Source organism: Manis pentadactyla, chromosome Y (genome assembly GCF_030020395.1).
Source record: "Manis pentadactyla isolate mManPen7 chromosome Y, mManPen7.hap1, whole genome shotgun sequence".
In the NCBI taxonomy this organism is placed as follows: Eukaryota; Metazoa; Chordata; class Mammalia; order Pholidota; family Manidae; genus Manis; species Manis pentadactyla.
The window spans coordinates 5,777,348-5,912,545 of NC_080039.1; the positions used below are offsets into that span (position 1 = coordinate 5,777,348).

The 135,198-nt window shown below is 38.0% G+C and overlaps 1 pseudogene; it reads left to right on the plus strand.

The window, feature by feature from the left end:
- Nucleotides 1–9,339: 9,339 nt before the first annotated feature.
- Nucleotides 9,340–115,267, plus strand: LOC130682195 (putative bifunctional UDP-N-acetylglucosamine transferase and deubiquitinase ALG13; annotated as a pseudogene).
- The last annotated feature ends 19,931 nt before the right edge of the window (nt 115,268–135,198 follow it).

Genomic DNA, 135,198 nt, shown 5'->3' on the forward strand with positions numbered 1-135,198 from the left:
AGGTGGCTTTATTATTAGCATGCATGTTTCATGTGGCACAGGTATCACTGTAGAATACTGAGAAGGCGAGGAGGGATTTCACAATATATGGTCATGCTAATGGAAAGTTACTGCAATGGGGTAAGTAGCAGGAAGATGAACATGGAGGGAGTCTAAAAAACAATGTTCTGCCTGTAATTGTAGATTAATGATAACAAAATAAAAAAACAATGGAAATATTAAGGAGCAGTACAGCAACAGATTCACACAACCCAAGAATAGACTAACATTTAGCAAAAAGGAAAGGAACTGGGGTGGATGGGTATGAATGCAGTGATAAGGGGGTGAAGGAAAAGAAAGGGTGCATGGTGGTTAGCATGTATAATGTGGGAGGAGGGACCCTGGAAAGCTGAAAAAAACAGAGAAGACAAGTAGTGATTGTACAGAATCCTACTACACTGATGAACAGGGACTGCAATCGGGTATCAGGCAGTATTTGGTGATGGGGGAGTTTAGGAAACATAAAATTGCTCATGTAATTGTCAATTAATGAAAAATGAATTATAAAGAAATAAACAAACAAATAACAGTAAATATATAAATAAAAAGAATGCAGCAGCACACTTTAAAAAAGACATGCACTCCTATGTTTATCACAGTACTTTTTAGGATACAAAAGAAATTGAAGCAACGTAAGTGTCCATCTGTAGATGAGTGCATAAAGAAGATGTGCTTCATATACACAATGGAATATTAGTCAGCCGTAAGAAGAAAATTAATCCTACCATTTACTCAACATGGACGGATTTGTTGGAAATAATGCTCACTGAAATAAGGTAGTCAGAGAAAGAAAAGTGCCAAATGATGTCACTCACATGGGGATTATTAGGAAAAAGAAAAAAAGTGAAGGAACAAGATAGTAGCAGCTTCTATGAACCCAAGAATGGACCAACATTACAAAGAGAAAGTGACTGAGGGGGATGTGTTGGAAGGGAGGAAAGAGATGGAAAATGGGGCATTACGAGCAAAAACAGCTAATGTGGATTGGGGGCGGGCATGGGGAAGGCAGTAGAGCACAGCGAAGATCACTATTGCTTCTACAGCATATTACTGGGCTGATGGACATTGACTCTTATGGGGCATGTGGAAGGTACTGGATAATGGGGGTACTCTAGTAACCGTAATGTTGCTAGTGCAACTGCTTAGTACTGACATCAAAATAAAAAGAAACGCACAGGACCTTGTATCTTATTTCAATTTTCCCTGATGCTATCCCGGTGGTCAGCGTCCACCTCACTGAAATTACACTCCCAGCTAGGGCCCTAGGCTCTGGACTGGGACGCTGCTCATTTGAGCAGACACTTTGCATCTCTAGGAAAGAGGCACCACTGTGACATCATGGATTAGCCAGGCAACAGTGCTGCTCTTGCAAACTCCATCCCCACAGGGTGTGCAATGCCCAGTCATGGGGAGCTGCATCATCTTAGCAAACATTCCTGGATCTGGTCTATATATATACATATAAAATGATTTCAATCATCAGTGGAAAATAAGAGCACAGAAAAACTGAAGGAGCAAAACAGCAGCAGGAGCACAGGACCGAAGAATGGACTAACAGTTACCAAAGGGTAAATGACCCGGTTGGATGACTGGAAATTCAGGGATAAGGGTCAGGGGAAAGAAATGGGGCTTTATTATTAGCATGTAAAATGTTTGGTGTGGCACATGTACAGCCGTACAACACTGAGAAGACAAGGGGTGACTTCACAGTATCTGGTCATGCTGATGGAAAGTTACTGCAATGGAGTATGTAGCAGGAAGATGGAGATGGGGGGAGTCTAAAAACTTAACGTTCTGCATGTAATTGTAGATTAATGATAATGAAATTTTAAAAAACAATGAAAAAATTAAAGAGCAATAGGGCAGCAGATCTACACAGTCCAAGATTGGACTAACAGTTACCCAAACAAAAAGGACTGGGGTGGATGGGTTTGAATGCAGTGATAAGGGGATGAAGGGCGAGAAAGAACACATTGTGGTTGGCATGTATAATGTGGGAGGGGAGTGCCAGGGGGGCTGTAAAACACAGAGAATACAGTTATTGATTCTACAGAATCCGACTACACTGATGGACAGTGACTGCAATGGGGAATCAGGGGGTACCTGGTGATGTGGGGAGTTTAGGAAACAAAAGAGTTGCTCCTGTAATTATTGATTAATGAAAAATTAACAATAAAGAAACAAACAATAATAAATATATAACTAAATAAATAATGCAGCAGCACCGTTTTAAAAAGACATGCACCCCTATGTTTATCACAGCACTGTGCAGGACACTAAATATATGGAAGCAACCTAGGTGTCCATCTGTAGATAAATGGATAAAGAAGATGTCGTTCATACACACAATGGAATATTACACAGCCTTTAGAAGAAAATAAATCCTATCATTTGCTGGAACATGGATCGAGTTTGAGGATATTATGCTCATTGAAATAAGCTGGGAGAGAAAGAAAAGTGCCAAATGATTTCACTCACCTGTGGAGTATTAGAAAAATGAAAATAAGTGAGGGAACAAGACAGTAGCATAACTGAACCCAAGAATGGGCTAACGGTTTTCCAAGGGTAAGTGACTGAGGGAGATGGGTAAGAAGGGAGGAAAGATATGGACAATGGGGCATTCCGAGCAGCACAGATAGTGTGGTTTTGGTGTGGGCACGGGGAAGGCAGTAGAGCACAGCGAAGATCAGTATCACTTCTAGAGCATATTACTGGGCTGATAGACATTGACTCTTATGGGGCATGTACTGTGGACTGGATAATGGGGGTAGTCTAGTAACGGTAATGTGGCTCATATTACTGTTTAGTACTGACATGAAAATAAAAGAAACACACAGGACCTTGGATCTGATTTCCATATTCCCTGATGCTGTCAAGGTGGTGCATCCACCTCACTGAAATCACACTCCCAGCTAGGGCTTGAGGCTCTGGACTGGGAAGCTGCTCATATGAGCACACGCTTTGTGTCTCTAGGAAAGAGACACGACTGTGACGTGGATTCTACAGGCAACAGTGCTGCTCTTGCAAACTCCGCCTCCAGGGGGCGGGCAATACCCAGTCATGGGGAGCTGCATCATCTTGGCCAACATTCCTGGTTTTATGTATATATGTATTTATATACATATATAAAATGATTTCACTCATCAGAGGAGAAAAAGAACAAAGAAAAGCTGAAGGAGCAAAAGAGCAGCAGATGCACAGGACCCAAGAATGGATTAACGGTTTAATGTTTGGTGTGGCACAGGTACAGATGTACAACACTGAGAAGATGAGGAATGATTCCACAGTATCTGGTCATGGTGATGGAAAGTTACTGCAATGCGGTATGTGGAGGGAAGTTGGAGAAAGGTGGAGTCTAAAATATTTTATGATCTGCATGTAATTGTAGATTAATGATAACGAAATATAAAAACAATGTGAAAATTAAGGAGCAATAGAGCAGCAGATCTACACAACCTACGAATTTACTAACAGTTACCCGAACAAAAAGGAGTGTGGTGTATGGGTGTGAATGCAGTGATAAGGGTGTGAAGGGAAAGAAAGGGTGCACTGTCGTTAGCATGTGGGAGTTGGGACCAGGAGGGCTGTAAAACACAGAGAAGACAGGTAGTGAGTATCTTACTACACCGATTGACAGTGACTGCAATGAGGCTTCTGGGGGTACTTGGTGATTGGGGGCGTTTAGGAAACATAAACTTGCTCATGTAATTGTTGATTAATGAAAAATGAGTAATAAAGAAAAAAACAGTAAGTAATAGTAATATATAAGTAAAAATAATGCAGCATCACATTTAAAAAAGACATTTGTACCCCTATGTTTATCACAGCACTATAAAGGATACAAAAGAAATGGAACCAACCTAAGTGTCCATCTGTAGACGAGTGGAAAAGAAGATGTGGTTCATACATACAATGGAATATTACTCAGCCATAAGAATAAATCAAATCCTACCATTTGCAACAACATGAACGGAGCTGCAGGGTATTCTGCACAGTGAAATAAGCCAGGTGGAGAAAGACAAGTATCAAATGACTTCACACATCTATAGAGTATAAGAACAAAGAAAAAAGGGAAGGGGCAAAACGGCACGAGACTCACAGAACCCAATAATGGACTATATTTACCCAAGTGAAAGGAACTTCAGGGGTTGGCTGGAAATGGAAGGATAAGTGGGGGAGAGAGTAAAATGGGTTTATGATTAGCAAGTATAATGTGTGGGGTGGCATGGGGAGCAATGTACAACACAGAGAAGTCGAGTTGTAATTTTACAGCATTTTAATATGCTGATGGACAGTGACAACAATGGACTATGGGGGTAATTTGGTGATGGGGAGTGTCTAGTAAACATAATGTTACTCATGTTATTGTAGTTTAAAGAAAGATAGATGATAGTTAGAAAGACATAGATAGATTGAAAGATAGATGCATAGCTAAATTAATAAATATAAATGACTGACTGAATGAATGAATGAATGAACGAATGAATAAATAAATAAATAAATGGGCAAATAAAGGAGCAAATAAATAAATGAGCAAATAATTAAATAATTAAATACAATGCAGCCACCCAGTTTAGCAAAGACGTATGCACACCTATGTTTATCACAGCACTATTCACAATAATCAAGCTAAGTGTCCCTCAGTAGATGAATGGATAAAGAAGATGTGGTACATATACACAATGGAATATTATTCATCCATAAGAAGAAAAAAAATTCTACTATTTACAACAACATGAATGGAGCTAGGGGGTATTATACTCGGTGAAATAACCCAGGCAGAGAAAGACAAGTAGCAAATGATTTCACTCATCTGTGGAGTATAAGAAGAAAGAGAAAACTGAAGGAGCAAAACACCAGTAGCCTTGCCGAACCCAAGAATGGACTAATGGTTACCAAATGGACTGTGACTGTGGAGGATGGGAGGGAAGGGAGAAATAAGGGGGAAATCGGGGCATTTAGAGTAGCACACATAATATGGGTGGGGGTGCAGCATGGGGAGTGCAGTATAACACAGAGAAGACTAGTAGTGATTCTACAGCATCTTACTAAGCTGATGGACAGTGACTGCAATGGTGTAAGTGGAGGTAACACAGTGATGAAGGAGTGTAGTAAACATAGTGTTCCCCATGTAATTGGAGATTAATGATAGCAAGTTTAAAAATAGATTAAAAATGAAATAAAAGAATGCAGTAACCCAGTTTGAAAAAGACACATGCACCCCTACGTTTATCACAGCACTATTCACAATAGTCAAGCTAAGTGTCCATTAGTATATGAATGAATACAGAAAATGTGGTGCATATACACAATGGAATATTCTTCAGCCATAAGAAGAAAACAAATCCTACTATTTACAACAACATGGATGGAGCTGGAGGATATTGTGTTCATTGAAACAAGCTAGGTGGAGAAAGACAAGTGCTAAATGATTTACCTCATTTGTGGAGTACAACAATGAAGCGAATTTGAAGGAACAAAATAGCAGCAGACTCAGAGACTCCAAGAAGACACTAGTGATGACCAGAGGAGAAGGGTTTGGGCGAATGGGTGGGGATGGAGGGAGAAGGTGATGTAGGGGTATCGTCCTTGGTATACATGTGTTGGAGGATCATGGGGAATACACTGTAGCACAGAGAAGGTAAATAGTGATCTGTGACATCTTGCTGCACTGATGGACAGTGACTTCATTGGGGTATGGGTGGGGACTTGATAATATGGGTAAACTGTAGTAACCACATTGTTTTTCATGTGAAACCTTCCTAAGAGTGTATATCAATAGAACCTTAATAAAAATTCTTGAAAAACAAAAATAAATCACATGTTCATCTCAAGAGATACAGAAAAATCATTTGAGAAATCCCTCAACATGTATTCAAGACAAAAACTCTCAACAACTTACATACAGAGGGAATATATCTAAACATAATAAAAGTCATATGTAGTAAGGCAACAATGTGAAAAACTGAAAGCTTTTCCTCTGAGATCAGGATCAAAACAAGGGGGCCACTCCTGCTTTATTATTCAACAAAGTAGTGGAAGTCCTACCCAGAGCAATTAGGCAAGAAAAAGAAACAAAAGGCAAACAAATCAAAACAAAAAAAGCAAAAACATCATTATATGTATGACTATACATAACACTGAAGACTTAAAAAGCTCTTACCATTAACTGAATGAAGTCAATAATATTTAGAATGTAAAATCAATATACAAAACTCAGCTGTGTTTCTACATACTAATAGTGAACTATCAGTAAGAGATATTAAGAAACTACTCCCATTTATAACTGCACTGAAAATAGTAAAATAAATAAATCAAACCAATGAGGTGAAAAATCTGTATGTTGAAATCTATAAGACATTGATAAAAGAAGCTGAAGAATAGGTAAAGAAATGGAAACAGTCTGTGCTCGTAGACTGAAATGATTACTATCACATACTACACAAACAAACAAATCCACAGATTCAGTGTAACCCCTTACCAAAACTGCCATGGCATTTTTCATGGAACTAGCACAAACCTAAAATGTGTATGGAACCATGGAAGTCTGAACAGCCAAAGCAATCTTGAGAAAGAACAACAAAGCTGGAGGCATCAAGCTCCCTGATTTCAAAATGTATCAATAAAGCTATAATAATCAAAACAGTACAGTACAGACACCAAGATCCATGGAACAGAATAGAGAGTTCAGAGGTAAACCCAGTCATAGAGGGTTAATTAACTTACAGCAAAGGAGCCAGGAATATACAGAGGGAAAGAACAGTCTTTTGAACAAATCGCTGGGAAAACTGTACAGCAAAATAACAAAACAGGATGATTATATTGTACCATAAACAAAAAGAACTCAAAATGGATCAAAGACTGACACATTAAGGCCTAAAGTCATGAACTTCCCAGAAGAAAACATAAGAGGGTAAACTCATTGACACTGGATTAGTCAATGGTTTTTTGAATTTGACACCAAGAGTAAAAGAAGGCAATAAAAGTGAGAAGAAAAGTAGGATTCTATCAAACTAAAAAGGTTCTGTACAGCAAAGGAAGCAATCAACAAAATAAAAAGACAATCTATAGATTGAGAGAAAATATTTTGAAACCACATATCTGATAAGGAATTAATATCTAAAATATAGGAAGAATTAATGCAATTCAGTAGTGGAAAAAACCCAACAAACAACCCAATTACTAAATGCGCAGAGATGTAAATGGATGTGTTTCCAAAGAACACATACAAATCGCCAATGTGCACATGAAAAGGTGCTACATATCACTAATCATTAAGAAATGCAAATCAAATGCAGTGAGATATCACCTCGTACCTGTTAGAATGTCTATTATCAGAAAGGCAAGTAATACCAAGTGTTGGCGAGGATGTGGAAAAAAGTGTTCTGTTTTGGTGCACTGTTACAAGGTAAATTGGACCTGCTGCTCTCTAAAACAGTATGGAGCTTCAATAAAAAATAAAAAAATGGAACTACCACGTGATTCAGCAATTCCACTTATGAGTATTTATCCAAAGGAGATGAAATCACGATATTAAAATGTCTGCTTTGTTCAGTGCAGCATTGTTTCCAGTAGCCAGGACATAGAAACAATCTAAGTGTCCACTGATGGATGAATGGACAAAGAAAATGTTGTATATATATATGCACAATGTGATATTATTCAGTTACCAATAAATGGAAAATCTGCCATTTATTATTACAACATGGATGTACTCTAAGTGAAATAAGTCAAATAATGTATGATATCACTTACATTTGGAATCTAAAACAAAACAGAACAAAAAAGAGAGAATTCATACATATACAGAACACACTGGTGAATAACAGAGAAGGCGGGGGTGAGGGGTAGGGGGTAGGCACAATGGGTGAAGGTCAAAAGTTACAGACGTCCAGTTACCAGACGCATTAAGTCCTGGGATGTAATATATAGCATGGTGAATATAGTTAACAATGTTGCATTTGTATATTTAAATGTTGAGAGAGTAGATATTAAAAGTTCTCATCCAAGAAGAATCCTATGTAAATATAGTGATGGATGTTATCTAAACTTACTGTTATAATCATTTCACAATGTATAACACATATCAAATCATTATGCAGCACACGTAAAATTAACAAAATACAATATGTCAATATATCTCAATTATAAAACTATTAATTTTAGAATAATCTAGCAGCTCGTAAAAAAGTACAATTGATGGCGCACCGTTTGGGCAGTGGGCACGGGCGGGTCCAAGTGGGCGCCCCGGGGCGGAGCCAGGTGGCCGCGAGGGGCGGGCGCGGGAAGCCTTCGGCGTCCGCTTGCCGCTAGGCCGCCCTGCTGGCTGTAGCCCCCTGCCTGGCGAAGGCCTTCACGGAACCTCGGCAGTGGCGGCGGCACCGGGGCAGGGGGTCGAGGCAGGCTGCCGCTTCCGGTGGAGTGAGGAGCGATTGTCTGAGCGAGGCCAGACTGGAGGCCTTCCCTCAATGGCCCCCCTAGCACGCGCCCGTACCCGCCTCACTCATCCCAGTGGCGCCGGGCGCCCGCTCCCGCTGCTCGGGGCCTGGAAGTTCCCCAAGGGCACCCAGGAGCTGGAGGCTCAGCGGCCAACGTGGCCTCGGGGTACTGAGGGTGGGAGGGAGCTAGGGCGCAGAGGGCCGGCGCGGAGCGCCACGCAGGCGCCGTGGGAAAATGACCCCAGGGGTCACCGCGGCGCGCTGCCTGATGGGGGGAGGCCCGGGAACCCTGGCGGACTGACGGCGAGAGCGCGGGAGCTCCGCAGGGCCCGCCGGGAGCTGACGCTGTGGCTGCTCTCTCCTCTCCAATCTCTCTTTTTTTTCAGTCTCACCATTATGTAGTCTGGACTATGCGGGCTTTTTTATTTTTATATTTTTTAGTGTCATTAATCTACAATTATATGAGCAACATTATGGTGACTAGACTCCCCCCATCATCCAGTCCCCCCCCCCAACATACCCCATTACAGTCACTGGCCATCAGCATAGTAAGATGCTACAGAATCAGTACTTGACTTCTCTGTGCGATACTGACCTCCCCGTGGGACCCTCCCCCACATTATGAGCACTAATCGCAATGCCCCTTTTCCCTCTTCCCCCTCCCTCCCCAGATAGTCAGCCCAGTCCCTTTCCCTTTGGTAACTTGGTTATAGGGGGAGTCTAGTAAACATAATGTTACTCATGTAACTGCATATAAATGATAAAAAATTAATAATAATAATAATAATAGATGATAGATAGACATACAAATAAAAAAATAAATAACATGAAGTCACAGTGGTGCCTCTTTCCAAGATACACAATGTGTACGCTGAGAAGAGCAGGTTTCCCCTTCAGAGCATGGTGTCCTAGACTGGAATGTGATTTCAGTGAGGTGGGCACTGGCCACGTTGACAGCATGAGGGAAAATGGAAACCGCATCCAAGGTACTGTGTGTTTCATTTTATTTGGGGTCAGTACTAAACAGTTATATGTTCACCATAATGGTTCCTATACTCCCACCATTATCTTATCAAGTCCCCACCGCATATGCCATACGAGTCACTGACCATCAGCCCAGTAATATGCTGTTGAAGCACTACTTGTCTTCTCTGTGTTGTACAGCCCTCCCCGTGCCCCACCTCCCACATTATACATGCTAATCGTAATGGACCTTTATTTCCCCGCCCTTATCCCTCCCTTCCCACCAAGCCACCCCAGTCCCTTTCCCATTGGTAACTGTTAGTCCATTCTCGTGATTCTGCTGCTGTTTTGCTCCTTCAGTTTTCTCTTTGTTCTTATACTCCATAGATGAGTGAAATCATTTCATGCTTTGTCTTTCTGTTCCTGGCTTATTTCACTGAGCATAATACCCTGTAGCTCCATCCATGTTGTTGCAAATGGTAGGATTTGTTTTCATCATATGGCTGATTAATATTTCACTGTGTATATGTGCCACATCTTCTTCATCCACTCATCTACTGATGGACACGTATCTTTGCTATTGAGGATAGTGCTGTGTAAACAGAGGAGTGCATAAGCGTTTTTCAAACGGGGTTGCTGCATACTTTTTTTGTACTTATTTATTTATTTTTTAATTTTGATATCATTATTCTACAATTAGATGAGGAACATCATGTTTATGAGACTCCCCCATCAAAAACTTACCCCACATAGCCCATTGCAGTCAGTGTCCATCAGCGTAGTAAGATGCTGTAGAATCACTACTTGTCTGCTCTGTGTGGTTAAGCACTCCCTGTGGCCCCTCCACACTATGCATGTTAATCATAATGTGCTCTTTCTTTACTCCCCCTGATTCCCCCATTCCCACCCATTCATCCCAGTCCCTTTCCCTTTGGTAACTGTTAGTCCATTCTTGGATTTTGTGTGTCTGCTGCTGTTTGCTTCTTCAGTTTTTTCCTTGTTCTCCTTTTCTACTGATGAGTAAAGTTATTTGATACTTGTCTTTTTCCGCCTGGCATATTTCACTGTGCATAACACCCTCTAGCTCCATCCAGGTTGTTGCAAATGGTAGGATTTGTTTTCTTCTTATGGCTGAATAATAGTCCATTGTGTAAATAATCCACGTCTTCTATATTCATTCATCTACTGTTGGACAAGTAGCTTGGCTACTGTGAACATTGCTGTGATAAACATAGGGGTGCATGTTTCTTTTTTAACCTGTGCTGCTGCATTCTTTTTATTTATTTATTTATTTATTTATTATTTGTTCGTTTGCTTATTTGTTTATTTTTATTTAGTATACAATTACATGGGTAACATTATGTTTACTAGACTCCCCCCATCACCAAGTTCCCCCATGATTGATACCCCATTGCAGTCACTATCCATCAGTGTTGTTAGGTACTGTGGAATCACAACTTGTCTTCTCAGTGTTGTTGTACAGCCCTACCTGTGCCCCACCACATGTTATACATGCTAATCATAATGCCACCTTACTTTCCCCCACCCCTTACCCATACAGTCCCAACAATCCACCATAGTGCTTTTCCCTGTAGTAACTGTTAGTCCATTCTTCTGTTCTGTGAGTGTGCTGCTGTTTCGCTCCTTCAGTTTTTTCTTTGTTATTATACTCTAGGAAGACGGAAATCATTTTGTACTTGTCTTTCTCTACCTGGCTTATTTTACTGTGTATAATACCCTATAGCTCCACTGATGTTGCAAATGGTATTATTATTTTCCTCTTATGGTTGAATAACAGTCCATTGTGTGCATGTACCACATCTTCTTCATCCATTCATCTACTCATGGGCACTTAGCTTGGCTATTGTGAATAGTGTTGTGATAAACATAGGGGTGCATATGTCTTTTTGAACAGGGCTGCTGCAATATTTTTATTTATTTATCTATAATTTATGTATTTACTTCTTTATTTCTTATTAATCTACAATTTCATGAGTAAAATTATGTTCACCAGATTCCCTGCACCACCAAGTTTCACCCCAGATACCCCATTACAGTCAGTGTCTATCAGGGTAGAAAGATACTGCAGATTCACTACTTGTCTTCTCAGTTTTGTGCAGCCCTCCACATGCCATCCCTCCCACATTATACATGCTATTCCTAATGTGCCCTTTCTTCTCACCACCTGTTATCCCTACATTCCCACCCAAACACCTCATTCCCTTTCCCTTTGGTAACGGTTGGTTCATTGGTCAGTGCTGTGTGTCTGCTGCTGTTTTATTCCTTCAGTTTTTTCTTTGTTCTTATACTCCCTAGATGAGTGAAATCATTTCATACTGTCTTTCACTGCCTTATTTCACTGAGCATAACATGCTGTAGCTCCATCCATATTGCTGCAAATGTTAGGATTTGATTTCCACTTTCGGCTGAATCATGTTGCACTGTATATATGCAACACATCTCCTTCATCCATTTATCTACTGATGGACACTTACCTTGGCTATTCTGACTAGTGCTGTGGTAAACATAGGGGTGCATACGTCTTTTTGCAATGGAGTTGCTGCATTTTTTTACTTATTTATTTATTTTATTTTGATATCGTTAATCTACCATTAGATGAGTAACATTATGTTTACTAGACTCCCCCATCGAAAAGTTACCTGATATAGCCCATTGCAGTCATGTCCAGCAGCGTAGAAAGATGCTGTGGAATCACTACTTGTCTTCTCTGTGTGTACAGAACACCCTTTGCCGACCCCACATTATACTTGCTAATCATAATACCCCCTTTAAGTAGCCCACCTTTTCCCTCTATTCCCACCTGTCCATGCAAGACCCTTCCCCTTTGATAACTGTTAGTCCATTTTGGGTTCTGTGAGTCTGCTGCTGTTTTGCTTCTTCACTTTATTCTTTGTTCTCCTTCTCTGCAGCTGAGTGAAGTCATTTAATACTTGTCTTTCTTTGCCTGGCTTATTTCACTGTATATGATACCCACTATCTCCATCCATGCTGTTGCAAATCATAGGTTTGTTTTCTTCTTATGGCTGAATAACATTTCATTGCGTATATGTACCACATCTTTATCCATTCGTCTCCTGATGGACACTTTGCGTGGCTATTGTGAATGGTGCTGTGATAAACATAGGGGTGCATATGTTTTATTTAAACTAGGCTGCTGCACTCTATGTGTATATATATTTATTTATATTTCCTTATTTTTTATTTATTTATCATTATCTACAATTACATACGTAACATTATGTTTACTAGACTCCACCCATCACGAAGTTCCCAACAAATAACCCATTGCATTCACTTTCCATCAGCGTAGTAACATACTGTATAATCACTACTTGTCCTCTGTGTCTTACAGACCTCCTGGTGTCCCTCCTCCCACATTATACATGCTAATTGTAATGCACCCTTTCTTTCCCCCAACCCCTTATCCCTCCATTCCCACCCATCCACCCCACTCCCTTTCCCTGTCCATTCTTGCATCCTGTGAATCTGCTGCTGATTGCTTGTTAAGATTTTTCATTGTTTTTTTACTTCGTTATCATTAATCTACAATTACATGCTGAACACTAAGTTTTCTAGACTACTCCCATCAACAAGTTCTCCCCACATGCCCCATTGCAGTCACTTTACATCACCATGGTAAGATGCAGTGGAAATACTCCTTGTCTTCTCAGTTTTGTACAGCCTTATGTGTGCCTCACGAAACATTATACATGCTAATCATAATGCCCTCTTTCTTTCCCGTGCTCCTTATCCCTCCAGTTCCAGACATCCACCCCATTCCTTTTCCCTTTGGTAACTGTTAGTCCATTCTTGGGGTCTGTGAGTCTGCTACTGTTTTGCTCCTTCAGGTTTTCTTTGTTCTTATACTCCACTGATGATTGAAATCATTATATATATATATATAGACCAGAACCAGTAATGTTTGCTAAGATGATGCAGCTACCCATGGCTGGGCCTTGACCACACCCTGGGGGTGGACTTTGCAAGAGCAGCACTCTTGCCTACAGATTCCATGATGTCACAGTGGTGCCTCTTTCCTAGAGACACAGTGTGTATGCTGGGTGGATCAGCTTCCCTCTTCAGACCCTGGTGTCCTAGACGGGGATATGATTTCAGTGAGGGGGTCACTGACCACCTTGACAGCATCAGGGAAAATGGAAACCTGATCCAAGGTACTGTGTGTTTCTTTTTATTTTGATATCCATACTAAACAGTTACATAAGCAACATTATGGTTTCTAGACTCCCCCATTATTAAGTACCCACCACCTACCACACAGGAGTCACCATCCATCAGCACAGTAATATTCTGTAGAAGCCATACTGAACTTTGCTCTATTGTACAGCACTCCCCTTATCCCCCTTCCACATTATACATGCTCAGCATAATGCACCCTTTCTCCCCCGCCCTTAAACCTCCATTCCCACCAATCCTCCCCAGTCCCTTTCCCTTTGGTAAGTGTTAGACCATTATTGATTTCTCTAAATGTGGTAATGTTTTGCTCCTTCAGTTTTTTCTTTGTTTTTATACTCTTTAGAAGACTGAAATCATTTCATACTTGTCTTTCTCTACCTGGCTTATTTCACTGTGTATAATGCCTTATAGCTCCATCCATTTTGCAAATGGTAGGATTTGTTTTTCTGTTATGGCTGAATAATATTTCATTTTATACATGTACCACATTTTCTTCATCCATTCATCTACTGATGGACACTTAGCTTGGCTGTTGTGAATAGTGTATTGATAAACGTACGTGTGCACGTCTTTTTAAAACTAGGCTGCTGCCTTCTATTTAGTTCATTATATTTATTTATTTATTATTTATTTTTCATTAATCTGCTATTACATGAGTAAAATTATTTTTACTAGACTTATCCCATCACCAAGCTCCCCCTAACACCCCATTACAGTCACTTTCCATCAGTGTAGTAAGATACTGTCAAATCACTGCTTGTCTTCTCTGTATTGTCCAGTCCTCCCCGTGCACTCCGTCTGACATTATACATGCTAATTGTAATGTGCCCTTTCTTCCCACACAGCCTTTGTCCCTCCATTCCCACCCATCCACCCCAGGCTCTTTCACTTTGGTAACTCAGTCCATTCTCGGATTCTGTAAGTCTGCTGCTGTTTTACTCGTTCAATTTTTTCTTTGTTCTTATTTGACAATGATGAGTGAAATCATTTTATGTTTATATGTAGGCAAGAACTACTTATATTCCCTGAAATGATGCAGAACCTCATGGCTGGGCAGTGACCACCATGTTGGGGTGGAGTTTGAAAGAGCAGCACTGTTGCCTGGAGATTCCGTGACGTCACAGAGGTGCCTCTTTACCGGAGACACAATGCATATGCTGAGAGGTGCAGGTTCCCACTTCAAATCCCGATGCCCTAGATGGGGACGTGTTTTCGTTGAGGTGGGCACTGCCCACCTGGACAGCATCATGGAAAATGTAAACCAGATCCAAGGTACTGTGTGTTTCTTTTTATTTTGGTGTCAGTACTAAACAGTTACATGAGCAACATTATGCTTACTAGAATACCCCCATTATCCAGTACCCTCCACATACCCCATAAGAGTCAGTGTCCATGAGCCCAGTAATATGCTGTAGAAGTGCTACGCATGGTCGCTGTACTTTACTGCCTTCCCCGTGCCCGCCCCTTGCCACATTATGTATGCTACTCATAATGCCCCATTTTCCCTCCCTTCCCTCCCTTCCAACCCATCCTCCTCAGTCACTTTCCCTTTGGTAACCATTGGTCAATTCTTGGATTCAGCGGGGATACTACTGTCTTATTCCTTCACTTTTTTTCTTTTTTCTAATAGTCCACAGGTGAATGAAATCATTTGAGACTTTTCTTTCTCTGCCTGGCTTATTTCACTTAGTATAATACCCTCTAGCTCCATCCATGTTGTTGTAAATAGTAGGATTTGTTTTCTTCATATGGCTAAGTAAATTCCTCTTTGTATATGTAACCACAACTTAATCCATGCATATCATGGTGGACACTTCGCTTGGCTGTTGTGTATTATCCTGTGATAAACATAGGGGTGCAGATGCCTTTTTAAATCTAGGCTGCTGCACTCTATTATTTATTTATTATATCTATTTATTTTTATTCATTCATTTATTTTTTATTTGTCATTAATCTAAAATTACATGTATAACATTATGCTTACTAGACTCCCCCCATCACCAAGATGTCCCCAGATTCCCCATTGCAGTCAATGTCCATGAGCATAGTAAGATACCGTAGAATCACTTCTTGTCTTCTTTGTGATGTTGAGTCCTTCCCGTATCCCCCTCACACATTATACATGCTAATCGTAATGCACGCTTTCTTTCTCCCCCCTCCTTATCCCTCCATTGCTACCTGTCGACCCCAGTCTCTTTCGCTTTGTTAACTGTTAGTCCATTCTTGGGTTCTATGAAACTGCTTCTGTTTTGCTCCTTCCGTTCCTTCTTGGTTCTCCTTCTCCACATGTGCGTGAAATCGTTTGATACTTGTCTTTCTCCACCCAGCTTATTTCAAAGTGCATAATGGCCTCTAGCTCCAACCATGTTGTTGCAAATGGTAGAATTTGTACTCTTCTTATGGCTGAATAGTATTCCATTGTGTATATGTACCATGTCTGCTTTATCCATTCATCTACTGATGGACACTTAGCTTTGCTACTGTGAATATTGCTATGATAAACATAGGGGTGCACATGTATTTTTTACACTGGGCTGATACATCATTTCATCTATTTATCCATCTATCTATCTATCCATCTATCTATCTATCTATCTATCTATCTATCTATCTATCTATCTATCTATCTATCTATCTATCTATCCATCCATCCATCCATCCATCCATCCATCCATCCATCCATCCATCCATCCATCCATCTATCTATCTATCTATCTATCTATCTATCTATCTATCTATCTATCTATCTATCTATCTATCTATTTATTTATCATTAATCTACAATTAGATGTCTACCATTGTTTTTACTAGACTCCACCAATGACCAAGTTTCCCCCAGATATCCCACTGCAGTCCCTTTCCATCACCGTAGTTTGGTAAAGTAGAACCACTACTTCTCTTCTCTGTGTTGTTGAGCCCTCCCCATGCCCCCCCTTCCACCTTATACATGCTAAACTTAAGCCACATATTCTACCGCCCCCCTTGTCCCTCCTTTCCCAACCATCCACCCCAGTCTGTTTCCCTTTGGTAACTTTTAGTCCATTCTTCAGCCTGTGAGTTTGCTGCTGTTTTACTACTACAGTTTTTTCTTTGTTCTTGTACTCCAATGATGAGTGAAATCATTTTATATATATATATATATATATATATATATATATATATATGTATGTATGTATGCCAGATCCACTGATGTTTGCTCAGATGATGCCACTCCCCACAGCTTCACAATTTGCTCCCTCTGGGCATCCTGGACTGGGGACCGATGTGATGCACTGGCCGAGGCCTGCGACTACTTCCCAGTGTAATTCTATCCTGTGGATAAACGTGTTCCTTCATTTGCTAAACTTGACAGCCTGCAACTGCATTTCCTATATGCGTTTCCACTAGGCAGGGGCAAGGCAGGTGGAGACAAGAATGGAATAACAATGCCATCCTGCCATCTGGGGGTGGAGTTTGCAAGAGCATCACGGTTGCCTGGAGATTCCATGATATCTCAGTGATGCCACGTTCCTAGACACAGAATGTGTATGCTGAGAGATGCAGCTAACCACTTTAGAGCCTGGTGCCCAAGACAGGGGTGTGATTTCAGTGAGGTGGGTGCTGACCACCTTGACAGCATCAGGGAAAATGGAAATAGATCCAAGGTACTGTGTGTTTCTTTTTATTTTGGTGTCAGTACTAAACAGTTACATAAGCAACCTTATGGTTACTGTAATACCCCCATTATCAAATCCCCACCACATAGCCCGTAAGAGTCATAGTCCATCAGCGTAGTATGGTAAATGCATATGCCCTGTAATATGGCCTAGAAGCACTACTGAACTTTGCTGTGTTTTACTGCCTTCGTGCCCTCTCCTGGCCCACATTATGCATGCTACTCGTAATGCCCCATTTTCCCTCTCTTCCCTCCCTTCCAACCCATGCTCCTCAGTCACTTTCCCTTTGGTAACCGTTAGTCCATTCTTGGATTTGGCGTGGGTGCTACTGTTTTGTTGCTTCATTTTTCTTCATTTTTCTAATACTCCACATGTGAGAGAAGTCATTTGACACTTTTCTCTCTCTGCGTGGTTTATTTCACTGAGCGTAACACCCTCTGGCTCCATCCATGTTGTTGCAAATGGTATGATTTGATTTCCTCATATGGCTAAATAATATTCCACTGTGTATATGTACCACATGTTCTTCATGCATTCATCTACTGATGGACATTTAGCTTGGCTATTGTGAATACTGCTGTGATAAACATAGGGCCACACATATCTTTTTTAAAGACGACAGTGGCATTCTATTCATTTTTGAACTATTTATTTATTTGTTTCTTTATTGTTTATCATTAATCTACAATTACATGAGTAACTTTATTCACCAAGTTCCCCCTGCATACCCCATTGCAGTCAGTTTACATCAGCATAGTAAGGTAGTGTAAAATCACTACTTGACTTCTCTGTGCTGTTCAACCCTCCCCGTGCCCCTATCCCACATTGTACATTTTAATCATAAATTCCATTTCTCCCCCACCCATTATACCTCTGTTCCATCCCATCCTCCCTAGTGCTTTTCCCTTTGTTAATTGTTATTCCATTCTTATCTTCTGTGAGTCTGCTCCTGTTTAGCTCCTTCTGTTTTTCCTTTGTTCTTACACTCCAATGATGTGTGAAATCATTTTATATATATATAAGTAGGCAAGAACCACTGATGTTTGCTAAGATGATGCATCTCCCCATGGCTGGGCTGTCCCAGCCATCTGGGGGTGGAATTTGCAAGAGCAACACTGTTGCCTAGAAGTTCCATGACATCACAGTGGTGCCTCTTTCCTGGAGACACAATGTGTATGCTGAGAGCAGCAAGTTCCCACTTCAGAGCCTGGTGCCCTAAATGGGAGTGTGATATCACTGAGGTGGTTGCTGACCACCTTGACAGCATCAGGGATAATGGAAACCAGATCCAAGGTACTGTGTGTTTCTTTTTATATGGTTTCAGAATGAAACAGTTATATGAGCAACATTATGGTAACTAGACAACCCCCCATTATCAAGTCCCCATCATGTACCATGTAAGACTCAGTGTCCATCAGCCCACTAATATTTGTTAGAAGCCCTACTGATTTTTGCTGTGTGACACTGCCTTCCCCGTGCCCACCCTGTGACCACATTATGTGTGCTACTCTTAATGCCCTATTGTCCCTCTCTTGCCTCCCTTCCAACCCATTCTCCTCAGTCACTTTCCCTTTGGTAACTGTTGGCCCATTCTTGGGTTGGGCAAGGCTGCTACTGCCGTGTTCCTTCACTTTGTTTCTTTTTTCTAATACTCCACATGTGAGTGAAATAATTTGAGACTTTTCTCTCTCTGCCTGGCTTATTTCACTGATTATAATACCCTCTAGCTCCATACATGTTGTTGTAAATGGTAAAATTTGATTTCTTCATATGGATGAAAAGTATCCCACTGTTTATATGTACCACATGTTATTCATCCATTCATCTACTGATGAACACTTAAATAATAGTGCTGCGATAATCATCGGGGAGCACATACCTTTTTAAAACTCAGCTGCTGCATCCATGTATTTCTTTATACATTTATGTATTTATGTTTATTTATTGTTTATACTTAATCTTCAGTTACAGGAGTAACATAATGTTTGCTAGACTCCCCCCATCACCAATTTCCCCCAAATACCCCATTATAGTCACTTTCCATCAACATCGTAAGGTACTGTAGAACCAATACTTCTCTGTGTTGTAGAGCCATCCCTGTGCCCCTGTCCCACATTATACATGCTAATCATAATTCACAATTTCCTTCCCCACCCCCTTTTCTGTCCATTCCCATCCATCCACCCCAGTCTGTTTCCCTTTGGGAACTGTTAGCCCATTCTTGGGATCGGCGAGGCTGCTACTGTCTTGTTCCTTCACTTTTTTTCTTTTTACAAATACTCCACAGGTGAGTGAAATCATTTGGCACTTTTCTTTCTCTCCCAGCTTATTTCAGTGAGCATAATATCCTCCAGCCTCATTCATGTTCTAGTTAATGGAAGGATTTATTTTCTTCTTATGGCTGTGTAATATTCCATTGTGTGCACGAACCACATCTTCTTTATCCATTTATCTACAGAAGGACACGTAGGTTGCTTCCATTTCTTTTGTATCCTGTATAGTGCTGTGTTAAATACAGCCGTGTGTATGTCTTTTTTAAACTGTGCTGAAGCATTCTTTTTATTTATATGTTATCACTTATTTGTTTGTTTTTTTAGTTTTCATTTTTCATTAATCGACAATTACATGAGTAACTTTATGTTTCCTAAACGGCCCCCATCACCAAGTACCCCATAAACCCCATTGCAGTCACAGTCGATATGTGTAGTAAGATACAGCAGAATCACTGCTTGTCTTCTCTTTGTTTTATAGCCATCCTCGTTCCCAACTCTCACATTATAAATGCTAACTACAATGCGTCCTTTCTTTCCCTTCACCCCTTTGTCACTGCATTCACACCCATCCTCCCCAGTCCCTTTCCTTTTAGTAACTGTTAGTCCATTCTTGGGTTGTGTGGATCTGCTGCTGTACTGCTCCTTCTGTTTTTTATTTCTTCTTATACTCCAATGATGAGCGAAATCATTTTATATATACATATAATAAGGGCTGAACCGCTGATGTTTGCTAAGATGATGCAGCTCCCCATGGCTGGGCAGTGTCCGCCAACTGGGGGTGGAGTTTGTAGGGAGCACTGCTGCCTGCAGATTCCATGACATCACAGTGGTGCTTCTTTCATAGAGACAATTTGTATATGCTGAGAGGTGCAGGTTCCCACTTCAGAGGCTGGTGCCCTAGATGGGGATGTGACTTTGGTGAGTTGGATGCTGACCACTTTGACAGCATCAGGGAAAATGGAAACCAGGTCCAAAGTACTGTCTGTTTCTTTTTATTTTGGTGTCCATACTAAAGAGTTACATGAGCTACATTATGGTTACTAAACTATCCCTACTATCAAGTCCCAACACGTACCCCATAAGAGTCACTGTCCACCAGCACAGTAATATTCTGTAGAAGCGCTACTGATCTTCACTGTGTTATACTCCCTTCCCCGTACTCGCCCCTGGCCACATTATGCATGCTACTCATAATGCCCCATTTTCCTACTCTTCCATCCCTTGCCACCCATCATCCTCAGTCACTTTCCTTTTGGTAACCATTATTCCATTCTTGGGTTCGGCGAGGCTGCTACTCTCTTGTTCCTTCACTTTGTTTCTTTTTTCTAATACTCCACAGATGAGTGAAATGATTTCAGACTTTTCATTCTCTGCCTGTCTTATTTCACTGAGCATAATACCCTCTAGCTCTATCCATGTTGTTGTAAATGGTAGGATTTGTTTTCTTCACTTGGCTGAATAATATTCCACTGCATATGTAACAGATCTTCTTCATCCATTCATCTACTGACGGACACTTAGCTTGGCAGTTGTGAATAGTGCTGTGATAAACTTAGGGCTGCACATGTCCTTTTAAAACTTGGCTGCTGCATTCCATTTATTTATTTATTTATGTCTCTTTATTTTTTATTTATTATTAATCTACAATGTCATGAGTAACATTATGTTTACTAGACTTTACCCATCACCAATATGCCCCAGATACCTCACTGCACTCACTCTCCATGAACCTCTAAAGATACTGAAGAATCACTACTTCTCTTTCCAGTGTTGCACAGCCCTCCCCTTGACCCCCCTCTGACATTATACATGCTAATCATAATGCACATTTTCATTCTCCACCAGCCCATTATCTGTCCTTTCAGACTTACTACCCAGTCCCTTTCCCTTTGGTAACTGTTAGTCCATTCTTAGGTTCTGTGAGTCTACTCTTGTTTGGTTCCTTCAGTTTTTTCTTGGCTCCCCTTCTCCACAGGTGAGTGAAATCATTTGATACCTGTCTTTTTCCACCTGGCTTATTTCACTGAGTATAATGCCCTTTGGCTCCATCCATGTTGTTGCAAGTGATAGGATTTGTATTCTTCTTATGGCTGAATAACATTCCGCTGTGTATATATACCACATCTTCTTTATCCATTCATCTACTGATGGACACGTATCTTGGCTGCTGTGAAAAACATAGGAATGCACATTACTTTTTTACACATTACTTTTTTTACAGTCAGTGTAAAAAAAGCTCCATTCTATTTAGTTATATATCTATTTGTCTGTTTATTTATTTATTTATTCTTTATCATTAATCTACAGTTACATGGGAACATTATGTTTACTGGACTGTCTACATCATCAAGTTCCCCCCAAATACCACATTGCAGTCACTTTCCATCAGCATAGTAAAGTACTGTAGAAACACTATTTCTCTGTGTTGTAGAGGGCCCCTATAGCCCCCCCATCCCACATTATACATGCTCATCATAATGTGCAATTTCATTCCCCTCACATTTGCCCCTCCATACCTACCCATCCACATCAGTCTGTTTCCATTTAGTAACTGTAGGTCCATTCTTTGGCTCTGTGAATCTGCTGCTGTTTTGCAGGTTCTGTTTTCTCTTTGTTCTTATACTCCAATGATGAGTCAAATCATTTTATGTATATATGTAGGCCAGAAACACTGATGTTTGCTAAGATGATGCAGCTCCCCTCGGCTGGGAAGTGCCCACCATCTGGGGGTATAGTTTGCAAGAGCAGCACTGATGCCTGGAGATTCCATGATGTCACAGTGGTGCCCCTTCCTTGAAACAGTATGTGTATGCTGAGAGGACCAGGTTTCTATCCCCTACACGAGGGTGTGATATTGGTGAGGTGAGAACTGACCACCTTGACACCATCAGGGAAAAAGGAAACCAGATACAATGTACTGTGTGTTTCTTTTTCTTTTGGTGTCAGTACTAAAAAGTTTCATGAGCAACATTATGGTTACTAGAGTACCCCCATTATCAAGTCCCCAACACATACCCAATAAGAGTCATGCTCCATCACCCAGTAATATACTGCAGAAGCGCTACTGATCTTCACTGTGTTACACTGTCTTCCCCGTGCCCACCCCCACCCACATTATGTGTACTAGTCATAATGCCCCATTTTCCATCTCTTCCCTCCCTTACAATCCCTCCTCCTCAGTCACTTTCCCTTTGGTAACCGTTAGTCCATTCTTGGGTTTAGCAAGGCTCTTACTGTCTTGTTCCTTCACTTTTTTCTTTTCTCTAATACTCCACAAGTGACTGAAATCATTTGACACTTCTGTTTCTGTGCGTGGCTTATTTCACTGAGCATAATACCCTCTAGCTCCATCCATGTTGCTGACAATGATGTGATTTGTTTTCTTCACATGGCTGAATAATATTCCACTGTGTATATATATATCACGTCTTCTTCATCCATTCATCTACTTATGGACACTTATATTGGCTATTGTGAATTGTGGTGTGATAAACATAAGGGTTTACATGTCTTTTTTAACCTGGGATGCCTCGTTCCATTTATTTATTTATTCATTTACCTTTATATTAAGTCATTAATTTGTTGTTTATCATTAATCTCCAATTACATGAGTAGCATTATGTTTACTAGACTCCACTCATAAACAAGTTCCCCCCAAATACCCCATTGCAGACACTTTCCATCAGTGGAGTGTTGTATTGTAGAATCACTACTTGTCTTCTTGATGTTGTACAGCCCTCCCTGTATCCCCTCATTACACGTGTGAATCAAAAAGCCTCCGTTCTTCCCCCAGCACTTTTCCCTCCATTGCATCCTATCCTCTCCAGTGGCTTTCCCTTTGTTAACTGTTACTCCATTCTTAGCATCTGTGCATCTGCTGCTGCTCTGCTCCTTCAGTGTTTTCTTTGTTCTTACACTCCACAGACGGAAATATTTTGATACTTGTCTTTCTCAGACTCGATTTTTTTCACTTAGCATAATACCTCCTACCTCTATCCATGTTGCCGAAAGTGGTAGGATTTGTTTTCTTCTTATGGCTCAATAATATTCCATTGTCCATATGTACAACATTTTCTTTATCTGTTCATCTCCTGATGGACACTTAGCTTGGCTATCATGAATAGTGTTGTGATATAGAAATGGGTGCATATATCTTTTGGAAACTGGGCTGCTGTAGTGAAATATTTATTTATTTATTTTGGTGTCATTAATCTACAATTACATGAGGAACATTATGTTTACTAGACTGGCCACATCACCAAGTTCCCCACACACCCCCCATTGCAGCCACTCTCCTTCAGTGTAGTAAGATGCTGTAGAATCACTTCTTGTCTTCTCTGTGTTGCACACCCCTCCTCATGGCCCCCAAATTATAATACATGCTTATCATAGTGCCCCCTTTTCCCCCCACCCTTATTCCTCCATTCCAACCCATCCACGCAGTCCCTATCCCTTTGGTAACTGTTAATCCTTTCTTGGTTAATGTGATTCTGCTGATGTTTGTTCCTTCAGTTTTATCTTTGTTCTTATACTCTAGGAATGAGTGAAATCATTTGATACTTGTCTTTCTCCCCTGGCTTATTTCATTGAGCATAATACCCTCTAGGTGATTGATACTGTTGCAAAAGATAGGTTTTGTTTTCTTCTTATGGGTATATACCACCTCTTCTTTATCCATTCATCTACTGACGGACACTTATGTTGCTTCCATTTCTTGGCTATTGTAAATAGTGCTGTGATAAACATAGGGGTGCATCTGTCTTTTTCAAACTGGGCTGCTGCATTCTTAGGGTAAATTCCTAGAAGTGGAATTCCTGGGTCAAATGGTATTTCTATTTTTAGTTTTTTGAGGAACCTCCATACTGCTTTCCACAATGGTTGAACTAGTTTACATTCGCACCAGCAGTGTACAAGGCATCCCCTTTCTCCACAACCTCACCAACATTTGTTGTTGTTTGACTTTTGGAAGGTGGCCATCCTTCCTTTGGAAGGGATACCTCATTGTGGTTTTAATTTGCATTTCTCTGATGACTAGTGATGTGGAGTATCTTTTCATTTTCTGTTCGCTATCTGAATTTCTTCATTAGAGAACTGTCTATTCAGCTCCTCTGCCCATTTTTTAATTTCATTAATTGCTTTTTGTTTGTTGAGGTGCGTGAGCTCTTTATATATTTTCAGTGTCAACTCTTTATTGGATCTGTCATTTATGAATATATTTCCAATACTATAGGATACCTTTTTGTTCTATTGATGGTGTCCTTTGCTGTACAGAAGCTTTTCAGCTTGATATAGTCCTTGTGCATTTTTAATTTTCTTTCCCTTGCCTGGGGAGATATGTTCATGAAGAAGATATGCTCATGTTTATGTCTAGAAGATTTTTGTCTATTTTTTTTCTAAGAGTTTTATGGTTTCATGACTTACATTCAGGTCTTTGATCCATTTCGAATTTACTTTAGCGTATGGGGTTAGACAATGATCCAGTTTCATTCTCTTACATGTAGCTGTCCAGTTTTGCCAGCACCATCTGCTGAAGAGACTGTCATTTCCCCGTTGTATGTCCATGGCTCCTTTATCATATATTAATTGAACATATATGCTTGGGCTAATGTTTGGAGTCTCTATTTTGTTCCACTGGTATGTGGCTCTGTTCTTGTGCTAGTACAAAATTGTCTTGATTACTGTAGCTTTGTAGTAGTACTTGAAGTTGGGGAGCAAGACCCCCCCACTTTATTCAACCTTCTCAGGATTGCTTTGGCTATTTGGGGTCTTTGGTGGTCCCATAAGAAATTTTGAACTATTTGTTCCAGTTTGTTGTGGAATGCTGTTGGTAATTTGATAGGGATTGCATTGAATCTGTATATTGCTTTGGGCTGGATGACCATTTTGACGTTAATTTTTCCTATCCAGGAGCATGGGATGAGTTTTCATTTGTTAGTGTCCTATTTAATTTCTCTTAAGAGTGTCTTATAGTTTTCAGGCTATGGGACTTTCACTTCCTTGGTTAGGTTTATTCCTATGTATTTTATTCTTTCTGATGCAATTCTGAATGGAATTTTCGTAGTTTCTCTTTCTATTAGTTCATTTTTAGTGTATTGGAAAGCCACAGGTTTCTGTGTGTTAATTTTGTATCCTGCAACTTTGCTCTATTCTGATACTAGTTCTAGTAGTTTTGGAGTGGAGTCTTTAGGGATTTTTATGTACAATCCCATGTCGTCTGCAAATAGTGACAGTTTAACTACTTCTTTACCAATCTGGATTCCTTGTATTTCTTTGTTTCGTCTAATTGTTGTGGCTAGGACCTCCAGTACTATGTTGAATTACAGTGGGGAGAGTGGGCATCCCTGTCTTGTTCCCGATCTCAGAGGAAAAGCTTTCAGCTTCTCACTGTTCAGTGTGATGCTGGCTGTGGGTTTATCATACATGGCCTTTACTATATTGAAGTACTTGTCTTGTATACCCATTTTGTTGAGTTTTTATCTTGAATGTATGATGAGTTTTGTCGAATGCTTTTTCCGCATCTATGGAGATTATCATGTGTTTTTTGTCCTTCTTTTTGTTGATGTGGTGAATGATGTTGATGAATTTTCGAATGTTTTACCATCCTTGTATCCCCGGGATGAATCCCACTTGGTCATGGTGTATGATCCTTTCGATGTATTTTTGAGTTTGGTTTGCTAATATTTTATGGAGTATTTTTGCATCTACATTCATCATGGATATTATTCTGTAGTTTTCTGTTTTGGTGGGTTCTTTGCCTGGTTTTGGTATTACGGTGATGCTGGATTCATAGAATGAGTTTGGGAGTATTCTCTCCTCTTCTATTTTTTGGAAAACTTTAAGCAGAGTGGGTATTATGTCTTCTCTGTATGTCTGATAAAATTCCAAGGTAAATCTGTCTGGCCCAGGGATTTTGTTCTTGGTAGTTTTTTATTACTGCTTCAATTTTTTGCTGGTAATTGGCTTGATTTCATAATTTTTGATCATTGTTTTTGTAGCCTGAGAAAGAATGTGAAGTGAAAATCGGAAAGGTTCATTTTAATTATTTTAACAATATTGTAGCTTTAGTGTGATTTGGAGAGTAATTTTTTATAAGCAGCAAACTCACATACAGATAGGATTTTAAAAGCTTACAATTTAAGCCTGATATAAAGAGATCAGACCTGTAGTGTGTCTACCACCATGCTTGGCACATCAGGAGTGTTCAGTAACAATTAGTTTTTCCCTGCCTCTAATAACTCAAGTAGTGTTGTTGCCAAACAGCTGTGTCTGGAAAGGTCTCTCCCTGTGCACTAGGTGAAGCACTTGGAGAAACCTGAACCTGGAGGGGAGCGGGTTTTTTACTCTGGTCGAGAAAGAATTCTCAAGCAGGTCAGATGAGTGTAGGTTAGGAAGGAATTCATTAACACAGAGCAGCAGGGAAGGGCAGCTGCATTTCAGGCAGCAGAGAACAGGAAAGTGCAGAGGAAAAGTTCTCGGCCTAGGATAGTTTCCCTTGCCTATCGTGAGGCCAAATCATCTGGCATCCTGTGTCCTCTTGGATCTGCATGGCATGGGGACTAGCCACTACAACTCCAGGATTTGGAGGAGCCACAGAACACAGGATGGAGTGAGACTATGTTCTGAGAACTTCCCCAAAAAGGGAGATTTCCAGGTCAGCTACCAAGAGCAGATCGCACAGTTGCAGTTTCATCCATCCAGGTCACCCAGGCGACAGAAACATGCAGGTCCAAATCAGAGCTTTCAGCACTCCCTTCCTACTTAATAGGAGTAAAGTGGAAACAGAATGAAGACTTGGAAATAAAATGAAATAGCAAGGGGACAAATTGCAATAATTTGAGCAGTGACAAAGCTTTATTTGAAAGTATGCAATGAAAGAAAGGAAAATGCAGGCATTCTCAGAGAGGAAGCACACTGAAAGTTTGGGGATTCTGTCTTTTTTACCCAGCAGGGGGTTAACAATATCACTGATCCTTACAAGAGGCATATACTCAAGTAATGTTGCACTAGGAGAAATCTCAACTTCTACATAACACACTTTACAAAACTAAGTAAGTTTAAAAGAAATGTAATGCGGCAAAGGGCAGGGGGATGGTTATTGGGCATAGGCTTGACTTGTGGTCTCAAGGTGTTTGTCTTTGGTGAGAGACACCATGTCTCCTCCTTTCCTTTATTATAAGTCCTCCAGCTAATTCTGCTAAATAAACCCAACACAAGGGATTTATTTATCCTGTTCTTCTCCAAGACAGTGGTTACTCTCAAGCAGTGAGGACATATCAGTTAAGACTGCTTGCCCTTCCTTGAGGTAGACTGTGGGGTTATTGTCCAATTACCAGAGAATATGTTAGGAATTTTACTTTATAACTCTCTGCTTTTGAAAATGGAATATTAGTCTTAAGATGGGGTCGCTCCTGTTCTTACAATGCTGTTTATATCTCAGCATTTTTCATCAGCCAGGAAAAGTTAACTATGATGCTTCTCTTGTGTCCTTGGCCCTACCTCATTGTTGCAATCAGCTGTCATTCATCACAGCCCATTAAAAACCCAGTTTTATACTTGTATAGTTTTTCAACCGAAGCCTAACATTTGGATCCAATTTATTTGAATTAATTGTTTCTGTTTCTTCATTTATTCTTATATATGTATATTAAATTTTATTTTGGTATCATTAATCTACAATTACATGAAGGATATTCTGTTTACTAGGCTCCTCCCTTCAAGAAGTCTCCCTCACATCCCCATTCAGAGTCACTGTCCATAAACATACTAAGATGCTGTAAAATCACTACTTGTCTTCTCTGTGTTGCACATCCCTCCCTGTGCACCTCCCACTATACATGCAAATCGTAATGCCCGCCCTTTTTTTTTCCTGCTCTTGTCCCTCCCTTCCCACCCGTCCTCCCCAGACCCTTTCCCTTTGGTAACTATTAGTCCATTCTTGGGTTCTGTGATACTGCTGCTGTTTTGTTCCTTCAGTTTTCTTTGTTCTTATACTCCACATATGAGTGAAATCATTTGGTACTTGTCTTTCTCCGCCTGGCTTATTCACTGATTTATTTATTTATTTACTGAGCATAAAACCCTCTAGCTCCCTCCATGTTGTTGCGAATGGTAGGATTTATTTTTTTCTTATGGCTGAGTAATATTCCATTGTGTATATGTACCACATCTTCTTTATCCATTCATCTCCTAATGGACATTTAGGTTGCTTCCATATCTTGGATATTGTAAATAGTGCAGCGATAACCATAGGGGTGCATCTGTCTTTTCAAACTGGGCTGCTGCATTCTTGGGGTAAATTCCTAGAAATAGAATTCCTGGTTCACATGGTATTTCTATTTTCAGCATTTTGAGGAACCTCCGTACCGCTTTCCACAATGGTTGAACTAATTTACATTCCCACCAGCAGTGTAGGAGGGTTCCCCTTTCTCCACAAAATTGCCAACATTTGTTGTTTGTCTTTTTGATGGTAGCCATCCTTACTGGTGTGAGATGATATCTCATTGTGGTTTTAATTTGCATTTCCCTGATGACAAGTGATGTGGAGCATCTTTTCATGTGTCTGTTGGCCATCTGAATTTCTTCTGTAGAGAACTGTCTGTTCAGCTCCCCTGCCCATTTTTTAATTGGATTATTTGCTTTTTGTTTGTTGAGGTGTGTGAGCTCTTTATATATTTTGGATGTCAACCCTTTATCGGATCTGTCATTTACAAATATATTCTCCCATACTGTAGGTTACCATGTTGTTCTATTGATGGTGTCCTTTGCTGTACAGAAGCTTTTCAGCTTGATATAGTCCCATTTGTTCATTTTTGTGTTTGTTTCCCTTGCCCGGGGAGATATGTTCAAAAAGAGGTCACTCATGTTTATGTCTAAGAGATTTTTGCCTATGTTTTTTTCTAAGAGTTTTATGGTTTCATGACTTACATTCAAGTCTTTGATTCGTTTCAAATTTACTTTTGTGTATGGCATTAGACAGTGATCCAGTTTCATTCTCTTACATGTAGCTGTCCAGTTTTGCCAGCACCATCTGCTGAAGAGACTGTAATTTCCCCATTGTATGTCCATGGCTCCTTTATCGTACATTAATTGACCATATATGTCTGGGTTAATGTTTGGAGTCTCTATTCTGTTCCACTGGTCTGTGGCTCTGTTCTTGTGCCAGTACCAAATTGTCTTGATTACTGTGGCTTTGTACTAGAGCTTGAAGTTGGGGAGTGAGATCCCCCCCCCACTTTATTCTTCCTTCTCAGGATTGCTTTAGCTATTCGGGGTCTTTGGTGGTTCCATATGAATTTTTGAACTATTTGTTCCAGTTCATTGAAGAATGCTGTTGGTAGTTTGATATGGACTGCATCGAATCTGTATATTGCTTTGGGCAGGATGGCCATTTTGACGATATTAATTCTTCCTAGCCAGGAGCATGGGATGAGTTTCCATTTGTTAGTGTCCTCTTTAATTTCTCTTAAGAGTGTCTTATAGTTTTCAGGGTATAGGTCTTTCACTTCCTTGGTTAGGTTTATTCCTAGGTATTTTATTCTTTTTGATGCTATTGTGAATGGAATTGTCTTCCTGCTTTCTCCTTCTATTAGTTTATTGTTAGTGTATAGGAAAACCACAGATTTCTGTGTGTTAATTTTGTATCCTGCAACTTTGCTGAATTCCGGTATTAGCTCTAGTTGTTTCAGAGTGGAGTCTTTAGGGTTTTTTATGTACAATATCCTGTCATCTGCAAATAGTGACAGTTTAACTTCTTCTTTACCAATCTGGATTCCTTGTATTTCTTTGTTTTGTCTGACTGCCATGGCTAGGGCCTCCAGTACTATGTTGAAGAACAGTGGGGAGAGTGGGCATCCCTGTCTTGTTCCCGATCGCAGAGGAAAAGCTTTCAGCTTCTCGCTGTTCAGTATGATGCTGGCTGTGTGTTTATCATATATGGACTTTATTATGTTGATGTACTTGCCCTGTAGAACCATTTTGTTGAGAGTTTTTATCATGAATGGATGTTGAATTTTATCGAATGTTTTTCAGCGTCTATGGTGATGATCATGTGTTTTTTGTCTTTCTTTTCGTTGATGTGTTGGATGACGTTGATGGATTTTCGAATGTTGTACCGTCGTTGGATCCCTGGGATGAATCCCACTTGATCATGGTGTATTGTCCTTTTGATGTATTTTTGAATTCGGTTTCCTAATTTCTTTTTGAGTATTTTTGCATCTATATTCATCAGGGATATTGGTCTGTAGTTTTCTGTTTTGGTAGGTTCTTTGCCTGGTTTTGGTATTAGGATGATGTTGACTTCATAGAATGAGTTTGGGAGTATTCCCTCCTCTTCTATTTTTTGGAAAACTTTAAGGAGAATGGGTATTATGTCTTCTCTGTATGTCTGATAAAATTCCCAGGTAAATCCATCTGACCCGGGGGTTTTGTCCTTTGGTAGTTTTTTTTATTACCACTTCAATTTCGTTGCTGGTAATAGGTCTGTTAAGATTTTCTGTTTCTATCTGGGTCAGTCTTGGATGGTTGTATTTTTCTAGGAAGTTGTCCATTTCTAGGTTTCCCAGCTTGTTAGCATTTAGGTTTTCATAGTACTCTCTAATAATTCTTTGTATTTTTTTGTGGTCCATCCTGAATTTTCCTTTCGCATTTCTGATTCTGTTGGTTTATGTTGACTCTCTTTTCCTCTTAATAAGACTGGCTAGAGGCTTATCTATTTTGTTAATTTTCTCAAAGAACCATCTCTTGGTTTCATTGATTTTTGCTATTGTTTTATTCTTCTCAACTTTATTTATTTCTTCTCTGATCTTTATTTTGTCCCTCCTTGTGCTGACCTTAGGCCTCATTTGTTCTTCTTTTTCCAATTTCAATAATTGTGACATTAGACCATTCATTTGGGATTCATCTTCCTTCTTTAAATATGCATGGATTGCTGTATGCCTTCCCCTTAAGACTGCTTTTGTTGTATCCCACAGTAGTTGGGGCTTTGTGTGGTTGTTGTCATTTGTTTCCATACATTGCTGGATCTCCATTTTAATTTGGTCATTGATCCATTGATTATTTTGGAGCATGTTGTTAAGCCTCTGTGTGTTTGTGAGCCTTTTTGCTTTCTTTGTACAATTTATTTCTAGTTTTATGCCTTTGTGGTATGAAAAGTTGGTTGGTAGGATTTCAATCGTTTGGAATTTACTGAGGCATTTTTTGTGGCCGAGTGTGTGGTATATTCTGGAGAATGTTGCATGTGCACTTGAGAAGTATGTGTATCTATTGCTTTTGGATGTAGAGTTCCGTAGATGTCTATTAGGTCCATCTGTTCTAGTGTGTTTTTCAGTGCCTCTGCGTCCTTAGTTATTTTCCGTCTGGTGGATCAGTCCTTTGGAATGACTGCTATGTTGAAGTCTCCCAGAATGAATGCATTTTATCCTTTTTCTTCCTTTAATTTTGTTAGTATTTGTTTCACATATGTTGGTGCTCCTGTGTTGGGTACATATATATTTATAATGGTTATATACTCTTGTTGGACTCAGCCCTTTATCATTATGTAATGTCCTTCTTTATCTTTTGTTACTTTCTTTATTTTGAAGTCTATTTTGTCTGATACTTTTATTTCAACACCTGCTTTTTTCTCTCTGTTGTTTTCATAAAATATCTTCTTCCATCCCTTGACTTTAAGTCCGTGCATGTCTTGGGGTTTGAGGTGAGTCTCTTGTAAGCAGCATATAGATGGGTCCTGCTTTTTTATCCATTCTTTGTCTTTTGATTGGTGCATTCAGTCCATTTACATTTAGGGTGATTATTGAAGGGTATATACTTATTGCCATTGCAGGCTTTAAGTTTGTGGTTACCAAAGGTTCAAGGTTAGCTTCTTTACTATCTTACTGTCTAACTTAACTTGCTTATTGAGCTATTATAAACACGGTCTGATGATGCTTTATTTCTCTCCCTTCTTATTCCTTCTGCTCCCTTATTCATATGTTGAGTGTTTTGTTCTGTGCTCTTTTTAGGGTGCTCCCATCTAAAGCAGTCCCTGTAAGATGCCCTGTAGAGGTGGTTTGTGGGAGGCAAATTCCCTCAACTTTTGCTTGTCTGGGAATTGTTTAATCCCTCCTTCATATTTAAATGATAATCGTGCTGGATACAGTATCCTTGGTTCGAGGCCCTCCTGTTTCATTGCATTAAGTGTATCATGCCATTCTCTTCTGGCCTGTAGGGTTTCTGTTGAGAAGTCTGATGATAGCCTGATGGGTTTTCCTTTGTAGGTGACCTTTTTTTCTCTCTGGCTGCCTTTAATACTTTGTCCTTGTGTTTGATCTTTGCCATTTTAATTATTATGTGTCTTGGTGTTGCCCTCCTTGGATCCCTTGTCATGGGAGTTCTGTGTACCTCTGTGGTCTGATGGCCATTTCCTCCCCTAGTTTGGGGAAGTTTTCAGCAATTACTTCTTCAAAGACATTTTCTATCCCTTTTTCTCTCTTCTCTTCGTCTGGTACCCCTATAAATAGGATATTGTTCCTTTTCCATTGGTCACACAGTTCTCTTAAAATTCTTTCATTCATGGAGATCCTTTTATTTCTCTCTGCATCAGCTTCTCATTGTTCCTGTTCTCCGTTTTCTAGTCCATTAATGGCCTCTTGCATCTTGTCCATTCTATTATGAAGTCCTTCCAGAGACTGTTTAATTTCTGTAGCCTCCCACCTCAGTTCTTGCATATTTCTCTGCAAGTCCATCAGCATGGTTTTGACTTTTGTTTTGAATTCTTTTTCAGGAAGACTGGTTAGCTCTATCTCCCCAGGTTCCTTCTTGGGGGAAGATGTAGAAGATGTCGAAGCTGTCTGGGTTAGTCTTGTCTGGATCAAGTTTTTTTGCCTTTTCATGTTCATAGGTGCAGTGGAATGTTATTGACGCGTCTATCAGCTGGAAGGGTCAAGACTCTTTCCACTTGGCCCCTGGCCTTTCTTTACTGGGACAACTGCGACCCCTTGTGGCCTGTGTTGGGAAATTGCCTGTAGACTGGGTCTCTGTATCTTGCCGGGCCGGTATGGAGGAAGCTCCCTTGCTGTGGTCATAGCCAGCCTCAGGCTGCTCTCTGCTATGGCGGGGCCCTGGAGGGGTAATGGACGGGGGGCTGTTTGGCTGTTTACCTCCATGAGGGGTCTCAGAGCTGTTGCCCAGGGGGTTAGTGCGCCCGGAGTTTCCTGGAATTTCCAGCTGCTGGACTGTGACCCGTGATGCTTATGTATAGCTGTGGGGTCCCTGTCCCTTTAAGACTTTCAAAAAGCACTCGCTTTTCTTTGTCTCAGGGGCGCCGGCCGCAGGACTGGCTCACAGGTCTTTCTGTCCTGCTTCCCTAGTACCCAGAACCCCACGCGTGCACTGTGTCTGCGCTCTGGTGGGGATGGCGGGGCTGGGTGTTCAGCAGTGCTGAGCTCCCTCTCCCTCCCTGCTCCGATTCCTCTCCTCCCACCAGGAGCTGGGGTGAGGGGCCGCGGGTCCCGCCAGGCTGCGGCTTATATCTTACCTCTTTCACCCGGCGCTGGGTTCTCACAGGTGTGGATGTAGTCTGGCTGTTGTCCTGTGTCTTCTGGTCTCTCTTTTAGGATTAGTTGTATTTGTTGTATTTTCAAAAATATATATGTTTTTGGGAGGAGATTCCCACTGTCTACTCATGCCACCATCTTGGCTCCACCTTCTTATATATTTTTAAATATCTTTTTGAATCTTTGTTTTATTAGCTGTTTTGCACACTCTTGGGTAAACGAAGTTCTTCATTTTACTCACTAGTATCTTTAAGAAACTAGGTAACCTAGCCTGAACTTTTAAAATACAGTTGAAATAAAAATATCGATTAGTAAAACAAAGAGGAAAAATATTTTTTGTCCCTTTATATTTCTAGGTTCTCAGCCTGGAGCCTTGCAAATTTAGACTGGCAAAAGACATATCAACAAGCAAAAAGCAAAGAGAAGTTTATTAATATGTGCATTAATGCACACATATAGGAGTACTCAATGATGAGTACCTAAAGGGGTAGTTATAACTTGAGCTTATATAGCATCTCAACAAAAAATACATTTTAAGAGAAGAGACACGAGCGGCAGAGCCAAGATGGTGGTGTGAGTAGGACAGTGGGAATTTCCTCCCAAAAACGTATATATATTGAAAATACAACATATACAACTATCCCTAAAAGAGAGACCAGAAGATACATGACAACCCCCAGACTACATCCACACCCGTGATAACCCAGCGCCAGGTGAAGGGGGTAAGATACAACCCCCAGAATGGCGGGATTCGAGCGCCCCTCACCCCAGCTCCTGGCGGGAGGAGAGGAGTCAGAGCAGGAAGGGAGGGGGGCCCTGGACTGATAAATAGCCAGCCCTAGCCATCTGCACCCAGAGTGCAGACACACAGTGTATGGGGTGCTGGACACTAGGGAAACAGGACAGTAAGACCTGTGACCGGCAGCCTGGGGACAAAGAAAAGCGTGTGCTTTTTCAAAGTCCTAAATGGACAGGGACCCCACAGCTGTACTGAAGCACCCCGGGACACTTAGCCCAGCAGCTGGGAATCCCAGGGAACGCTGGATGCCCTAACCCCCTGGGCAGCAGCTCTGAGACCCGTCACAGTGATAAACGGCCCCCTGTCTGTTCCCCCAGCACCCTGCCATAGCAGAGTAGCAGCCTGAGGCTGGCGACGCCCACAGCAAGGGAGCTTCCTCCATACCAGCCGGGCAAGACACAGAGACACAGTCTACATGCAACTGGCAAACACAGGCTGCTAGGGGTTGCCGTTGTACCCGTACAGAAAGGCCAGGAGCAAGTGGAAAGGGTCTTGGCTCTCCCAGGTGACAGATGCGTCAATAGCATACCACTGCATCTATCAACATGAAAAGGGAAAAAAATTTGATCCAGACCAGACTAACCCAGACAACTTCCACATCCTCCCCTGAGAAGGAATCTGGGGAGATAGATTTAACCAATCTTCCTGAAAAAGAATTCAAAACAAAAGTCATAACCATGCTTATGGACTTGCAGAGAAATATGCAAGAACTAAGGATAGAGAATACAGAAGTAAAACAATCTCTGGAAGGGGTTCAAAGCAGAATGAACGAGATGCAAGAGACCATTAATGGACTAGAAATCAGAGAAAAGGAATGCAGAGAAGCTAACACAAAGAGAGATAAAAGGATCTCCAGGATTGAAAGAATATTAAGAGAACTGTGTGACCAATCGCAACAGAAGAGTATTTGCATCATAGGAGTACCAGAAGAAGAGAGAGAAAAAGGGATAGAAAGTGTCTTTGAAGAAATAATTGCTGAAAACTTCCCCAAACTAGGGGAGGAAATGGCCTCTCAGACAACAGAAGCACACAGAACCCCCACAACAAGGGACTCAAGGAGGGCAACAGCAAGACACATAATAATTAAAATGGCAAAGATCAAAGACAAGGACAAAGTATTAAAGACAGGGAGAGAGGAAAAAAAGGTCACCTACAAAGGCAAACCCATCAGGCTATCATCAGACTTCTCAGCAGAAACCTTACAGGCCAGAAGAGAATGGCATGATATACTTAATGCAATGAAACAGAGGGCCTCGAAGCAAGAATACTGTATCCAGAACGATTATCATTTAATTATGAAGGAGGGATTAAACAATTCCCAGCCAAGTAAAAGTTGAGGGAATTTGCCTCCCACAAACCACCTCTACACTACACGGTATCTTAGAGGGACTGCTCTAGATGGGAGCACTCCTAAAAAGAGCACAGAACAAAACAACCAACATATGAAGAATGGAGGAGGAGGAATAAAAAGGGAGAGAAATAAAGAATCCTCAGACTCTGTTTATAATAGCTCAATAAGTGAGTTAAGTTAGACAGTAATATAGTAAAGAGGCTAACCTTGAAACCTTGGTAACCACAAACTTAAAGCCTGCAATGGCAATAAGTACATATCTTTCAATAATCACCCAAAATGTAAATGGACTGAATGCACCAATCAAAAGACACAGAGTAATAGAATGGATAAAAAAGAAAGACCCATCTATATGCTGCTTACAAGAGACTCACCTCAAACCCAAAGACATGCACAGACTTAACGTCAAGGGATGGAAAAAGATATTTCAAGCAAACAACAGAGAGAAAAAAGCAGGTGTTGCAGTACTAGTATCAGACAAAATAGACTTCAAAACAAAGAAAGTGAGAAGAGGTAAAGAAGGACTTCACATAATGAAAAAGGGGTCAGTCCAACAGTAGTATGTAACCATTATAAATATATATGCACCCAACGTAGGAGCACAAACATATGTGAAACAAATACTAACCGAATTAAGGAGGAAATAGAATGCAATGCGTTCATTTTGGGAGACTTCAACACACCTATTCACTCCAAAGGACAGATCCACCAGAAAGAAAATAAGTAAGGACACAGAGGCACTGTACAACACACTGGAATAGATGGACCTAACAGACATCTATAGAACTCTACATCCAAAAGCAACAGCATACACATTCTTCTCAGTGCACATGGAACGTTCTCCATAATAGACCACATAGGAGGCCACAAAAAGTGTCTCAGTAATTTCAAAGAGATTGAAATCCCACCTGCCAACTTTTCAGACCACAAAGGTATAAAACCAGAAATAAATTGTACAAAGAAAGCAAAAAGGCTCACAAACACACAGTGGCTTAACAACATGCTCCTAAATAATCAATGGACCAACGACCAAATTAGAATGGAGATCCAGCAAGATATGGAAACAAATGATAACAACAACACAAAGCCCCTAGTACTGCGGGATGCTGCGAAATCAGTTTTAAGAGGAAAGGACCTAATGTCACAATTATCAAATTGGAAAAAGGAGAACAAATGAGGCCGAAGGCCAGAAGAAGGAGGGACATAATAAAGATCAGAGAATAAATAAGTAAAATTGAGAAGATTAATACAGAAGAAAAAAATCAATGAAACTAAGAGCTGGTTCTTTGAGAAAATAAACAAAATAGATAAGCCTCTAGACAGACTTATTAAGAGAAAAAGAGAATCAACACACATCAACATAATCAGAAACGAGGCAGAAAACATCATGATGGACCCCAGAGAAATACAAAGAATTATTTGAGACTACTGTGAAAACCTATATGCTAACAAGCTGGAGAACCTAGCAGAAATGGAAAACTTCCTAGAAAAATACAACCTTCCAAGACTGACCCATAAAGAAACAGAAAACTTAAACAAACCAATTACCAGCAACGAAATAGAAGTGGTAATCAAAAAACTACCCAAGAACAAATTCCCGGGCCAGATGGATTTACCTCGGAATTTTTTCAGACATACAGAGAAGACATATTACCCATGCTCCTTAAAGTTTTCCAAAAAATACAAGAGGAGGGAATACTCCCAAACTCATTCTATGAAGCCAACATCACCCTAATACCAAAACCAAGTGGGATTCATCCCATGGATGCAAGGTTGGTACAACATTCGAAAATTCATCAACATCATCCACGACATCAACAAAAAGAAGGACAAAAAATATACATGATCATCTCCATAGATACTGAAAAAGCATTCGACAAAATTCCACATCTATTCATGATAAAAACTCTCAACAAAATGAGTATAGAGGGCAAGTACCTCAACACAATAAAGGCCGTATATGATAAACCCAAAGCCAACATCATACTGAACAGCGAGAAGCTGAAAGCTTTTCCTCTGAGATTGGGAGCAAGACACGGATGCCCACTCTCCCTACTGTTATTCAACATTCTCCTGGAGGTCCTAACCATGACAATTAGACAAAACAAAGAACGTTTTCCAAAAAACACAAGAGGAGGGGATACTCCCAAAGTCATTCTATGAAGCCAACATCACCCTAATACCAAAACCAAGTGGGATTCTTCCCAGGGATGAAAGGATAGAATCCAGATTGGTAAAGAAGAAGTTAAACTGTCACTATTTGCAGATGACATGATACTGTACATAAAAATCCCTAAAGACTCCACTTCAAAACTACTAGAACTGATGCTGGAATAGAGCAAAGTTGCAGGATACAAAGTTAACACACAGAAATCTGTGGCTTTCCTATACACTAACAATAAACTAATAGGAAGAGAAATCAGGAAGACAATTCCATTCACAATAGCATCAAAGAGAATAAAATACCTAGGAATAAACCTAACCAAGGAAGTGAAAGACCTATACCCTGAAATCTGTAAGACACTCTTAAGAGAAATTAAAGAAGACACTAAAAAATGTATAGTCATCCCATGCTCCTGGCTAGGAAGAATTAATATTGTCAAAATTGCCATCCTTCCCAAAACAATATACAGATTCGATGCAATCCCTATCAAATTACCAACAGCATTCTTCAATGAACTGGAACAAATAGTTCAAAAATTCACATGGAACCACCAAAGACCCCGAATAGTTAAAGCAATCCTGAGAAGGAAGAACAAAGTGGGGGGGAGGGGAAACTCACTCCCCAACTTCAAGCTCTACTACAAAGCCACAGTAATCAAGACAATTTGGTACTGGCACAAGAACAGAGTCACAGACCAATGGAACAGAATAGAGACTCCAAACATTAACCCAGACATATATGGTCAAATTAATATTTGATAAAGAGCCATGGACATACAATGGGGAAATTACAGTCTCTTCAGCAGATGGTGCTGGCAAAACTGGACAGCTACATGTAAGAGAATGAAACTGGATCACTGTCTAACCCCATACACCAAAGTAAATTCAAAATGGATCAAAGGACTTGAACGTAAGTCATGAAACCATAAAACTCTTTAAAAAAAAACGCAGGCAAAAATCTCTTACACATAAACATGAGTGACCTGTTCTTGAACATATCTCCATGGGAAAGGGAAACAGAAGCAAAAATGAATAAGTGGGATTATATGAAGCCGAAAAGCTTCTGTACAGCAAAGGACACCATCAATAGAACAAAAAGGTATCCTACAGTATGGGAGAATATATTTATAAATGACATATCCGATAAGGGCTTGACATCCAAAGTATATAAAGAGCTAACACGCCTCAGCAAACAAAAAGCATATCATCCAATTAAAACATGGGCAGAGGAGCTGAACAGACAGTTTTCCAAAGAAGAAATTCATATGGCCAACAGATAGGTGAAAAGATGATACACATCACTAATTAGCGGAGAAATGCAAATTAAAACCACAATGAGATATCACCTCACACCAGTAAGAATGGCTCCCATCGAAAAGACAAAAAACAACAAATGTTGGCGAGATTGTGGAGAAAGGGGAACCCTCCTACACTGTTGGTGGGAATGTATATTATTTCAACCATTGTGGAAACCAGTATGGAGGTTCCTCAAAATGCTCAAAATAGAAATGACCCAGAATTTACCGTAAGAATGCAGCACTCCAGTTTGAAAAAGACAGATGCACCCCTCTGTTTATCGCTGCACTATTTACAGTAGACAAGATATGGAAGCAACCTAAATGTCCATCAGTAGATGAATGGAGAAAGAAGAGGTGGCACATATACAAAATGGCATATTACTCAGCCATAAGAAAAAAACAGATCCTACCATTTGCAACAGCATGGATGGAGCTAGAGGTATTATGCTCTGTGAAATAAGCCAGGTAGAGAAAGACAAATACCAAATGATTTCACTCATATGTGGAGTATAAGAACAAATGAAAACTGAAGGAACAAAACAGCAGCAGAATCACAGAACCCAAGAAGGGACTAACAGTTACCAAAGGCAAAGGGACTGGGGTGGATGGTTGGGATGGGAGGGATAAAGTTGGGGGAAAAGAAAGGGGGCATTACAATTAGCATGTATAGTATAGGGGGGCACAGGGATTGCTGTGCTACATAGAGAAGACAAGTAGTGATTTTACAGCATCTTACTACACTGATGGACAGTGACTGTGAAGGGGTATTCGTGGGGAACTTGGTGAAGGGAGGAGCCTAGTAAACATAATGTTCTTCATTTAATTTAAATTAATGGTACCAAAAAAAAAAATAGTTGGTGCAGCCAGGGAAGGGAAGGTAAGTTTCAAGGAAAGAACTGCCCAAACTAAACCTCATCATAATCTCATTGAAATAAAATTTACATTGAAAAAAAGAAGAGAAGAGACACGACAAAGGAAGAGGACTGTGAATTTCTTGGGTGGCAAATTGTTGGAAGGTAAACAAATGGGAGAAATGGATCCTAAGTGTTAATTGGCAAAGTTTGCTATGTAGATATGTAGATTCCTATGGTATTCCTATGTAGAATTATCTCTGGTGGTTATCTTCTTCCTTCCTGGTAGAGTGTAGGGAACACCTTTATGATTACTTCTAGGCAAATAAAGGTAAGCAGAGTGTTTTTCTCATGTATCTGCTTCTTCCCAATAGCCTTCAGCTTAAAACAATCCTTATCTCAAAGCACCATATTTTGGGGTGGGGTATTTTGTTACCCTTTAAAATTAAACCATTTTCTTTATGGTTCTCCCAAAATTGACTCATAATTTTGTACTATTATTTTAACCCAAGATTTGACTTGTGTAGCCCAGAAATAATTTTGGTGTCCCTGAAAGTAAGGTAATTGGCATCAACATTTGTGAAGAGGGGGAGGAAAGGGAGAGGCAAGTTTTGGCAACTTTTCAAGAACATAATGGACCCACAAAGCAGAGATTAAAAACAAATGTTTTACAACATGCAACTTTCTGCCTGGTTATCTGATTCTATAGTGGTTTGCGTCTTTTATTGGATTTTGAAAGAGCCCTGGAAATGTTGCCTCAGTTCACTGGTATGCTCTGAACGTTATCTAAGTGATATTGTTAGGCAGAAAGACAGAAATGAGCAGGATGCAAAGGAGAAATGGCCCCCCAAAGATGACGCAGGGAGTTGATCAAATAGAACCAGAAAGAAAAAAGGACTCAGAGAGTTAATCAGATGAAGCCATAGGGTCCAAGAGTGACTCAGGAAATGTCCAGGGTCCCCCCAGATAAGAAACATCAGAAGCACAGACACAGCACAGCCCCCATTTCGCCAATCAGAACAACCTTAGAGAGCCAACAGCTCTCAAGGAAGGACCTCTCTGCCCTGCCAAAACCACATAAAAGAAGCCTCAGAATGAGCATCCTGGCCTGTCTCACCATAGGCAGGCCTGCTCTGTTACTCTATTCAGAGTGCACTGAAAACTTTGCTTTCTTAACTTTGGTCTCTCATCTCACTATATCTGATTTCCCAGCGACACCAAGCCAAGTCCTTTCCTTCCTAACAAAATCGTTTCAGAACCCTGAACCCCAAGTCTATTCTTTGAAGTTCCAATCCCTTGAAGTACTTGGTATGGTTCTTTTCTATGAGGTTCTGAAACTGTTCTTTGTTGAAGATACAAATTCTAGTAGTTTATGGTAGAAGCATCAGGTAAGTTTTAGAGTAAACAATAACATTAACAGATTTAATGGCTGTAGTTAATTTATTACTGTTTCCAATGCTATGTTAATAGAGAGAAGTTAAATTCAGTATTGGAGTACAGTATATAACAGTTTCTTAAGAGTTTTGATGAGGTGAGTTGAGGGTTACCCCTGAAGGCAAAACAGTATTACCTCTGAAGGACCGGGAGGGCACTGACAAATCATCAGGGACTTCCCATAAAGCATATAATTTCTGAAATGTTTATGTAATAATATTTTGTCAAAATAAACTTAATTTAGGGGAGGTTGAATGTCTCTTGATCTGATAGCTCTTCCCATGCGACTTGATAGTAGTAATACATTAAACAAACATAACTCTTTCCCAATATCTCTCTTTATAAGGATAGCAAATCTCGGTGATTCCAGAGGCCCTCTGAGAAGTATTCATGGTTTTATGTATAAAATTGCATTTTAGGTATAAAGTATGCCCTGAAAATTTTATTTGTTCTAAATTTAGGAACTGATTTTGGGAAGGCAAAATCAAGAGTTTCCAGAGATTTGAGCACGTTATTAGACAGGCTCATGAGTGAAAAACCAATTTAATCAAAGCACAGCAGTCCCCCTTACTGGTGGGGGATTCCTAAACCTCAAGTGGGTGCCAGAAACTCTCGACAGTACTAAACCCTATATATACTGTTTCTTCCTGTATTTACATATCCATGATAAAGTTTAACTTATAAATTAGTCACAGTACAGATTAAGAATAATTAACAATAATTACAACAATGTACTGTAATAAAATTATGTGAATGTGGTCCCTCTCACAATATCTTATTGTACTGTACTCACCCTTCTTGCAATAAGTGAGATGATAAAATTCCTACATGATGAGATGAAGTGACGAGAACAATGTAGGCATAATGCACATATTAATAAACTTCTGTTTGCTTTTCTCTTGTTGATCTGTCTTTTGCCAGTCTAAATTTGCAAGGTTCCAGGAGGAGAACCTAGAAAGATAAAGAGACAAAAAAGATTTTTTCCTCTATGTTTTACTAATCAATATTTTTATTTCAACGGCATTTTAAAAGTTCAGGCTAGGTTACCTAATTTCTTAAAGATATGTCAGCAGGATAATCTGCTTCTGGACCATAATAAACAGCGGATAACAAACTGTAGAAAGTGAAACCATGGATGAGATGGGGATTACTGTACAAATAAAGATTTGAAAAGAAACAGAATAAAATACTATTGTAAGTGAAGAGCCTCTGTGCTCTGGGGTTTTCTCCCCTTAAATTATTAAGGACATGATAAAGGCAACTTATTAATTTTAATTTTTTATTGAAGTATAGTTGATATACAATATTATATTGGTTCCAAGTATAAAACTCAGTGATTCAATAGTTACACACATTAAATCCTCACCCCAACTAATGCAGTTATTAACATTGAAAGATGTTACAGAACCACGGACTACATTCTCCATGCTGTACTTCCATCCCCATGACCAACATATTACAATTGAGATTTGGTGTCCCCTTATCCCCCTTGTAAGATAAATTTTAGCCGAAGTAAGCAGGCAGAGAGAGGCAACAAAGGGCCAGGTACTTTATTTGAATGCCCTGGGGCGAGGTTCCGTGGCCTTCCTGTCACAGGCCAGGGAAGTCACACCTGGTCAGGGAGGTGGGGGCTTATAAGGGATTAGGAGGGGGAGGAGTGGGCAAACTATCCTAGGGGGTGTGGAGAGGTATGATTGGCTAAAGGTGACATAATAGACAACTAGAAACTTTTTTCCTTCCCAGAGGGAGGAGGCTGACATCCGGGTCTTAGTTGGCACTTCAGAAGGATGGAATTCAGGAAGTGCTGTCCCCTTTCCATATAAGGCACGGACCTTGGGGTCTGGTCTGTTCTCCCCCTATGGCATCTCCCTGTTCTGTTTGCATGTCCTTCTTTTTCCTTCCTCCAGCCTAACACCCTCACCCTACCCACTTACCCCAACCCCTCTCCCATGATAACCACCAGCCACTTCTCAGTGTCTATAAGTCTACTACTGATATGTTCATTCTGTTTTGTTTGTATATTTAAAGGTAACTTAAATCATAGAAAATTAGTCTTGTAAGACATAGAATCTCTATCTAGGCAAGATTACACTTAAAGAATGACCTTTCATACTGTAGGAGGAAATATTCATTACTAAATAAAGGAAACAAGACTGTTTAAACTGAGGGAGTACTGTAAACACTAATATATTTTATAGCTTTGTTTCAGACTCAGGTATTATAAACCAAAGCAAATAAAATTCACTTTCTAAAATGTCCTTTGTCATACTCTCTCATATTCTTTTAGAGGATCTGTGAGGTCAAAATGATTTTCATTATAATACTAAAATGTTATTTGTCTTTTTGACTCTCATCCTCTCATGAGCGTACTGTATTTTCCAGAGGCTATGATAATGCAATAGATTAAGTGCAGAAGAAGATACAAGGATCCATTTCTCTTCTGTGAGCTCAGATAGTAAAGAGATTTGCCAAAAAAATGTGAAACAATCCTATTCTTTTCAGAAAAATTCTGGTTTGAATAATATAGTTATTTTTCATAAAAATTAGGTCATTTAGATTAACATGCAATGTGTTCATCATTGCTACTTTCCAATGAATCAATATTTTTAAACTTTCTCATTTTTAATATCATATGGTAAATATCAATAGTTATAACTCACATTATAATACACATAACCAAGAGCTCTTTGAGGTTCTCAACAATTTTTAAGAGTATAAAGGAGTCTGGAAACCAAAACTCTGCTTTAGAAAAAAAAAGTATTCTTTTTCCTTGAAAAACCAAAGTACATACACATATACTGTTGTACTTCTCTGTCACTGTTACTGATTGAAGACCCTCAACCACCTATATTAATTCTCAATTTTAACCAATGTGACTAACTGTGGGTAAAATTGCAGGATTTCCAGAATCACTCCCCTGGCTTTAGTGCATTTCCATATCAACAGGGGTTCCTAAGGGGTGGAGAGAGGTAGTTCATCTCCATATTAATGGGTAATTATGAGGGCAACCCAGGGCTTATCTGAACCTGAGAGGCTGGAGAGGACGGGTATTTGCTTGCTTCTGACGGAGCAGGAGAGAAACGACCCCGGACCGCTGTTTGTAAACAATAAATAGGTTTTAAACTTTATTTCTCCCTTTGACTGATTTCGGTTTCAGCTAGGTATTTTGCCCCTGGATGTCCTCTCCCCGGAATTACACTAACCTTTATTATAAAAAGAAAAGTGCAGGGTACATAATTGAGAACTGTCTGATTTATGCAAGCATTTTAACAGACTAGCAGAGCTTTAGAATGTATGTGACAGAATTTTCTATAGCCACCAAATCTTTTTCATAACTTCTTATAATGGTGAAAACACATTCCTCAACTCCAAGATAATAGCTTCTCTATAGCATTTCAAAGTATGAAGCAAAAGGATGTCAATTTAGCATTATGCTTTGTATAAACCAGTGTTTCAACATATTACTTACAAAGTAGCTGTGCTATGATTAACTATTAATTTACTCAGTTTAATGTCAGGCCACAACTTTTAGTTGCTTAAAGATTTTGGAAATTATCCTCAAGCTGGTATAATATAAAACAGTTGTTGTTGAAATAACTTTTGTCAGAATACTGATTTAATGTAGTTGAAAACAAATTTCTATTTTTCATAATTATAAACATTTTCAAAGTAACATTAATTTATTTGATCAGTAAGCATGTATGAGTTTAGTAAAAACACCCAAGTAAAATAAAATGCATGCTTGTATTATATTTAACACTAATATAACAGAGAAAAGACTTGCTAAAATTTTCCATTAATTATGTAATCTTGGATTCTTAAAACATTTGTGGATCAGCTTGTGCAAGATGTTTTAAGTTTGGCACATTTAAATTATAAGTTCAGTTTTCTTATTTTCTGGAAGTTGAAGCCTATTTGATTTATATATATGTTTATTCACTCTATGAGCTAATTAAAACAGTGCTCCTTTAATATTTTTCAGATATATGAAAAAATCTTACAGACACAAGAGGTAAAGGCCTTTCTGAGTTTCAGAATACTTTGGAATATTTGTTGTCTTTATAGTTTAATAAGTACTCGTGGTTTATTACTCTTATTGGGCAGAAAACATACGTATGCTTATGTTTTACTATTTAACCACAGCCTTTCTACATTTGTCATTATGAACCTTAGCTGCACTGCATCATTCGTTCTTGAAATTTGGCATCAAGAAAAGGATAGCAAAATACCACTCCTCAAAAATGCAATTAAACAAGCTACAAGATATAAAGAATCCAGCAGAAATAGACTAGGTTTTTTCAGCATATGTTTTAGCCCTAATTCACCTCCAATCCTCTTTCTCTTTCAAAATAATTTCTTCTCACAGCTTTCTTCCTGTATATCATCAGGCAGGACAAAGCATAAATATGGTTTAAAGGGAGATTTTAATCAGGAAAGAAAGAAGACATTAGAATGAAAAAGAGCACCTGATGATCTAATGCTGGGAGGAGAAGTCTTGATAAATCACCTCTCCTGTACTTGGCTACCTGAGTGTAATTATCTGTGCTGTTTATTCAGGCTAATGTATAACTTTAAATTTCATCATACTTTAACATATCCTTACATTTTAAATGGTTCAATGGATGGGTTCAATGAATGATAGATGTAGGTTTCAGGCCTTAATGCCTCTTATTTTACACATAAAACTTATTAATGGAGTTTGACTCTGCAGCTTCCCAGGGACCCCATAAGCGCTCTGACTTCTTGAGAATCACATTTGTAAGAGACCATTGCCAATTACTTTGAAATGGCATTATTTTTGGATTGCAGTCAACAGACTTGAGGCAAAACCATCACTCAAATGTATATGGGCGAAACATGTTCACAGATAAAGAATCCCAAACCTCAGCATCATTGAAAAGATTTGTGGTATCCAACCAATTATGTGAACTCTTAGGATAGGGTATGAGGCTTCACTGTTCTTGCTTAACCACGACGTTTTAAGAGCTAAATTAAGTCTGTCAGTTCCCTCCTCCTTCTCCTCCTGGTGAGGCTGCCGTGACTTATACACGCAGAGGGTTATCATCAGTGGCCGGCTGGTGGGCCATAAATAGTCTTTGACTCCACCCTCCCCGCCCCAAAGATCTGATTTCCATCGCCCTATGGCGGCCGTGGCGGACTTCCGCCTCCCGCACCCCCCGCGGCCCCTGCGCTCCTGGATTCTGTACGTCATATCCGGTCGTTGCGGTTCGGGGAACGAGCCCGCGCGACGAAGTGTTTGTTACTGTAGGGACCATCAGCTTTGACGACCTCATCGCGTGCGTATCGGCGCACGCCAGTCGGCCAGTGAGTTGAGGAGGCGAGCAGGCGGGCAGCGGCGTTGTTCGCTGAGCTCGCCGCTTGTAGCTTGCCACCGCTAGCCTCGGTAACCTCGGCCTGATCGCAGCGCTCACTCAGGTGCCACCGCCCGCTTCGCTAGCTCCTCCCCGCGCCCGGCTGGGCCCTCTTGCGGCCCACCCGGCCCTCAGGGCCCTCTGCCTCCTCAGATCGCTCCCCCACCCTTTTCCGGCGCCTTCTCCTGCCCCTGGCTTTTTTCCTCAGATTCTCCGCCTCCGCCTCTCTGCCCAATAACTTCGCCCCTTCTTCCTGAGGGCCGGGGCTGCTCTCGCCGGCTCCACTGGCTCGCTTTGGGCCGCGTGGTGGGCAGCGGCCGCCTCCGCGCGCTCCGCTGGGCCTGCCAGGCGCGTCGTCTCGGCTCAGCCCCGCCGTGCTGGAGCCGCGCCCGCGCCCAGCCGCCTGAGGCGCCCTCGCGGCAGGCGTTTTTGGGCGCGCGGTGAGTCCTGAGCGCGCCTTCTCCTCAGGGCTCATAGTTCGCGCAGCCCCATCCGGGAGGCCGAGCGGGCCAATTTCTTGGTCTCCTCACTAGTTTTCGACACCCTTTTCAGAGTCCTTGCCTGATCTCATGCCCCTCGAGTGGCCAGTTCTTTCACGGCTTGGTCAGCCAGGTCGCTTACGTCCATTCCGGCCAAGTGAGCTAACTTGCTGGGCCCAGTACAGGGAAAAGTCGTTTTGGAAAACTTACTTTATTCGGTCATTCTTTTGGACAGCCCGTGCTCTGGCCTGAACACCGACCATAGGGTTTGTTGTTACTGCTGTTTTTCACAGTGGCCTGTTGAAAAAGCCCGTTTTTTTCAGTTTTCTCTATTTAGATAATCAAGAGACTTGGTTACAACCGGCTTGTCCTGCAAATAGGTAGAGGAAAGGTGGTACCTGAGCCATTCAGTACGGAGTCATTTACTCTGGATGTTTACAGGTACAAGAATTCCTTGACAGAAGACCTTGGGAAGGCAGATCTTGTTATTAGTAATGCAGGTCAAGTGTTTTAGAATCTCAAAGAGTTCGGTTTTGGTAGACAGTCACAAATCTGAACCTTTTGAGGTACAGTAAAATCACTAGAGTAACTCACTGTAGCCCTTTTGAATGTAATGCTCGAATATAACAATTGAGAACATTTGTGGAGATAATTTATTTCTGGGTGACAGAAGGATGAGAAAAATTAAATCACCAACCCAACTTTAAGAAACCCTTAACACAGGGGAAAAAATAATTTACCTGATAACACATGCCAAAGAGTTGTCAAACTTGAAATTACTGTTTGGGCTTAAGCAGGAGTGTTCAGCCAGCCAATTGGTTGGATTGTTCATGGAGAAATTAGCTTAGAAAGATTTTTTACATATTTGTTAAGATTGAGTGTGAAATGAATGCTTTCAAAAATGTTCTTTAACGATCACATACTGTGTAACTCATTGCTAGCTTCTTAGAGAACAATCCTGTTGTAGTTAGATTGCCAGTACCTTCAAAATAACTGTTTTTGGGGAGGATTGCAGTTTTGACTGCTGGAAAAGTAAGGGAGTAAGTTTCTTGGTTTTTAAAAAGCCTAGTTTGAAGAGAGGTCTTTCAAAATAGACATTACTACTGGGTTTGGTGATTAGAAATGTATACGATACTAATAGATTTTGGTATGGTTTTGCATGATTTGTGTATATAACTTGTTGAATTCTCCCAAACAGTCCTATGAACTGTAGTGTGTGCATTTCACAGGAAGAAACTGAGACAAAGAAGTTAAGTAACTTGTCTAGTCAGTAAATGGTAAACAGTCTGCTGCTAAGAGTTTGTTTTAACTACTACCCTAGCATCACCTAAAGATTTTGCCTAGTCACTTATCAGTCTCTTTGCTCCCGCTTAAAATAGCTAAAATGATTTTAGATTTCAAAGTTGAATTGACCCAAGTATTGTATATACGAACATTAGTGGAGATTTGTTCTTGACTATTTTTAGGGTGGTACCTCACAGGCAGAATCATAAACAGTGTTAAAAATTTTTCTTTATTGGTGTGTCTTCCTATTGAAGGCTTGCTTTTTCTACTTGTGTTTGAATGGAAGTACATTCAGTTTCATGTACAGCGTGTTGAACCTGAGACTGATTTAGATTCAAGACTCATACTTAGGGCTTAGTACTAGAGGGCAGGTGGCAAAGCACTCGGTCATGGGTCATCAGTGGTGAAGAATGTTTTTCAAGTCAGTTTTATAACACTTCATTAGAGAGCAACTGATAATTACATTTTTGTCATTTTAAAGGTATATAATTAAAAGGCCGGGATTGTAGTGTTGCAACTAAGTTTTTTTTTTACTTTTTAATTTTGTTATCATTAATCTACAATTACATGAAGAACATTATGTTTACTAGGCTCTCCCCTACCCCAAGTCCCCTGCACAAACCCCCATTACAGCCACTGTCCATCAGCATAGTAACATGTTGTAGAATCACTATTTGTGTTTCTGTGTTGTACAGCCCTCCCCTTTCCCCCACCCCCTACATTACACATGCTAATCATAATACCCCCTTTCTTCTTCCCTGACCTTATTCCTCCCTACGCTTCCATTCTCCCCAGTCTCTTTCCCTTTGGTAACTATTAGTCCGTTCTTGGGTTCTGTGATTGGGTGCTGTTTTGTTCCTTCAGGTTTTCCTTTGTTCTTATACTCCACAGATGAGTGAAATCATTTGGTATTTGTCTTTTCTCTGCATGGCTTATTTCACTGAACATAATACCCTCTAGCTCCATCCATGTTGTTGCAATTGTAGGATTTGTTTTCTTCTTATGGTTGAATAATACTCAATTGTGTATATGTACCACATCTTCTTTATCCATTCATCTACTGATGGACACTTAGGTTGCTTCCATTTCTTGGCTATTGTAACTAGTGCTGCGATAAACATAGGGGTGCATCTGTCTTTTTCAAACAGGAGTGATGCATTCTTCGGGTAAAATCCTAGAAGTGGAATTCCTGGGTCAAATGGTAAGTCTATTTTGAGCATTTCGAGGAGCCTCCATACTGCTTTCCACAACGGTTGAACTAATTTACATTTCCACCAACAGTGTAGGACAGTTCCCCTTTCTCCAGTACCTTGCCAACATTTGTTGTTGTCTGTCTTTGAATTGGTAGCCATCCTTACTGGTGTGAGGTGATATCTCATTGTGGTTTTTATTTGCACTTCTCTGATAACGAGTAATGTGGAGCATCTTTCCATGTGTCTGTTGGCCACATGAATTTCTTCTTTGGAGAACTGTTCAGCTCCTCTGCCCATGTTTTAATTGGACTATTTGCTTTTTGTTTATTGAGGTGTGTGAGCTATTTATATATTTGGATATCAAGCCTTTATTGGATCTGTCATTTTTTAATATATTCTCCCATACTGTAGGGTACCTTTTTGTTCTATTGATGGTGTCCTTTGCTGTACAGAAGCTTTTCAGCTTCATATAGTCCCACTTGTTCATTTTTGCTTTTTTTCCCCTTGCCCGCGGAGATATGTTCATGAAGAAGTCGCTAATGTTTATGTCCAAGAGATTTTTGCCTATGTTTTTTTAAAGAGTTTTATGGTTTCATGACTTACATTCAGGTCTTTGATCCATTTTGAATTTACTTTTGTGTATGGGGTTAGACAGTGATCCAGTTTCATTCTCTTACATGAAGCTGTCCAGTTTTACCAGCACCATCTGTTGAAGAGACTGTCATTCCCCATTGTATGTCCATGCCTCATTTATCGAATATTAATTGACCATATATGTTTGGGTTAATGTCTGGAGTCTGTAATCTGTTCTACTGGTCTGTGGCTCTGTTTTGTGCCTGGAACCAAATTGTCTTGCTTAATATGGCTTTGTAGTAGAGCTTGAAGTTGGAGAGTGATATCCCCCTCACTTTATTCTTCTTTCTCAGGATTGCTTTGGCTATTCAGGGTCTTTGGTCGTTCCACATGAATTTTTGAACTATTTGTTCCAGTTCGTTAAAGAATGTTTTTGGTAATTTGATAGGGATTGCTTCAAATCTGTATATTGCTTTGGGCAGGATGGCCATTTTGACTATATTAATTATTCCTAGCTGTGAGCATGGGATGAGTTTCCATGTGTTAGTGTCCCCTTTAATTTCTCTTAAGAGTGTCTTATGGTTTTCAGGGTATAGGTCTTTCACTTCTTTGGGTAGGTTTATTCCTAGGCATGTTATTCTTTTTGATGCAATTGTGAGTGGAATTGTTTTCCTGGTTTCTCTTTCTATTGGTTCATTGTTAGTGTATAGGAAAGCCACAGATTTCTGTGTGTTAACTTTGTATCCTGCAACTTTGCTCTATTCCAGCATCAGTAATAGTAGTAGTTTTGGAGTGGAGTCTTTAGGGATTTTTATGTACACTATCATGTCATCTTCAAATAGTGACAGTTTTAACTTCTTCTTTACCAGTCTGGATTCCTTGTATTTCTTTGTTTTGTCTAATTGCTGTGGCTAGGACCTCCAGTACTATGTTAAATAACAGTGGGGAGAGTGGGCATCCCTGTCTTGTCCCCGATCTCAGAGGAAAAGCTTTCAGCTTCTCGCTGTTCAGTATGATGTTGGCTGTGGGTTTACCATATATGTCCTTTATTAAGTTGAGGTACTTGCCCTGTATACCCATTTTGCTGATGGTTTTTATCACGAATGGATGTTGAACTTTGTCGAATGCTTTTTCAGCATCTATGGGGATGATCATGTGTTTTTGTCTTTCTTTTTGTTTATGTGGTGGATGATGAGGATGGATTTTCGAATGCTGTACCGTCCTTGCATCCCTGGGATGAATCCCACTTGGTCATGGTGTATGATCCTTTTTGATATATTTCTGAATTCGGTTTGCTAATATTCTGTTGAGAATTTTTGCATCTTCGTTCATCAGGGATATTGGTCTGTAATTTTCTGTTTTGGTGGGTTCTTTGCCTGGTTTTGGTATTAGGGTGGTGCTGGCTTCATAGAATGAGTTTGGGAGCATTCCCTCCTCTTCTATTTTTGGGAAAACTTTAAGGAGAATGTGTATTATATCTTCTCTGTATGTCTGATAAAATTCCGAGGTAAATACATCTTGCCCGGGGTTTTATTTCTTGGGTAGTTTTTTGATTACCGCTTCAATTTCTTTGGTGGTAATTGGTTTGTTTAGATTTTGTTTCTTCCTTGGTCAGTCTTGGAAGGTTGTATTTTTCTAGGAAGTTGTCCATTTCTTCTAGGTTTTTCAGCTTGTTAGCATATAGGTTTTCATAGTAGTCTCTAATAATTGTTTGTATTTCTGTTGGGTCCGTTGTGATGTTTCCTTTCTCATTTCTGATTCTGTTGATGTGTGTTGATTCTCTTTTTCTCTTAGTAAGTCTGGCTAGAGGCTTATCTATTTTGTTTATTTTCTCAGAGAACCAGCTTTTGGTTTCATTGATTTTTTTCTATTGTTCTATTCTTTTCAATTTTGTTTATTTCTTCTGTGATCTTTATTATGTCCCTCCTTCTGCTGACTTTAGGCCTCATTTACTCTTCTTTTTACAATTTTGATAATTGTGACGTTAGACTATTCATTTGGGTTTGTTCTTCCTTCTTTAAATATGCCTGGATTGCTATATACTTTCCTCTTTAGACTGCTCTCACTGCGTCCCACAGAAGTTGGGGCTTTGTGTTGTTGTCATTTACCGGATCTCCATTTTAATTTGGTCATTGATCCATTGAGTGTTTAGAAGCATGTTGTTAAGGCTCCATGTGTTTGTGAGCCTTTTTGCTTTCTTTGTACAAGTTTTTCTAGTTTTATGACTTTGTGGTCTGAAAAGTTGTTTGGTAGAATTTCAGTCTTTTTGAATTTACTGAGGCTCTTTTTTGGCCAAGTATGTGGTCTATTCTGGAGAATGTTGCATGTGCACGTGAGAAGAATGTGTATCCTGTTACTTTTGGGTGTTGAGTTCTATAGATGTCTGTTAGGTCCGTCTGTTCTACTGTGTTGTTCAGTGCCTCCGTGTCCTTACTTATTTTCTGCCCGGGGATCTATCCTTTGGGGTGAGTGGAGTGTTGAAGTCTCCTAAAATGAATGCATTGCAGTCTATTTCCTCCTTTAGTTCTGTTAGTATTTGTTTCACAGATGCTGGTGCTCCTGTGCTGGGTGCATATATATTTGTAACGGTTATATCCTCTTGTTGGACTGAGCCCTTTATCATTATGTAATGTCCATATTTATCTCTTGTTACTTTCTTTGTTTTGAAGTCTATTTTGTTTGATACTAGTACTGCAACACCTGCTTTTTCTCCCATTGTTTGCATGAAATATCTTTTTCCCTCCCGTGGCTTTTGGTCTGTGCATGTCTTTGGGTTTGAGGTGAGTCTCTTGTAAGCAGCATGTAGATGGGCCTTGTTTTTTATCCATTCACTGACCCTATATCTTTTGATTGGTTCATTCAGTCCATTTACATTTAGGGTGGTTATCGATAGGTATGTACTTATTGCCATTTCAGGCTTTAGATTCATGGTTACGAAAGGTTCCAGGTTACTTTCCTTACTATCTAAGACTCTAACTTAACTCACTTAGTATGCTGTTACAAACACAATCTAAAGGTTCTTTTCTATTTCTCCTCCTTTTTCTTCCTCCTTCATTTTTTATATATTAGGTATCAAATTCTGTACGTTTTGTCTATCCCTTGATTGGCTTTGGGGATAATCAATCTAATTGTTCATTTGCCTTGCAATCAGCTGCTCCACACTCCCTTCCATCATTTTACTACCTCTGGTGACAGCTATCCAACCCTAGGAACACTTCCATCTATAGCAGTCCCTCCAAAATAGGCTGCAGAGATGGTTTGTGGGAGCTAAACTCTCTCAGCTTTTCCTTATCTGGAAATTGTTTAATCCCTCCTTCAAATTTAAATGATAATCTTTCCAGATAAAGTAAGGTTGGTTCCAGGCCCTTCTGCTTCATGGCATTTAATACATCATGCCACTCCCTTCTGGTCTGTAAGGTTTCCACTGAGAAGGCTAATGTTAGCCTGATGGGCTTTCCTTTGTATGTGATCTTATTTCTGCCTCTTGGTGCTTTTAACAGTCTGTCCTTATCCTTGATCTTTCCCGTTTTAATTACTATGTGTCTTGCTGTTGTCTTCCTTGGGTCCCTTATGTTGGGAGATCTGTGGATCTCCGTGGCCTGAGAGACGATCTCCTTCCCCAGATTGGGGAAGTTTTTAGCAACTACCTCCTCAAACACACTTTCTATCCCTTTCTCTCTCTCTTCTTCTTCTTCTCGTATCCCTATAATGCGAATATTGTTCTGCTGGAATTGGTCACACAGTTCTCTCAATATTCTTTCATTTTTAGAGATCCTTTTTTCTCTCTGTGCCTCAGCTTCTTTGTATTCCTCTTCTCTAGTTTCTGTTTCATTTATTGTCTCCTCCACTGTATCCAACCTGCTTTTAATACCCTCCATTGTTCTCTTCTACGATTTGATCTCTGACCTGAGTTCATTCCTGAGTTCTTGGATGTCTTTCCATACCTCCATTAGAATGTTGATAATTTTTATTTTGAACTCTCTTTCAGGAAGAGTCTCGAGGTCCATGTCATTTAAATCTTTCTTGGGAGTTGTATTAATAATTTTACTATGGGGCAGGGTTCCTTTGGCATTTCATGTTTGTATATGGCGCCCTCTAGTGTCCAGAAGCTCTATTCTGGATCTGCTCAGCCTCTGAAGCAATGTCGGGGGTCGCAGGGGAGAGGTACCAGTGCCTTGGGGGAGGAAAGAGCTGTTCCCCGCTTCCCGGCTGCTGTGCCTGTCTCCACCGCCTGAGCCAGTGGGCCGGGCACACAGGTATAAATTTTTGTCTCAGAGCAGCCAGATATGGATCCCTGCTTTCCACAAGTGGCCGGAATCCCAGTCTCCCCAGGAACTCTGTCTGTATTAACTTTCCAACCCGGTAGTCATGCGAGACTCATGAAAGCACCATGAAATGTAGGTTTGTGCTCCCAGAGCAGATCTCTGGAGCTCGGTATTCAGCAGTCCCAAGCCTTCCACTCCCTCCCTGCTCCGTTTCTCTTCCTCCAGCCAGTTAGCTGGGGTCGGGGAAGGGCTCGGGTCCCGCAGAGCTACAGCTCTGGTACTTTACCCTGTTCCATGAGGTCTGCTCTTTTCTCCAGGTGTATGCAGTCTGACACCGTCCTATTTCCTGTTGCTCTTCAGGATTAGTTGTTCCAATTAAATTTTCTCATTGTATTCATTTTTAGGAGGAAGCCTCTGTCTCTCCTCTCACACTACCATCTTTAACCCTCAAAATAGCTCTTCTTCAAGTTTTTTATCTTTTGAGTCCTAGCTGTAAAGCTTGGTGCAACACCTTCATTTTTTTTAAACTGTATTAACACATTTGATTTATTTTTGTAGGTGTGGAAAGTGGTTTGGAGACTCGTGAAAAAGGAAAGCCACTTGTGGTGGTTGTAAATGAAAAATTGATAAGCAATCAGCAGCTGGAATTGTCAAAGCAGTTCTACAAGGACGGACATCTCTTGTATTGTACCTGCAGGTATGCTAGAGACTGATGATTTGACCTATTTAATCTCTCCCTAGCTCTTGCCTACCTGCCTAACCTTTCTGTCTTTTTGACCTCCTACCTTTTCCCACTTCAACTGTCATTTATGTGTTGTATTTCTTTCAAATATAATTTCATTGCATGTGAGTATCTGTGTGTGTGTGTGTGTGTGTGTGTGTGTGTGTGTGCGCACATGTATGTATATTCATCTGGACATGCAAGTCACAAGAATATAGTTTTTTAATTTGCTTAGATTTTCTTTATCCAAGGAATGCATTTGCTTATTAATTGAAGTTTTGCCTTCAGTAAATGCACTGGAATCCCTAAATTAAGTTTTTACTCATTCATTAATTCAACTAAACCTAATGAGTGGCAGCCATTACTTTATGTGCTATGGATACAGGGAAATACAAGAGAAAAAGTCCCTTCTTTCATGGTGCTTATGTTCTAGTTGTGGGAGTTAGTAAACAGTTCATAAATAAGCCATCAAGATAGTTACACATGGTGAAATGTGTTGTGAAGAAAATAAGGCAGGATGATGGAATGGCTGTGGTGGGTGAAGACTAATTAGATAAATTCAGGGAAGCCATGACTTGGGTATATAACGTTTGAGGTGATACCTCAGCGACAAGGAAGAAGTAGTAATGGGAAGCTAGAGGCAGAAAGAACAGCAGCAATTGCAAAAGGCCCTAAGTTAGGAATGAACATAGAGTTTGGTGCATTTGAGGAACAGAGGGAAATTTAGTGTGACAGAAGTATAGTGAACAAGGAAGAATGTAGTGTAAAATGAGGCTGAGTGGGGACAGCTCGTATAAGAGTTCTGATTTTATTCTGTTTAATGAGAAGCCATTGGAATATTTTAAGCAAAGGCATTACTTTATGGTAAGGAGTATTATTTTCTAGAAGTATATTAGAATTCTGCAAGAACTGATCAACATCACAATAGAAGGATGAAGAAAATTGCTGTTTTTTTTCCTTACTAATGCTTCTTGAGACAGTAGAAGCTTGACAAAGGGTCAGGTCAGTAATTTCCAATTGTTCGAGTTTAAAAGCTATACTAATTTGATGTTGTAAAAAGTAAAGACCTCAGTGAAGAAGTATTACAAAATAGATAATTTTTAAGTTAAAATAAATTGAAATTAAGATAAATGAATCTTAGAAGAAACTGACTAGAACATATTGAGCTTTTCTTTTAATTTTATGTGTCTCTTAGGCAATTTAAAATAAAAATGAACACCTGTTTATCATTAAATATTTATTGCATTCCTCCTATGTGCCAGGCATTATTATAGGCACTTAGCATACATCACTGAACAAAACAGATTCCTATTCTCATGGAGAGGAGACAGATTTATTGATTGTTTCAAGAGCAGCTGTTGGTGTCCTATTCCCTATAATGATGGAGAAGAGGGAATGTCAGGGTGGTTTTATAATAGAAGCCATTCTAGAAAGCATTGTGAGTCAGGGGAGAAACTAGTTAATCAAAATTATGTGGGCTTCAGATAATGGACATATCTGTCCCTGGTAGTTGAGATTATTAGTGGTTAACAGGCATTTCTAAAGAGAATAAACTCTCACCTTCCTAATTGGTTTAGGCAAATCAGTTTTTCCCAGTCACTTTTGATGATGATTTTCATTCTAAATGTTGAATCAGCTTTAATTTTATGTTGGTACATTAAAAAAAGAGAAAACATTGATTTCATAAACATATCCTATACTTTGGTTGAAGAGGAGAAAGCTATACAAGTCTCCACTTTATTCATTTTTTACAGTTTTTTAGAAATCTTTCTTTGTTATATTAATTTCAAGAAAGTCATACACATGAATGCCATAAGAATCAGTAATTGGTTGTATTTTTATTTTAGGTATATCATTTATTTGCCCCAAATCTGGGCTGGGTGGTTGTATGTCTATTCTAATTTAAGTGACTGGTTTAATTAAATTTCTGAATAGCTGTATGTTGTGATTTGGAACCTTATTACCGATGTGCATGGTGGCTGTGCATTGCTTAATTGTATATGTATTTATGTTAGAAAATTATTGGCAAAAGGAGTTTTTCCACAATCTTCATGCATGGTTTAGTAGTCTCCCCAGCTTATTGTTCTTATCTGGTAGCTGTTAGTTAAAGTTGCATTTATTCTGTTTTCATAAATTAATTTTACCTCCAATTACATATGCCCAGTCCTGAGAAGTGTTCCAAAGCCATGTGACCACATCAGTTGACATAAGAGAAAAGGTATGTGTTGGATTGATATCGACATATAGTCTCTTCATACTGCTTTAATCTTGGTATGTATATCTGTAGTATTAAAATACTTACTCATGTGCAGTTTGAGAAGCATCACAGTGTGCTTGGAAGTTAGATTCAGTCATCAAGTGGGTAGCAGATGAATTATGGGATTTTCTTCCATGTTACTAATATTTTTCTTCTATTGTTTTAGCACACTTCCTTGGTTATTACAGCCAATGGACTTATCAACACTGAAATGTTTTCCTCCTGGCCAGCCAAAAAAATTTTCTACATTTTTGGATAAAGTTGTTGGATTACAAAAATAAACACTTAAAACTCTGAACACTTTAAAAACACCCCACAAGTCCAGCCTATGGAATATGGTTAAGTCAAATAAAATACATAATACATGTTTGCAGAATAATATAAATTTCCTACATTTATAGAATGTATAGAAAATTTTATGGTGTAAATGTTAGCATTTGGGTCCAAATCCTAATTGCAATTTAATAAATTGATTAGATATGTTTCTCATATTTTCGTAAAAGAAATATGTAGTAAGTATTCATAGGTTTTTGTCCTAGAATCCTAAGTGGATTCAGAATCATGAAAAAAATGAACAAAGCTTAAGAACTTGGACAAGAACCTCAAAGATGGTTACTAGTTTGAATTTTAAAAATGAAATAGTAACAAACTTCTTAAAAAAGAGCAAAGAGCACCTTTAGCTTCTTAATCCAAGGAACCAAATTTTTTAAAAAAGACAAGCAAAAATGATGCATTGTGCTCTGAAATAAAAAGCTCAGTAGTTACCTAAAAGAAATGAACAAGATTAACTATCAAGTCATTTGATGTATTGTACTTGGAGAAACTCTTTTTATCCTGAAGGGTGAAGTGGATGTGTTTGTTCACTTTCCTCTAAAATACAAATAGAAAGTGACAAAATAATCTTGCCTGATGTCAAAGCTTTACTGGTTTGAGAAGAGTAAATCAGGAAAGACTTAACGCCAATAGGACTTGATGTTATTTTTTAAGGCCCTCTCTTGCAGTGGTATTGAAACATTTATTGTAACATCAGAGGAATTGATAATTTATGTGCTTAGAAAATTAGTTGTACAAATGTGTAAGTGATCTGATGTGTGTAATGCCTAAATATATCATTCAGAGTTCACACAATTGAAGATACACATATATTAAGGAATTCTGATGAACAGAGATTACCTTTAAGACCAAAAAGTAAACCAGATAAGCCATGAGTGTTCATAGTTTCCTGGTGGAAATTTTAGATATAATCCATTCATAAAACAAGAGCATTCACTATGAAGACCTACTTTCCACTGTATTATCCCAAAATGTTGAATATTCTAAACATTTGACTGGGGATGCATTATGTGATGTTTTTGTAGATTTATTTTCCTCATTGTGTTTTACTTAAGCTAATGTTTATTAAAAATAAATTCTTACTAATGGTAGAAGGTGGTGGCTAAGAAGTACTCTGGGTAGCAGGAGGAAGCCAACTTGGATTACAATTTTGCTGAGAATAAGCTTAAAAGTGAGTGAGTTGCATCTACATGGGTAGGAATTCACAGCACCATAATCATAATTGTATAGTATTTTGATGTGCTCATGTTGTAGAAAAGGCCCTATTCAAATATATGGGGATAATTTGACTTCTGTGCTTTTAAAGTGTTTCTCTGGTTTGAGAAAAACAATTGTGGCTTAAAATTTATGTTTACTCAATCTTTCATCATTTTATGTCATGAAGGACTAACCATAGAGAAACAGGAACAAGTGAAAGGTTTACTTAGAACATCAGACAGCTGAAAAGCAACATAGGGCCCCACAACCTTGGCTTTTTTAATTTCCCTAAGAATACATAACCCAGATTCAGTTTTTTTGTTTAGCAGAAGCTTAAGTCAGTGGTGTCGACTGTGTGTAATGACATCCCTTTGATTACATATTTATGAGAATTGTATCAGTTGTGGGGTTTAAAAATCAAAGGATATCTTCGCATCGATTTGATTTGGCGGGAATCCTCAAGATCGTCTAGTCCAATCTCATCATCTTCTCAGTTGAGAAAGAAGGTCAGAGGTTATAGCTTGTCTAACAGCCTTTGGCAGAGCTGCCATTAGAAGCAGCTCCTCGACTCCTACTCCTGTGCTCTTTCCACCATACCATAATATATGTTGTAAGCTTTTTGTTTCTTTATAGTTTTGTTTAGTGTTTAGTTACTTTAATCTTCAGAGGAAACTTGTTCATTTCCAGAAGCTGTTCATCTCATTTCAGTTGGAATTGAACACTTTGTGTATTTAAGTTTTCTGTTGGTGTATGACAGCCTTACCTCAGACTTATAAATCTGTCATTCCTGAGTGTTTGCAGTCTAGCAAGATGTTCTGAGTGGGATTGGTACTAGATTGAATGAGTGAGGGCTTTAAGACAAATAACTAGATTTTTGGAGTTGGAAGAGAATTTTAAATATACCAGATGGAAACCACTCATTTTACAGATAAGGAAAGAGGCAAAGATGAATTAATTGCCAAGTTTACATGGCATTGGTCCTTATGAAAAAATTAATGATAATCAAAATTCTATTAGAAATAATTTGCTCAGTGGAGTGAAATCACTTTGGTGTTATTACAAGACAGAGCTTCAGGTTCTTGAAAGCAATGAGTAAGTGGAGTGCACTTTATTTAATAGCAGCTTTCTGCTGCACGTATTTCGAGTTCCAGGAATAAGGAAGCAATAGAGAAAGGTTAGTATTTTGAGAAATTTGCATCGTGGATAGGTTCAGAGGTGGAAAAGTAATAGTTAGAAAGTTGATGTTGGAGTAGGTAAAAGATGATGTGAGGTTATAGGATGATGGGAAAGATTTTAGATTACTGTGCTTACAATTTTGGAGGAAAAGTAAGAGCTGGTAGGATTTGGTGTTAGGTAAGAAAGAGTATATGAAAGTACTGTCAGGTTTTTTTAATTTCAGGCGCCTTAGAGCACTACTTTGTATGCCTTTAATGGCAAATAATGCAGACACACAGGGAAGTGTAAAAATATGTTCATTCTGATATTTTCAGTCTGAGAAACTCTTCCTCAGACTAAGTCATTAATGACTAGCATGATCTAGATAATTTTCTTGGCCCTTTATTATGGTATAAGCACTTAATCCCACTGATTTGTTCACATATAAAATTTTCAGAGATGACCAGGGATCTTTACACAGTCTGAGAAATGAGATCTATCGGTGAATTACTAGAAATTAATTTTTGAGAACAATTTGGAATGAGTAGTCCTGATAGCTATGCAGTAATCAATTTTCTGCTGTACAATTAGTTTCACATTTCTGTGGGGGAGTAGGGAATGAAAAATAATGCCTGTTGCGTGCTTAGTAATATATCAGGTACTATTCAGAGCACTTTACACATATGAGTACATTTAATCTTTATAATAACCCTATGAAATAGTTACTATTATCTCATTTTACAAACGAGGAGAATGGGCTCAGAGCATAATGTGAAAAAGGAGTTTCATGTTAAATGAAGTGTCCAAAAGATGGCTTTGGAATTGTAATTGGAACACTGAATTATATTTCCACCATTTGTGGGGATAAGGATAGAATATTTGAAATCCAAGAAATTTTGATGGTATGATAGCCACAGGTACTTAATATACTTCAATTTTCACATTGCTATTTAGAATTATACAATTCATGTGGAGAAATTTTCCCAGTAGGTTTACCTAGTTGCAAGTTCTTTACTGGTTCTTTTGTTTTCTCTTTAAATATTTGTGTTTTAGCTTCCATTTTTGTTCTTTAATGTACTTATATTTCCTTGGTATTGTTATCACTTCCACAGCTTGTACTACTGATTGCCCTATCTATAGTCCTCCATCCAGTTGCCTTTTGGTCTTGTTTGTCTGTTAGCTCTCTAGGCACCTTAAACGATGTGCCCCAAACTAAAATCATATTTCTCCTTTTCATCCTTCTGAGATCCTTATCACCATTTAGTGGTAATAATGGTGTTACCGTTTAGTCAGTCCCCCACGCTTTAACTCTTAATCTCCAACACTGTATTGGTCACCATGTATTCTGAGCTTTACCTCCTAAGTGTCTCATGCCCATTTATTTCCTTATTTAGTATTTTAACAAAAATGCATAGTAAGACTTTTTTGTATCACAGGACTCAAGACAGGATTCCTGGCCTGGAGGAATGCTCATACAGTGTAGTTGAGGATGAACTGTTTTACTCATTCTTGAAGCCTCTGCCTGAAACACTTTAGGCTTTCGATAAATGATAAGTGTACTTTTGTAACTTAGTATTCTTTTCTCATTATCTTGCTTAGGAGTTGGTACTGGTTTTAGGAAATACTGTCATCACGCACATACTCATTTCATACAGTCTTTGACTTGACTCCAAAGTATTATGTCTCTTGTTCAGGAGGAAGTTGTGACCCTCACATTGTATGGTGAGTTTGTAGGATCAAGCATTTACAGGAGTAGCATCTAAAACATAGCGGTGCCTATCCTGTGTAATGTCTTAATGGTGTTTAAGTGTCTCTCATAATGGTGCTTATTGGGGATATTTTGGTAAAATGTGATGTAAATTAGTTTTATTAAAAGCAGTAGCTATAGTGTTTTTCAGTAAAAGACTCTGTGGATAAAGGTTAAGGATAACTGCTGAATGACATTTAATTTGGTTCCCTGTTAGTTGATTAATTCCTGAAGTATTTTAGCACAATCTTAATATTGTATGGTCTTTTAATTCTTATAATTTTTGTAGGTGACTAGACAAAAGGCGAGCAAATCTAGTTAGCTTCCAACAGGAAAGTACAATATATGCTTCTTGATTGATACTGATTCCTGTAAAATATTTTGAGACGTTTATATATTGTTATATACCATCTATTAACATTTCAGAAACTTTTAGATCTTTATTGTCTTTATGAATTTTTACCACATTCTGGTCAAAATTATTTATTATGATTGGCACTGATTTTATTTTAATGACTACAGTCCTATTCTTTAAGGCAGTAGTTCTTAAGCTTCCTTGGGTTGTGCAGTCCTTCAAAATATTTAAAACTATTGCTCCTCTCCCTACTGGCACATACACACATTTTGCAGTGAATGACATTTCAGGGAGTTTAAAGATGCCTTGAGGCCCTAAGTAAAGAATCCTTAGACTAAGGGCAACTTCAGTAACTTCATTCCTGCTTGTAGGAATTATAGGTCATTGCTTATTATAATTATTAGACTCCTTTATAATTAAATCCTTTTGTTAAGTACATTTGAGTTTAATAATTCCCAGTTTTTAAAATAATATAGCAAATTATAAACTTTTCTCATCAAGTTTAACACATAACCAAACAACATGTTTTGAAACTAACCTTCATATTATTAACCCAGTATTTATAACCCCCAATGGCTTGTGTAGCACTGTTTCTAATTGGTGAAAGGAACTAAATGGAATTTAGTAATTAGTTTTAGGGTATACTGCATTAGGCTATTTGGTAAACCTGTACAGTAATTTAGTTATTAACTGTCAAGTGTGCTTCTAAAGTATTTGTTTCCTGAGCTGGTAGTCACTGTTGGAGCTGTCTGTGAGAAGCCACATAGTGCATCTTTTTTACTGTTCATTTTCTCTTTTGTACAGAATGTACTGGTTATTTCTCCACTGCCAGTATGAAGTGGGTGGATAATAAGTGCACCAAATATAGGAGTGAAAAACATTCCTAAATCCTTAACCTAACTAATATTCTGGATCTTAGTTTCCCCATTTGTGAATTAGTAAAACTAACTTCCTTCACTGGTGTTTTCTAAGATATAAAACCAATTATGTGGAAAGTTTGAAAATAAATGTCAAAATAAGACCTTTTCTCTTGGTTAAGAGTTTTTGTTTTAAGAAATAGGAATAGTCTTAGAGATAGTTCCCTAGAATTCACAGTAGACAGTCCTAAGTAATACACAAAGCAAAGTCCTCACTGACACCAAATTTCACATTTAAATTCATATTCAGTCTCTGGTTGGGGTTATAGAAAATTGAAGTGAATGGGCATTTCCAGCGCATCAAAACAAAAGAATGGTCTGGTCTTTATTCTCCCTTTCCTCAGTGCCCTGTCTGTCTATAGAGTGATGAGACATTGCAAATAACATAAATAAAAAATGAAACCAAAACAAAAATCCTCAGTATTTCTGTGTAAATATGATATATTTTTTAAGCAAGTACCGTTTTCCTCTTTTCTTATCTGTATAGGCATGCTTCAGGTGGAAGTGGGGAAGAGAAGAAAATGAAAGCAAGTAGTTCTTGGTAATGTTTCTTCTGTTTTGTATATCTGAGAAGGATCACTGCTTTATTGGAAATCAATTCTTCCTTGTCTCTATTGTCTTCATTAAACCTGAGGAGGAGGTTGAATAGGGCTGTGTGGCCATATTTTATTGTAGAACCATTGTGTTCCCTTACAAATAGTGCCTTACTAATTCTGTTTAAATGTCTACCATGAAAGAAAGTGACGGGTTCTAGTTGAGGGGGCTGTTAAAAAGTGTTTTTAAAGAAACTTTACCATCATATTTTTCATTAATGAAAGACATTAAAAATAAGTTATCAGAGTTGATGTATTCCCCAAATTGTCCCCATGTTTTTTGGTGCTAAAAATAATTGAAATAAATGATTTAGTATTAGTTTCTAAAATTCCGATTGTCTTCGCAGCAGGTTCTGCCACAAGTTGTTACGTACATGTGTTTGTTATCTCTTTTTTCCCCGTTTTATTTACATACAATTGACATAATACAATTGACTTATATAATTGTATCATATAATTCAGTTATATGATCAATCACCACACAGTTACAAGTTTTGTTGTCTTTTTAAAAATCTAGGTCTATTTCTTTCATTTAGTAATGCAAGATTTATTATTCATTTTTATGTGGCCGAGTCAACCCTACATTTTGCTAGAATGTTAATTCCTCTATGCGCTATTTTCATGGTTAATGTGGATCATTAATTTGACAATATAAATATATTATCCATCATTGAATCACAGAGAATCAGAGTTCCTTAGACATGAACGGGTGCTTAGAGGTCACGCAACCCATCTCCTTTATTTTACAAATGAGGAAACTCACCCAGAGAGATTGAAGGGGCATAATCAAGTTCATAACACTCTTTTCATGGTACCATGATGCCTCTCAGAAACTAAAATAATTCAAGAGCATCATGTCCCATATACATTTACAACTATACTTTGTATATTACAGGTAATACATGCTTTAGAAATATTCCAAGCGTATACCTCATTTGTTTGAAATATGAAGGAGTGTTCTTAGAGTTAAAACTGCTAGTATTCATATGTTGTACTACAAAAAAGAAATAGTTTTAGAAATTAAAAAAATTATATATTTTTATTTTGGTATCCTTACTCTACAATTACATGAGGAACATTATGTTCACTAGAATCCCCCCATCACCAAGTTCCCTCCACATTCCCCATTGCAGTCATTGTCCATCAGTGTTGTAAGATGTTGTAGAATCACTACTTGCCTTCTCTGTGTGTACAGCCCTCCCCGTGAAACCCCCCCCCACATTATACATGCTAATCATAATGAACCCTTTATCCCCCACCCACCTTATTCCCTCCCTTCCCACCTGGTCCTTTTCCCATAGGTAACTGTTAGTCCATTCCTGGGTTCTGTGAGTCTTCTGGTGTTTTTGCTCCTTCAGCTTTTCCTTTGTACTTAATACTCCACAGATCAGTGAAATCACTTGATACTTGTTTGTGTCCGCCTGGCTTATTTCACCGAGCATAATACCCTCTAGCTCCATCCCTGTTGTTGCAACTGGTAGGATTTGTTTTCTTCTTAAGGCTGAATAACATTCCATTGTGTGTAGGTACCACATCTTCTTTATCCATTCATCTAGTGATGGACACTTAGGTTGCTTCCATTTCTTGGCTGTTGTGAATAGTGCTGGAATAAACATAGGGGTGCATTTGTCTTTTTCAAATGGGGCTCCTGCGTTCTTAGGGTAAATTCCTAGAAGTGGAATTCCTGGGTCAAATGGTATTTCTGTTTTTAGTTTTTTGAGGGGAACCTCCATACTGCTTTCCACAATGGTTGAACTAGTTTACATTCTGACCAGCAGTGTAGGAGGGTTCCCCTTTCTCCACAACCTCACCAGCATTTGTTGTTGTTTGTCTTTTGGATTTGTGGCAATCCTAATGTTGTGGTTTTAATTTGCATTTCTCTGATGACAAGTGATATGGAGCATCTTCTCATGTGTCTGTTTGCCGTCTGAATTTCTTCTTTGGAGAAGTGTCTGTTCAGATCATGTGTCCATTTTTTAATTGGTTGATTTGCTTTTACTTTGTTGAGGTGCATGAACCCTTTATATATTTTGGATGTCAACCCTTTATCAGATCTGTCATTTATGAATATATTCTCCCATACTGTAGGATGCCTTTTTGTTCTATTTGTAGTGTTCTTTGCTGTACAGAAGCTTTTCACTTTGGTGTAGTCCCACTTGTTCATTTTTGCTTTTGTTTCCCTTCCCCGGGGCGATATGTTCATGGAGAAGTTGCTCATGTTTATGTGCAAGAGAATTTTGCCTATGTTTTTTTCTAAGAGTTTTATGGTTTCATGACTCACATTCAGGTCTTGGATCCATTTCGAATTTACTTTTGTGTGTGGGTTTAGACAGTGATCCAGTTTTATTCTCTTACATGTAGCTGTCCAGTTTTGCCAACACTAGCTGTTGAAGAGGCTGTCATTTCCCCTTTGTAAGTCCATGGCTCCTTTATCATGTATTAACTGACCGTATATGTTTGTATTTATATCTGGACTCTCTGTTCTGTTCCACTGGTCTGTGCATCTGTTCTTATGCCAGTACCAAATTGTCTTGATTACTGTGGCTTTTTAGTAGAGCTTGAAGTTGGGAGCGAGACCCCCTCGCTTTATTTTTTCTTCTCAGGATTGCTTTGGCCATTCAGGGTCTTTGTGGATCCATTTGAATTTTCAATCTATTTTTTCCAGTTCGTTAAAGAATGCTGTTGGTATTTTGATAGGCATTGCATTGAATCTGAGGATTGTTTTAGGCAGGATTGCCATTTAGACAATATTAATTCTTCCTAGCCAAGAGCATGGGTTGAGTTTCCATTTGTTAGTGTCCTCTTTAATTTCTTTAAGAGTGTCTTGTAGTTTTCAGGGTATAGGTCTTTTACTTCCTGGCTTAGGTTTATTCCTAGGTATTTTATTCTTTTTGATGCAATTGTGAATGGAATTGTTTTCCTGCTTTCGCTTTCTGCTAGTTCATCGTGAGTGTATATGAAAGCAACAGATTTCTGTGTATTAATTTTGTATTCTGCAACTTTGCTGAATTCAGATATTAGTTCTAGTTGTTTTACAGTGGAGTCTTTAGGGTTTTTTATGTACAATATCATGTCATCTGAAAATAGTGACAGTTTGACTTCTTCTTTACCAATCTGGATGCCTTATATCTCTTTGTTTTGTCTAACTGCCGTGTCTAGGACCTCTAGTACTATGTTGAACAACAGTGAGGAGAGTGGGCATCCCTGTCTTCTTCCCGATTGCAGAGGAAAAGCTTTCAGCTTCTCACTGTTAAATATGATGTTGGCTGTGGCTTCATCATATATGGCCTTTGTTATGTTGAGGTACTTGCCCTGTATACCCATTTTGTTGAGACTTTTTTTTATCATGAATGGATGTTAACTTTTGTTGAATGCTTTTTCAGCATCTATGGAGATGATCATGTGTTTTTGTCCTTCTTTTTGTTTATGTGGTGGATGATGATGGATTTTTGAATGTTCTACCATCCTTGCGTCCCTGAGGTGAATCCCACTTGGTCATGGTGTATGATCCTCTTGATGTATTTTTTAATTCAGTTTGCTAATATTCTGTTGAGTATTTTTACATCTTTGTTCATCAGGGATATTGGTCTGTAATTTTCTTTTTTGATGGGGTCTTTGCCTGGTTTTGGTATAAGAGTGATGCTGGCTTCATAGAATGAATTTGGATATATTCCCTCCTCTTCTGTTTTTTGGAAAACTTTTAAGGAGAATGGGTTTGATGTCTTCTCTATATGTGTCATAAAATTCAGCAGTGAATCCATCGGGACCAGGGGTTTTGTTCTTGGGTACTTTTTTGATTTACCACTTCAATTTCGTTGCTGGTAATTGGTCTGTTTATATTTTCTGCTTCTTCCTTGGTCAGTCTTGGAAGGTTGTATTTTTCTAGGAAGTTGTCCATTTCTCTTAGGTTTCCCAGCTTGTTAGCATATAGGTTTTCATAGTAGTCTCTAATAATTCTTTGTATTTCTGCGGGGTCCGTCGTGATTTTTCCTTTCTCGTTTCTGATACTGTTGATTTGTGTTGACTCTCTTTTCCTCTTAATAAGTCTGGCTAGAGGCTTATCTATTTTGTTTATTTTCTCGAAGAACCAGCTCTTGGTTTCATTGATTTTTGCTATTGTTTTATTCTTCTCAATTTTATTTATTTCTTCTCTGATCTTTGTTATGTCCCTCCTTCTGCTGACCATAGGCCTCATTTGTTCTTCTTTTTCCAATTTCGATAGTTGTGACATTAGACCGTTCATTTGGGATTGCTCTTCCTTTTTTAAATATGCTTGGAGTGCTATATACTTTCCTCTTAAGACTGCTTTTGCTGTGTCCCACAGAAGTTGGGGCTTAGTGTTGTTGTTGTCATTTGTTTCCATATATTTCTGGATCTCCATTTTGATTTGGTCATTGATCCATTGATTATTTAGGAGCGTGTTGTTTGGCCTCCATGTGTTTGTGAGCCCTTTTGCTTTCTTTGAACAGTTTATTTCTAGTTTAATGCCTTTGTGGTCTGAAAAGTTGGTTGGCAGGATTTCAGTCTTTCGGAATTTACTGAGGCTCTTTTTGTGTCCTAGTATGTGGTCTATTCTGGAGAATGTTCCATGTGCACTTGAGAAGAATGTGTATCCTGTTGCTTCTGGATGTAGAGTTCTGTAGATGTCTATTAGGTCCATCTGTTCTAGTGTGTTGTTCAGTGCCTCTGTGTCCTTACTTATTTTCTGTCTGGTAGATCTGTCCTTTGGAGTGAGTGGTATGTTGAAGTCTCCTAGAATGAATGCATTGCATTCTATTTCCTCCTTTAGTCCTGTTAATATTTGTTTCAGGTATGTTGGTGCTCCTGTATTGGGTGCATATATATTTATAACGGTTATATCCTCTTGATGGACTGAGCCATTTATCATTACATAATGTCCTTCTTTGTCTTTTGTTACTTTCTTTATTTTGAAGTCTGTTTTGTCTGATACCAGAATTGCAACACCTGCTTTCTTCTCTCTGTTGTTTGCTTGAAATATCTTTTTCCCTCCCTTGACTTTAAGTCTGTGCGTGTCTTTGGGTTTGAGGTGAATCTCTTGTAAGCAGCATATGGATGGATCTTGCGTTTTTATCCATTCTGTTACTCTGTGTCTTTTGATTGTTGCATTCAGTCAATTTACATTTAGGGTGATTATTGAAAGGTATGAATTTATTGCCATTGCAGGCTTTAAGTTTTTGGTTACCAAAGGTTTAGGGTTAGCTCCTTTACTATCTTACTGTCTAACTTAACTCGCTTGTTGAGCTATTATAAATGCGGTCTGATGATTCTTTATTTCTCTCCCTTCTTATTCCTCCTCCTCCCTTCTTCATATGTTGGGTGTTTTGTTGTGTGCTCTTTTTAGGAGTGCTCCCATCTAGAGCAGTCCCTGTAGGATGCCCTGTAGAGGTGGTTTGTGGGAGGCAAATTCCCTCAACTTTTGCTTGTCTGGGAATTGTTTAATCCCTCCTTCATATTTAAATGATATTCGTGCTGGATACAGTAGTCTTGGTTCGAGGCCCTTCTGTTTCATTGCATTAAGTATATCATGCCATTCTCTTCTGGCCTGTAGGGTTTCTGTTGAGAAGTCTGATGATAGCCTGATGGGTTTTCCTTTGTAGGTAACCTTTTTTCTCTCTCTGGCTGCCTGTAATACTTTGTCCTTGTCTTTGATCTTTGCCATTTTAATTATTATGTGTCTTGGTGTTGCCCCCCTTGGATCCCTTGTCATGGGAGTTCTGTGTACCTCTGTGGTCTGAGAGGCCATTTCTTCCCCTAGTTTGGGGAAGTTTTCAGCAATTATTTCTTCAAAGACATTTTCTATCCCCTTTTCTCTCTCTACTTCTTCTGGAATACCTGTAATTCTTATATTGTTCCTTTTCGTTTGGTCACTGAGCTCTCTTAAAATTCTTTCATTGCTGGATATCCTTTTATCTCTCTCTGCATCAGCTTCTCTGCGTTCCTGTTCTCTGTTTTCTAGTCCATTAATGGTCTCTTGCATCTCGTCCATTCTGTTTTGAAGTCCTTCCAGAGCTTGTTTTATTTCTGAATTCTCCTTCCTTAGTTCTTGCATATTTCTCTGCAAGTCCATCAGGATGGTTATGACTTTTGTTTTGAATTCTTTTTCAGGAAGACTGGCTAAATCTATCTCCCCAGGTTCCTTCTCAGGGGAAGATGTAGCAGATGCCGAAGCTGTCTGGGTTAGTCTTGTCTGGATCATATTTTTTTGCCTTTTCATGTTGACAGGTGCTATTGACTGTCAGCTGGGAGGGCCAAAATTTTCACTTGCTACTGGCCTTTCTTTACTGGGACAACTGCGACCCCTAGTGGCTTGTGTTGGGTAATTGCGTGTAGACTGGGTCTTTGTGTCTTGCCTGGCTGGAAGGGAGAAATTTCCCTTTCTGTGGGCGGAATTTGTCTCAGGGTGCTTCTCTGCTTTCGCAGCGCCGGGTGGGGTAATGGATGGGGGGGCTGCTTGACTGTTTGCCTCCGTGAGGGGTCTCAGAGCTGTTGCCCAGGGGGTTAGTGCACCCGGTTTTCCCTGTAATTTCCAGCTGCTGTACTGTGACCTGGGTTGTTTCCATCAAGCTGTTAAGTCCCTGTCCCTTTAAGACTTTCAACAAGCCCCCGCTTTTCTTTGTCACAGGGGCATCAGCTTTGGCACCCGCTCAGAGGTCTTACTCCCTGTTCCCCCAGTATCCAGGGCCCCCTGGGCACCTACTGTGTTTGCGTTCTGGCCCGGATGGCTGGGGCTGGGTGTTCAGCAGTCCTGGGCTCCGTCTCCCTCCCGCTCTGCCTATTCTTCTCCTGCCGGGAGCTGGGGGGAGGGGCGCTCGGGTCCCGCGGGGCCGGGGCTTGTATCTTACCCCTTTCACCAGGCGCTGGGTTCTCGCTGGTGTAGCTGCAGTCTGGCCACTGTCCTGCATCTTCTGGTCTCTCTTTTAGGGCTAGTTGTGTTTGTTGTATTTTCAAAAGTATGTATGATTTTGGGAGGAGATTCCCACTGTCCTACTCACGCCGCCATGTTGGCTCTGCCTCTAGTCAAAGACACTTTCTATCCCTTTTTCTCTCTCTTCTTCTGGTAGCCCTATAATGCGAATATTGTTCCGTTTCGATTGGTCACACAGTTCTCTTAGTATTTTTTCATTCCTGGAGATCCTTATATCTCTCTCTGCCTCAGCTTCTCTGTGTTCCTGTTGTCTGATTTCTATTCCATTAACAGCCTCTTGCACCTCATCCAGTCTTCTCTGAAGTGCTTTCAAAGATTGTTTTTCCTCTGTATTCTCCCTCCTAACTTGATCCTTTAGCTTTTGCGTATTTCTCTCCAGGTCCATCAGCATGGTTATGACCTTTATTTTGAATTCTTTTTCAGGAAGATTGGTTAAATGTATCTGCTTAGGCTCCCTCTCAGGGGTTGTCTTGGTGATTCTGGACTGGATCAGATTCTTCTGCCTTTTTATGGCTATAGAGGTAGTTGTGGGCAGTTTGTGTGTGTGTTAGCTGCAAGAGCAAAGTCCCTTCATGCTTTCTGGTCGCCTTGCCCTCCTCACTGCCTCTGCTGGTTACCCACCCACAGGTAGCAGCTTCCGGTTTTATTTCCTGAGCCGCCATGGGCGGGGCAGCCATCAGGGCATCCCAGGCTCTACAGGGAGTGGCAGGCATGCTGGGTACACTCTGATGCACGAACTGCGACCTTTAGTGCCTTGTCTCGGCTCCCTCTGTTTGTGTGTGCTGGCGGGGCCTCTGAGTCTGCCCCAGCTGGCTGCAGAGGATTCTCTGGGCAGTTGCTGTGGGCGCAGCTGCTCTCAGGCTGCTCACCTGCTATGGCAGGTCTGCCCCGGAGGGGGGATGGGCGGGAGCCTGTTTGTCGCCTTGAGGGGCCTCACAGATGCGCTGCCTCCCAGGGGGCTGGAGCGCCTGAATTTCCCCTGGATTCCCAGCTGCTGGGCTTAGTGTGCCGGCATGCTTCCATCCAGCTGTGAGGCCCCTGTCCCTTTAAGACTTTCAAAAATCACTCGCTTTTCTTTTGTCCCAGGGGAGCCGGCTGCAGGGACCTGCTTGCAGCTTTTACTGTTCTGTTTCCCTAATATCCAGCATACCACGCAACGTGTGTCTGTGCTCCCAGTACGGATGACTAGGGCTGGGTGTTTAGCAGCCCTGGGCTTCCACTCCCTTCCCGCTCTGACTCCTCTCCTCCCGCGGGGGAGCTGGGGTCGGGGGTGGGATGCTCGGGTTCCGCCGGGCCACGGTTTGTATCTTACCCCCTTCGTGAGGCACTGAGTTCTTGCCGATGTGGATGTAGCCTGGCTGTTGTACTGTATCTTCTGGTCTTTCTTGGAGTAATAGTTGTATTATTTGTACTTTCAAAAATATATATGGTTTTGGGAGGAGATTTCGACTGCCCTACTCACCCCGCCATCTTGGCTCCTATGTTATTTATTTTTAAATTTAAATATAACAAAGTATTTTTCTTTTACAGTTCGGTAAGATTTTACAAATGCATAATCGTGTAACCACTACTATACTCAAGGTACATAACTCCATATGTTCTTTCTGCCATCCCTTTTTAGTCAGCCCTTCCCTGCAGTCCTAACTAGTGACAACTGATCTGTTTACCCTTATTATGGTTTTGTCTTTTCCAATATGTCATAAAAATGTAGTCATAAAGTGTGTAGCCTTTTGAATCTGTCTTCTTTCACTTGCCACAGTGCATTTGAGATTCATGCATGTTCTTGTGTATATCCATACCTAACTTTTTATTGCTAAGGAGTATTCTGTTGTATGAATGCCATGGTTTGTCCATTTACCAGTTGAAGTGTGTTTGGATTGTTTCCAGTTTTAGGGGAAACATGGTTATGAATAAAGCTGCTATAAACACTGATGCATGGGTTTTTGTGTGGACTTAAGTTTTCTATTTCTCTTGAACAGATAGCCAGAAATGGGATTGCTGTGCCATATGGTAACTCTCTCCTTATAAGAATTGCCAAACTATTTTGCCAGAGTTCCTGTATTGATTTATAGTCTTAACAGCAACATATGAGAGTTCCAGTTGCACTGCATCCTTGGCAACACTTCAGTTGTTACTATCAGTCTTAAAAAATGTGTTTTAGTCATTCTATGATGTATGTAGTGGTATCTCATTAAAGATATGCAGATGGCCAATAGGCACATGAAGTATGCTCGACCATATTAGCCATAGAGAAATGCAAAGCAAAACCACAAAGAGATACCACTTCATATCTACTAGGATGGCTAAAGAGATAACAGTAAGTGTTGGTAGGATGTGGAGAAACAGGAACCCTCAAAATGCTGGTAAGAATGTAAAATGGTGAAGCTGCTGTGGAAAAACAGTCTGATAGTTCCTTGAACAGTCAAATGTAGAGTTATGTGATTCAGCAACTCCATTCCTAGGTATTACCCAATAAAATGGAAACACGTCCAAACAATAACTTGTCTATGACTTTATAATAGCATTAGTCATAATAGGCAAAAAGTAGAAAGGAACCCAAATGTCTATCAACTCATAAATAGATAATTAAACATAGTTTATACAAAGGGTTTAGATACTGGTAAATGCCACAGCATGGGTGAACCTTGAAACTTCATGCCAAGTGAAAGAATCTAGTTACACAGGACTAAGTACTGTGTGATTCTATTTGAAGTACCCATAATATGTATATAGAGACAAAGTAGATAGTGGTTGCCTGGAATTGGTAGGGATAGGGGGATTAAAGGTTGATGGTAATGGGTGTGTGGGTTTCCTTTTGGGGTAATGAGAATGTTCTAAAATTTGGGTGGTGAATGCACAACTCTTAAGTATCCATTACATGCTTTGAATTGTATGTTTTGTGAATTTCAAAGCTGTTAAAATTACTAGTTTTAAATGTACAATTCAGTTTTTAGTAAATATATATAGAATTGTGCAAACATTACCACAAAACAGTTTTCAAATATTTCTATCACCCCTAAAGATCCTTTGTTCCTGTTTGTAGTTAATAACTATTTCCATCCCACACCAGGCAACCAGTGATTTTCTGTCTCTTCAGATTGGTCTGTTTGGTATATTTCATATGAGTGGAATCATGTATATTTTGGAATCACACTCCTTTTGCCTCTGGCTTCTTTTAATAAGGTTCCAGTTTCTGCATGTCCGTGCTAACACTTGTACTGTTTGTATTTATTATAGCCATCCTAGTGGGTGTGTAGTGATGTCTCACTGTGGCTTTAATTTGAATTTTCTTACTGACTAATGTTGAATATATTTTTACATGCTTAGTAGCCACTCCTGTATCTTTGGTAAATGTGTGGTAAAATTGCCCATTTTAAAAATTGTTATTGTTGACTTTTGAGAGTTCCTTATATATTTTGGCACAAACTTTTTTGTCAAATATGTGATATACAAATGTTTTCTTCCAGATGTGGCTTGTATTTTCATTCTAACAATGTAATTTTCAGAGCAGTTTTTAATTTTGACAAAGTCCAATCAATTTTTTATTACATTGTATTGAAGAAATCTGCCTAACTCAAGGTCCACAAGATTTTCTCCTATGCTTGTGTTTAAAAGTTTCAAAGTTCTACAGTTAGTTCTTTGATCCATGTGGAGTTAATTATTGTACAGGACATGAAGTGCAGGTTGAAGATCATTTTTTTTTCTTTTGCATATTGATGTCAATTATTCTAGCACATTTGATGAAACTACTATCATCTCTTATTGAACTGCTCTTGCACCTTTGTTAAAAATAAATTGACAGTATTTATGTGGGTCTCTTTGTGCTTTCTCTGTTTTAGTCTCTTTTTGCCTGCTTGTCTTTTTCTTCTCTTTGTTCCCTTCTCTCCTATTAGACTCTCTCTCCCTCTCCCAGTTTTCCCTGTTATCTTCCTCATGGTGAACTATGTTGATTAGTATTGATTGAAATTTTATATATACAGCTATAAATATGCAGAATTGTATTTTTCTCTTATTGGTACATTGGTAAAAAAAAAATGTCAGAAATGATTAACTTTTTATTATAACCCTTAGTTTTTCTCAGGGAATTTGTGGCCTTAAAGAAAGATGGTGGTCCCTCTTCCCAAACCGTGTTTCAGAACTTTTGCAAAAAGAGTCATTTCCCCAGTGTTACAGTTCCTTTAAAAAAGAAATTAGTTACGGTAATATCAAATTGGTATGCTGAAGGGAGTCAAGAATTCACTCTTTTTTTCTAAAATGCCTATAGTTCATCCCTTAATTATAAGGTTGATTACTGACAGTTCTCCCCTAGGCGGCAGTCATGATTACTACCGGATCCACAGATACAAGAAAAAGTTTTCAAAAAGCAGCTTAATTTTGTAACTTCTCCAAAGCCAGCTTTGATCTATGTTTTTTAACACTTAAACAAATAAAGGAATTAGAATTTTGTATTTAAATAAAAACGAGAGACTTGACAATGAAATCAAGTAATACAAGTGACCAGTCCTGGCTTTGAACCCTAAAAAGCACAGTCATATTTTATTTTGGTTTTCTCAGAATCTAGTTTTTCCAAAAAGTGCCCTGATACATTGAAACATGTCTCTTACCTAGTTTCTTAGAATGTTTGTGGGCAACATGTTTCTTTCATGCTGCTTCAGTTGAAGTTTCCATTGTTTCCATTTGTTTGGAAACACCCTCTTTTGTATTTACTCTTTTTGTTAATGCTATACAATAGTTTGGAAATACTAGTTCAGAATTCTATCAGCGTTTCCTAGCATAATTAAGGAATTTAGTTTCTGTGATGCTAGCAGATGGTTATTATTAACTGTGAGAATGAAATGAGATTACATAAACCCCATACCTGAAATCTCCAGCTGCTTGCTTTTGGCACTTTGCCTGAACTGTGATTTCTGCCCCTTCAGGTTAAGAGAGCCTTTCCCCCAACCACAGTCAGTTTATCTGTTTTTTAAGATGTTCTTAATATTAAATCTTACTAGTTCATTAGTTTCGGATTTTTTTTTCTCATCTCCATGAAACTATGGATAGAGCAGGGAACTTGGCAGAGACTGTTGTGGAAAATTTGGGCAGAGATATTAAAGCAATGTAATGTGGGCCAGGCTGCGTCATAACACACCTGAGCCTTATTGCAGACCTTTCTGCCTCCTGCAGCAGTTGCCTCGAGTTAAGAAGCAAACTCGGCTTCTTTTTGGTCCACGCTCAGCTGTTTATGCATATTTCTCAACCTTGGGCTGATTGGATTAATGTTGCCCTTCCCCTAAAAGGTAGCTCTGCAAGTACCTTCCCCCTCCCACATCTTCTCAAGTCTAACTCTCTATACCTAGGAGCTTTGGCTCTTCCTCTTCTTTTCACAGGGTCGGGACTTGTCCTGGGCAAGCCAGCCCTTTGCTTCTCCTGCTCCTGAGAAATGCCAAGATTCTACAGCGCTGACTCCCAGCTGCCTTCTCATACCTAGACTTTGGGCTGCTTTCCAGATACCTGCATAAGCAAGCCCTTGTCACTGCTACCCATTCCTACCTGCACCCTTTTTCCTCTTTGCCACCCTGTTCCTTTGTCCTTCCCTCCCACCTCCACCCTCTCGTGCACAATGTATAAAAGATGGGAAAAGTACTACGGCCAGAAGTCTCTGACAGAGGCATCAATGGATGAATATTTAGGCAGCTTAGGGCTGTTTCGGAAGCTGACTGCCAAGGATGCCTCTTGCCTCTTTCGGGCTATTTCGGAGCAGGTAAAAGGAAAACAAATGTGTCTTCCCTATACTGAGTTTTCAGAGTTTGAGACATGGCATGGTACTGTAGCTAGAAGACCTGTAGCCCACCAGAACAAAACTCCCTTATCCCTTCCCTAGTAAAAACATCAGGTCTATAAGCCAATTATTACCTTGCTGTGTGCCTTTACTCGTTAGTCCAAATCTATTGCTTACTTTTGCTATCTTAACTTTTCTAAGTGCCACTTTGGAATGTAATGAAGAATGGGGTTAAACAATATTTTGAAGTGTATCTTGATCCTTTTCAGCAACGTTCCACTTCTTCGAAATTTTATGCCTAAGGAAAAATTTATAGGCTGTTCCCCGACAGAGTAGAAAAGCAGGGGGGGGGGCATTGACAGAATCATCTCCCCTCATTCTCACTAAAGGAATCACAGATTTTAGTGAGGACTTAATTTCCTAATTTCCTACATATGTTCTGATTAAGGGATAATGAAGTGTCCAGTTCACAGTCTTAATTTAGAAGCTTCTGTGTCAAATTATTGCTGACAGTGAGCTGGTCTTTCTCTTTTTTTAGTTGTTTTGCAGCCAGGTCCATCATTTGGAAATCAGGAAGGCTTGTGTTTCATATATGAGAGAAAATCCACAACCTTTTGAGTCTGTAAGTAGAATACATACCCAAGGGAGAGTTGTGGATAGAGTATATAGCAGGTGGGAAATGAATTTTGAGCTTCTATGTATGAAAATTGTATCATTCTCTCAGTAGCAAATATTTAATTTCCAGCTGGCTTCCTTCCCCCTGGCTAGCCATGCTTCTGGACCTCCTTCTGTAATTAGACTGTTTTGTACTCCAGTTAAAAATTGAGAAGAAACAGTTAATCTGTATACTTCCAACTACTTCTCCCCCACACACCAAAAATTCCCCAAAAGTTAACATTTTGACTGCTGTTTTTTATTATCCATACCACTGTTTTCTTGCACAATTAATCATAGTTCACAGAGGTTTGGCTATGTAAGTGTATATTTAAAAATATGTACAAATACAAACCTCCTGTGCAGTAATTCTGTGCACAATGCCCTTCGGCCAGCCAACTTAATCTTATAAAACTTAATTGTAAGGAAACTAAATTAGGAAACCTATTATCATGTGACGAATTGGTAATTGAAGCACTGTCACTAATGATTGACTTTTAAAACAACTTAGAAGACCTCTTTGTGTATGTTGAAGCGTTTGAATTCTTGGAACAAAATAAGGTTTTATCAAGGTGTTTTTTGAATTGTGTCTTTTGTGTGGTTGTTGGGTGTTGTGTTTTTTTTTTTTTTTACTGTGTTTAGCTTTTCCAGTACTATTTGTTTTCTTCCGACTATATTTTGGGTATTTGCCTGCTGTTCGAGGTTTACTCTTAATTTTCTCAACAGGTTTTGGTGAATTTTAACACTTCATAAAGGCTTTTTTACTTTAAAGCTTATTACCTTGAAATTAATTACAATCTTCACCCCACCTGGGGAAGGATTATTCCTGAAATTACTTGAAGTGCAAGACGATGGTGTAAAGCAGTGTATCTCAAGTACTCTTGTGCCTACAAATCACCTGGGGATTTTGTTAAAATACAGATTCTGATTCAGTAGGTCTGAGCAGGGCCCATAATTTCTGCATAGTTAAACTCCCAAGTGATGTTTGCTGTTGTTTGTGCATGGCATTTTGAGTAACAGAGATGTGTGTAAAATTTTAAAACTATGAGGATGAATCTCCAAATAATTATGCCAAGTGCAAGAAGCCAGAACCACCCTCCCACCAAAGTACATATCATACAATTTCCTTTATATAAAACTCTAGAAAATGCAAACCAGTCTATTGTGACAGAAAGCAGATCAGTGATTGCTTGTGGGTCGGTGGGGCTAAAGAGGGGCACAAGGAAACTTGATATTCACTATCAAGATAATCATGGTGGTTTGACATGACATGACTGCGTACATATGTCAAAACTTAACTGCATGTAAATATTTGCAGTTCATATGTCAGTTGTACTTCAAAAAGTTGTTAAAAGGGTTTGAGGAAAAATTAAAATTTGATTTCACATCTTGTGATATATTTTCATGGAACTAGTCATATATAGTCCTTGAATTTTTATTTTTATTTAGGTACTTTACATACAGTAAAATTGGCCATTTTAAGTTGAGTGTTACTAGTTTTGGCAATAATATGCAGTCATATAACTGCCACTGTAATCAAGATACTGAACAATTCCATCACCCCAGAAAGTTGCCTTGTGCCCTGGGCTTTTTTGAAATAAATTTCCTTTAAGATTCCTCAGTTTAACTTGGTAAATGCATGTCTCCTGTCAAGTATGAAATTATTCTAATTATTTGGCTTGCTTGATTCATGAAAATTGTCAGGTTACTTAAATAGGAATTTCAAAACTAAAAGGCATACTATTGGATGAAATGCACAGGTAGGTGAATAAGCCAGGATCAGTTCCGAAGATAATTGTATAGTCATTCTTTTCTCCACTCAAAACTTTGTGTATGTGCAAATCTTCTTGAGATGCTGTGCAAAGTCGTAATTTAATACTGAGATTGTTGATTTGAACAAAAATCCACTGGGGGATAATATTGCAGAATACGATCAGATTTCGGTAATAAAATGTAATTGGTTAAGTCAAGATTTTTTTTATTTTTGAAGTACGTAGAGGGATCTTTTGAGAAATACCTGGAACAGTTGGGAGATCCCAAGGTAAGATCAAATATGGGGGTTTACACTTTTCAGAGTATTTGGAATAGTAACCTAAGTATTCATTCAGCTGTGTCACTTTAGCTAGACTCAACCTGTTTTCTTAAGTAGCTAGCTGATTTGAATCAAATAGTTCTTGCAAAAGTTTGGAGACTGGCTACAGACCTATTGTTTTGTGTCGAATAATGAGAATTCTGTGTTAAGAATTTTATCATCCATAGACTAGTAAAAGAGTACACACTGGGAACAGGACAAGCCTAAGCCTTTTCACTCTAATCGGGGAGGGGGAATGGTAATGAATGTTACTAGGAGGTTGTTACTTAGAACTCTTCTGATGTGTAGTTATCTTTTTTTGTGTGGGAGTAAGATCCACAAACACATTTATTTAAAAATAATTTATGTGATTAGTTCCATAGTTGTGGACTTAAAACACTTGTACTAAATACCCTGCTGACTTCATATTCGTACACTAATTCCATTTTTATTGTGCCTTTTAAATCTTCCATATTAATTGTCCTTGTTAATACCTAACTAAGGTTGTCTTTAGGTCTATTTTTTTCAGACTAAATTTATGTTAATGATTAACTATCACAATATCCTAAGCCTCAAAGCAAGTTATAGAAGTTCTTCGTCTAAAGTAGTGTGCTAAGTATCTAGAAAAACAATTGTTAAACTTGGAAAAACTACCTCCTAGCAGCAGAACATTTTTAAAACTTTATGCACTATTTATGTTTAGGAAAGTGCTGGCCAGCTGGAAATAAGGGCTCTTTCTCTAATTTATAAGTAAGTTGAACCTCCTTTTTTCAAAAAGAGAAAGTGTGTGTATGTGTGTGTAAGATTTTTATTAAAGTCCCCTTAGTATTGGGAAAATTTGAGATTTGATGTATCGATATATAGAATGAAGAGACCTAAGGAAAGTCAGTTGGTACAATTTTGGGGTGGAGAACCTCTAGCATTGTGTACATTTGAATGGAAGAATAAAGGACTTTAAGAACTGCTGGTATTATTCCTGTCGAAAATCAGAATATTTATCTTAGAATTTTTATGTGTTTAACTTTGTGCCTCTTTTGCTTGCATCCTCAATGGAACAGTATCACTTCTAAAATAAATTGGTTCTTAAGGACAAAAATATTAGATATTACAATGATGGTTTGTGGTTCTTCAAAGAATTACAATACGTAAGTGTACAGTGTATCTGGTATTAAAATTTCGTAGGGAAATTAAGAAAAGCCTAAAAAGGCTTTTTAGGGAGGTGATAATGGGAAATTTGAGAAACACTGCCCTACTGCTTTTGCAAGTTCTATTTTGGTCTTTAGAACTGTAAAAGCATTTTTGAAAGCTGTGCGATTTTGAAAAATAGCTACATAATGTAGGTTAGAGGTGTGGAAATCTTGTTCATTTGAGAAGTTTAATCTGTTTTGACTCCTTAAAAATTTTTAAGATGATGAGATGGCATAAACTTTGGTAGGGTTAGAACCCTCTTCTGGGGAGTTGTTCAAGTTAGTATTTTGCAATCTTCTCCTTTCTTAGTTAAGTCCAGCAATAAGTAGTATTGAAGAGGCATTGGGCAGGCTGATGTCAGTTGTTGGCTTTTAACTCACTGGCTCCCGGCTTGTAAATTGGCTTGCTTCTGTTTTTGTGTGACCCTCAGGCTAAGAATGCTTTAAAAATTTCTTTAAATGGTTAAGAAATCAGAAGACTATTTCATGGCATGTTAAAATTTCATGAAATTCAAATTTCAGTCTGCATAAAAATAGTTTTATTGGGACACAGTTATCTGCGTTTGTGCATTGTCTCTGTCTGCTTTCAGAGCTACAATGTCAAAGTTAAACCATATGGCATGCAAAAACTGAAATGTGTAGTGTCTGGTGTTTACCAAGAAAAAATTTGTCGACCCCTACCTTAAATAAATGGGAGCCCCGAAAACTCGAAAACCTACATACACTTGTTAATCTTCTTTGCTCTTTCTCCCATGTTAAGATACATATATTAAGCAATCCACTGGACTTGACCTACCTTAATTTAGCATTCTTTAGTCTTTTAAACATTTGGATTATTTTATATAAATGAAATATGCAGTTTAAAAGCACAAATACTTGTTCTTACAAGTTTCTCATTTATATACTAAGTTACCTGTTCTCGCCCACCATTGTTTTCTATTCATGTAGACGGGATTTCATTCTTTATCGCTATCCCAGAAAGCCTCCAATTTATGTCACAGATAACGGCTATGAAGACAAGGTAAGAAGATGAGTGAGTGTTTACTAAAATAAACTGAATGATACTGCTGGCTTACCAGGGCATAGGAAATCCTTTTTTTTTTTTACCTAATTAATGGAAAAAATAAGCATAGTCTAAATGAGAATTTTCTCTGCTACCAGCCTTTTCCTCTCCAGTCAGTCCTCCAACCTTAGTATACCATGCTTCCAGATAGTTTTCCTTTGTATCTCAAATGTCAATTCTCTTGAAACTTTCCCAGCTCCCCTGGAGTTATTTCCTCCCTTTGATTTCCTCTAACATGACCTGAAGTAATTATAATATTTATCACATTGTATTGTTTTCATTTCTACGTTCTCATTAGTCTGAAGAGTGTGCTACTACTGACCAGTAGGTTGCTTGGAAAATAGTAGGTTGTTTTGTTGGCTGAGAACTCTCAACAGGTAAACAAATTGCTCTTCAGCATACAATTTTTATTTCAAGAAGATTTTAAGAAAAGCCTTTTATCCAGATTATTTGATTAGTAAATATAGACTGCACAGTATTTGAGTTTTGTAAGTTGTTTCGTTCCATGGAGCAAAATTCAGGCAACATTTTTATTATGGTGAGAGAAGACTAGACACTGAGAGAACTGTTAAGATGTTTAAGTAACCTAGATAAAAGATGTGAACTACACAAATGGCATTAGGAATAGGGGAAGACCAAGTGGGCTGCAAGAGATAATTTGGAAAATAAGTATAAATTGGGGCGCATTGTTTTACTAATGGTACTTCCATCTGTTTTACTCAGCAAACATTAATCCAATGTAGTGTACCATACACTTTACTGGGCTTTGGGGATACCAAAGTAAATACAACAAAATCCTTGCCAGGGGTCTTAAGGGGTTATCAAGACAGACATGTAATAGTTAACTACAGCAAAGTAATATGTTTTATAAAGAAGTATGTACAAAGAGCATAGGAAAAAAAGCCCTTCACTCTGCTTGAGTTTAGAAAGTTTCATGGTGGTAGTGACATTTATGGGGAATACCAAAAAATGAATCCAACAAGTATGAAGGCAATCTATTTAGAGGAAACATATGCAAAGGAATGGAAGCAAGAGATCCTTTGGGACTCAAATAATTGGGTGGGGAGAGGTCAATGCTGAAAAGACAGGCTAGAGTTACATGAGGGGTGTTAGAGAAGAATTTGGCTTTTTATTGTACAGAATAGTCAATTGAAGTTTTCTTCTACTATTTTATTATTGAGCTTTTAAAACATACAGAAAACCTAAAAGTATTTTACAGTGAGCATCCATATACTCACCACCTAGTCTGCTGTCAGTATTTGGTTTCCTTGTTTATCATATATCTATCCCATCTCTGTTTACCAGTCCATCTTAATTTTTGGTGTCTGAAATGTACTTTGAAATACATCAGTACAGGTGCCCCTGAACAGTTTTTAAACAAAGGTGTGACATAGTCTGAATTGTTTGAAGAAGAGGAGTGTTATCTTTTTTTATTTTAGCAATTTTACACAGCATTGCCTGAGGAGATTTAGACATTTAGATCTTTATTAGGACGCTTTAGACCTGCAATTCATTTTTTCCCTGGACATTTTATTCTGAAAGTTTTCATATAGAGAAAAGTTTTGAAAGAGTTGAGTAGTGAATATCCATATACCCAGCCCTTAGTCCCTACAGTTACACAGCTCCATTTTCAAATGAGTCCTATACATCTTAGAGATATTACTGAACTAATTAAGGGGAAAGCATCATACATTGGGAGCCATGATACTACAAAAATGCAAGGTCTTTTGAGTATGCAGCCATGAGAATAGCATGTATAAATCTCATCCTTGAGCTGATGAGACTCTTATTAGCTTATAGAGAGAGAGCTAATACTTACCAGCATTTGTGTATTTACATGCAAAGGATTGTGTATATATGTCTAATTTGGGAGTGTTTAAGTGTGTTTGTTCATACTGAAACTTAAGAATGGAAAAGCCAGGTGGCAGCAGAGTATTTTTGTTAGGTGACACCTTGATTTGCCTTAAACTTGTACTGTATTTCATTTTAGGCTCTTAAGATTTGTGTTTGAATTGTTTGGGTTTTCAAAAATGACTATCACAGACAGTGAGCATTATCAGTGAGCCTTCCATAAAATATATTCTAGAGCAAATTCTCAAATAAATGCCTAATGGTCACCTTGGTTCCTTTCATCGTCTATATTGACTTAAGTCTGTATTTCACATAGTTATCCAGTATCAGAGAAAATGCTACTGGAAACTAGCCATCTTCACTCAGCCTATTCGTCTATCTAGAAAGAATAGAAATAAATTAATATATTAAAAACGAAATAAAACTTAAACCTGGGCATGTAGAGTAAGAAATCAAATACCCGTTCATGCTCTTAAATCTCATGCTTTAAACTAGTTTGGGTGGGTATCCCTCTGTATCGTTCTCTTTGCATTTATTTTCTAAATGTAGATGGGCTCAACTTAACATTCTGTTACTTGTTCTTTTCAAATATCTATCCTCATCAATAATGCAGATCTACTTCATTTTTTCACTACTTTATTGCCATTACATCCCACCCGCCTACCCCCAACAGACAGACCACCCACAAGTTTATATGAACGAATTATTTTATGTTGGGATACCACCAAGAACATGAAAGCCATCATGCCTAGTTTTGCCTCTTCTGTCAAAATTGAACTCATTGCTACTTGAATAGAGAAATTGTACAGTCATCTTTCTTCTTTCCTGCTTGTTCATCAGTTTTGGAACTGGCAACGTTTTTATTATGTTTTATTAGTTTATTATGTTTAGTTTTATTGTAACTACTCCTTAACAACTACCGTCAGTTATTAACCTTTCTTAGTTTGAGTTCCCAGTTCTAGTCCAAAATACAGAGGCTTCTCTGCTCAAATTTGCTTACTGTTCCTTGTGGATTAAAAAACTCCTCTTAAATGTAAATACCCCTGGGGGTGGGTAAAACTTAAAAAGTTAAACTTTTCTGTGAGTAACTTTAGCGTGACACTTGCCCTCAGTTCTCTGAATTGGATTATACTGTTGGGATTAAAGTTGTGATCTCAAACAAAAGGCTAGGGAAGAATAAAAAATCTAGAATCAGAGAATTTGATTATTGGGAGAAGTTTGCCCAGGGTAGTGTAAGAAGGTAGAAAAAAAGTAAAAAAGAAAAATAATAAAAGAGTAAAAAATTAAAAAGATTAATTTTCTGCCAAGGAACTTTGGTGGCAACATCTTCCCATAGAATCACCTTTGGTACTTCAGGTTGCTGATAACCAGAGATATCTTCAAATTAGGCTAAATCACTAAGGATTACATCTCTTACACAAGACACAGGGTTTTGAGCAAAAATTCAAAAAGGTTTTGGAGCAGTTTATAAACATATTTCCTCACATGGAACTAGGGAGCATTTTTACTGAAATAATTTGGTTAGGGAACATGGCCTTTGAATTGGTGTTTGGAAAAACTAGAAGACAAAGGAATCAACTAAGAAATTAACTCATTCTTTAGCCATCTCAGTGCCTTAATTCATTAAGGAAGTCTCTTTAGTAGTATTGATAGCTTGGTGTATTGCTATTTGATACAGTGGAAAACATATTTAATAAAACTGAAGTCCATTCCCAATCCCCCATACTGTGGGTTTGGGGTATTTGAGTATTTGACCTAATTTTTCCAGTCATTTTTAGAAGTTAAGCTAAGTCTTTTAACTTCTGGTAGGCTTTCTGTTTTATTTACCCAATTTGTAGAAGTTCCCATGTTTTGCAAATCTGTACATCAATACTTGTTTCTTGTATTTACAAGAATGTGATCGAGGCTTACAGTGAAGTCTGAGCAGGGGTTTTAATTTTAACCTCGGCATTTAAAAGTCACTGTCAGGAAAATCTCTGAGGTATAGCTTGCATTTATCTATATGTAAATTTCAAAAATCACTTTTCTTCAGCTTTATTGAGATACAATTGGCACATTATGCAAGATGAAATAAGAGACAAACACTGTATGATATCACTCATATGTATAATTTAGAAATCATTGTTTTTAAAAAGACATCAGTTTCTGATTAGCAACTTAATTTCAAGTAGTTATGGTTGTAAGATGTGTAACATTCACTTAATTGTTGTGTGTGTGGTTTTTTTCTTCAGATTCTACTCTGCTCTTCAAGTAATGGGCATTATGATTCAGTATACTCAAAACAGTTTCAGTCAAGTGCTGCTGTTTGCCAAGGTACTTGAAGACTTTATAAATGTTTTGGTGTGATTTCAGGTGATTTGTTGGCCATCTTTAAATTGAAGGACCCACCATGAATAGCTCTTTTAAAACCCTGTTGATACCTATTGAATTTGTATACTGGTTAATAGCTGTTTACATTGTTATAAAACCACCTTATTTTGATAATTTGCATTTTGGTCATTTCTTCCTTTAGCTGTATTGTATGAAATTCTCTATAAAGATGTGTTTGTTTTGGATGAAGAAGAGTTGAAGACTGCAGTTCAATTGTTTCGAAGTAGTTCCAAAAAGAACAGAAACAATGTGACTGGCAGTGAGGATGACCTTATTGACTACAGGAGTTCAACTCAGGATAGGTAATAAGGGGAAAGGGGAAGTCAATCACAAGATCGTTGATGTTCATGTTTCTATGCATCATCATTTGAAAGTGGAAGGGACCTGGAAGCTTATGCCTTAGACAACACATATGAATGTAGGTATATGTGTGTTTATAAGGATATACATTTTTTTTAATGGGGAAAGAGAAGTTTTACCAAAAAGATAGCCTGTACTGTGAGTTGCTCAGGCTTTGGGGTGTTCGGTGCAAGTTGGAATCTATTTTTTTTTTTTGCTAGAAGAGACTTTAGAACTATCAAATCCCATGATTCTCAAACTTCAGTTGTATACAAATTGTTTAGGGTGCTTGTTAGAAAGGCAGATTCTGGGGCCTACCTTCACAAAATTTGATGTCAGAGTGAAGTTAAGAATCTGCTTCTTTAACAAGTACATCCAAGTATTCAGATGTAGGTAAACTGTGGACCACATATTGACAAAAAACTGATTCAGAACCAGCCCCATCGTTCTTTAGAAGGTAACTGAGGTTCAGAGTGGTTACTTGACACACGTCCATCTAGTAAAGAATCTCTCAGGCTAACACAAGTTTTAGAAGCTTTTGAGTATCTGCTTTTGGTACCCCTAAGGATGTAGATTGTGGCAGCTATTAAACAGATTTAGTCAAAAACTTACATTTAAAATTGTAGTTTTCTATTCTTGATTCCTAGTTCTGTCTGGAAATTCAGATAGGTTTGGCTCCAGTAAGGTATCACATTGTCTTTTTGTCATACAGTTGTATTTCTAGGATGTTTAATGCTTGCGATTATTTTCTTTTTTTGGTAGAAGAGGGTTTTCTTGGGTGTTTTTTTTTTTAAAGCTTATATGGGAATGCAGGAGGTAGCTGCCATATATCAGGGTAAAAGTTTCTTTTCACTGATTTTGTCTTAAGGGCTTCAGGCTTACAGAAACTACAGTAGTAGGAAGTCAAGGTATATTAGTTATCTATTGCGTAGCAATATTACCACAAACTCAGCAGCTTAGAATAACACACTTATCTCTCAATTTATGTGGGTTAGGAGTCTGGGTATAGCTTATCTGGGTTTTCTGCTTAGGGTCTCACTCTAGTATGCAATGAGGATGTTAGTATTGAGTTCTTACCTGGAGTTTTGACTGGGGAAGGATCCACTTCCCTACTCACATGGTTCTTGGCAGCATTCCGTTCCTTTCAGCTGTAGGACTAAGATTTTTTTTCTGGCTGTCAGCTAGAGGTAACCCTCAGCTCTTTACTACATGGGGCTGGAGAACATGGCTACTTGTTTTCTTAGAGTCATAGAGCTACCAGCAACATAGTCATTACATTCTTATGTTAATGTAATGATACACATCCTATTGGTTAGAAGCAAACTTAGGAAGAGGGGAATCACAGAAGGGCATGATTATAGGGGCCATCTTTAGAGTGTTTCCCCACAGGGGGTATGAAATATAGGAGGTAATCTGCTGAGTATACTTTCAGAAAGGAAGCATAAAGGTAAATGTTGGGGTGAAAAAGTATTTGCCTCATTTTTAGAACTGAGCTACTTTAACCGCTAGGTGGTGCTACAGATGTCAGGCTTAAGACTTCTTAGCTTCTGCATTTATATAAAGCTCTTTGTTCTAAATCTTTTTAATTAGGACTGAAGAGTTAGGTGCCTGCTGCGATGCTGAAAATATGCCAGAGGAGTACAGTGAAGGAACAGATGAAGCAAAGGTTTGAGATTTTCTAGGGCAAAGAAATTTCATATTCTTGGCATATGGCATCATAACTTAAACTAGTTAAGGTCAAATAAGTCCATCCTAGTTAAATGGGGTGGTGGAAGAGTTGATGTTTTCCTTTGTGGAAGTCTTAATCTGAAAATGTAAAATACATGCTTAATTGTTCTCTCTATTTCTATTCTTCAGGAGTTGTAGATTTTTTTTCAAAGTAAACCAAACCCTTGATAAATTTCAGCTCTTTTCATGTTACATTACAAACCCAATAGATAATTAGTTTGTAATCAGTCTTCTGATGCTAAGGTTTCTTTTTGTCATTAAAAATATAATAACCCTGTTCTGCAAAGAAAATAGTTGATAACCATGGTTGAAGAAACAGGAAAAATGTTACCATCTGTATAGGCATAAAATCAAGCAAACCTTCCATTTGAAGCTAGCTATGTAGGACATTATTACAGTAATCACTGTGCATGCTTCAAGTGCTGATAATTTGCAGAAAGAATTGAACATAGTGAAATTCTCAGAAGTAGAAGAGTAGAAGAAGGTAATTCCTTTGGAAATCATAACAAATTTTGATGAAAGCAAACTTTTCAGATTTTTTCCCAGCGATTTTAGGGTATAGAAACACTTGCACCTCTGTGTGCATATCAAGATGAGACTCGTTGAATATTTGTGACTGAATCTTTAATGCTGGTCTGTATTGCATTGATTTATATATGTCATGTCTTGAGCTGTTGGCTGCTTTAGACAAAATTTCCCTTCTGCAGTCTTTTTAGATCATTTGCATAACTGCTTCTTTAGTCTCCTCACCTTTCAGATGCAATAAATAAAATTTATTTTCGCATACATTTATTCTTTTAATAAAGAAGGAAAGGAAGCCATATGTACAAATTTTTTTTAAAAAAAGAAAAGGAAGGAAAAGAACCTAATTCTTCCTTCTTCATAGAAGGAAGACTTAAGCTAAGGATGGGGAGTTTGTAGCATGATAATTTTTATTTTAGTCTCTAGGAAACCAGTCAAAGATGCCCTTCCCCTACAAGGTGCTCAAAGCCCTGGATCCAGAAATCTATCATAATGTAGAATTTGATGTTTGGTTGGACAGCATAAAAGGTAATGACATGTCAACAGAATACTTTTGAATCCTGACAGATCCAGGAGAATAATTTCGCAGATTGTTTCTAACAAGAGATGTTATTAGATGTCAATGTACTGTTATGTTAAAAAAAACCAGCCTGGGACTTTTTAGCTTAATACATGGTTTAAATCTAAAGAGGAAACAAATAAACTTAGAAGTGAGGATGGATCTTAGAATCTGATGTTTATCTGGGACATCAACTTTGCAAAGACTGTGTGGTGATAGTTTGTAGGTAGCTAGGACTACCAGACACTTAAAACTGGAAATAAGCTTATTTAAATTGTTAAGACTTCCCTCATTAATAATACATCAGATGTCTGCAAACCATGGCCTGTGGACCGAATCTGACCTGCCACCTGTTTTTATGTGTTCCATGAGATAAGAATGGTCTCTATATTTTTAAGTGGCAGAAAAACTTGAAAGAACAGTGTATTGTGACACATGAAAATTAAATGAAATTTAGATTTCAGTATCCAAATTTCAGTGACAGCGTTGAGTAGCTGGAACAGTCTTTGTGGCCCACAGAGGTTAAAACATTTACTATGTGGCTTTTTACAGAGAAAGGTTGCCAACCCTTAAAATAGGTCATTGTTTTCTCCTTTTTAGGTAACTAAGTTGATCAAAGTAAGCCTTAAGTTCTGCCTTCAAGGTAGCCCTTAATGTTTAATATTCAACAACTTGAACTTTGCTGAACCTAGCTATTGTTAACAATCTAGAATGAGGTTATGACCTCATGGAACACAAAGTGTTGTTAACAATAAGAGACTACTTGAGGAAGCTGTGTAGTGATACTTTTTTTTACCTTTATTTTTTAATTGAGGTGTGTTACTTTTAAATGGTACCTTCTTGGTGTTTGACCAATTCTAAGATTACAACCTCCAGTTTTCACCTATTTGTGTTTTGTAGAACAAAAATATTCTGGCAGGTCTCCTTAAATTGATTTAGAGAAAAACCCATGAAGAGGAATAGTATGACTCATTAAAACTTTTTTAAAAGAAACTTAGCTTATAGTGGTAGCATTATCAAAGACCCTGATAAAATTTACAAAATCAAATGATGTAGAGCACTTGAGCTTGAATCTTCATTTTCTCTTAATAGAACTTCAAAAACTGAATTACATGGAGTATGCTGGGAGACTGTACTTTTTGGGAGACAAGTGTCAGGTTAGTTCTTTCTTTAAAGAATTAGTAATATGTTTTTCCAAATAATCTGTGGCTTTAGTTATTAATATAAAGTTTAGAAAACTAATTTACAAAGTGCTAGAAAAATGTGCCTTCTAATGTTTGTGTTAAATTTTAATTACACATGTTTGTGATTACATATAAGGCTCTTTCAGCATGTGCTGCCTCCATTGAACCAGACTGCCAGTGTTGATTATCAACTGGTTTAATAAGTACACGTCTGAACTCCATTTGGGAGAACTGATCTTTTTATTTGGCAGAAGCCAGATAATGTCTACCAACCTGAGACTAGATATATTCTTACTGTCTCTTCCCATTTCAGGTTCACTTGGATTCAGGTGGAAGATACTATAATGCTTATATTCAGGAAGTTGGAAATGAGAACAGTTCAGTAACAGTCTTCATTGAAGAACTGGCAGAAAAGTGAGAATATAAAAAGTTGTTGAATTACCAAAATCTTTGGCTCTTGATGCTTTTTTGTTGAGAATTCCCAGCATGCTAGTAAAAGAACCCAAGTTATATCTGGTAGAAGCTTAAGATAACTTACTTCAAATTGTAAAAGCATATCCTGAAGTGTATGATGTTTCAGTATACGTACTTGTATAAAAGTTTCCAAATCCTAGGCATTAGCAAACTTATTAGGAATATTAATACAACAGAATTCTGGTATAAACCTGTTCAGATGAATTAGAAAGCTGCTTTGCTAACTGAGCCTCTGCCAGTTGAGAACATTAAATTAGTTTATGCTGTCCTAACAACCAAAGAAATCTCAGGCTTAAACCAATAATGTTCATTTCTTGTTTAGCATGGTTACAGTCTGTCAGCAAAGAGGACCCAGTCCAGTAAAGTCTCTATCTAGGCCTATGTTTCCATGATCACAGTTAGGGAATGAGACCATGACAAATCATTTGAATGTTCTTCAGGTATCTGCTCACATTTTATAGGCTAAAGTGGGTTACACAGATGAGCCTGAAGTCAGTGGGGGTGGGAAAATATAATCATCTTCCAAGGAGAGGGAACAAGTATTTGTAAACTTTATATCACAATCTCTCCTCTGGAACAGGATACATGCTATAAATAGCTATGAAATTGTACAAACTATTGTTAGATTTTCTAGTCTGAATAGAAAACCTTAACGGATAGCTAGTGTCAATGGTTTAAGAGGAATACACTTGAAAATGAAGCAGGAGGGGTTGGGGTATGTGTAACTACTGAGAATCGAGTCTTGTTGCAATGGCTTCATGGTGACATCTTTAAAATTTTAAGGCATGTTGTTCCACTGGCTAACTTAAAACCAGTTACCCAAGTGTCACCTGTTCCTGTCTGGAATCCTGTGCTTGTTCAGAAAGGAAGAAGTTACCAGAAAACTTCGGGGATCTATGGCCCAGAAATGGGTTTGTATACTGAAGGTTTTATTATTTTCCCCTTCTTGTACTTGTCTATATTGTATTTTTTTTAAGGTATAACATAAGTCTTGTTCTAAGATAGGGTTTCTCAACTTTAGCACTGCTGACATTTTGGGACAGATAATACTTTGTTTTGGGACGTGATCCTATGCATTGTAGGGTGTTTACCTGCATCTCTGGCCTCTGTCCATTGAATACTGGTAGCATCCTCTCCCCCGTTGTGCCAACGAAAAATGCCTCCAGACATTGCCAAATGTGCCCCAAGTAGCAAATTTATCCCTGATTGAAAATCAGGTTCCCAGGGGATTTTGTATAAAGTTAAGCTGATATAGATTTTAGAGACAAAAGATTTCTCAAAAGAATGAGGAAAAACACCTCACAGAAGCAGCCAGGGATATTAATAGGCATAATTTCTTGGATAATAGTAATGTAAGCAATGAGAATGACTTTTTTGAGGACCAAAGTTGCCTATACAAAAGATAGAGTTGAGATGTCTATTGATAGAGATTACCTGCTCATTTTGCTCTTCCAAATACAAAATTTCCCTCCCTGTATTTATTTGGTTTGTTAAAAAAAAATCCGATAGTTTTAGGCATTTGTGAGAGTTGGGAGGAGACACTACATCTTTTGGTTTGGTTATGAAGTTTATTTGCTGCCTCTTGGTTTGCCTGAAAGCTACGTCAGACGTGAACATGAAGCAATGGAAGAAGATGTTCAAGAAAGTTAGAGGAAAGGAGATTCATATGACTATGGCTTACATCGAGGGAGACACTTCGTTCCCGCCAAGACTTCAGCAGAGTACGCATTACGGGCATAACCAGTCACAGGAAGCTGGCAGTACTACGTCTAGTGAATATTCTCATCCTCAACATTCATCTCAGAGACCCAGTTGGATATATGGGATGCCCAGGTAAGGCTTTACTGACTTTAACGATAATGTACATCTCTATTTAAATACTGTAAATCATTCCTGGACAGAATTACTGTAGAATTTAGAAATATCTTAATAGTTTACATTTCTCTTATAATATCTGCCTAAAGGGAGCATAGAGGATAGAAGTTATGTATACTTAAATTCTCATCTAATAGATGTATTGGAAGATAAGTATTCTCAGAGTCTAGGGAAATGTGGAGCAGTTGGAAGAGATGCTAGGTGATAGAATGCTATCAAGGTGAGCGCCGTAAGTGTGGCATTATATTCTTGAATGATGGATAGACCTAATACCAGTGGTGAGGAGAGCAAGGTTGTATTTGGATGATTTTAGAAAGATGTTGTTTATTCTGTTTAACTTGAAGAACTGACTTCTCAAGCACTACTGAATAAAGAATTATATTTTCCCATCCCTCTGTTCTTAGGGATTCATCTTGCTTTATAAATAGGCACGATGTGGAGGGCCCTAAAGTTGGTTTTTACTCTGGCCCAGGTAAAAGGTGCTGCCAGAGCTATGATAACTTCTCCTATAGATCTCGGTAAGTGAATATTCAGTGTTGAAAGAGAAAATGGGTAAGTTTGGCTTCATTGCTAAGTAACAAATATGTGATCGAAATTTTTTTAAAGTTTCAACATTGAAATGTTTTAATTGTTATTTAGAAATTAGAAACAAGTTACTATCATGTTCTGTCATTTTTTTCTCCTTCTCATACTCTGAAATACTTAAGTTCCTTTAGGCGTAGTCAGCGCCAAATGCATTGTGTGAATAAGAAGAGTGAGAATAGCTTTGCTCCCGAGAATGGACAGATGCCCAGGGACTTGGAAGAAACCATTACTGTTTGTGAAGTTGAAGAAGAGAGTGGGACTGCTTATCCAACTATAGCTGTAAGTAGGTCAAAGCTTCACTCAAAAAGCTGTTTACCTTTCCCTTTTCCTTTTTTTTAAAATAAAGGCTATGTGGATAAATTTTAGCTTTTTACACAGACAACCAAATAAAGCCCTTCTGATAAACATGAGTTTTGCATCTTAGAGCTTTTAAAGGTGAAAAACTTATTTTTTAAGCTGTTCTTAGAGATTTGTTGATAGAGGTGGACAAATAATTTGGGCAGTATTTTCTGTTTTCTTGATTATTATTTCTTCATTTTTCTAATGTCCAGTACATTTAATATATTTATAACTCTCTTCTCCTGACTACAGAGGCAGAGAACTGCATGTGTATGTTTATGTGTGTGTGTGTCTTTGGTACAGAATCATGGAGGACCCTCTACAATGGTGCCTGTTCCTTCGAGACACTATGTTGCAAGGCAAGGACATAGCTCAGGCACACAGACTTTGAATTCAGAGGAGGGCAGTGACCAGAATGACAATGGTGAGTCAGTTACAATTAAATAAATTGTTTTTTTTTTTGAAGATGATTCTGTGGCATCGTAGATTCAAAGTTTTGTGGGTATATATTCTGGTTTTTGAAAGTTACCAGTTCTTGTCTTAGAGCTTAGGTTTTTGAAGATGTTTTGGTATTTTTTAGAAGAACAGACTTCTATTTCTGTAGGCCACTAAATCGTTATAACTTATTTTCAGGTCTCTGCATATGTCTTTAGTGAATTTGATTTGGTGGTACTCCAGTATGGAAAACAACTATTCCTTATTAGTAAAACACTATTCATGTTGTCCTCACAATTTGTATAACTACTGTAGGCTTTTCACATGACTAGCTATTATTTTACGAGATTTCTATGAGATAACTCTTTCATCCGAAGTAATCTGCTTTGTTTATGAACATTACTATTCATTGAATCCTATTGACCATCCACTGTACTAAGTAATTATATTGATAATTTAATAAAATACTTTATCCCTCTGATGGATGTGGTGTCCTTATTTTGTATATGAGTAAACTGAGATAGAAAGGGTAAGTGACATGGCCAAAGTCATACCCTTGGTAAGTGACAGAGATTTATATTTTTAATAATTGCTCCATTTAGATATCTGCATACCATACAATTCACCTATTTAAAGCATACAATTCAGTGGTGTTTAGTATAGTCAGTGTTGCATACCAATCATCAGCACAATCAATTTTAGAACATTTTAATCATCCCAAAATGAAACCCTGTACTCATTAGCAGCTACTCCCCATTTTCTGCCCATCTGCCTCCACCCAGCCCTAGGAAACCACCAGTCCGATGTCTGTCTGAATGGATTTGTCTATTCTGGACATTTCATGTAAATGGAATCATGTAATATGCGGTTCTTTGTGACTGGCAGAGATAATTTTGAATTTAGGTTTGTCTGGCTCTAAAATGTATACATATATGCCCTTAACGGTTGTTACAGTGCCTCTCACCACAAGTGTGCTTATTTTTACCATTTTACTGTAAGGTGGCATGACAGCTGAAGCATTTCTGGAGGAATTGGGTGATTAAAGAGATGCAAAGCAGCTGAATGACTTAATAGTCAAGTTGCTTAATTTCTTGTGATGCTCCTCTTTCTGTTACTTATGTAGAAGGAAATAGATATTTCTAGAAATTTAATAAGAAAACATATAGCACAGGATCAATCTGTGAAGACTTTGTAGGTGCATGTGCTTAAGGATATGTACTCTCTGCTCTTTTACTCAGCATGGTCCTTTTGTCTTCACCCTTTATCCTGGTGGGTACCTTCAGATGTACCGCTCACTTGTAGTGGCATAATCACAGTCTTTGTTTCTCACCTTAAATCCTGATGTTTGGAGTGGTTGCATGCATGTGTGTTTGATAAGTGATGTGTTTAAGAATCAAATCCAGTATTGACCTGTGGGATTTTGCTTGGTGGAAAACTGTCCAGTTGAAGATTGACTTTCTCTGCATTTCAATGGCATAGCAATCTTAAAGTAAAGTACCTGAGTCCACTAAGCCATCCTTTGAGAACAAACCGATTTTAAATGTATTATTTACCTGAAACAGGTGGAAAAAACAGATGAGGCATGACATATCTGTAATGTTTAACCTTCTCAAACTATGGATTATACTCAGATTACTTTGTACACCATTTATTCTTATGTCAAGCACCGTGTCCTTTTCACCCATCCCCACCTATTGATGAGCTGTTATCCATGTCTTACGGTGAAGAAATTGAGATACAAACTAAATAACCTGCCTAAAGTAATACAGTTCATCAGGATTCAAATATAGACAGTCCTAACTCTAGAGCAATGAACTTAATCACTGGAAAAATTGGACATAGCTGTTTTTCTTTTTTTAACCTCTGCCTGACCTCTAAGAGCTAAGGGAATTTTCAGAGGAGAGATATGTATTGTTTACAGCCAATTTCTGGCTGTAATATCTCCAATCACTTGTTTCAAGGATGTATACATTTTGGCTTTGAACACGTATCAATAAAACTTGAGAAAAAGCAAGTTTTATTTGGCCATTTGGCTCTGCTGAGCTAAAAAGCCCTACACGAACATCCTTCTTCTGTCTTTTATACAATTGCAAAGAATATATGTATCCTTCAGGTCAGTGAGATCTAGATGTAATCTGACATTAATCATTATTTTATAAAATTTCAGACTCTAAAATAATGCTCACTTTTTACTTTACTTTGGCTATATTCTCTAGAACCAGACTACGAAACTTCAGATGTTCATAGCACAACTGAATCTACAGCAAACTTGGTAGGTATTTAACAGTAATGGCCAGCACCTATAGCTCCTACTGTGTACTAGGGCACAGTTCTAACAGCTATACATATAAATATATTTTAATCATAACAGTCCTGTAAGGTATTTAGGGTATCATTCCCATCCTAAGGATGAAGACACTGAGATCCAGAAATTAAGTAACTCATTCAAGATCACACCCCTTTTCCAAAATTAATCTGTTTACAGATATTCCTAATACTTGTCAATACAAGAGGAAATTAAAACATCAGGCATGATATTTTAGAGGATTTCATCGTGCTTTTGTATTAGTAGGAATGGTCCATAATCTCACTTAATATAACAAAAGTTTGCTTCTTGGTCATGCTGCATGTCCAGTGGAGGTCTACAGGAGGGCTCTGCTCAGGGACTCAGGCTGATGGAAGCTCCAACCATGATTTCCAAGGCAGGAACCAAAAGGTAGTGAATGGTGCACTGCCTCTTACAGCTTCCACCTGGAGATGCTATGAGTCACTTTCTTTGCACTTCTTTTTCATCAGCCAGAGTATGTCCCACCGAAGAATCTAACTTCTCTGTGCCTGGAAGTCAAAAAGCTGGAAATATTTTAAAAGCACTTAAGGACTAAAACAGTTCAGCTCAAACTCCCTCCTATAGGCAGAATGCTTGATTTCACCTGAAGGGTGTCAACCTCAAAATCATGTTCAGTGTAATTAAACTCAGTCCAAGGTTTCTGGGAAATGTGTAGTGCTTTCTGTATTGTGTCCACATGTGGCTCCTCTTGATCTGGAAGCCTAAAATTAAAGAGACAAAATAATTTACCTCCTACACACCCAGGTTATGACAGGGGAGTGGGGACTGAAAAACTGCAGTAAAAATTCCCACTTGGGGAAAATGGGAGAAACATTACCTGCTTGTAACAAGTGTGTTATGATAGACAGACATTGTGAGGACCCTCAGCTGAGGCCTGGGGACTGCTCCCCAGAGGGGCTCCCTCGTTCACTGTTTTCTAGAACTCTTCGTTACTCAACCTACTTTTTACTTATAGGAAATTGGGGGCCCAAGGGACATTTTATCTCAGTTGCACAGTTTTAGTTGTTACAGTTTCTTCGACTGATTTACTATGCTGCTGCTTTGGTTCCTGTTAGTTTCAAGTGCCAATAGCCATACTGCTAGTTCTTTTTTTTAAATAGATATACTACTTAGATTTGCTATAATTCTTTGCTTTCTTATTCCTATGTCTCTCTCTTACCTAACTGCAGATACCTTGAGCTTATCAGGAATTGATGGAAGATCCATCTTTGGATGCTTTTTCATGAGCCATTTTGGTAAAGTTCAAGATTCATTAGGTGCTATATCCTTAGTTTGGATTCTTGCTTTGAAGCCAAGTTTTAACTGTTCTTTGTTGTTCAGAGCATTTATCAATTTTATGTGTATAGTTGTGTGTTGAAGCAGTTTCTTCAACCCTACAAGTTTCTGTATTCAAGTACTCTATTCCCTTCATTTTTGCCTGCAAACTACTTTTATATACATGTCTGTCTTAGGATACCTTATTAAACTCGTCTACTAGTAATCACAATATGAAACTTACATTGTTTTCTAAATCTCTTCCCCCAATGGCTTCAAGTTCATAATCTTCTCAAGTTAGGTTTTTGTTACAGCAGCACCCTACTTCTAGTTACCAGCTACTGTTTAGTCAGGTTAGCTGTAGTACCAACCTCCGAAAATCTCAGCAGCATCACACAGGAAAGTTTTCTTGCTGATATTGTATGTCCAGTGCAGGTTAGTTGCAGGCCTTTGTTCATCATAGTCAGTCAGGGACCCAGACTGTTGGACTTGGGCTTTCACAGTCACCTTGGCAGGGCTAAAGATAGGAAATTGAACACTGGTTCTTAGTATTTCTGCTTGTATTTCATTGGCCAAGCAAGTCACATGGCCATACCTCACTTTAGATGAGGCCAGAAGAGCAACCTACCATGTACCCAGGAGAACTGGAATATTTGTGAAGAACTTGAATAACTACCCTCCGTTCTCTAACTTTGATAGCTTCAGGTACAAGATTTTTGTTTTTACTGTTTAGGCCATCTTATGAAGGTGAAAACTATGATGTGTAATTCTTTTCCCCTTACTTCTCCTTTCCTTTCTTTGCCCCATCTAGAGAAATAGGTTTTTCCCCCTCCATCATTACTAGTCTCATATCACGTGTCTCTTAAAATAGCCTTTCACTTAAAATAGCGACTTGCACAAAAAAATGAAGAAAACAAGTAAAAAATCTTAACATCAGGGATAATAAGAGTAGACATTTCTTTCTGTTCACTTATTTTCACTTGCCACATGTTCTCTTTTGTTCTGAATTTACTTTATCATACATCACCAGTAGCTTTCAATCTCTTCATAATGTGCTCCACTTCTACCCTCTAGTCACCAAATCCATAGCAAGTTCCTAAGTAATTTTTTCACAGCATTCTGAGGGGAGAGGACCAATGCAGAACTTAGAGATTTCTGGGCACAGGACTTCTGAAAAACTGTGAACATTTATTCTTACATCTTATTTCCATGCCCAGTTCTCAACTAAATATTTTCCTAGAGTTTTAACATTGATACTGGATCTTCAGAGCCAGGGCCAAAGATTGCTTTTTGGCAGGTGCTTTGGCTGTAGTTGAACAGACTTTAGAAACGTGCAATCTTACGTCCATGTAAGTTAGACTCACCTTTGTCACAGTGTGATTCCTCTTGTTTCCTGTGATTACTTCCCTTGATACCCTCTGAGTTATCATTATTACCAATTTACACTGCTAGTTTTTCTTTCTGTCATGACAGTTTGCCATGCATAACTCTGAGCATTTTTAAATCATTTTACTTTGACAAAGACAAGGTCTTGAACCAGAGGGGAGCAGTGTTTGCACTATACTACATCCTTCTTGGATAGGATGTGGCTGAACACCAGATACCTACCTTTGTCCTAAGTTACATCTTCGAATGGCATGCTTTCTTTTAGCAAAACTGCTGCTGGTCCTACTGATGTTGAAGCTTCTAAGGCAAGGAAGGCCACGAAGAAAGTGTTTACATTACAGTCCTCCATATTATTTTAGTATCTATGTTGGGACTAGAGTTGCATATGATCAGGATCTCTGTAGATCAGAAATAGAGCAGTCACCTCAGTCAGGCAGCAGATTGATACCTTCTGGAATATTACCTTAGTAGTCACTTCCAAATTTGAATACTTTGAGGGTATACCATATTCGCTTAATTTTAGGAGATGTTGAAACACAGCAGATTTTTTTATTAATGTGTTGTTTGTTTTCTTGATTTCCCTTCATTTAACTATATTTCTGTATTCATTAAAGTCTCTTCAGGACAGAGGACCATGTTCTATGTCTCCTCAGGACACAGTTACCTCATACAACTACCCCCAGAAGGTAATCTTCATTGTGTTATCAAGCAGTTGCAATGGTCTGTACAGAGGAGAATCATTTTTTTCCCCTTGTTCACTTTGCCCTTCATCGTACTTTCAAGAAGCTGCTTTTATTTCTATATTAAGTATTATTGTACTTTGTGGTGCCTGGCACAATGAGTAGTAAATTCATTCAACAAATTGAGCATCTATTGTGATCAAGACACGGTTCTGTGTGCTGGCATTAGACTACTCATATTCTACTCTGGATCTCTTGTATAATGAGTAAGCTAATACAAATTACCTGTCAAGTCTATGTCATTTACTAAAACTTCCCAAAACTTCCTTCCCATATAGGGTTTACATAAAGATTGACTTCTCGGTGTTTTAGTTGTCAGAATACTAATTCATGAAATTTAGGATCAGGTAAGAGACCAATATTGTTTGAAAAATTGAACTTAGAGTTTTAAACTTTCTTTCACACTTACAGGTGCTGGTAAATTCTGCAGCAGTTGCAGCTTCCTGTGCCAGTAATGTTCCAGCTTCAGTCTTATCAAACTGTGCAGCAGCTAATCAAGCTGGTAATACCACTTCAGTTCCCTCAGAGAATGTTATGCAGCCTCTATTTGTATCTCCACCTACACAAGGCAGGCCAGGTAGGTTATCAGTGGTTGCTACTTTGGAAACCTCTTTTGCTATTCACGAACATGCACATACAACAATTCTAGTAATTAGATAGGATTACTTTAATAACCAGTATTAAATTTAAGCTAGTTAATAAAGAATGTTCTATAGTTGAGGAAACCATGATATTTAAGAGCCAGAGTTTCAGTATTTTTCTTGCAGATTTGGCTTTGATATGATTTTGTAGCAATTTTGCTACTCCACTGAGAGTTTAGAGGACTTCACAAGTTTCTTAAACTTTGAGTCAAGTTTTATTGTACAGGAATTAGAGATGTTTCGCCCTTCACAGATAATTTGTAAAAAGTTTGCTATAAAATACTTGCCATATAATGAATCATTTTCCCATGAATGTTGTAATAATTATGGGTTCCAGAATTTAAGAAATCTTGGTTTAACAACATAGTAGCTGTGTAATTTTCGGTAAGTTTTTGAACCTTTCTGATCTGATAGTAACAACTTACATGTAGAATTCCATTGAGTCAATTAATTTAAAGTTCTCAGAATTCTGGAAAGGTAATGTCAGCAGCATAGGTTTTCAATCTGAGTCCCCAAATAAAAATGGAAATAGCAAAACCAAACCATGGATAATACTTACAACAAAACTAGGTGACCAAGGCATCACTCTGAACCCCCCAGATTTAAACAGGTCGGGACAAACCACCAGTCACAAGACTTGCATGCTATCAGGTCTGTGTGGGTGCAAGAAAACAGAATCACTGGGGCTGTTGTCTGATGGATCTGAGAACAGGAGAACTACTAAAGAGCTAATAATTCATGGGAAAGTGAGGCAGCCAATTTGGAAGGAGCAGCTAAGACTGGGAAGGGATTTGACCTCTCCAATACTGGGTGAGTGCTTTGGGTACATGGTAAAGGAATTGAAGGGCTTGGAACAATTTAGCCCCTAAGAACACTCAAAACTGACATTCCAAGGAGAAACTGCTGAGAGTGCAATCAAAATTGATCAGTATAGTAAAAAGAGCAGGTCCTGATTAAAGTTGAGAACAGAGTCAAGGCATCCTAGAAAGCATTCATGGTTTTTAATACTGCACAAGAAAATAAAATCCTACGAAGTTAGAAAAGCTTTCCTGTACTCATTCTAAAGTTCATGAAAAATAATTTCACTTAAAAATGAATGGAAGAAAAGTGCAAAATAAAATTCTGTACAAAGATATTTTGAGGGGAAAAAAAGAATAATCTCCCTAAAGGCATGAGGTATGTCAGAAATATGACTACTTAACTATTTCAGAATGAGCTAAAGACATTAAAAAATGGTATAAAAATAGCAAATGAGTTAGAAAAACTCATATGTGACAGACCTCAGGAAAGCATTAGAAATGGAAGAAAGTAATTTCAGTAATGAAGGCAAAACTATAACAAACATGACCAAAAATATACAACAGATAATGCTTTCAGAGAAAGATATAAGAAAGAAGGGAAATCTAAAATGAAGAAAAGGAAGATTAAAAAAATCAAAAGTGATGTATTAAACATAGGCAGAGGAGACTAAACACTGTAGAAGTCCTCCCTGAAGAAGAAAACCAAAGTAAGGAGAAAGAACAAATGGTAACACCTCTAATTCAGAAAACTTTTATGAAATTGAAAAAGCTTTAAAACTGTGTACTGAAATAGCACTCTGCTTATCTGAGAATATTGACCCAGAGCAAGCAATACCAGAACATTCTAGTAAAATGTCTGGACTTTAAAGAAAAAGTCCTTTTGTAATCTAGATGAAAGAGCCTATGGGACATAAAAAAATGAAATGCAATTCATCAAACTTAATAGCCTCTGCCAGAAGAAAATGGAGTAACATTTGAGATAATAAATAAGAATGTAAACCAAAGATTTTATATCTAATTAAACTGATTATCAAGCCTAAAGTCAGATGTAAGAATTGAGAGAATCTTAGTTGCATGAGCCCTTCCTGGAGAATCTACTAAAGCCATGCCATCAAGCAGGGTAATCACTAGCCACATGTGACAATTTAAATTTCAGTTAATTATAGTTGAGTAAGGTTTCAGTTGCTCAGTCACCAACCACATGTAAACTGCTCAAAGTCACATGGAGATAGAGGCAACTATATTGGACATCCCAGAAGTGTTATTTCTGCCATCACAGAAAGTTGTATTGAATGGACATCAGTGTACTAGAGAATGAGCTTTGACTTTAAGACTACTAAAACAATTAGAAACATCAGCATAAGATCTGATGGTATTAAATACATAATTACTGGAAGAATTAATACAAACAGGCTAGAGGTTGAGAATTTACTGTGTAATAGCAACAGCCTTATACTTAGACATTGTAGATACAGCATAGCTATTTTTAAAAATGGGGGAGTTGAGAGACCATGTGGTAAGCATTTTTTAATGCTTTCATGAATCATATCAAGTTCACTCAGATTGTTGTTCTGAAACAAATGTTGTCTAAAACAAGAGTGAGTATGGGATATTCTAATTTTATCCCCTCATGTCCTAGCAAACCAGGAGTCTCAATATGGAAGAAAGGTAATACAGATGTGATAAAGAGGCTGAGTAAAAGCTTCTGTGGTCCTAAATTTGAAAGTATCGATATAAACTTAAGGTATTTTATCTTTAAATATATGTGTATTTTTCGTAGCTTTGTCCACAGAAAAGGCCTAGAAATGATGAATAACCTTAGCACTCAATTTGTAGTCTTGAAATACTATTTCTCACTTAAAAAAAAGGTGGGGCCTTTGTGGAGAAATGGCTGCAAGAAATGTTCAAGATTAGCCTGGATCATTTTGTCATGGCAGATAGCTAGGAAGAGTTACTAGACTCACGTCAAAAGGACTTAGGACCTGTCTTGAACAGGTTCCCACTGGCCAAAAATGGAATAATTTAAGCCTCAGCAATGATAATTACAGTAGGTTAGAACACATAAAATGTGTTAAATTTTTAAGTACTTAATGTTTTTAAATTTGTTACCTTAAGAGGATGATAGGAAACCAGTTCATTTTCTTGAACACTGCAAAATTAAGTGAAAGCAGCGTTTATCTTGCTTGCCTTATACGAACTGAACCAATGTGTAACCAAATAGTAGTTGGGGGCAAATGTGTGCGTGCATGCGTGCGTGTGTGTGTGTGTGTGTGTGTGTGTGTGTGTGTGTGTTTTATATATATATATATATATATATATATATATATATATATGATCAGTGAATAAAAGGGGCAGAACATAATCATTTTGCAGTCCTTACTGAATGGATGGGTATTAAGCAGAAATAGCTGCTGAGATTGCAGAGGCAGTCACATGTTACTTACAGAAGTGCCAAGGGAATTAATCCTAGTCTGATCCAGCCTCCTGGATCCAACTGCCCAATTGCAGGAAATGTGGTAGAACATATTGAAATGCACCAAGCGTATGTGATCAGCAAAATCCAGACTGGGAAATTTAACAGGTCCAAGGGCCCAGATTCTTCAAAAAAAAAAAAAACTGAAAGGAAATGACAGAGGTGGAGAAAGGACCAACAGACTTAAAGAGATTCAAGACATAAACTTAAAAAAACTATCTAGGGATACATATTTGGGTAACAAAACCCTTAAGACCATAAGGAAATGATATTATGAAAGGATAACAGTTAATTATGGTGGGAAAGGGAGGGTTATGATTGGGATGGGGCACATGGAATTTTTCTTGAATGGCTGGCAAAGTTTTACTTGACCTTCATAGTGTCCACTTTAAAATAATTCATTTGATGTGTTTTCTTTGATGTAGAACTTAAAAATTAACTGTTTAGCACAGTGCCTAGAACAAAACCATGCAGTATATGTTAATTACCATAGAAAATTTTCACTGCAAATGTTAATGTAGACCCTCTTTTACTACTTTGTGCTAATTGTAAGGAAAAACTGCTCTGTTTCTAGCAGATGCATGAGCTTAAAAACAAATGAAGTAACAGCTGAACTAAACATTGTAATGCCTCACTTACAGTCATCGAACGCTTACTTTTTAAATGCCAAATTGTGTTCTATGTAGGTATTTCTAAAAATGTATACTGCCTTCATTTATTTTACTTTTTGTTTTTTGAGTCGCTTAGGAACCTCAGCTGTAAGTCTACTAGTTCATGGCTGCTTTTTAGTTATTCTTTATCATTCCCGTCAGTCCTCTAGATGAAACAAATCATATTTCGCATTGTGTTATTCACGTGTTTCTCTGGCACCCCATTTCATCCTGTTTTAAGCCACTTCTTACCTACTAGATGCTATGATTGCATTTAACATGAGTCTCCTCATAAGCATTAAATGCTGTCAACTGAGTTTTGGTAACTTTGAAGGTGCTTGTCAGAGCTGCGACTAGGGACTCATTTGCCTTGGATGCAAGATTTAAGGAAGTGCCGAAAACCCACGATCATCAAGATAGTACTTTAATGCACTATTTAAAAAAATAAAGGTTAATGCAGAAAATATCCATGATAAAGTACTGAAACTTTAAATATAAAATCTGTGTGCCAGGCTTAGGGTGAGTTGAATGAGACATTCATTGTTGGGGGTCATGCAGGTGCAGGCTTGGATCCTGTCTTAATTTAGAATTTTTATATTTTACTTGCCATGAGTTATTCTGAGTGTTAACTTGGTGGCCCCTTCAGTTTTGCACCTCACTACACCTAGGTCCAGGCCTGATCTGTAAGAAGCCGAATCTTACTATGCATATTCATATTCTCCCCTGAAATGTCCTGAAGCGCACTGCACCTACAAAGACAAGGGAGAATAAGTATTTTTAGGACATTACATTGGTTTCCACTAATACTTTAGAAAAGTTCCATTGTCCTGGAGTTACCTCTTGAATTATATACCCTTTAAGCCTATAGAGCCCTATTAAAACTGTGCATGAGAATGCTCATGTTTCTCTAGAGAGTAGCTAGAAATTATGAAAGCTTTTTCTTAGGGGGTTTATTACATTATGTACTTAGAAGTACAGTGAGTTCAGATAAAGTTAACCTCCATATCTCTTCTGCCCTTGATCCTCTCAGGCCCATGAGAACTTACTTAGCTACGTCTGTGTCTAATACTTGGTTTTTATTTAGTGATCATCACCACATTCTGTCTTCATCTGAGTGAATTTACTCCATTTGCTTTTTTAAAATGGTGTGATTTGAGTGCTAGTTTAAGAGGAATAAGAGTAAACATCCATGAGGTCTTCAAAACATTTGGAGATGTTCTAAAAATTAGATTCCTTTTCCAAAACTGTACAAGTGGATATTTCTATATGCAAGACAAAACTCCAAAACAGTTGAGCAAGTTTTTAAAGTTTAACTTAGATACAATAAAATTTGTCTTTTGGTGCCCAGTTGTTTAAGTTTTCACAATGCATAGAGTTGTATAACACCACAACCAAAAAAGAAGTTTCATCACCCCTAAAGAGCTGTTTATCAAGTTTTATATTACACTAAGACACAGATTTCCTATTACTATTAGCCTGTAACTGTATAAAGAGTATAGATAAGTGTGTTATTAACATTTATGTCAGTGAATGAAAACAGTGTGGGTTCCTTCTAATACTTGGCCTTATTCCTCATTAAATTACTAGGATAACAAATTCAGCTTGTGTGGACTGTTAGTTGAACTAAGTGTTCTAAAACTGAATTTAAACCTTTATTGAAGAACAAGACTAAATTTTTCTATACTTCTCAGGATTAAAATTAAAGTGCAGGTAACAATGATAAAATTTAGTACTTGACTTTCTAAGTCAGTTAAAATGATTCAGTTAAACTTGAAAGGTTCTATCACTCACCTTTTGTCAAAAATGTAACACATTTTCTGGCATACTATGTATATATAGGGATATTTTAACTAGGTTGGAACTGCATTGTTTCCTTTATCATCATAGAGAAATGTATTCATACTTGAACATATTTGTATTTTAATTGTCAAAAACTGACTCCTATATGAATATTGTTTTTAAAACATAGTAACAGGTGTAGAAAGTTAAAGGAATAAGGTATTTCAGCTAGCCTGTTTTAGATTCTGTACATGCTTAGAAATGGAAATATGATTTAGAGTTCCTTATGTTACTCCAATGCTACAAGTAGAAACCTTCAAGGATTACTTCATCTGTAATCTGTGCAATTTAGTCTCTCTTACTAGCTTCTTAATGATCTAAGAGTGGCAGATGTCTGAAAACATCCTTAATTTTGTATTAAGCTAAGTAAAAATTTTGCTTTAATGGTATTTTATTTATGTACCTGTTAGCTAATGTTTAAAGTCTTTGGTAGTCAAAGTTCTTCAGTTTCAGTTTTTTTTCCTCTTAATTTCAAGTAATTTACAAAACTAAAACTAACCTGTAATAAATCCTAGTTTTTGACTGGCTTGTCTAAGAGAGTATGGGCAACTTACCTTCCAAGTTTTTTATTTTAAGTCAAAACATAAGAATTAGAGTTGTTCGACATATTGGGGGTGGAGGAGGAGTAGACAATGAGCTATTGCTTGTAAGGTATTAAGGTTGTGCATTGCTACTTTTTGTTTCTTTTTTAGTGATCACCTCACCATCCTGTCCATACCTCTCTGCTCCTATTCCTGCTGCCTATCTACCACCACCACCTGTTTCTCCTCTTCCTCCTCCTTTTCCTCCTCATCCTTCCTATCCTTCCTATCCTTCCTATCCTTCCTATTCTCTTTATCCTCTTGAGGTGGGGGAGGCTTCAAACTTACCACCTCCACCTCTTCCACCTCCACCTCCACCTTATTCCTGTGATCCAAGTGGCAATGATCTGCCTCAAGGTAAGTAGATTTTGAGACTTGGGTGAGGGTTATTTAGGTCTGAGATGTTTCTCCCTGAAGAACATTCTCAACTGGATATCTTTGCTTTCTCAACTGTTTTTCTTGAAAAGCAGGAGTCGATAACAAATTTTTCTTCATTTCGTAAATTCCTACCATAAGTGTATGAAACTGTTGTAATCTTTGGTATTTAGGATTAAATACCTAAATGTAATTCCAACTTAATTTCAAAGATTTGGAGAATGTTTTTGTTTGGAGGAATTGGGGGTCTGATTTGTCATGGATTTCAGCCATGTGTTGTTTCCTCCATCAAAGTAAAGAGCAGTTTCCCATAGGAAATTCTTTGTTTTACACCTCTGTTTGGCAGTGTTTTTCAAAAGAGATTTGTAGTTGAAAATTGTAGCTTATTTATACTTTCTTTACTTTAATGTTATCTTGATTTTTTAGCTGCTTCTCTGTTCTGTTTTTTTTTCTTCCTAGCCCATATGGTAGTTACCAAGATCATCTTCACCTCCATTCTTTCCTTTTTCTTTACCTTAAAGCTTCATTATCACCTTTATATAGATGGTTCCTAAATCTGTCTAGCCCTGGCCTCTGAATTTTCAGGTACTTGTGTCTAGCCACTTGCTACATTTGGCTTTCTTACTTTCAAACTCAGTCTGTCTATAATGAAATTCATTGTTATCTCCCTTTTTCTTCTCCCAGGCCATGTAAAACATGGACTCTTCTTGGTTTCCTGTTTTGTTAATAATGTGTCATTTCTACCTAATTTACCCAGTATCTAAACCCTTACCCCTTCCCTTCACTTACGTACACCTGCCCGGGATCTACTCAGTTGGCACATAATGCTAATTATACATATTCCAGCATTTTATGAAAATGTTCAAACATACATGAAAGTTGAATTTTAAAATAAATATTGATATATCCACTACCTGGATTTTATCATTAACATGTAACTGTACTTCATGTATCCATCTTTCCCTTCAATCCATCTTATTTTTGGTGCATTTCAAAGTAAATTGTAGACTTCAACGATCTATTGCATAAAAACTTCAGCATACATATCTTTAACTAGAGTTTGATATTTATTTTTTCTTCTGATGTAAAGTTTACATATAATGAAATGCACAAATCTTAAATGTACACTTGCTGAGTTTTGACAAATAGATACTTGCACCTCTGTAACCTAAATCCTGGTCAAGATAGAAAATACTACCATTATCCCACAAAGTTCCCTTGTGCCCCTTTCTAGTCATTCCCCACCCCTAGCTCCACTTCCTTTAAGAGGCAATCACTGTTCTCTTTTTTCTGCCAGTTTTATCTGTTTTAGAACTTCATGTAAATATAATCATACAGTATGTGCCCTTTGTGGAAGGCTTCTTAAACTCAGCATTATGCTTCTGAGGTTTTTCCATGTTGCTGCATATGTACCAATGGTTGTCCATTGCTTACCCGTATAATTTAATTGTATGGATATTCCACAGGTTGTCCATTCTATTAATGGACATCAGGGCTATTTCCAGTTTGGGGCTCCTATGAATAAACCTTCCATGAACATTCTCATAAAAGTCTTTGCGAGCATGTTTTCATTTCCTTTGGGTAAATTCCTAGGAGTGGAATTGATGGGTCATAGATTGGTGTTTGTTAGTTTTGTGTAAAATAGTTGAACCTTATCTCCTCCTACTTTTTTTTCCCCAAACTTGAACCTTAGCACCTACTTTACAAGAACTCTATTCACCTGGTTTTCTGCTTCTGAGATGGTGATTCCACTGAAATTCTCTCCATCCACTTAGACATTTTCATGATAATCCCCCATTGCATTTCAAAATGATTTTTTTGAATTTTTATGGTTCTTACTGTGCCACTTGTTTTTAACAGCTTGAGCTATAATTCACATACCATATAAGTCTCCCAGTTAAAGTTTACAACTCAGTGGTCTTTAACACATTCGCAAATATGTGCAACTATCACTAATTCCGGAATGTTTTTATCACCCCAGAAAGAAACCCTATCTGCATTATTAGTCGCTCCTCATTCTCGTCCCTGGCAGCCACTATTCTACTTCCTGCCTCCATAGATTTGCCTGTTTTGGACATCTCATATAAGTAGAATCATACAATATGGGGTCTCTTGAAGTTGGTTCTTTTGACTTAGTATAGTGTTTTCAAAAGTCATCCATGATTGTAGCATGTATCTATTCTTCATTCTTTTCTGTGGCTGAATAATCCATTGTATGGATATGCTGCATTTTTATCTGTTGGTTTATTGACATTTGGGTTTCCACTTTTTTGCTATTGTGAATAATACTGCTCATGATATTTTTTTGAAGAATCATAGATACACCATCTTATGAAGGTTCCACATGAACACAACATTCACCTGTATTATCAAGTCCACACCACCGCCCACCATTGCAGTCACTGTCTATCAGTGTAGTAAGATGCTATAGAGTCATTGCTTGTCTTTTCCATGCTGTATTGCCTTCCCCATGACCTACCTATACTGTGACTGTGAATTATAGTGCCCCTTAATTCCCTTCTCCTTCTCCATCTTAGCATTGGGAGAGCATTCATTTGTACAGTGTGGAGCTCCATTAATAGAGGACCAATATGATTGCTTATGTAGTAGATTTGTATTAAAGTAAAATTTTAGTCTTGAGACAAGCATGAAAATACCTCTACTGTATTTTTTCTAAATATTAGCCAACGTGGCACTCCTGTAATGTCTGCCTAATATTAAGAATAGAAATAAAATACGTATTTGGTAAATTAAACTTTGGATCAGAAAATGGTCTCTATAGTGATAGGTAAGTAGTCATTTACATTTACTAAGGGAGAATTGAGGGTGATGTTAATGTGTTGATAAGGTATCTACCTTAGTACTCAAAGAAAAGCTTCTAAGTGTTCTAATTGCTTATGTCATGTAATCACTAAAATTAAAATTTTTAATTTTAGATATGGAAGTTCTGCAGTACTATTTCAATTTGGGATTGCAGGTAAGAGTCATGTTAAAATTGCTTTGATAAAGTCTGTTCTATTAAAAATGAAGCTGTTTTGATAAGCAGACTCTTGAACTTTAATAGCCAAGAATACTGACAGGGGCCTAAAAGTTTAATTCCTGTCTTTCATAATGTATCTCTGAAGGTGATGCAGGTCAGTTTTCTACTTTAGCCTCATAGTGCTTCAGTTTCTCTTAAAAATAGTTGTTAAATTATGGTGAGTAGGGGCTCTAAGCACCCTAGCTTTGGCATATATTGGCCTCCACATTTAATATACGCCAATCCTTCATTATGTTGTTCTGTCTCAAAATAACAAATGGATTATTTTTCCATACTTAAAACATTTTTATGACTATTTCTGCATTTCATTGGAAAAGTAATCAGACTAATTCAAAGACATTTAAAGAGCTCTATTATTTTTAAAGTGTTCATATACATACGTAATTGCCAAACACTGATTTCACTACCCTGAATTGTTGAAGGGCGGTTACTGACTGATATGTTAATGTCACTGACAGGTGTTTCTGATTTCAGGAAAGACCTCTTTTATCATTTCAGCCATCATTTTCTCCCTGAAATACACTTGACTTCTGATACAACAAGATGGCATATTTCCTGAAAAGGAATAATACATCTTAAGGTCTGGTGAATGATCCAGTCTCCTGGATAATGTTCAGAATAGTTCATATTCCCAAACATGGATTTCTCTAAAACTTTGGACATACCATTTCCAGAAAACTATATTCTCCAATTGTCACACATTTTTAAATTGAGTAGTAGAGTTTGTTTTGTTCTTCAAGACTGTATTTCTTAAATGTAGTTTCAAGAATTGAAAAATAAACTATTTTCCCCTTCGGTTATGTTAGTTTATTATAGTCACATAAGGAAATGTAACTCATTCCACAAGTTATGGCATTTTAAAATATTCTGCATTTTACATCATGGGAATGCAAATAAATGCAGAATAGATATTTTAATGATTTTTTCATATTAAAAGTAATAGCATTCATTGTCATTAATTTCAGAAATGCTATAACAGCCAAATTATAACCACTGTACACTGATGTTTCCTTACAGCTTATATCCTTTTTTACAAAATACGCGCTGCTATATAATCTTACAAATTTTTAAGTTAACAATGTGAGTACTTTTTTTCTATTACAGCATTTTCATATTGCCTCTATTTGAATTCATCATTCCATTTCCTGTTGTCAAATAGTTGTGTTGTTCATTGTTTTTTTGCTTTTAAATATAATGCTATAAAAGACATCTTTGTATACAGGTCATTGTGTGTATCTCTAATTAGGATGCTCTCTTAAAAGAATTTCTAGGTCCAACTATGAGATTGGGACACTGGAAAATATCCTAAAAGTTATAATAGAGAATAGATTTACTAAATGTCATATCTTTTAGGTCAAAAAGTCATTGCTACCCCACCTAAAAATCATGGCCCAACTTTTTTTTAAGTGAGTAACCATACTATTTTAAGAAAAGGTAACCGTAAAGTATGTGTGTTTTCCCTCTCTTATCTAAGTGCTATCACCACAACTACTGGCACTCCTTGGTCTATGTGCCATATATGCACCAGCAGCGGCAGCTTCATGTGCAGAATTATCCAGGCTATACTGAGACACCTTCTCTGGCAGACCAAACCAGTTCTCAGTTGTACAGTGAGGTGGAGAGCCAAGATGGCACACAGGCAGAAGCATCAGCAAGTGGTGAGTATATAGTAAGATTGCCTGCAAGAAAGACAATTAGATTTTATTGTAAATAATAGTCTTCAGGTATTTCATTAGGTCTATATACCAGAGCAGTGTTTCTCAAAGCATGCTATGCATGTCCTTTAGGGTCTGTGAGACCCTTTTAAGGGATCCATGAGGCCCAAAGTATTCATCATCATCCACAGATTTTAACGGTCTCTTTCACTGTCTTATATTTGCACCGAGGGTGCAAAAATCAGTGGTGGGTAAAGCTGCTGGTGCCTAAGCCCCAAATTAAGGCAGGAGCAATGAAACTGTGTGCTAGTGATCAGCATCTTGTTCATTCCCACACCCACAATACAAAAAAATGCCAGTTTTATTTTTTGTTTCATCAAAGATACTCTTATTTCTATTAAATGTTTATCATTGAATAATTGTACCTATTCTGTGTAACAAAATGGTAAGTAGTAATAAGCACTCTGCATATTGATGACTACCTTAAAAGGATTTGTGAGGTTGAGTTCTGATCTGAACTAGCTTTTTTCATAGAACACTATTTTTACTTGAAAAAATGATGGACTGACTATGGTTATTCAGACTTGGGGATCTGGCAGACATTTTCTCAAATGAACAATGTGAGCCTGTCATTTCAAGTAAAACTACTGGTAGTATTTGTGGTCCAAGGTAACAATTACAGTTTTTGAATAAAAATTAAAATTTTTGAAAACTTGTCTTCCACTATGAGTTTGACAGCTTCCTAGTACTTAACTCTCGTAATAAGATAGATGGGTCTATTAATGAATGTCATTTTTTTACACTGTATAATGAAGTGTGTCAACATTTGGGATATCGGTATATCTCAGTGAAATAATATTTTCTCTTTTACCAATGTATAATGTCACCTGTGCATGATTTTGTAACATCTCTCAAAAGTACAAGATAAAACTGTATTTTAATACTGACAGAGTACAAAAAGTCCACATTGCTACCGACCTTTAAAAAACTACCACTTACCTAGTTTGGGTGTAGTGTCAGAAGTTATCTACAATTACCTGGAAAGGCTAGTTATTTGAAGACTTCCCTTCTTTCCAACTACAAATCTGTATGAGGCCAGATTTTCTTCAAATACTCCAACCAAAACAACATTATCATGATCGATTAAATGCAGAAGCAGATAAGAAAATCCAGCTGTCTATATTCACCCATACATTAGAGATTTGCACAAGTGTAAAACAATGCCACTTGTCTCAATTTTTGTTTTGGAAAATCGTTTTCTGTAAAAAAATTTTGTGTTACCAGTAGTGGGCTTATTTTTACATGAATTAAATAATATTAACTTTCTTAGTTTATTTACTAATACAGTAAATATTGATAGTTATAACCCACACAAGCAAAAGCTATTTCAGATCCTAAATTTTTAAGTATGTAAAGGAATCCTCAGACTGTTGTACCACACCATAAAGATGGTTGCTCTGTCTATGAGTTCACAGTATAATGTAAGGAGGCAATATGAAGGATTGAGAACAGGATCTTTGGACTGCCCTTGGAAAGAGTCAGCAGGAGGTGGAAGAAAGGATGTAGACTAACCTAACCAAATCTGTTCCCCATCCAGCACTGCTCGCTTGATGGTGGCGATCTTGGCTGAGTTACTTAACCTCCCTAACTATCTGTAAAATGGGAAATACTTGATTTGCCAGGATTGTTCTAAGAACTAAATGAGAGAGATACCCTGTATTTATATACTAAACGCATAAGTATACTGTGTCAGGGTCATGTGAGGAATATGAATATCCTTCCTTCCCTTTTTATTTTAAAACATACTAATGGTTTTGGAACGTTAGCCTTATGGAATCTTATTCCTAGTCTGGTGGTGTGATGTGGCCTGTGGTAATAAAAATTAAAAAGTTTCAACCTTTAATGTATTTTTGTACCATGTACCATTTATAAATTTTCAATTGTAGTAAACCATGAGACCTTGGCAGTCTTAATTTCACAGAATGAGCTAATCTATGTTATCCCAAGTAATGAAGGACTCCTTTTTGTTACTATTTATATACTCACTATAGCAGGGTCAGAACAGCGTCTGTGTCCACTAAAACTGACTTAAGGTAGCTCAAGTGCTGTAAAATGAAACTTAGGCTAATATCTTTATGACATTCAAGACATGACACTTAAATTGTTGGTCTTTTAGGATGCTCTTTAGACCTTTACCTTAAAGTGTAGGCTAGATGGTATAGACACCCAAGTTTTCTTTATTAAGGTATCATTAATACATACTCTTATGAAGGTTTAATGTGAAAAACAATGTCATAACTACATTCACGCATTTTATCAAGTCCCCCCCTTACCCCATTGCAGTCACTGTCCATTAGTGAAGTAAGATGCAGATGCCACAGTCACTACTTTAGACATCTGAATTATTAATTGCTTAAGAAATACAGAATAGTTATTTGGATGATATGCATTACACTGAAAGCTATTGAATAACTTAATTGCAACTGACTGTTAAAAGAATTGAATTGACTAGAAGGACTCTAGAGAAAGTAGCATCTAGTCTGTTTTGGTACTTATATGATCCCAGAGAGATAGTTTTCTCTAGGTAGAATATATTTGACACATTATATACACACAACACACACTTTTTTTAGGAAATTTTCATACAATCTTCTGATAACCTCTCAAATTACCAACGCTGATATCTAAAGTGCTCCCACCATAATTGTTGTGATCTTTCCTATATTTAGTGATAAATTTTATTTTTACCTGTAAGATCATCCATTTATGTTGTTGTTTTGTGTATTTTTGTATATAAAGCATACTGTTTACATTCTTTATTTCAGATACTTTTCCAAATGCTGACCCTGCACCTGTGCCTCATGGAGCAGTCCAATATCCAGTGATGTCAGATCCCTTTGGGCAGCCATCTTTGCTTGGTTTTGAATCCTGCCTTCCTGTTGTGCCTTATTATCCTTACGGTGTCCCTTGGCATCCAGTTGGTGCAGCATATGGTGGTTCTTGTCATATTCATGGTACTATGAGACCTGGGCCAGTTGGCTATATTGCTTTACCTCCATTAGCTTCTCATCATGTATCTCAAAATATGTAAGATTCAGCAGTATGAAGCATTCTTAACACTGCCATTTTTCTTGCTGTTCTGGTTTTTTAAAAATTGTTTTATGTTAGTGTTTGAGTTAGGTTGTTAGAGTGGTTACTATTATATTTGTCTCTAAAATTATTTTATCTTCTGGTTTAAATAGTACTTTAAAATAAAGGAGTATTACTCTAGGTTGTGATTAAGGAAATTGAGGTGGATGTGCAGCTAGCCACATACTGAGCATACTTCATTGTACTCAAGTGTTTTCCTTTCAGCAGGCTTGTCAACTTTGTATTAGCTGATGGTACCAACTGACAAAAAGAATAAATCACATGAACTATATCCTTGGTTCAGATATTACATACCATATTAAACCATGAAAAGTGCAACAACTGCTTTTTTATGAAACCAAGAGCACTTGCTTCTGGGTAACTAGCAGTATTGAATTCTTTCTTAATTGTCTGAACTGAGTTGTGTTCTGTGATAACCATATCAAAGGCTCATGGTACTCTGCTTTAGATTTATCCCATATGCTCTGTTTAATACTGGATTTATGTAAGTGTTCTACTGCACACTACTGAATTGGTGTTCTTTGCAGTTAGCAGTGAATAAAATTTGCATTTAAAATTGCTCAAATTAGTGTGATTTTCTTTTCACTTTTTCCTGGCAGCAAAGAGTAACAGACATTTGATTGTTCTAGTATGTTTTCTTCCACTGGTAGTTTGGTTGCAAAACAACAAATTTATGGCAAGAATTGATGGGACCAGTTGAAAAGTTATTTGATCGTAAGATACTGCAATGCTTGTACTACCATATCTGGTTGTTTTCCCTTGAGAATGTTTCTTTTTAGTTTGCATTTTTTTAAGTCTGTTTACTTCCTTCTGGAACTTTGATCCAGACTTACTTTTTCATTCTCCTGTACTTCCAGTTGTTGTTATATCTTTCAGTTTTTGTCTTTAGACTTGTATCTCTCCAGGCCTGCCTTGTCTCTGACTTTGTGAGATGTATTTCATCAGCCTTTCTGCCTTCTCCCTTTCATCTACCTAAAGACCAGAAGATTCTTCTGAGTCAGTTCTCTGAGGACTAATTGATCACGAATGCTTTGCAGTTTCTCACCTGACAAACATCTATTTAAAGTGTATTCTTTGTTTGCCACAAAAGTTATTTATATTGTCTTAATATTTATAAAGTCTTTATATTAAGATCATTAATGCTTGTCCTTTCCAACCTTGAGTTACACCCCAGGCAAAAAATACTGAGACTTTGGGACTTGAGCTGCTGTAACAGCTGAAAGAACTGGACTGGAATCCATTTCAAAAAAGGTATCATATCTTCAATGTGCTGTTCTCGAGACGAATGATATTAATGAGTTCCAAATCAGTGACCTAGTTAAGGCTTGTGCTTCATAAGACACGGAACTGGTTGTGTTTTGTTTTTGCATCCTTGATCTTAAATCCTTGTGGTACAAGTATGTGACAACTTTAGTAAAGAAAGATGGAAGGCAGTGAGTGTACTGGCTTCATAACAATTTGTCTATTAGTGTTTTAACTTCTCTGCTAATCTCCTGTTTTATACAGGTACAAATTGTTTTATGTTACAAGGGAATATTTGCTTTAGTCAAGCTTAAAACATGGAGCAGTCTCTGTCTAACATTTTTCTATGCTAATGTTTCTGAAACACACATGACTGTCAACAAATGAATTGTCCTGTACCTTCAACTGTCAGTGATTCACTAAATTAGCTTCTAAGGGGTGTTTTAGATTATTGCAGTCTTGTCTTGAGAACGTGGGCCTTGAAACTGGTTTTAAGACAGGCACACTTGTCTTAGGCTTCCACTTGGTTTGTTTTTAATTTTAAATTTGTAGGTTGCTGTGTTCTGTTCCTAATTAATGTAATTTGATGAGATGCTTGTTAAATTACAAACTAGGGACCAGTGGTATCTACTAGATCAGCTTAATTGTTACTGTCACCTGTGTTGAAGTCACCAGGATGTGTGGTCTGTTTAAATCATCCAAGTATAGTCTATACTTGTTTATGTATTACAGTCTTCTCAGAGAAATAATCAAGGAGTATACACTGATCCTTTTATTGTCTTGGGGGTAGGGAAGATGGAGGTAATCTGTTGTCTTGCCAGTGGGTTTCATCCCTGGGTAAGTTCACTATGGATTCAGTGTGACCAAAGAAACTGACAGCAAAACGTTCTCTGGGGTGAAAGGGTTTATTACCCGGCTTGTTCTCTGGTGGTAGGTCGAGCACTAGCGTCTCTGCCTCCACCCAGAGCACTGGGCCAAGTTCTCTATGTAACGCAATGATAGCTTACTGTCTAAAGGTATGGAAGCAGCAGCCCAGCAACAGGCCAGTTACATCATCAGGTGGTTTGAATACTAAAAATTAAACATAAGATTTTAGAGAGGGTGACATGAAATGTCTATAGGTAGGTACCTTCTTAATATATCTGGGGGTTAAGGCAACCCTATGCTGTAGGCAGCTATTGGTAAATTCTGTAATTCTCAAGAATATTCACTAGCTACATGTAGAAATTAATTTTTTTTAATCCATGACATTTATTTGTATTTAAAACTAATTGAAGTGAGCAAACCATTTTAGGTTTTACTGCTTCATTGTGTTTTCTAATCACCACCACTCTGAGTTCACTTTTCTCCTAAATAGCCAGTCTAGAGCTTGAAAACCAAGCAATCCTTTACTGTTGAACAGCTTTTTGTTTTTTTAATTTTAACTCTTTCCTGGTAGGTGGCTCTTGCCACTGGCTAAACCTTTTGTGAAAAAAGTGATTTCAACAGTATTAAAGTTAAACGGAATAAATTCTTATGAATTCAGGCCAGTCAATAAAAATGTTAAGATCTATTTTAGCCAGATATTACTGATTAACAATATTGATTTATTGGGGTTAAGTGAGTGGTCAGCCCTTGTACCTAATCAACAGGCAGATCTTTTCTTGGAGACCTTTTGGCTTTTCCAAACTATGTCATACAGGCTTTTCACATTGTTTACAAAATTATAGAAAAGTTTCTGTCCTAGTAATGGGGTAGTAAAGTTTTAGACTTAAAAAAAAAACTAATGTGTTTTGCAACACCATGGATTAATATAGAGGGTGTTATGCTCAGTTAAATAAGCCAGGTAGAGGAAGACAAATACCACAGGATTTCACTTACTTGTGGAGTATAACTCCCAACAGAGCAAAACAGAAGAAAAAAATACCAGTAGGCTAATAGACACCAAGAAGGGACTAATGGTTACCAAAGGGGAGGGGTTGGGGATCATGGGGGTGTGGTTGAAGGGAGGGGTCTAAGGGGCACAATAGTCCACAATCATAATATAGGTTGGTCACAGGAACAGTAGTACAGCATGGAGAATACAATGAATGATTCTGTAATGTTTTCCAGTGTTGATGAATAGCGATTGCACTAGAGGGAATGAGGACTTGATAACATGGGTAAATGTCAAACCACTGTGTTGTGTATTTGAAACTAACATAAGATTGTATGTCAGTGACTTTAATAAACAAAAAAACTAATGTTTTGTTTCCTTGTTGGTATATTAGCCTGATCAAAGTGACAATTTTTATCCTGATAAATTTCAGTTATGTAAGATGAATAAGTTCTAGAGATCTGCTGTACAACTTTGTGTCTATAGAAAACAATACTGTATTACACTTCAAAATATGTTAAGAGGGTAGCTCTCATGGTATGTGTTCTTAGCACAATAGAAATGAAATGTTCTATCACATGTATAGCCCTACCAAAAAGAACTCCACCATTTTATAGTCAATTGTTTTGCTTACTTCTGCAGTTGAACTTTGTTTCAATTTTCTTTCATTCCTTTAGCTCTGCTGAAATAGTTTCAGCTACCCAAAAAGTTTTCCTCCTAGTTGTTTTGAAGCATAATGTAGATTTGGCTTTTGTTAACCTAGTTCTTTTCCTTTGCTCACTGCTTATTTTCCAGTGTTTTATTTTGAAAAAATTTAAACGTGATAGGAAGTAGAAATAATTGCCAATGAGCATATGTATATCCACCACCTAGATTCTACAATTAACATTTACTATACCTGCCTTATAAATCCTTATTTTTGATGCATTACAAAGAAAATTGCAAACTTAAGTACAGTTTACTCTTAAATATTTCAGCATGCGTCTTGTCAACTGGAAGTCAGTGTTAAAAGGTTTTTTTTTTTTGCTCTTGTAAAGTTTCCATGCACTGCAATGCATGAATAGGTCTTTGATGTAGTGAATTTTGACAAATGACACATCTGTGAAACCCAAGCTCTTATCAAGGTAACATTTTCATAACTCAAGAAAATTCCCCCATACTCCTTCCCAATCCCTGCTTCCCTGATCCCCACCCCTATTCAAACACTGTTCTGATATTTCCCCCATCATAGATTAGTTTCTATTTTTCACAGTGTATGTAAATGAATCAGACTATGTGTACATTTGCATAAGGCTTCTTTCAGCATAATGTATTTGGAATCTCATCAATGTTGTGTCAGTATTTCCCTTTTATTACTGAGCAGCATTCATTGTAAAGATATGCCATTGTTTGTCCATTCTGTTAATGGACACCGGGGACATTTCCAGTTTTTAGATATGAATAAAACTGAACCTTTTTGTACAAGTCTTTATTAGCATTTTTCTTTTCATCCCTCTTGGAATGGAACTGCTTGGTCTTTAAGTTAGGTGTATATTTAGTTTTTTAAGGAACTGCAGAACATTCTTCTAAAGTAGTTGTGCCAGTTTACACTCCCACCAGCAATGTATGACAGTTCCACTTTTCATCCTGGTCAAGATATGGTTGTGTCAGTTTTTTTGGTTTTAGCCATTCTGGTGGGTGTGTAGTAAGTGATATCTTGTTATGGTTTTAATTTGCATTTCCCTGATTGTGTTTAGCATTTCTTCACTTGTTTATTTGCTAGTTGTGTATATTCCCTTTTGAAGTATATTCAAATTGTGTTCTATTATTGAGTTATAGGAGTTCTTTGTGTATGTTGGTTGCAGAGCTTTTTCAGATATTAATTTTTAATTGTCCTGAATTATCTAACCAATATATAAATGTTACATACGCAATCATGCTTAAAAGAAATTAGGCTGGGACTTGGAATGAGTTATTTGACTGAAAGGGAAATAAGCTATTCTTATATGCTAACCAGTGCTCTGGTGGCCTAAAAGTTAATATTGATTAGAAAAATAAAAGACAGTAAAACTTAAGGAATCTAAATTAATGAGGGGAAAGCTAATTGCTGAAAAGTCTATTACTACAAAATCTTAAAAAGAAATGTCAACTCATACTTGAGAAAATATTGCCCAAATGTACCCAGATTATACTAGTTTATACTAGATTTATACCCATTTATAGCCACCTATTATTAATTATACTAGTTTAATAATTATTTGCTTGATCCAGTTTACATGTGTTCTCACGCACAGATGCAAACTGTTCTGTATAACATGTGTCATATTTGGGGTACTCTTATAAGAAATTTCCAGGAGAAGGCCTGTAAGTTTTCTCAGTGTTGTAAGCTATAGCTTTATAGCTGTATTGGTCCTATCGTATCATCATCTCCAAGTTCTTTATAAATGCTATTCAATGCTTAAATATTCAATAGTCACAGCTTGGTTTAATGGGAAACACAAGTTAGAATGATACTTATTTTCAATCATGTATTTTTTCAAATATATTGGAATGGGGAGGTCTCCTTTAAGTGTTTCTGCTGTTTCAATGATAGTGTAAAATGCATTGTTTATAAGTGTTTATTAATAATAGTTGGCTATAAATGATTACATTGGAAAAGGAACAAAACAGCTTAATCTGAGCAGCCGTACATTTCAGGGGAAAAAATGAAATGCTCTATTTCTGTTTATACTGAAGCTAAAAATACACAAAATCATTTTATTGAACAAGATATTTTTGAACACATTTAAGGATGACACTGAATTTGCACTTTTTACAGAAAGTATTTAAAGTTATAGTTACTCAAGGAGGTTTTAGTTTTCAAAATGGTATTCTGCAAAGCCAAAGTGTGATTTACACAACTACATTTGAAATTTTCCATGTTCATGGTTAAGCTCAGGAGATACAATTTTAGCCTTAAGTTTGATGCAAACATTTTCTGTATGGTGATTCGTGACTGAGGTCTCCAGCTAGGCTAAGAAAGTGAATGAAACACCACTGGTTTTCTGCTCTGCTTTATTGTCTATCAAATGTTACCTCCAAACTACATTGTTTGTTTCAAATAAGAAGAAACTCTTCATCCTCAATTTCAACCCTGTGGAGAAATATTTGAAACAATCCTGTGAAAAGTTTAAATACTGATATTTTCTTGAATACTACCACTGGTGCACATTCTTATAAGAAGGACAAAATTCTTCACTTGAGAAGGGTGTGTTTGTTTATCCTTGTCTGAATTAAAATTTCCTTGAAAAAGTCTTTGTGTTTAGGTTGAAATAAGAGAACATGCAGCTTTACTTTTACTATCCTAAAAGAGTAATTCGAACAGTTAAAAATTTTTAAATGAATGACTTGTCAAATTGGATTGCCTTTAACATTAAAACCACAGACTAACTAATGTGTTAACCCTTTGGGTTTCGAGGTTTCCTCATGAACTGACACAGCATTCATTTTAAGTGCCATTGGTTCCATTGGTCCTATCGGACACTTGAGAATTCTGCCTCTCTTGACCAAGTATACTAAATACAGTTACCACTCTCCTTGTTGGGACTACAGGCTACATTGCTTTAGCTATTTAAATTGATCACTTAATACATGTTGTAAAAGGAAGTCCTACAAGGTGTGACCACAGAGTGATCAAGCTGTACTTTCATGTGACTAGATCGTATACAGGAAATACCTCGTCCAAACATGTGATTTTCAAATGACCTGAAAATTCAGCTGCTGCCGTCCTCCTACTAGAGTAGCAGCCTACTTCTGCTACCAAAGATTCCTGAGTCCAAAACTCTCCCTTCCATTTTTCTTTGACAGCTGGGCTTTTCTTCGTGCTGGAGTCTAGTCACACAGTGTCATTCCTTATGGATCAGATAAGCTTTGGGTTGCCAATTCTGGGTTTGTTTACAACATTAGCCTTTGAAACTGGGAATGTGTTTTACTGTTAAACACAGATGTTTCAAGGGTTCACTCAGGGTCCTTCCCAAATTAGTGGAGGTTCTATACCTAAATACCATGTTATCTCATGTCTCCTCCTTGGGAGGCTATAAACTTACTCTGGTAAGGCTCCCACATTTCAAGCATGTTTGATACTAGCTAGATTCCAGACTGCAAAGAGGAACAAGGACTCTTAGGGGTGTTGGAAATTTTTGTATTGTGATTTTTGTGGTGATCCCAGGGATATATATAACTGAAAATTCACTGAATTATATACCCTTTTAAATGGGTAAAGGTAATTGTAACCAGTAAAGTTAAGTATGTTGATTTCTCAATATTAAGTTGAGAAAAAAAGGACTGGATGTCTCACTGTTTTATAGTGGTGCCTATCAAAGTGCCTTTTGTGTATTATCGCTTGAGCCAGAAAAAGTAGAACTCATTTTGATCACCCAATTTTTTACCTAATATGAATCTAAAATTACTTTTGAACATTTCTAGAAATTTAATCATATAAGATGATGATTTTCTACCATGGAGGATATTCAGAGGTTATATTGTGGATTTTGAAAGTCCTCCCAAAAGCAGAAGTCCATGGTGATTTGACTAACGCCAGAATTTGAATATGGGTACAGCTTCAGGTAAACTGCTATAAAAACCAATGTTCATCTGGGTGTGTAAATTCTGGCATGTTTATGAAAATATCAGTCTCATTTATACCCTCACTTCATGTGTTTATTTCAAATATGTGAGGCTAAAATATGACACCAGATGTAGAATCTAGATTTCTCTCATACCAACCAATTTTCCCTTTTGTTTCCTCTCAAAGTATTTTGGCAAATTCATTTATTAGATAAAACTTGGAGAAATCAATCCTTCCAGTAATTGCTCAAATGTGCATATTTAGAAAAGCCAGTCTATATTTCATAGTTTAAAATATAATCGTATTATATGTCTGATGTGTTCAACTAAGGAATATGTGATCACTAGGGGAGAACTTGCTATGATATGAAATTCAACCTAAATATTTACAATTCATAGCTAGTTTTAATATACTGTTACACTTCTGGGTTTTGTTGAAGGGGAAAGTGATGTTGATAATGTTTTAATCCAGAAACATTTTTTTCCCCGTGGGAAGCACCATGTCATTTTGGTCAGCTAAAATGTTTGACAGTTTGGTGGCCTTATGTTTTAAAGTGCCTATCCGTGCTTGTCCTTACTTTGAAAGCTTTTCTGTTTCTTTGCTACCACCATGTAAGTACCTCAAGTTTATCCCACAAACATCCAAAGCCTCTTTTTTATCTTGTCTTCCAAAGGTTAGTTTTAAAGGTTGAATAAGACCAGAGAACTGCCAAGAGGGTTTCTAGGTTGGAAGGCAACCAGCGGGAGTGAGTATTTGGGAATATAATGAACTTTGTGGGAAAAGACATAAAATGGCCCAGCCTTTCTTAAATGTATGTGCAAGTGATTGGCCACTTCATGCTAAAATAAAAGTCACACTGCCATACAGTCACTGAAGTGCCACTAAGGGTGATGCCTTTGTATGTGTGTGTGCATGTGCTGAGTTACAGCTCCTGGGATGTTAGGTTGCCCTGAAAACTGCTCATAGATAAAGTCAAAGGGGAAAATATGCTGCTAATTGGTGAAAATGACCTTCACACTGCAGGCCATTGTTACCTCTTCATCTTTTTTGGCACTGCAAGGTTGTTTGGAATTGTAAAGTCTTTTTGACAGTAAGTGATGAGGCTAAGGCAGATGTGCAACAATCATGGATTTATGAAGGTTGATTATAATGGTCAAAAGTTGCAGGCACATTCTGTTATTACATAAATTGTTTGCCTTTCATTTGTGTAATAACAGGAAGCTTCTACAGAGCTTTCACAACTTTTCACAGGTAAGAAAACTACCTTTTGGTATAAGGGCATTTCACTTAACTTTATATTTAAACAATTATTAATATGTTCATGTCTCAAGTACCATAAGCACTGATGGTATAGCTTCAGAAAAAGACCACAACTTACAGACAATAAATGAAAACATATAAATCCACTCTAGAGTGGGAATAAAACAAATATAATGAGCTTGAAAATCCTAGAACATGGAGGAGCCAAGATGGCGACATGAGTAGGGCAGTGAAATCTCCTCCCAAAACCATATATATTTTTGAAAATACAACAAATACAACTATTCCTAAAAGAGGCGCCAGAGAATACAGTACAACAGCCAGGCTACATCTACATCTGTGAGGACTTGGCATCTCAGGAAGCGGGTAAGATACAAGCTGCGGCTGGCGGGACCCAAGCGCTTCCCCAACCCCAGCTCCCTGGCGGGAGGGGAGGAGTCAGAGCAGGAAGGGAGTGGAAGCCCAGGACTGCTCAATAACCAGGCCTAGTAATCCACACCGGGAGCACAGACACACATTGCATGGTGCGCTGGATACTGGGGAAACGGGATAGTAAAATCTGCGAGCGGGTCCCTGCAGCCGGCTCCCCTGGGACAAAAGAAAAGCAAGTGATTTTTGAAAGTCTTAAAGGGACAGGGGCCTCACAGCTGGATGGAAATGTTACGGCACACTTGGCCCAGCAGGCTGGGAATCCTGAGGAACTCCAGGCACCCCAGCCCCCTGGGAGGCAACGCAGCCCCGAAGCCCCTCACGGCAAAAGCAGCCTGCTGTTCATTCCCCCTCCGGCATGGCCCCACCACAGCAGCTGAGCAGCCTGAGAGCAGCCGTGCCCACAGCAGCCGCCCAGGCCAGTCCCAGGGCTGCCAGTGGCGAGCAGCTTCTTGGCACAGAGGCACGAAGGGGTGCCATTCTTGCAGGAGAGCACACTTGGCGTGCCTCCTCTCCCTGCAGGGCTCTGGGCTACCCAGAGGGCTGCTCCCAGTGTGCGGGGAACCAACACAGGCAGCAGAGAGGGGCAGGGCGGCCAGCAAGCAGGAAGGGACTTTGTTGTCCCAGCTAACACATGTGCAACCTGCCTACGACTACCTCTATCGCCATGAAAAGGCAGAAGAATTTGGTGAGTCCAGAATCACCCAGACAACCCCTGAGAGAGGAGGGCCTGGGGAGACATATAACCAATCTTCCTGAAAAAGAATGCAAAATGAAGGTCATAACCATGCTGATGGACCTGCATAGAAATATGCAAGAGCTAAAGGAACAAGTTAGGAGGAAGAATACAGAAATAAAAGACTCTCTGGAAGGACTTTTAAGAGCAGACTGGATGAGGTGCAAGAGACCATTAATTGAATAGAAATCAGACAACAGGAATACAGAGAAGCTGAGGCAGAGAGAGATACTAGGATTTCGAGGAATGAAAGAATATTAAGAGAACTGTGTGACCAATCCAAACGGAACAATATTCACATAATAGGGGTACCAGAAGAATAAGAGAGAGAAAAAGGAATAGAAAGTATCTTTGAAAAAATAATTGCTGAAAACTTCCCCAAACTGGGGGAGGAAATAGTCTCTCAGACCATGGAAGCTCTCAGATCTCCCAACCAAGGGACCCAAGGAGGACAACACCAAGACATAATAATTAAAATGGCAAAGATCCAAGACAAGAAAAGGGTATTAAAGGCAGCCACAGACAGAGAAAAGTTCACCTACAAAGGAAAACCCATCAGGCTATCATCAGACTTCTCAGCAGAAACCTTACAGGCCAGAAGAGAATGGCATCATGTATTTAATGCAATGAAACAGAAGGGCCTTGAAACAAGGATACTGTATCCAGCATGATTATCATTTAAATATTAAGAAGGGATGAAATAGTTCCCAGACAGGCAAAAGTTGGAGGGATTTGCCTCCCACTAACCACGTCTACAGGATATTTTAAAGGGACTGGTCTAGATGGAAGCACTCCTAAGGCTAAATAGATTTCACCAGAGAAAATAAACTCACAGCAAAGAGAGGATCAACCAAATACTAACTAAAGGCAAAAAAATAAAATCAACTATTCACAAAAGCAATCAAAGGGAACACGAAGAGAACAGAATAAAACACATAACATAAAGAATGCAGGAGGAGGATTAGTAAAGGAGAAAATAAAGAATCATCAGACTGTGTTTCTAATAGCTTAGCAAGAGAGTTAAATTAGATGGTTAGATAGTAAAGAAACCACCCTTGAACCAAATTCAAAAATACATCAAGAGGATCATACACCATGATCAAATGGGATTCATCTCACAGATGTAAGGATGGTAGAACATTCAAAAATCCATCAATGTCATCCACCACATTAACAAAAAGTAGGGCAAAAACCACATGATCGTCCATGATCATCTCTATAGCTGCTGAAAAAGAACTCAACAAAATTCAACATCCATTTGTAATAAAAAACTCAACAAAATGTGTATAGAGAGCAAGTACCTCAAGATAATAAAGGCCATATATGATAAACCCACAGCCATCACCATACTTAACAGCGAGAAGCTGAAAGCTTTTCCTGTGAGATCAGGAACAAGACAGGGATGCCCACTCTCCCCACTGTTACTCAACATAGTACTGGAGGTCCTAGCCATGGAAATTAGACAAAACAAAGAAATACAAGGCATCTAAATTGGTAAAGAAGACATCAAACTGACATAATTTGCAGAAGACATGATATTGTACATAAGAAAAACCCTAAAGACTTCAGTCCAAAACTACTAGAATATCTGAATTCGGCAAAGTTGCAGGATATAAAATTAATACACAGAAATCTGTGGGTTCCTATACACTAATGAACTAGCAGAAAGAGAAACCAGGAAAACAATTCCATTCACAATTGCATCAAAAAGAATAAAATACTTAGGAATAAGTCTAACCAAGGAAGTAAAAGCCCTATACCCTGAAAACTACACGACAGTCTTAAGAGAAATTAAAGAGGACACTAACAAATGGAAACTCATGCTATGCTCTTGGCTAGGAAGAATTAATATTGTCAAAATGGCCATCCTGCCTAAGGCAATCTACAGATTCAATGCAATGCCTATCAAAATACCGACAGCATTCTTCAATGAGCTGTATTCTTCAACAAACTGGAATAGTTTTAAAATTCATATGGACCCACAAAAGACCCCAAATCACCAAAGTGATCCTGAGAAGGAAGAATAAAGCAAGGGCGATCTTGCTTCCCAAATTCAAACTCTACTATAAAGCCACAGTAATTAAGACAATCTGGTACTGTCACCAGAACAGACACACAGATCAGTGGAACAGAATAGAAAGTACCAAAATTAACCCCAACATATGGTCAGTTAATATATGATAAAGGAGCCATGGGCATACAACGGGGAAATGACAGTCTGTTCAACAGATGGTGCTGGCAAAACTATACAGCTACATGTAAGAGAATGAAACTTGATCACTGTATGACCCCATACACAAAAGTAAATTCAAAATGGATTAAAGACCTGAATGCAAGTCATGAAACCATAAAACTCTTAGAAAAAAACATAGGCAAAAATCTCTTGGACATAAACATGAGCAACTTCTTCATGAACATATCTCCCTGGGCAAGGAGAACAAAAGCATAAATGAACAAGTGGGACTATATCAAGCTGAAAAGCTTCTATACAGCAATGGACACCACCAATAGAACAAAAAGGCATCCTAAAGTATGGGAGAATATATTCATAAACGACAATCCGATAAAGGGTTGACATACAAAATATATAAAGAGCTCACCCACCTCAACAAAAATAAAAGAAATTAATCCAATTTAAAGATGGTCAGAGGATCTGAACAGACACTTCTCCAAAGAAGAAATTCAGATGGCCAACAGACACATGAAATGGTGCTGCACATCGCTAGTCATCAGAGAATTGCAAATTAAAACCACAATGAGATATCACCTCACACCAGTAAGGATGGCCACCATCCAAAAGACAAACAACAACAAATGGTGAGGTTGTGGAGAAAGGGGAACCATCCTACACTGCTGGTGGGAATGTAAATTTGTTCAACCATTGTGGAAAGCAGTATGGAGGTTCCTCAACTCAAAATAGAAATACCATTTGCCCCAGGAATTCCACTGCTCAGAATTTACCCTATTAATGCAGCAGCCCAGTTTGAAAAAGACATATGCACCCCTATGTTTATTACAGCACTATTTACAATAGCCAAGAAATGGAAGCAACCCAAGTGTCCATCAGTAGATGAATGAATAAAGAAGATGTGGTTCATATACACAATGGAATATTATTCAGCCATAAGAAAAAACAAATCCTACCATTTGCAACAACATGGATGGAGCTAGAGGGTATTATGCTCAGTGAAATAAGCCAGGAGGACAAAGACAAGTAACAAATTATTTCATTCTTCTGTGGAGTATAAGAACAAAGAAAAAAACTGAAGGAGCAAAACAGCAGCAAAATCACAGAACCCAAGAATGGACTAACAAGTTACCAAAGGGAAAGGGACTAGGGGGGGTGGGTGGGAAGGAAGGGATAAGGAGGTGGGGAAGGAAGGGGCAGCATGATTAGCATGTGTAATGTGGCGGGGGACACAGGGAAGGCTGTACAATACAGAGAAGACAAGCAGTGATTCTACAGCATCTTACTACACTGATGGACAGTGACTGTAATGGGGTATGTGAAGGGGCGTTGGTGATGGGGGAGTCTAGTAAAATGTTCCTCATGTAATTGTAGATTCATAGTATCAAGAAAAAGTACGAGAACATCCTGGTGTGCTGCCTGAATCATTCCATCAATTAACTCCTTTACTTCTTGAACATTCCATTTTTAAAAATCATTGCAGCAATAACTCTTTTTCTTCTTGAACATTCCATTTTCAAAACCCCCTACCAGCTCCTTTTTCTCTGGACCACCATGCAGCATACAGATAGAAATCCTAGGCCACATATCAGCATACATACCGTAATATCTCAAGTATGCAGTAAGCCTAAGCTATGCAGACTTAATTCTCCAAAAATATTTATATTTTTACAGGTAGGTTCTTCTGACCTAAATGATCATTTTATCTTCAAACCAGGTACCCCAAGTCCTGTGAACTCTCAATATTAGCATTGCAATTGTGCCACAGGGGATGCTGTAATGACAATTCATTTTAGCAAATCCTCACATCTTGTGAAGTTTCTTTCCATTGAAGTTATTCCTGCTCCTGCTCCCTTCAAAATGATTTTGTAGTTACCAAAAGTTATGAAGGGCCATGGCCAGAGCAACCAAATTCTATCAAGTTTCATTGGATGAGTTCTCACTTTTACAAATATCCTCCAAAAATCTATGCAAACCAAATCCCACAACTGTTGGAAAAGTTGATGGAAAAGATCACCAGAAATACAGTGACGATAGCATTTATCTGTACTAAAGTATGTCTACATTGAATTGGGGTATTGGGTATTTGGTTCCCAATGGCTGGTTCTATACCAACAAAATTGATTTTTTGGAACAAATTTCTAGATAAAGCAAGCCAAGGAAACCATCTAAAATGCCTATAAATTTGAGGCCCAGACACAGGGCGTGGATTGGAGGGAGCTGACAAGTAGGTATAATGAGGTTATTTAAATGATGTGAACAATCACATCAGCTTCTATTGGCTATGTCTATACAAGCAATGTTTATTAGCACTGTTTTGAAAACTCTGTCACCAAAATAATATCAATTTTTCTTATGTCCTTTTTAACAGGAAAAATACATCTGCTCTTAAGTACTTTTTACCAGATGAGCTAACAATCTAAGGTCTGGGCCACTTAATACCACTTGACTTAATCAAACCATTTGAGTCTCACCCACAAGGCAATATGAACATCAAATGATTTTATTTTCTTGCTAATGTATCAACTTAATTTTCACCAAAATTCTCAGCTTTGCAGGAGAGGTTTTGCACTGTAATAAGAATTATAAAGTCCTTATTGAAAAAGTATTTGATTATTATTTAAGTCATTCAAAGGCAGAGGGTCTAGTTTTTTGTAAGTTGTTTAATCAAATTGTGGAGATACTTAGATGTTTAGGACTTCATTGAAATAGAGTAAATTAGGTCAGAGTGGAATGAAAAATGAATATGGGAAGCAGAAAATTTCCAAGATTCCCATATAACCAGACAGAAGTATAACCTGGAGTGTTTATCTCCCTGTAAAGTTTGGCATCTTCCAAAAATGATTTTGAGTTTGCAGTCTTTCCCTTGTGTTCCACAGGACTTAAAAGTAGAGGAGATATTTTAACAATGGCCATTTTCTAATATAATTAAGACATTTTCTTTGTAGCATTTTTACCTTTACTAATTATCAGGGAGACTTTGATGAAGCAAATGAATACAGGTGTCTAGAAGTGATAAAGCCAACAGTAATGGAGGTGAACCATGTTATAGACATTTAGACAAAGAGTAAATAATTTCTGTGCCACTTACCATTATATTTGGTGGAGTACATTTTTAATTTTGCATTTAAATGCATATGTCATTTTGAAATTTGTGCATTTCACAGCATTTGGGAAAATGAACAAAAATATATGTGTTGGTCATCCCATTTCCACATCTGCTATGTACAACATATATATGCTTACTAATGTATAAGTTTATGGTATAGAAGATTTGGATTTATTGGCAGCTGTGTGACTTGAGCAAGTCATTATGCTTTTCTGGGTGTGTTGTTTTTCCTATTTGTAAAAGAAGAGGTTAAATAGAGTAGATCCTCTTAAGGTTCTCTTTTAGCTCTAATTTTTTGTTTATATAAATTTACTCTCAAGATGGCTCATACTCTTTCTGGGGTCAGAGGACATACTTAAGCATTGGATTTGAAATACCTTTCTTGATAGTAGCTGATCCAGAGGGTGGAGAGTGGAACAGAAATCTCTTTCCCTTCCTATGTTTTACTGAGTTAGAGTTAATAAAAATGTTGGTGTCACCAACATAGAAGTTAGGGCAATAGCTGTTCAGCTTTAACAAATAACTGGCCCAGTCCCCAACATAGCTAGACCTCCACACAGCTAGTGACGTTTTAATCCCAAGGTACAAAGATAACCCTGAGAAGATCTGAAAAGGAATGTACTGCCCATGAAATAGGGCACTTATTTCTTTGAGTAGTAGAGACTGGCTGCTGTGATTCGTACACATTCTCTCTTTAGAACATAACTGGGAGGTGACTGTCTAGACCCTCTGCCTTTTGAATGACTTAATAATCAAATACTTTTTCAATAAGGACTATACAATTCTTATTATAGAAGTTAGGACAGTAGCTGTTCTGCTTTAACAACTAACTGGCCCAGTCCCCAACATAGCTAGACCTCCACACAGCTAGTGAAGTTTTAAGCCCAAGTTACAAAGATAACCCTGAGAAGATCTGAAAAGGAATGTACTGCCCATGAAATATGGAACTGCTTTCTTTCAGTAGTAGAGATTGGCTGCTGTGATTTGTATACATTCTCCTTTAGAACATAACTGGGAGCATGACTATACCTAGCTACCCTTTTCTGACAGGTTGATAAGCTGCCAGAACAATTATACTTAGGTTATCATAAGTATATTGCATTCAGGAGAAAGACTCATCTTTCTCTTGTGATGAAATAGGGCCATGTATTAGGTTTTGGTGCCATCAATATTAGAAATATAATCCAGATTCTATTTATTATTCAGAGTGAATTTGCCCATTGGAAAAGTTGGATCTGTTACTTTAGAAAACTTCCTTCTGGAAAGCAATCTGTTTTTTATGTCAGGGAAATTTATGATAGCCCTACTTAGCAAAGCAAGAGAAAAGTTGTATTTTTTAATAAATGATCATTCAGATATAAGAAATTATTTTGGGACCATGTCTTGCCAAATGGGTCTTGATTCAGCTTGTTCTCTTAATAACTTTTCCCTGGATAGATCTGAGCTTTATTTTTCAACTCCCTCTCTTCTCCGACCCCTGCCCAATTTGTCTCTTTTTCATGTGGACTATTTTGACCATCAGTCGATGAAGCTAGGCTGGAAATGAGAATCAATTCAAATAACAGAAACTACACTGTCAAAAAATATGTTTTGGGGGCATATTTACATTGTTTTAAAATGATTCATTTCACTCTCTTACTAGAAAGTAAACATGAATTTAGATGGATTTCTATAGCTGTTGACATTTACAAGAACAGAGTGACACTAGCTTTCCTACTCTTCTCAGCGTTACACTATTAATTTAATCTCCAGAATGCAGACTTAGGGCTGTTTCAGGTCAAATGTTAGAGTGTAAATTGGGGATACTTTTCTGCTAATGTTGGAAAAGCCACCCCTGTTCAGTAGGTTATCACACAGTTGTTATTAGGTCTAATGTGATGGCCATACACATTACAGACTTCATTTCTAACCTGCATTTTTATATACTGATGAGGTACTCTTAAGCTGTATAAAACAATTTGTTTGGATGTATAAATGCAGAATTCTTTGAAGACTGAATTTGGTTCATGTTTATAGTTCTAAACATGGGTTTAGAACTATAGGGTTCTTTGTTGTCTGGGCCACTTAATACCACTTGAGTTAGTCAAACCATTGGAGTCTCACCCACAAGGCAATATGAACATAGGGTTCTTTGTTGTCATATATGTAACATAAGTTTACACATGCAATTCCACTGTCTCCAATGAATATTAGAAGTGCAACCTCAATCAGGTTATCTAGATGTAAAATTGTTTTGTTGCTTTTATCAGAAAGCAATTAATTAAAATGAAGGTGCTCTTTTTATATTTCAATACCTCAACAGGATGTTATTTTTCTCATAAAAAATTTCAAATCCAGGCTTTTAGAAATGCTTTTGAAAGCAATAATGATTAAAGCTATCAACAGTAGATAGGACCCTATAAATATATCAGCTAGTTATTTTTTCTTGCCAATATATGAAATGTAGTGACTATTCGTTAGAGTACAGAAGTTTTTAAAAACAGTACACATCCTAAATACTAATCTCAATGCTATCAAAATGTAAAATGTAAGTTAACTGAAATACAGAAACACACAGATTCTCATTGTCCAGTTTCTTGGCTTTTTCTCTTTTGTCCAGTTCTTTTTCATCTCCTTTTCTGGTGACTTAAGCAGCTTTAAAGAAAAACAAATTTATTTTTATTTTGAAGGGTCGAACACTCTCGTCTGACTCCATCAAAAAGAACAGTATACTAAATATTCTAAATTTAGGCTATTGAAGGCCTTTATCTCTGCAGGTACTCAAACTTTCAGGTGAACAACTAGTGCACAAGAGCACTAAAAGGATGCTGCTAATGTGAAAGTGTTACCCACTCAAATGAAGAGGTTTAATCACTTTGTGGCAATAGGATCAAGGCTCCTTTGGCTTGAAATGCACTAACCTTCAAGTGAACCAGTGCACACTTCCATGTATGCCTTCTGTACCAAGGCAACATGTTTCTATAACTTGATGCAAAAATATGCCACAAATTTAAAAGGGTAGGCAGGTCACTAATGTGAGATTGTTTTTATGTTGTACTTGAAATGACAAATACCTTGGTCATCAAAGGAGTGATCCATTGCAAGAATAATTCTGCCTTGAGCCTGAGAGTAACATACTTATGATGGCACAATTGTACTATTAGAGGTGAACAGCAAGAATTACTTGGCATTTGGTTTAAAAATTAAAATACCTCATACAATGGAACAGTGAAGTCCCATCTGTACTGAGCAGGAACTCTATTCAGTGTCATAAAGATATGACAGAATGCAATTCCAAAGTAAATATGGTTTACAAAGTCCAAATTGCTAAGAAACATTTTCTCACACTACTGCTATAAATCTCTCTAGAACACCCCCAAGTGTTGGATATTCAGAGAGATTCTTAGGCAAAATCAAAGAATTTCATGTCTCAGAGTGAAGGCTTCATACATACATAGGCTCATCTCAGGGTGAAGGTTTCACACGAGTCACCAAGCAAAAGGCAAATCACACAAGACTTAAGCACGAGGTGTTTCAGCACAGCCGCTGCAAATGACAAGTCCAACACTAAGAAAGCACCATTGTAAAGTGAGGCTACCATGTTCAGGTTTCACTGGAAGTGTTCTTATTTCTCTAATGGACATCTTTGTTAGGAGCCAAGATGCTCATTACGCTAATAAGAACTTTAATGAACATCTGTAGCACAGCTGTCTCTACCTCCTGTCTTGCTATGGTTAAGAATAGCAAGTCAGGTCACTTGTGGCACGGCAGACAGAGCGACTGCTAGAAAGAATTAAATGGGAACCTCCACACCCTGCCACCAATGAGTCCTGGAGAGCCTTGGGGAACCCTAGCCACATAAACTATATTCTGAGATGGTAGGAGACCCTGTTACCATCTCTGTGGCACATTTTCTTTCTCTGACATGGTAGGTCTTAGTACTTCACCAGGAAATTTTTTGGAGCAAGAGCTGCCTAAGCCATGCCCTCAGAAGGGAAGCAGTAAGGCTGGGAGCTTTCTACAAGTTTTTCCCTTCCTAAGTGCAATGCATTAATCACAGTCTGCTGCTCACAGATTCCCAGGTAGATGCAAGAACATAATGGGGGGAATCGTGATAAGGGAAAGCAGGGAATGCAGGATATTTATCCCTAGTATTCCCACAGGGAGGCTAGTTATGATAGGCACATAAACAGAAGACAAAGAGCTATGTATGCATGGTTGTCCTCTAACTGTCTATTGGTGAAGCTTCTGGGTACACAGCACATCAGGAAGTCATCTGGGCTTTCTCTAAATTAAAAATTTATAGCAGTTAAGCTTTAAGAAGCCTCAAGTCAGTCTGAATGGGTTTTCTACAGGTAAGACTACCATCAACACCAAAAGGGTTTAACGAAGACCTGGGTGTGAGGCATGATAGTAGGTGCTCTGTATCATGTACTTGGTCCTTACATTTTTCTGATTCACAGCTTGTAACAGGAACCTGTGAACCTGA